General features: G+C 40.3%; 6 protein-coding genes, 2 long non-coding RNA genes and 1 other non-coding gene across 12 annotated transcripts in view; 5 read left to right on the top strand and 4 right to left on the bottom strand.

The window, feature by feature from the left end:
• The window catches only part of snx15 (sorting nexin 15), a 7,042-nt gene extending 771 nt beyond the window's left edge, over window positions 1-6,271 (top strand). Inside the window, exons 2-7 of the mRNA XM_004079685.5 lie at window positions 1-95; window positions 904-1,019; window positions 1,102-1,369; window positions 1,444-1,617; window positions 2,854-3,051; window positions 5,776-6,271. The exon at window positions 1-95 is cut by the window's left edge and continues 62 nt beyond it. Coding sequence (XP_004079733.1) covers window positions 1-95; window positions 904-1,019; window positions 1,102-1,369; window positions 1,444-1,617; window positions 2,854-3,051; window positions 5,776-5,909 — 985 coding nt within the window. The 3' untranslated portion in view covers window positions 5,910-6,271. The remainder of the gene's footprint in view (window positions 96-903; window positions 1,020-1,101; window positions 1,370-1,443; window positions 1,618-2,853; window positions 3,052-5,775) is intronic.
• A 10,779-nt stretch (window positions 6,272-17,050) lies between these two features.
• Window positions 17,051-29,549, top strand: prox3 (prospero homeobox 3). 2 transcript variants are annotated; one of them, XM_023965928.2, is made up of 7 exons: window positions 17,051-17,259; window positions 18,671-18,782; window positions 20,121-21,862; window positions 21,950-22,057; window positions 25,017-25,129; window positions 25,211-25,316; window positions 27,783-29,549. In XM_023965928.2, exons 3-7 carry the CDS (start codon window positions 20,123-20,125, stop codon window positions 27,954-27,956), a joined length of 2,241 nt encoding a protein of 746 aa, XP_023821696.1. In that variant the 5' UTR covers window positions 17,051-17,259; window positions 18,671-18,782; window positions 20,121-20,122; the 3' UTR covers window positions 27,957-29,549. The 2 variants fall into 2 exon arrangements, with proteins under 2 accessions (XP_023821696.1, XP_023821697.1); XM_023965929.2 differs by lacking the exon at window positions 18,671-18,782.
• On the bottom strand, window positions 24,778-24,851 carry trnai-aau (transfer RNA isoleucine (anticodon AAU)). The gene has a single exon. It is a non-coding gene; the product is annotated as a tRNA-Ile (tRNA).
• Window positions 29,550-30,595: 1,046 nt separating the features above from the next.
• Window positions 30,596-36,819, top strand: tmem179ba (transmembrane protein 179Ba). 2 transcript variants are annotated; one of them, XM_078936070.1, is made up of 6 exons: window positions 30,596-30,741; window positions 31,306-31,422; window positions 33,250-33,446; window positions 34,131-34,268; window positions 35,337-35,415; window positions 35,502-36,819. In XM_078936070.1, the coding sequence occupies exons 2-6, from the start codon at window positions 31,324-31,326 to the stop codon at window positions 35,679-35,681; spliced, it is 693 nt and encodes a 230-aa protein (XP_078792196.1). In that variant the 5' UTR covers window positions 30,596-30,741; window positions 31,306-31,323; the 3' UTR covers window positions 35,682-36,819. The 2 variants fall into 2 exon arrangements, with proteins under 2 accessions (XP_078792196.1, XP_011485699.1); XM_011487397.4 differs by lacking the exon at window positions 30,596-30,741 and adding an exon at window positions 30,857-30,875.
• Window positions 36,820-37,025: 206 nt separating this feature from the next.
• Window positions 37,026-38,008, top strand: LOC101171198 (uncharacterized). The gene is made up of 2 exons (XR_177540.4): window positions 37,026-37,197; window positions 37,500-38,008. It is a non-coding gene; the product is annotated as an uncharacterized LOC101171198 (long non-coding RNA).
• A 1,157-nt stretch (window positions 38,009-39,165) lies between these two features.
• Window positions 39,166-44,218, bottom strand: brms1 (BRMS1 transcriptional repressor and anoikis regulator). 2 transcript variants are annotated; one of them, XM_004079687.5, is made up of 9 exons: window positions 44,078-44,218; window positions 41,876-42,107; window positions 41,704-41,794; window positions 41,471-41,598; window positions 40,055-40,134; window positions 39,826-39,922; window positions 39,525-39,679; window positions 39,410-39,449; window positions 39,166-39,329 (listed from the first exon to the last, which is right to left on the bottom strand). In XM_004079687.5, exons 2-9 carry the CDS (start codon window positions 42,099-42,101, stop codon window positions 39,322-39,324), a joined length of 825 nt encoding a protein of 274 aa, XP_004079735.1. In that variant the 5' UTR covers window positions 42,102-42,107; window positions 44,078-44,218; the 3' UTR covers window positions 39,166-39,321. The 2 variants fall into 2 exon arrangements, with proteins under 2 accessions (XP_004079735.1, XP_020567282.1); XM_020711623.3 differs by lacking the exon at window positions 44,078-44,218 and adding an exon at window positions 42,188-42,328.
• Window positions 44,219-44,578: 360 nt separating this feature from the next.
• On the bottom strand, window positions 44,579-70,105 carry ppp1r14bb (protein phosphatase 1, regulatory (inhibitor) subunit 14Bb). The gene is made up of 4 exons (XM_004079688.4): window positions 69,428-70,105; window positions 46,978-47,061; window positions 46,857-46,889; window positions 44,579-46,774 (listed from the first exon to the last, which is right to left on the bottom strand). Exons 1-4 carry the CDS (start codon window positions 69,626-69,628, stop codon window positions 46,706-46,708), a joined length of 387 nt encoding a protein of 128 aa, XP_004079736.1. The 5' UTR covers window positions 69,629-70,105; the 3' UTR covers window positions 44,579-46,705.
• A 12,847-nt stretch (window positions 70,106-82,952) lies between these two features.
• Window positions 82,953-141,579, top strand: plcb3 (phospholipase C, beta 3 (phosphatidylinositol-specific)). The gene is made up of 34 exons (XM_023965810.2): window positions 82,953-83,582; window positions 100,668-100,754; window positions 121,599-121,667; window positions 123,829-123,963; window positions 124,071-124,150; window positions 124,223-124,276; window positions 124,356-124,428; window positions 126,534-126,634; window positions 126,722-126,885; window positions 128,458-128,604; window positions 128,677-128,828; window positions 130,291-130,373; window positions 130,523-130,607; window positions 131,063-131,207; window positions 131,287-131,388; window positions 131,465-131,532; window positions 131,607-131,703; window positions 131,826-131,910; window positions 132,984-133,108; window positions 133,208-133,362; window positions 134,199-134,363; window positions 134,434-134,533; window positions 134,671-134,775; window positions 135,376-135,470; window positions 135,580-135,724; window positions 136,515-136,562; window positions 136,674-136,783; window positions 136,883-136,992; window positions 137,384-137,543; window positions 137,630-137,706; window positions 137,911-137,982; window positions 138,067-138,124; window positions 138,219-138,305; window positions 139,338-141,579. The coding sequence occupies exons 1-34, from the start codon at window positions 83,484-83,486 to the stop codon at window positions 139,611-139,613; spliced, it is 3,714 nt and encodes a 1,237-aa protein (XP_023821578.1). The 5' UTR covers window positions 82,953-83,483; the 3' UTR covers window positions 139,614-141,579.
• On the bottom strand, window positions 110,241-111,129 carry LOC144987115 (uncharacterized). Its single transcript, XR_013650979.1, has 3 exons — window positions 111,023-111,129; window positions 110,892-110,953; window positions 110,241-110,337 (listed from the first exon to the last, which is right to left on the bottom strand). It is a non-coding gene; the product is annotated as an uncharacterized LOC144987115 (long non-coding RNA).
• Window positions 141,580-142,452: the final 873 nt, after the last annotated feature.

Genomic DNA, 142,452 nt, shown 5'->3' with positions numbered 1-142,452 from the left:
GCTGAAGAAGCTCCACGGAGAGCTGGCGTTCACGCACAGGAACCTGTTTAGACGGCAGGAGGAGTTCCCCCCTTTTCCACGTGCGCAGGTTTTTGGTACGTTCTGCAACGATCACATCATTCATGATGGGCGTTAATAAAAATATCTGATATTTCAGCATCACTGGGAGCTGTAATCACCTCTTTTTCATTTTTACTTCTGTTGTTCCTGTTCTGCCTTTCGCTTTCTACATTACTCTTGATGGTGTGGCTTATTTTTGAATGCATGGTTGCAACACAGAGGATCCTGTCCACAGTAGCCTTAAGAACTAATTTAAAGTCCCACCTCTTTTGATCTGTTTTGAAAGATTTCTCAGTGATCTTTTAATTATGCTGTTTTGTAACGAAGTATATGAATACATTTTTCAAATGGCGTTTTTTTTTATCTACTCCTTATTTACAACAATTTGAATGAATACGTAGTCAGAAAAGCTTAACTTTCCTTATATATGTCCTCCATCATCTTAAAAATGCCAGAAGAATGTGTTAAAAAACACACAAAAAACAAAATTTCCATTAGAGTGGGTCTTTAAACATTCAGCTGGAATTATTTGGTTGCATTTTGGGGCCATTATGAAAACTATGAGGCAGAATTAAACTCAGTTAAAGAAATCGAGCTGCAAAACTGGCAATGCCTTTTTTTTTTTAAATATGTTTTTTAAATCAAATATCACATATCAGGAAAAGAACAAAAAAAATAGATGTATAAAAAAAGGCTGTTGTTACTATTTGTCTGCTTTGCCACGGCAACAACAGCCATGCTTCTTTGCCGTAGATGTAAATACCCAGAAGTTGTAATAATTGAATATTCTTTTACTTTTTTCAACATGCAGTAGTAAAGTGTAGCTTGTGATTTCTACTTCAGGGAGGTTTGATGAGGCTGTGATTGAGGAGAGGAGGAAGGCAGCCGAGGCCATGCTTCAGTTCACCACCAGCATCCCTGCGCTCTACAACAGCCCGCAGCTCAAGGACTTCTTCAGAGTGAGGACACAGATTCACACTTTCACTGTCTCATATCCCCCTCCTCCTCCTCATTTCTCTTCCTTCATTTTTCTTCCCTCAGGGGGGTGAAGTCACAAGGCCCCTTGATCCCTCCCCTCTGTTCTCGGCCGGGGCTCTGCCTCCCCCTCTAATTCCCCTGCCCAAGCGGAGGGCTTCGGATTGTGACCCGGCTGAAGAGGAAGAGGGCAGGGAGGCCCCCACTTTACCCCAAGATTTGGGCACCAACTTGAGCTTAGAGTTGGGGGAGCCGGAGGTGGCAGCCGAGGCGTACGTTGAGGTCGGAGGAACTCCCAGAGGAGAAGAGGAACTTAGTGATCTGGAAGAGCGAGGTACGAGACTTTAAACGTTATTTATTTACTATTTTTGGTAGATTTTTGTTCTCATCTTCTGTCCGTTTGTCCAGCTGCTTCTCCTGAAATATCTTCACCAAGACGCCACCAACCAGACGGGACCCACGAGGAGTTCGATTCCCTGTTTGACTCAGAGGCAGAGGAGAAAGTCCCATCTCCAAAGGAAGAGGGCCCCCCGCCTCTGTCTGATAACGACTTGGCGGTTTTTGATCCCTGCTACACACAAGGTCAAAAACACAACACCTCTGGGCAAAACTTGAATGCTTTTATGAATGAAAATAAGCATAAACAGGAAGTCCTGATTATCTTCTAGCTTCCCAAATCCAAGCTTTTATTTGTTAGGCTTCAGCTTTGCTAAATATTTGGGTTTTTTGTCGCCGTTTTGCATTAATCTACTTTAAAAAACGGAGTCAACATTAGCTCCAAAACTTCAAAATGTCATTAAATTAGATTTATTTATTTTCCATTAAAAAATTCACCTTTAGTATCAGCTACAATTTTAAACTTCCCATCTTATCGCCTCCTAACTCCTTGAGCATCAATGGAAAGCTACTGGAAGAATTTAGTCGATTTTCAGAGGTGCTAGCACGGGGAGCCTCCATAAGTGGCGTTCTCCTGTTGCCCACACATTTGCCACCCAAATATTGTAAAAGAAATGAATACATGAATGTAATACTGGCTCAAGTTGAACAAAATGATACAGCAGATGATACAAAACAGATTAGGAATGTGGACCTCAGTTGCCAAGGAAATCCCAAAATGTGCTGTCACTTAAAATGACACAGACCGGTTCGTCACCGCCAGGCGACCAAAAGATAAAATGGTTTTTTTTTATGGAGATTTAACCAACAGAGATGCTGCCATTAAAAAACAACAACATGCAGCTCTGACCGGGGTGGCAGAGGCAGAGGGGGAAAATAAAGCCGGGGAAATGGGGACGGGTATCACTTATGGGTCATACAACACGGCTCGCTGCTTTAATTCAAAACTAATAGTCTTATTAATATGATTTTTTAGATCAGTGTTTTAATTTTATTCAAGAAGTTTTACAAAGAAAAATAACCTATTTGTTAATTTGAGGTCCCATACAGTTTTTTTAATCAGAACTGCAATATTTCACATCCCTGTGCCTTTAATTTACAAATTGGATTCAAACATTGGCTGCATGGTGGCGTAGTGGATAGCCCTCTCGCCCCTGGTTTAAGTTTGCAAGCTCTCTACATGTGCAGGTTTTTTCCGGGCACTTCTGCTTCTTCCCACAGACCAAAAACATGCTTTATAGGTCATTTGGTGAATTGAAATCGTCTCTAGGTGTGCATGTGTGCATTGTCCCGGCTACCAACAGTAACCAGGACAGGCTCCAGCAACCCCATGATCCCAAAAGGGCTATAGCGGGTTAAGATGATGGAGGGATTTTACATTTTGAATAAGCACTTGAAGGAATCCCTTCTTTTCTATTCCAGAAGCAACGGGCTTCTCCTCCGATCACTCAGAGCTGCTCTCCCTGCTCCCCTCCAGTCTGAATGGGGGGGACGTGGGATACCTGAACCAAGCAGCCAAGGAGCTGAAGGCCGCCATGGAGAGGGAGAAGGAGGGAGAGTTCAGCTCTGCCATTCGGGGTTACAGGACGGCTGTGGATATCCTGATCACTGGAGTGCAAGGTATGGTGAAATATTTATGGATTGTGCATACAGTATCCCAAAGCTTTTATTTAATCTTTTTAAATATATTTTACTTTTAATTTACAGATATTATATACAAAAACATAAAAAATAAATTGGGAAGCTAACAAAGCAACATTTCCTAGTTCCATCATTTTATCTTGCAAGGTTTATGATGCACATTAGGACTCAAGAGTCATGTGATGAAGCTAAGGACCCATGTTTCTGTTGTTTTTAACATGTTCTTGGAGCATTTTTCTATTATAGATATTAGGAGAATTAAGCTTAAAACAGCATCTCTGAGTATTTCTTTATTCAAATTGTTGTAAATCAGGAGCAGACAAAAAATGCAGTTTGAAAAAGATTGAAGTTTTGGCGTAAAAAACATGCACTGAGCGGTGCCACAAGCTGCCTGCTCTGCTCCATTCTGATTCATCCAATAGACGACTGGATCCATGGAATGTGGGGTTAGGGGTTTGAGGGGCTGGAAGCCAGCGAAAGAGTATGTAAACAGAGAGCTCTCAGCAGCAGGGAGGGGAAGGGGGTGGGGGTTTCTCTGCACCAACTGTCCCGCTATCAACTTAGAGGCGAATTTTAACGAAGTTCTGCCGCTCTGCAGAAACTGTCCAAAGAAAACGACAAGTTTTAGGACACACAACTTTAGGCCAAAGAATAAAAATGTGGTATTTTTGAATTAAATCAACAGAGTTTAGATTATTTGTATTGAAGGATACTTAAGTAAATTTAGTTAGATAACCTTCCTGTTACTGTGCTGTAAATTTCCGCTGTATCCAAATTTGACATGCAGGAGCTGCTTATCTGAAATGATCCATAGGCTATTTTTGTTCCTCAATGCAACTGTTTCCTCTGTGGAAGTAACATGGCGTAAAGGTATTGCTATGGTCCAGTTAGGATTGTTTGTGGATTTGCTCCAGAGCAGCTGCACAAATGCATTTGCTGCTGTTATTGTTTCCACATGGGGGAGCATGTTTCAGCGGACTGGCATCCACAGAATGAAGTGTCCCCACGCAGGATCCGGTCAGCGGACGAGTCCGTCGGGTCTGTGGCAGAAAGGCTTCAGGCTCCCTGTCTGAGGGGGACGGTTACACAAACGCAGAGGACAGGCACTAGTGGATCCATCCTATGACACATTCTTATTAGCTTGCAGCCACTCTTCCCCTTTCCTTACTCTAAAGTTAAGATTTGAGTATCAAGCAAAATGCATATGGAGTAACATCTCTTTGATCATCTTTATTTGACATTTGTAAAGCTCTTTAGAAAATAGATCAAATCAGGTGCAATAATTGATTGAGCTAAAGAAAAGTGGTGGAATAATGTAGGATTCTGGATCTATTCAATGCTTAATGATCTAAACAAATGTGTATTTGTGAGTTGTAGCACTACATGATTAGCAGGTGACCCTATTGAGAGGGTTGTGAGTAAAATCAAAAATGAAGATTCTGTTTATCCTCAGTTTCCTGCGGCTCAAATTAAATAAATAGATCAAGTGTGCTGCAGGTCAGATATGACGCCGGATGATAACTGCGTGGAAAAAAAACCCCAATGACTTTTAGAAAAAGCAGTTTTTAATGGGATTCTTGGTTTTAAACCAAACCGAATATTACACCGTTAAACCGTTTCTTCGAGAAAGTGAATCATTGTATCACTTTTGAATACAGGTATGTTTACGTTACAAGTGACAAACGCGTTGATTGATTGATTATTTTATTACAATATCTTAGGCTTAGTATGAGCCAACTTAAATGTTTTTTTTATTGTTACTTTCTTTTTAGCAAATAAAAAAAAAGAAAGTTTTCTGAATTTCTTTGAAGCAGGGAGGGGAAGGGGGTGGGGGTTTGAAGATAAAAACGTTGATGGTTTATTAAAAAAATACATTTATTTGGCAAAAATTGTTCCAACGCAATGCATTGTGGTCTATATTTGACAATCTAGTGAGCATCGATGCACACTGGTTTTTTGCAGAGACTTCTGGGAAATTTGTAGGGCACTCAATTTTGGAATTGTAGATTCAGACACCACTGCAAAATGGCAAATGCACTATATAGTGCACTATATGGTGAGTAGTGAAGGTATTCGGACACAACCCCTAGTTGTTGGATTTTTTGTGCTAAAATGATCTTCAACATTGGTCAAGGGGAAACTTTAAACATCATTTATTTGTTCTCCAGTTTCTAAACTTTCCCAAAAACATATCCTCTGCTTGGCTTTTATCAGGAGGGGACTGTCTCCACGCAGCGTGAGTTTGGCATTCTGCCCTCCTGCTGTCAGATCTAATTTTAGAAGCATAAAATTAAATTTTGACGTCACATGTTCTTCATTGGAGCCACACAGAGCAATCTAAGGTGCCGACTGCAAAAACAGAATTTAAAAAAAGCAAAAGACCCTTGTTTCAAGGAAATTGTCTGTCTTGCAAGAGAAATAATCCTTTTAGGAAAGTTTTTAAATTAAAAAATAATCTTAGTTTAAAATAGTGACTAGATTTTAAAAAAGAATTCCTGGTGAGACATTTTTGTTTTACCACATTGGCAGATTTTGTGGCTTATTAAAAGAAAATCTTACAAATTTTAGGAATTTTTGACATATTTCTAAAAGGCCTGTTTTGGCAGAGCTCCGGTCTCTTCAGGGTTCCGAAATGCTTTTGTTTCCAACTTATTTATAACATGATAGAAAGATTACATTTGTATTCTTTTTGACTTTGTGCAGGAGAACTGGATCCAGCTCGCAGGGAGTCGGTGATGAGGAGGACGGCTCAGTACCTGAAGCACGCCGAGATGCTGGTTGACCAGCACTCCTCGACCACTCCCACACCTTCAGACACTCATGCACAGGACCCGTAGACACACATAGGCCCGGACCAGAGGAGGAGACGCTCAGGGTGGTGGCGTTCGTGCCACACTTACACACCACAATGCACACTAAAGTTAGACGGCACACACTCGATCATCAGTCTGAGATCCGGTCCTGAAGACACTCCCGTGCGGCATGAGTGACTGATCCACGCGGCACAGAGGGACACTCCTGAGGACCACACTGGACCACCACAGCCTTAAAGAAAAAAATGTGAAGCTTTACTGATGTGACCATTTTAAACTGACCTATTAAGAATCCCTCTGTTTTTATCTTGATTACAGTCATGTCTGTATACATTAGTGGTTTGCATTTTGCACAATGTTTTGTAAATAAAATTGATTTAAATTCACCTTAAGAACGCGTGTTCCATCTCCATGGGCTCTAAAATACTGACTAGATGTGCACCAAAGTTAGATCCCTGCAAATGTTGTGAAAGGGATACTTTGGGCCTTGTAGGTTGATGTGCAGGCACTGTCAGACCTCTTTGTCATGTTTAGATAGGATCCGAGTGTCAAAGTAACATCCAGGTGACTGTAAAGAGAGCAGGATATCCCAGCAGACAAGGAAAGCAGTGCCACACCAATGAAAATGATTTTTTTTAACATGTTCTTGAGGCATTTGTCTGATGATGGAGGAAATATATTATGAAAATTAAGATGAAAACAGCATTTCTGAGTATTTCTTTATTGTTGTGAATCAGGAGCAGGCAAAAAAAAAAGACTTTTGATAAAGAGCCTATTTATCAAGCTCTTAGCAACGAGAAGGGGAAGGGGTTTCCCTGCGCCTCCACCACTCTGACGCAAATTTCTTATGAAGGTCAACATGAACGTCAAAGGTCAACTGGGAACATTTTTACTAAAATCATAAGATGATCGGAATGGGTCTTTAATAGGGGTGTAATCATTTTAACAAGGATTCCATTTGATTCTATATTTGTGGTTGCCAATTTGATTAAAAAAAAATGTAAATGATAAAAAAAAAATTGTCATTTTCTAGGACATAGCAAGCCTGCCCCCACTTCCCTTCACCCATCTACAGCCACCAACACCCCCAACCAACAAGTGGATGCATCAGAATGCAGCTGAGCAGGGAGCTTGTGACTCGCCAATTGCAGCTTCTGCGTCTGTAATGTATTGAGTGGGTCGTCCTAGTGACAGTTGGAGGCACTGCGGTTGCTAGGCAGCATGCAGACTTTGAGCCGACAGTAGTAAGTGTCTCTCTTGTTTTAAAGTCCAGTTAAAAGTCACAAAAGTGTCAAGATTTTTGGAAGTTTCCCGTTGCAAGATGCAGCAGCATCACAACTGCAATCTTTTTCAAACAGCATGTTTTTTATGCTCCTGATTCACAGAAATTCAATTTTTAGCATAATTTTCTTTCTATACGTCTACTATCATGAGAAAAAAATGACAAAAGAGCATGTTAACAACACCAAAATCACTATTTTTGTCAAAGTTGGTTTTTTATTTCACTATTTTACTTAAGCTGAAGGGCTTGGAGAAGTCCATAAAATGTTTTTTTTAAAGGTTTTGATTGTAAAAACGACTTGAATGCAGCATCCAAATGAAGTTTCCTATGTGTTTAGTTTCAGCAGGCAATTTAAAAAACAACAGGAAAAGAAAGAATGGAGCCACGTTTATAGTGAGCACTGAAGTCTCTCCCACACTCTTTGAGGAGGTTAAGACTGCAGAGCAATGGCCCACTGAAATCAGTTGGTTAGTTATGAATGAACAATTTGTTTTGTATTTAAACACTTACTGAGAAAAAATTTTTAACATTAAAAATTGATCATAACTGATTTTCACAGTCAAAAACATTGCTTCAAACCAACTTTTATACCTTTTTTTAGTAATATTTTAAAATCTGCAGTCTTAAATAAATAAATAAAACTGTACTCATTATTTAGCAGAGTTTTTTTAAACTACAGAGCTGAGTTCATTTTGGTTAATAAAGCATCTAAATACAATATTAAGATCCAAACTGCAGAACTCCATTTGCAATTTACGACATCACCTATAGGAGGCGCTGTTGGCCCTAGGATGACAAAAGTTCCTCCAAAGTCCCTTGAAGACTTTGATGTAAGGTAGATATAACAGTTAGGGAAAGGTAAGGTGAATAAAAGAGTCAGTCAAAGGATCAAATGAAAACAGCTGCTTCATGTTTTACACTGAACAAAAATGTAACACTTTTAATTTTGCTCCAATTTGTCATGAGATGAACTCAAAGATCTGAAACAATTTCTACCAAATAACCGTATCTCTCAGATAATGGATCTGTCTAAATATCTGTGCTGGTGAGAACTTCTCCTTTGCTGAGATCCATTTCACCTCACAGGTATGCCATATCAAGATGCTGATTAGACAAATTATTGCACAGGTGTGCCTTAGACTGGCCACAATGAAACGAGACGTAGATAGAACAAAAAAGCTCTTTTGGATCACATCTCAACCAGACTTTTAAAACACTCAACGGAGTCAAACTGTCGTTATGACAAAGGGTTCCAGAGACGAGGAGCGACAGCTTGATAGGAAAGGTCACTTCTAGTTTTATAGCGAATTTTGGGGTATTTGTAAAATATTTTAGTTGGAAGTCCTCTGGGACCTGGCCAAAGAGTAAAGGGGGTTTCAAGTTCAGCAATGTACACAGGAATTTGTCATTGTTAGGCTTAAAAAAAACTAGAAGCAAAATTTTAAAGTCAACTCTAAATTTAACTAGAAGGGTAGTGTAAAGAGGTCAATAAAGGAGTTATATGCTTGTTTATTGGTTAAAACCTTTGCAGGAAGAGTTATGAATGAGTTGCAGATGTTTTAAAGAGCTTTTGGGTAAAATTAAAGCCGCAAGCGGCGTTGTAGGCACTACCCGCCCCGTCTTCCCGCCTCTACGCACCATCGCTGCGCCATCGCTGCCATCGCAGCACTGCTGCTCTCACCACCCACCTTTGATCAAGGCTAGTCAAAGCTGCATATGCTAATCATGCTTACTATGCTAGTTGTGCTGTTATTAAAAAAGCTAGCATTGCGATCACCACCGTCAAGTGACTCAGAAAAACACATTGCTTAAGATGTTAATTATGCTAACTATACTAGTTATGCTAATGTGGCTAAAAGTGCTAGCTTTGCTATCTGCATCATCAACTGACACAGAAAAACTCATTCCTTAAAATGCTAATCATGCTTACTATGTTTGTTGTGCTAAATTTTAAAAAGCTAGCATTGCGATCAGCATCAAGTGACTCAGAAAAACACATTGCTTGAGATGCTAATTATGCTAACTATGCTAGTTTTGCTAATGTGGCTAAAAGTGCTAGCATTACAATCGGCATCATCAACTGACTCAGAAAAACACATTGCTTAAAATGCTAATTAATAATAATTAGTTATACTAACTATGCTAGTTATGCTAATGTGGCTTAGCAACAGAGTTTTTTTGCTAACCACACCCTCATTCCTTATATGGGCATATCCAGTGTGTTTCAATGTGTTCAGTTCCAGACATGGATGCACACAGTAAATTTTCACAGTATTCCATTGAAAAACATTAGAGTTCTAACAGAAAGCCACTTTTGCTATCTCGCCACACGCACACCATTCAAAATCTGCAACTTCTAATTCAAACATTTTGTCCACAGTACATTGCTATGGATGCCTGAGAAGTTACGAGACGATCGCTAAAAATCCCTTGTATGAGTTTTCGTTTGTATCTGGTGCTAGGAGTGCTTTTTTTTCAAAATGCAAGATGGCGACCTTTTCCCAAGGTCAAACATCAATGACACTTCTGTGGTGTTTGTAGACTAGAGCTGGCAGCAAGTTTGTGCAATTTCGTGAAAATCGGTCAAACAAAATTGTAGTTTTCCCATATTGTGGAAAAATACAAAAATCGGCAATACTCAGAGTTCGCCACAAAATGGCCGCCGAGTCGTAGGACGTGTGGCCGTCACATAATGATTTCCGACTCTCCTGGGATATCCCCAACACGTGTGTTTTTGTTTCGTAACTGCATTGTGAAATAAAAAATTTTTGGCCCCATAAGCGATGGAAGATTCATTTTCAATTTATCCTAGGTGTGTGCACATTTTGGTGGCTTTTCCAGTATGTGGCGGGGGTCAAATTTTCACTGAATGGCGCCGAAATCTTTCCAACTGTAGAAACAATATGGTCCTTGCGGTCAGTGACTGATGCTGCAGGTCAAAATTACAAAACTAAACGAGAAATAAAAGCATGAATAATCCTCTCCAGGTCAGGTCAGATAAGATGCTGTTTTGAATTTGCCACATCCTCAAGTGGTACGGGCAACTGTTAACTGTTAGTTTAATTCTTTCCAATGATAGGGGATGTTGCACTGCACGAGGCAAATGGGGTCACACCAGATGATGATGAGTTAACAGAGACCCCAGACTCTCCCAATAAAATAAAAGAGAACATTTTTAGAGTGGCCTTCTGTTGTGACCAGTCAAAGGCACACCTGTCCAATAATCATGCTGTCTAATCAGCATCTTGATATGGCACACCTGTTAGGTGAAATGGATTATCCCAGTGCTCACCATCACAGATTTAGACAACTCCGTGAACAATGTTTGAGAGGAATGGTCTTTTTGAAGAAAATGTTTCAGATCTTTGGGTTCATTTCATGAGAAATGGAAGCAAGTGTTTGGTGTAAATCAGCTGCTTAAAAAACAAAATTTTTCATCTGTCCTTCTCTCACTCTTAACTAAATTAAAGTTACCAGTCAGCCCATAAAATGTTTAAAAGTGGGTAAAGTCAATTTTTATGGTGGTATTTCCATCAATGCACTTTGGCTGATGTAAAAGAGAAGGACGCTGCAAAAAGGAGGGAAGAGACGGCTGCCAAAACAGCAGAATCCCTTCTCCGGAGAGGAGAAAGGGATAGAGGACTGGAACCAGTTGAAAAAAAGGGAGGTCTGGCGAGAGGAAAAGGCTCCCCCACATGACAGAATGAGGGAGAAAGAGATAACAGGAAGGCAAAAAAAAAAAAAGAAGAGATGAGATTAGGGGATAAGCAGAGATCATCCTACTATTGTTAAAGGGGTGGAAAAACTGACCCTCTCTCTCTGTCTCATGCTTTGTTTTGACCACCACGGGGGTGCTTGCAGTAGATGGAGGGAACCGCAGGCAGGGCGAGAGATAACATAACTCTATTCTGTTACATATCCCTTCTTTTCCTCTCTGCCTTTCACTCCATCCCTTCCCACCTGTGAAAGGCAGAGGATGTGAGATGGAGAGACAAAGAGATGACAGGAGAGGGGGGGGGGGGGTGCAGCCTCGCAACATTAGCATGCTGAGAGTGTCAGCACTCTCCTCTCCCTCCATCCTCATCCATCCATCCCTCCCTCCGTCTTTCTCCTCACTGGTCACTGCAATTATACCATCAAAACACTCCAGCCTGAGAGCATAATAGCTTGGATGTGTGTGTGTGTGTGTTATCATGAGAGATCAAAAGAAAGAGATGTGTGTGTTTGTGCATAATTACGTGTGTGTTAAGTGTGCATGTATGACATGAAGGGCAGCTGTTGGCGTGCACCGGAGCTGGATGTGTGGGTGCACACGAGAGGGTGAGAGTCCTAGCGGCTAGAAAAACTGCTTCTCCAACCCCTGACCAAACACACTCTTGTAGACCAACTCTGCGCGTCTATTCTGAGTTTCTGTTTACACACACTAACGGATCCACGCAGGCGTTCCGAGGGACCGTTGTGACCTACATGCCCATTGGGTCAGCGTCAAACGTGGTAACACCTTCACGCGTCCACACAGGCACTCTCCCCCCGTTTCCTCGTCGGCTTTGCTGTCATCCTTTCAGCTTCCTTTCTCCCTCCACATCTCTCCTTTTTTTTTGTTCCTCTCTTTCTCTGACACATGTGCACCATCCATCCTCCATGAGCTTGTTATCCCTCTGTGTCCATTTGTTTCTCTCCATCACCTTGCCCACAGCTATTTGCGCACACTTATGTCTCTCATCCCCCCCAAACACACACACATCTCTCACATAAAAACACTAATTCTCTTTCCTTCTGTCAGCCTCATGCTCGGCTCCAGCCGATCCATCTCTGTTAACCAGTTTCTGTCCATCTTCATGCATGTTATTAGTCTCACAGGGTCTGAATATTAACTAAATACAATCACATTACAAACAAAAAAGGGTAATACTCATTTATTTCATCTGTCACAGTGAGAATAAAAGACCCACTCCAATGACAATGGTGTTTTTAACATGTTCTTGTAGCCTTTTTCTCGTAATGGAGGCTGTATATGAAGAAAATTAAGATTAAAACTGGATTATAACTATTTCTTCATTCAATTCGTTGTGAATCAGGAGCAGATGAGAGATTGTATTTGTGACGTAGACAATACGCTGGAAGAGCGTGCAAACAAATGGGTGATGGGAAGTGGAGCCTGCTTCACACAGTCCTGTCCACAACTACTGCCGCCCTGCAGAAATTATGTCCTAGAAAACAACACAGGTTTTTTGATTTTGGCTAAAAATATTCTAATCATAATTAACCCTTGTGCTATCTTAGATGACCCCACCCTTACATTGACGTGTTCTCCCTATCATGACAAAGGTGGATAAAGGTGGAAAGATTTCATGTAATCCATGGACACCAGTGAAGATCACAAATCATTGAAGAAATAAGGTTCAGAGCACTGTCTAGTGGGTCTAGATCAGTGTTTTTCAACCAGTGTGCCGCGGCACACTAGTGTGCCGTGGGAGATGGTCAAGTGTGCCGTGGGAAATTGCCCTCATTAATCATTAACTGATCTAAAAACATTTTCCATCTCCAGGAAATCAGCTCTTTGTTCATCCAAACAGGCCCTGATAAAACACTGAGTAGTTAGGAATATAAAAGATCTTAAAATTACTTTTTCTTTGTGTTTATTTGATTCTATTAAAGACATTTTGATAAGAATACGGTACCGCGATTTACTTGCAGCTATAGTGGTTTGCGGAAAAGTCCCGCCCCTTTAACTGTCTCCGCCAATCATTGTTGAAGGCTTAATCACATGTCATCAGTCTGACCAATCAGAAGTGGTTAATGTCTTCAGTTCCTTGTTCTTAATTCTGCTCATAAAGTCGCTCAGTTCTAACAAAAATACCAGCTAAAGCTCGTCTTTAGCGGTGTAGCTTTCCCCAGAGTCCGGTGTCAGACCGTGTCAGACCGTGAACAAAACAATGAAGCTCACAGACGCGAGTCTTTCTGCCCTTTTTCGGCAGTTTTCACACTACATCTCCCATGATGCATTGGCTTAAAGGGCCAGTGTCCCCGCGTCGTCCGTGTGAAATGTCTAGAAACCTCAACGAATAAACAAACAGTTTCTAAAGCAGGGGGGGGGGGGCTGTCGATCAATACAGACCGTAAATTACTGCTTTTCTTTTTTTTGGATGCTGGTGTGCCGCGGGATTTTTGTCAAGGTTAAAGTGTGCCGTGGCTCAAAAAAGGTTGAAAAACACTGGTCTAGATGACCCAACTCCCAAGGTTAAAGTGCCACGGATAGCACAAGGGTTACAAACCACTGGGAACACTTTTACAATAGATCAGATGATGTTTAGACTGCCCCTTCAAACAAGCTCAGAGATTGTGCAGTACCTTCTTTTTTCCAGTGGTGGGAAAGAACAGAAATTCTGTGATTTCACCAATTGAGTTTTTGTTTGAAATTTTCTGTTAAGGAGTCAAATTTGAATACCAGATCTATACATCAAAACAGTACAATAGTTTATTGATCATATTTTTCTATTCAAGATGCACATTAAGAAAGAAAATAACCATCAGCGGTAACTTTTACAGTTTAGTTTTGAAATAACAATTAAAAGAATAGACAAAATAAAATGTGTGTGGGTTATTTCTATGAAAAAAGGCAAAAAACCCTGTAAGATTGAGTTTACTGAATGAAAGAAAAACCCATGTTGAACAACAAAATGAGTAAAACACTTCATTTCATCAAACCACTCCAATTAGACTGCATAATAAAGCAAAGGAGAGATTTACTGCAGTATATTTAGGATTTAGGAGTTTTCTTACTATATCATAGTCCAGTTCTAGTATACAGTTAATGTTAACAAGCCACAACCCTTTATGTAACTTCCACTTAACCCTTGTGCTACTATCTTAGATGACCCCACCCTTCCATTGACGTGTTCTCCCTACCATGACAAAGGTGAAGAGGATTTCATCTTGTATATGGACACCATAGAAGATCACAAATCATTGAAGAAAAAAGGTTCAGAGCACTGTCTAGTGGGTCTAGATGACCCAACTCCCAATGTTAAAGTTCCTAGGATAGCACAAGGGTTACACACAACCTGTTTTATCACAAATACGTTTTTTTTTTACCTAAATCCAATTTATCAGCTCTCCTGGCTCACATCATTAGCATTCTTTTGCAGTTTTGTTTCAGCAGTTTCGTCAAAGTGAGGCCAAAAATTCAGTTTTCAACCCCCCCTTTGAGCTTCACCAAGTCACGCAGAGAATATTTCGGACAAAAATCCTCTCGGTTCAAAAACTGCAGTTGATGTGTTTTGTCCTCTGGTGCAAAGTGAGTTTTTGGTTTTATTTAAATTGAGCAATAGTTTTGCAAAAAGGAATGGATTGCACTGACACACAGGCTGGGTGACAGCTCTCTCTGTGGGGAAATTACCCTCATTTTTAGTGAAAACAGTAATGATTAGCTTTTATATTTTTCTCCCTTCCACTCTAACTTGCTGCACCCCTCTGCTCCAGGCCTTTTGCACCCCCCCCCAGACCCATACATTCCTGCTGTAAGTAGATCAATGAGCACACACTTTATGCCATTTATTGATCCTTTTATATCTGTCTGTCCTGTTATAATCTCTTTTCCTCCCTATTCCTCCTGCACGTTCTCTCCTGTTTCTAATTCTCACTGTGAGATACCCTATTTGTGCTGCTGCTGCTGCTGCTGAAGTATGTGTGTCTGTTTGACGCTGGTGTTAGTCTGAGTGGTTAACATATTATGAGCCCTCAGAGGGATGATTTTCGGGCATTCACACACACAAAGCCACACATTTTCAGGCTTTTTAGTGCACTTTTTTTCGTGCAATTTGTGCTTTTTAGTATTCTCCTGCGATCAGTTGCCATCTCCAGCTATCCCTGTGCACATAAACACACCTTTGTTCCTCAATCTCCTTCCTGGAATAATAAAACCCAGGTAATATCTTTTGTTATTTATTATTGCAGATGGAGCCATCGTTTCATGACCTCGCCGCCTCTCGCCCTCCTGCCGCTGCGTATGTTTCTATTTATCCAGACCTCTCTCGCTTCCCTCTTTTTTTCCCCTACCCTCTCTTCCTCTCTGCATATTTATTTAGACGTGCGTTTCTCCCCACTTTCACTCCATCTGTGCCCGCGTATCCAGCTTTTTTGTTTCCAGTCTTGTTTCCATAACAACTGCGACCTTTTGCTCGGTGCATAACCATTTTTAATCAGAAGTGGAGAGAAGCACAAGCGCGAGAGGGTGGGGGGCAGACTGTAAAGGGCATTACTCAGATGTTGCACTTGATTGCTTTGAAAGACAAGCGAAGGAATAAATGAAGAGAAATCTGCAACAGGTACCGGTACTGAACTTTAGGAACGACTTCAAGTCGTATCAAGAGGGGACTAAGCCTAAATTAGGAAAAAAGCACAGTTGCATGTCAGAGAAATTTACAACTACAATGCATTTTGGTTTCATGCCTCCTTTATCCAATGGGAGCAAGCTAATCAATAACTACAACGCCTTATCACTATTCTATCAATGGACTATTTATCATTCTGCAATAAAAGAAATGAACTATATTTGACGTAAACTTGATCAAATGTGTTTAAATCATAGGGAAAAAGAAATAGAATCCAACAATAATGACTGAAGTAATCCCTGTGGTATTTTAGATGACCCCACCCTTACATTGACGTGTTCTCCCTACCATGACAAAGGTGGATAAAGGTGGAAAGAGGATTTCATCTTGTATATGGACACAAGTGAAGATCACAAATCATTGAAGAAAAAAGGTTCAGAGCACTGTCTAGTGGGTCTAGATGACCCAACTCCCAACAGTAAAGTGCCTAGGATAGCACAAGGGTTAGAAACATCTTAAGAGGAAACTGGCCATTGCCCTAAAACTTCTATTTCAGAAGATCTAACAGCTCTCATGGAGGGGTGATGACTATTGGACTTCCTCGATTTATATTCCTACGATCCATTCAGATCGATCTGTTTGGTTGAATCAAGCTATCCCATTGTAAAATTGTTTCAAAATAAAATAAATCATTTTTATCAATATTGGAAAATACCATTTGGATTGAGACACGGTAGATTTATTTGACCATAACGTAAAAGCGACCAAGTGCATCAGAGCAGAAAACACACGTGTGGCATCAGCAAAAACGGATCTGTCCATCATTCCAGTCCAATGTGTGGAAACACTTTGAATTTAGCAAAGTCATGTGACCATACAGTGTGGTAGAATATTCTAATACTTTGTGTTATTTTGATGTGGGAAAACAACAGTGGTCAGAACTTTATGAGACTAAAATGTTTACTTGTTTTTTTGTACACATATTTAATTTACACTTTCAAGAAATCTGGAAAACTTCACCTGCACTGTTCAGTACCAGGTGTTGATCTGAGCCCCACTGGTTCAAGTTTTGGCAAAAGATATCCTGGATCGACTTTGTCAGTGAATCACATCATTCAAAATGATCTGATAAGGACTATGACTCATGTCGTCAACCACAAATTATGATTTGAATCAAATCGTTGTTAAAATGAATCGTTACACCCTTGTTCTTTTTACCATCATTTGACCAGGTTAAGCGAATTTTCAATAAAGCTATTTTTATGTTAAATTGAATTCACCTTAATGTTTTTTCTGTTTTAAAGTATGTATTTGACCATTGAGGGGGTTTCTTTCATTAACAGAGGCTTACCTACATTTGTCCATATCTGCATAACAGAAGTTTGCTACATTTTTTTTAGGGGGTTCTACCTCTAAATTAAAAATATTTAGTTAGTACAGAGTGAAATGATGTGAGTCCAGTCCAAGTTTGTGTGCGCTGTTTGGGGGTCATGCCAACATGGGAGGGAACGGGCAGCTCTCGAGCCCGCTCGCCCGCCCACCCGCGCGCCACTCCACTCCGGCAGCGGCGCGTGAGGCTGATGCCAGCCAAACTGACGAGGGAGGACAAACCTGCGCGAGGCAAGAGAGAGAGAGGAGGCGTTTCACGACACGAGCCGCGAGCTCCTTTCTGAAATTTTCCGCCAGGCCGGTCCCGGAAACCTTCGGAGACAACCAGGACTCGGAAATCTTCGGGAATCTCCGCCGTGTGTGCCCGAGAGTGAGTTCAATTTACAACTTACAGCTCCGCCAGGACACCGTCCACATCAAACGAGTCGCGAGGGTTAGGCGCGTGGCTCAGTTTTATACGTGTTCTTGTTTTTTTTTTAGATGCGACATTAGTCCAAACCGATGCTAATTAAGTCTAGGGCGGGCGCGCGCGAGCTGTTGAACCGGCAGATGTTTCCACTTTAGGCCTCAAAAAATAGACATTATTGGGGAGAATGTGTAATTATATTTTTATGTGATTTTATAAATATTTTTGAATTTGTTTCAATGACTTTTAAGCAAAATATTTGTATTAAAATGTATTATGCCAGATATATAATCCTTTTAAAGTCTTCCACTTAGAGATGTGTGTTTGTCTGTAATTTTCCAAATATTACTAATGACATATCTTATTTCAGTCAGCCCAGTTGGTGTGTCTGCACCTTTTTTTTCACTTTTCCATTTGAAGGCTCCAGCAGTCCAAGAGCATCCCTCTAAAGCCTAATCTAGTGGTTAATAGCTTTCATTTTCATTGCTCAGTGCTCATATTTTATGCAGCTTTCCGCTGGCTTTGAAAAGCTAATCTGTCCCTGATATAAGCGCATTGGTTGGCTTGCCATCTGGGCTGTATTATAGTTGAGAGGACAAGGCATTTGAATAATTGATATTTAGCTATTTATAGGAGGATTATTCTCTCTATTCCTATTGCAGTAGGGAAACCATGTTTTATCTATCTATCTATCTATCTATCTATCTATCTATCTATCTATCTATCTATCTATCTATCTATCTATCTATCTATCTATCTATCTATCTATCTCACGGACACACACATAGATGCCGTTCACTCCACAAAAACCATTGACCATTGTTAGCCTTCTCTCAATCCTCTTCCCCCCTCTTTGTGTATAGGTACGTGCACGGCGGCGTGCGTGTTCTTCTGACGGTAAACACTCTGATCAAACAGTGCTTAACAAGCTGCCTGAACTGATAACAGAGGATGAAGGGGGGGAGGAAGGAAAAAGGGGGCAGCGTATGGGAGATAATGTTAGAAAGAATAGAAAAAAACAGAGATGGGCATGTGGTCGAGGGAGCTGCACTCCTGAGGCTTTAATAATCATTTCAAATGACAGAACTTGGTGATTTTTGTGCACACTTTTTGTGCAACTCGTTTTGTGCGGTTGAAAAAAAAACTGCCCATTTAGGAAGCACGCAGGAAATCAAAATGAATGCCGATATGTGGCCAGATGTGAGGGTAGACTGACCCCCTCTCTCCAGCTGTCATCCTGCAGTGACACCCCCTTTTTCTCTCATGTGTTGTCTTAGATTCAAGCTCCAGCGTCCCAAACCCAAATGTCTTTGAAATCTGCCAAAACTCTGAGCAGGATCTGGACGGATTTTTAACACTTTTTTTCCCTGCGCAGCTCTGCAGCTCTCCTATCAGAGTGGAAGTGGCTGTGTCCTGTGATTGACCGGTGACCTGGTTTGTTATCCAGGCAAGCAGAAATCGTGCTGCAGTCACAACATTATCGAGAGGTCAGTTCACTAATATGACAGTAGGGACCCATATTTCTGGGGTACAAACTTTTGAATCGAGGTTTGAGATTTATTTATCGCACAACTTATATACGTAAAAAAAAAAGAACACTAAAGTTAGATTCACACGGCCCTCTGCATCACCCGTTCAAGCCGCCACTTTCAATGAAAAGTCTATGTGTGTGAATGCCAATCATGACCAATCAGAGGGTCAGATTTGTTAGTGACATATGGATGGCGTCCCTTTTAATTCACGGAAGTGCCAACCGCTTGAAAATTGATCACGGAAGAGAAATTAATAATTGCAATTTGAGCCCAGCGGGGATTATGTGGCACAGAGTCTTTCATTTATCGGAATAGAGCTTTGAAGAAAAAAGCCTGGAGCAAGATTCATTTTGACATTTGGCACTAAGCCTCTTCCAACTGTAGGTGGCAGACATGCCCTACAAAGGAAAAAGGGGAATCACCTCCCTTCTTGTCCTGTGTGAACACTGTGGGCTAAAGCGGTGTTCCTGAACACTAGTCACATGCCTGGTAGCATAGGGTATTTTATATATAAAAAAAACATCGCTTGGCACTGCCACTTCCACCACAACGGCTTTCCTCTGTTCTTTATCCACCACTACAATGTATGTGTGTGTGTGTGTGTGTGTGTATATATTTATATATTTATATATATATATATATATATATATTTATATATATATATATATATATATATATATATATATATATATATATATATATATATATATATATATATATATATATATATATATATATATATATATATATATATATATATATAAAATATTGCGTTTCTGGGGATTTTCTTATTCAAGTCATTGTTAATCAGAAAAGGATTTTTATTTGGAAAAATGCTTGTAGCAGTGATGTAGAGCCTAGAATTGGCAAAACACAAGCTCCCTGCTCCGCTTAATTCCGATATATCCGCTTGTTAATTACTAGATCTATGTACGTCTTTGTTTCCTCGTCTGAAGTGGCATTTCGATCAGAACTGTACAGCTGGATAGCTCCAGAATTTCTCACCATTTAATGTTGCACCGTTAATGTTAGCTTGGGGGCGTGAGGAAGCTACCAGGAGAGATTGTAAAATGAGAGCTCTCAGAAACTGGGAGGGGAAATTCTACTGTTACTATGTCCTAGAAAAGGACAGATTTAACTAAATGTGGCTAAAACGGCTTAATCATGGGACCAATGGGAATGGCTTTACAATAGATCAAAAGATAGCCAGAATATTCCTTTTCATGCATTAATCGTGTTTGAGATTATGGTTAAGTGTGTTTTTAATAGATTTTTTTTCCCTTCGCTTTGCAGAAATGAATTCCCCCTCAGATCTTTTTGATGACTCGTCCCAGCCAGTTCGAGCTTTTGCTCCCGCTCTCGCCTCGGCAGATCATGGAGTTCATCCTCAACCCGGCGTCGGTCGCTCCACTCATGCTTTTCGACCTCCTGGCTTCCCTCTTATTCACCACCTCCTTCAGCCAGGAGGCCCTAGAAGAATCCTCTCTGTAAACCGACAGCAGGAAGAAGATGGAGTCACAGTCAGACGAGTTGATGAGGACATAGATGGAGGGGAGGAAAGGCCGGTGGAGGGAGGAAAAGACAACTTGTTGCAGGTTAAGAAGAGGCACGGGGCCGACTGGAGCGAAGACGCTCTGAAAATGAAGAGGATGAAGCTGAGAGACGGGGAGGTGGAGGAGAGGGATAAGAGGCGTGAAGGAGGACGTGATGGAAAGAGGAGAGAGAAAGAGGAGCTGAAGGAACAGCTGGAAGAGGCGAAAGAAAGACTGCAGCTCCTGCAGGAGAGAGTGTGGAAGGCCTTTGGAGAAAAGCACAGAGAAGAAGAGGAGGAGAAGAAAGCAAAGCAGAGAAACGACAACAGCCGAGAGGGCGATGGAGGAGAAGGAGACGAGGAGATGACAGAGGAGGACGAGGAGGATATTACAGGAGGGATGTATGATGAAGAGGACATTGATGGTGGACAGATGGAAAAGGAGACCTTCTCCCTTTTAGCTGCCTCCACGTTTGAGGACTTCCACAAGCGGAAAGAAGACAGAGAACTGAGGATGGAGAGAGGGAGAGCAAGCAGGTTGGAGGGTGAAATGGAGGGGTCGGGGATGTGGATGGACTGCAGGGAACTGCTGAGAGGAGACTGGAATGGTGGGATGGAAGATGAGGGAGAGGAAGGAGGTCAGAAGTTTGCTCAGGCACTGAAGCTGGAGCTGGGGAGCGCCGTGGCGCGCGTCATCGATCGAGTTCTGCGCCTTTACACAGAGATGACGGATCACGCTCTTTCCTCTCCTCCTGCCAGCATCTCCTTTCACCAACCGGATTCTGGACTTGATGGCAGCAATGACGGGGGGGCGTGGGTGGGGCTTTTAACCAGAGGGAGGCAGGAGGAAGTGCCAGGCGGGAAGGGCGATGCAACGGCAGGACATGACGGAGAGAAGCAGCTTCAGAAGTTGAGCCTTCCTCCCGGACCGCCCCTGCGCTCCGAGCCAGATCAATCGATGCCCTTGGCCGTTCACAGGTCACCTGACACACGAAAGCCACACCCTCTTCTCGGACCGCCGCTCTCGACTCACCTCCACCCGCCTCAACCAAACCTGTCCTTGCATCACCCGCCGTTACCCCGTCCCTCTGCTCTCCCTCCGCTTATCCCCTCGGTACCCCAACCCAAGGACCCTTCCTCCTCCTTCCACACGCCTTCATCCTCCTCCTCTTCTTCCTCCTCTTTCCCTGCCCCTCCACCTCCTCCACCCCCGCCTCTCCCCCTCCCTTTGCTCCACTACTCCATGCAGCAGCTCTTTTCCCGCTCGCTCCCCCACCCTCAGCTGCACCACCTCCCTCCGTCACGTAAGGACTATTTGAGCCCCGACTCCTTCCTGGAGTTCTCCTCTCCCCCGGCCTTCCCCCCACTCTCATTGCTCAGCCACTTGGACCCCTTGCTGGTGCGTCACGGAGGTCGAGAGAGGGAAAGGGGGGTGAGGGGGGATGGAGGTGTGAGAGGGGGAGGAGTAGTGGACGGAGGAGAGCTCTATTTGACCGGCGGGGGGATATCCTTTTATCGGCATGCAGAGTGAGGTGTACGTTTTTGTGTTTTAAAGGGACGTGTGTGTTTCCTTAACGGAGCTCATGTGTACTCCCAGGAGGGTTTGTCTCCCTGTCATCTGAAGAAGGCCAAGCTCATGTTCTTCTACACACGCTACCCGAGCTCCAACACACTCAAGACCTACTTCCCAGACGTGAAGGTGCGTTTGTTCATGCCTAACCGTGTTCACGCCAAAGCTACGGTCAAGTAACCACAACGGAGTATCAGGGCCACCAAGAAAGAAAGAAATTCAATTAATACACAAGAATAAAGTTGTAAAAGTATAACAAAAATGTCAAAAATGTATGAGAATAAAGTTGTAAAATTATTGGGGGAAAAAGCGGATATTTTACAAGAATAACATTTTAAAATTTGAGAAACATTGTAATTTTATGAGAATAAACTTGTAAAATAATAAGAAAAATGAGAACAGAAGAGTTTTTTGGTGTGCACCAAAACCTACCGCATGAGGGCCTGGTGAACCGCCTGGCGGACCGCCTGGCAAGCGGTAATAATAATAATAATACAAATAATATGCAAAATGCGGTAGATGTAAAATAAGCTCAAAAACAAAAAAATTTCTTACAACAAAATAAGCCAATTTTTCATGAGCAATAATTTACTTGTACAGGAATTAAATCTGTGCCATTGGCATCATTAGCACCATGCTCTAACTAAGTGACCCTTGTGCTATCTTAGATGACCCCACCCTTACTTTGACGTGTTATTCTCACCATGACAAAGGTGGATAAAGGTGGAAAGATTTCATGTTATCCATGGACACCAGTGAAGATCACAAATCATTGAAGAAAAAAGGTTCAACGCACTGTTTAGTGGGTCTAGATGACCCAACTCCCAATGTCAAAAAGCCTAGGATAGCACAAGGGTTACGCGGTCACATGACATACATGAAGTACCAACCATGACAAAAATAAACAAGAATAGTAGTGAATAAAAGGAGAAATTTAAAACAAATGTTTTCTAGATTCTGATAAGATTCCATCTTTCTTTCATGTCTTTTAATTTAGCATCAATTTTAAGTTACATTTCAAACGTAATTATTTTAAATGAATTTCAGGTTTTCAATCATTTCAAATACTGGTAACTACAAATAAGCAAACAAAATTATTTTACTATACAAATTTAATAATGCCTCGGGGGATCAAATTAGTCTCGGAGGGTGTTGAATGATATTCTCAGACGTAGAAAAAAAACTACAGTGTTCCCTGATGTCTTAGAGCAAAGTCAATCAAATAACCTCAGTTTATCTGATATTTTTTACAATTATTTCTGGTAAGTTGGGAAAAGTCTCTCTCAAAAATTTGTCCACCAGGTGATGCCAATTACAAATTCTACCGTCAGGGTAATTATCCAAATTCCCTTTTTCCTAAAACCCACCTGTAAAACAGATGTGGTAAATATCATAAACGAGCCAAGATCGTTTTTCACAGTTGGTGCTGATAACATAAGTAGCAATATCGTTAAACCCATAGTAAATGAAATCGCAGAACCTCTGCCATTAATCTTTCATTGATACATTTCAAAGTCCCTAAAATGACCAAGATAGCTCAAATAATACCCATATTTAACTCTAGGTACAAAATCGATGTTCAAAACTACAGACTTATATCAATACTGCCAACTCTATCTAAAGTATTTGAGTGAGTTGTGTATTCAAGATTGACAGACTATTTGGTAAAATACCAATTCATTAGTGCCTCAACAATATGGCTTTAGGAAAAACAGCACCATGTGTATGGCCATCTTAGATCTTGTGGAAAAAATTATCACAGCCTTTGAAAGAGGTGAATATGGTATTGGTGTTTTTTTGGATCTATCAAAGGCATTTGATACTATTGATCATGAAATATTACTCAGCAAATTAATGCATTATGGTATCAGGGGACTAGCACTTCAATGGTTCAGGAGTTATATATGTGGAAGAGAGCAATATGCTAACATTGTATAGATCCCTGTTTAAGCCTCACCTGAACTATTTTAATATCTTATGGAATAACACATATTCTACCTACACTGCAAAACTTCAGACTACACAAAAGAAAGCCATAAGAGCAATAACCTGGTCCATCCCAAATCCCCCAACAGATCCTCTCTTCAACAGATACAGCCTACTTAAGATACCGGATACATGTCATAATGCATGTGCAATATACAGTGTTGTTAACAAATTTAATGGTCATTTGTGTGACCTCATACCACCAGGACACCAGGGGAAAGCATATGCTAAGGGAAAAATAGGAAGCTACAGTGTACCAGCTTTTCAGTCTGCACTAGAGGCCCACAAACTTTGATTAATTAAGAGAATAATGTTAAACAGTCTGCTACAATAAATATTTTTAAAAGGAGACTGAAATTGCAATTGTTGTCAACTTATTGTATATAATGTTGCTGCGGCTGAAACCACTTACTGCCGTTCCCTGTTTGTGACGTATATATGGATATGCATCTGAGTTTACGTTGTATAAGTTTATAAACGTATATACTAACACTTTCCACTAATATTACCAAAATCTTATATTATCATTTTATTTATTTATTATGCTTTACGTTTGACCCCTAATAATAAGCATCTGTTTCCGGGGTGTCCATTTTTTCCACCTTTGTATTTTGAGGTGATTTGTTGTTTGTGACTCATTGTTGAAAACTAAACTAAACTAAACTGAAAACTTAAGAAACAATGGAAACAGACGCATTATGATCTTGAAAAACAGAGTTGCAACTGATAAGAAAGGAAAAGCCACCAACTAAATGCATAGAATTAAAAAAATAGAAAATACTATAAATACATATTTATTAATAAATTTCTCACGAGAAATACATTCAAAGATTAGATTATAAATAAACATAAAATTAAAAATGTGGCCCGTACGGGGATCGAACCCGCGACCTTGGCGTTATTAGCACCACGCTCTAACCAACTGAGCTAACCGGCCGATTGATGCGAAATGGGGAGCGCACGTGTTTTAAACACGAGCAGTGAATGTTGCGATTTGTGCGATCACTTTTACCCCTGTGTGCTGTTTTAAAGATGGTCAACCCAAACACATTTAATTTTTGCTGTCCTCACCTGCTCGTGTGCTCTCCCGGTGTCTGTCTAGTTTAACCGCTGCGTCACATCCCAGATGATCAAGTGGTTCAGCAACTTCAGGGAGTTCTTCTACATCCAGATGGAGCGTTTCGCTCGCCAGGCGGTCCGCGAGGCCCTCACGCGGTGGGTTTTGGCGCACAAATAAAAAGCTGCTTCTCTGTGGGGGGACTGTTACAATAATCTTGAACTGACTCTGAAATACAGGGAAGGTGCATCGCGTTTGGGGAGAGACAGTCAGCTGCGAGTGGGCCGAGAGACTGAGCTGTACCGCATACTGAACATGCACTACAACAAAAGTAACGTCTACCAGGTGAGAAGCAGCACAATACACAGATTAAGAGAAAACACTGGAGGAAAAGATACGCTTATTATTTACTAAATGAAGACATTAAACTTGCTGCACTATAGTTTATCAACATAATATAAACACCACATATTTTCTAGTTAAATGACTGTATTAATTTTCCAGGAACAAAATAATGCATAAGAAAAAAGTCACTCCAGAGTATCAGTTTCTCACTTGCGGGAGAAAAGTGTAACCTTCTGGACAAATCTACCAGGATCGGTGTAATACTGCGTTCACGCCAAATGCCATTCACACGTCATATTTAAATAAAAACTATAAACATCTTAAGAGGAGATTTTATGAGGAGAACAATCCATGTTTGTGTTGGACTTCTTATTCTGTGCTGCTTTCAGTAACAAATACTGATAAACACACCTACAGTGCCCCCTAGTGGTCGTTAGTTGGAAACAACCGCTATAGGGCAACCGATTGTTAGTGGGAAAATACCAGTGAGGTGAGGCAAGTGAGGCACAGCCTCACCTGACATAATCGTGATAAAATAGAAAAAGGTAAATTAAGTAAATATTATTTTCCACTGATCTGTGTTAAATATACATTTTCAGTCAACTCAACATGTTTTCCACAGTTTTTGAGGTTAAAATAGCTGAATTTGAGTGTTGCGCGATCACAGACGGAGCGGAAACTCCGGGTGAGGCTCTGAGGCGCTGTGCCTCGTGTCTGATGGCAGCGCTCAATGTTAACAGAGACGTGCGCTAAAAACACTGCTATAGGCCTGCAGAAAAGGCGTTAGGTGAGGCAAGCCTCACCAGCAGGGGACAGACGTGAGCGGACAGCTGCTTTGTAGCTAAACTGGTACCGTAGACTGAGGACGTCTTTCACCATTGAGAGAGAAACTTCTATAAATTAAAGGAAGACTTTCCAACAGATCATAGAGCTTTTTGTGGAGAAGGATCAGAGCATGGACTCAACAAGTAAGGCCAAACATAATTTTCAATTTTTGTTTTTTTTAAATAACATGGGAGTAAGTTAAAAAAAAATGCAAGTAAAATTATTTATTTTATTTTTATGATCATTTTCACAGACAACATTTGATAACTGATTAAAGCACCAGAATTTGAGTTGGAAAAATGCCAGAAATAGTTACTGAAGGTCAAATGTGTGCTGAACACATCTTTATACTTTAATTTGTTTACAGTACATATGAATAATTTATACACAAAGAGTGTTCTATCCATGTCTGTAACAGAAATATCCTCTGTAGGACAAATACTTTCTTGTGTGTATTTTAAAAGCTGTCAGCTAGTGTTGGATGAATGGTGAAATATTTAGTTCTTTCATTGTAAAACTTGACTCCAGAGGATTCAGTGCCTCACCAGCCATCGACCTCACCGCACGTCACTGGAAAATACCGAATATACGAGTTTATTTATGTCTGAAAAAATCACAGACAAGTTCAAGAGGTTTGTTTTTCCAGGAAATGATTTTAATTGCGTGGCTTAAAGGGAGGCTACACCAAATGATTAATACTTAACCCAGATTTAGCACCAGTTCATAGCTTACTAATGCTATAATATGAAGCACTTCACTAGTAGAATTTCGGAGGACTAGCAAACTAAAGTCTCTGGACTTGGGCCCTTCTTGAATTAAACAGGGGCGCTGCCATATTGGATAACTAGTGCTGCCATCTATGGGATAAAGCTAAACTCATGCAAGAGAGGCCCAACTCCAGGATTTGGGCCCCTCTTGTACTTAATGCATTTTAAATGTCAAGCATAGTCAATACATTACAACAGACTTGGGACTTTTTTGCACATAATCAGACAGCTTTTCCCTTGAAGACCATAGAACATATAATATCTCTATTTTGAAAAATTGTGGACTTGGGCCCCTTTTGAACTCACCGATTCAATTGTTGTGAATCAGGAGCGGTTGAAAAAAGTACTTTTTGACAAAGATGTGATGTACAAAAATCCTAAAAGACCACTGGAAACGCTTTTAGAATAGATACAAACATGATAGGGGTGGGTCTTTAAGTCATGAAAATCTCGAAAATGACGCAGAGTTTTTTTGTGTAAACTTGTATTTGCATTTGCTGATATTTCCCATCTGTGTTAAGAGCTGCACCTGTGTCACATCCTGTCTTTATGGTGGATAAGGGGCTCATGGGTGAAGGTCTGTGCGGGTTTTCTGCTCTGACAGCTGGAAAAAATACCAGAGTAAAACCTGGGAGCACATCAAAGGCACTCTTCATTCCCCAAAGGACCTTTGCACACAAAAGAGTTCAAAACTTTTGCCAGTGCACTGAATTTTAATTGTTCCATTGCTTTTGATGGAGAGAAAAAATATTCTCGGTTTAACCCATTCCTAAAAAAGATATAGAAAGAATCAAAACGTGCAGAGAATGCAATTTATGGTGATAAATAAGGTAAATAATCTTCTGTGCTCTGTTGTTCGGTTTGTTTTTATTAGGTTCCTGAGCGGTTTCTGGAGGTGTCTGAAGTGGCCCTGAGAGAATTCTACTCAGCTATTTGGACTGGGAGGGACAGCGACCCCTGCTGGAAGAAGGGAATCTACAAAATCATTTGTAAACTGGATAGTCCACTTCCTGAAGCTTTCAGGATGCCTGGTTGTCCAGTGGGCTGAGGGCTAAACTGCATTCATTCCATATACACAACTAAAAATGCATGCTAAATTATAAATATTGTATGAGGTAGCCTTGTTTTACAACTCAGTTAAAGGGGCAGAAAGGGGTATTCATGGAGCAAATTTCCTTGACATTGTGTAGACGGAGGCTGACATTCTGAAACTGGACACACTAAGCAGTCTGATAGGAGTCTTGTGACCGCACTTATCGAAGACGTGCCCATGCCACTAAAAAAGAAAAGCTGGAATTTCGTTTTTAAAACATTCCTGAGCAGCCATTGGACTTGTGAAATGGCGGGTTTGATAAAACTGTCCCGAATGGAGAACCCGGTCAATACGTTTTACTGCTAATCATGAGCATTTTTTTTAGATGTGATGTGGAATTTTGTAGATGTTGCTTTCTCCCCCAAATGATGTATATCTAGACGAAAAATGTTCGACATATTCCCAAGTATTCAGTTTAACTATTGTACTTCAAAAAGTGATGTTTGAATCCCCCTGTGGTTCTAAAAAAGAAATTACATTTTTACCAAAACATAGCCGTAAAACTGCTGTGTGACGTTCAACAATCTGCCAGAGGTGTCCATCAAATGTTAGACCCTGATTTGCTGCTGCAAGGTGAATCTCATTGCTGCTGTGGTGTGGGCTTGTTTTTCTGCAGCACAACACTTTTGTTTTCATTCAAAATGTGGAGCGTGAATCAAAGCACAGAAGGTTTTTGTGCCTGTATATTTCACTCTTCAGGACTCTTCTTTTTCCTTTTTCATGTGAATAAATGATGAATTCGTGTAACTTCGAGCAGAAAACACCATGCTGAAAAGGACTGATTTGGTGTTTACCTTTATGAACTCCTATGGTTGACATATTCATTCAAAGACCCACTCTGATGAAAATGGTGTTTTTTAACACGTTTTTGTGACATTTTTCTGACGATAGAGGACATATTTTAAGAAAATTAAGCTTCAAATTGTTTTTCTGACTATGTCTTTTTCAAATCGTGAATCAGGTTGGGAAAAAAAATGCAGCTTGAAAAGGAGCGCCTTATTTACGTAGAAAATACGCACAAAAGTGATGGGGAAGGGGGATGGGGTTGTTCCACCACAACAGTCCCACATTTCAGAGGTGAAGTTCTAATAAACTCCTGCCGCTCTGCAGAAACTATGTCCTAGAAAAGGACATGGGTTATTTGATTTTCCCTTAAAAATAAAAAAAACTTCATAAGTCATAATTCAGAAACACTATGAAAATAGATCACAAGATGATAGGAGGGAATCTTTACAGATGATGTGTTGTTTTTATGTGACTTCTTTGGATAGAAACCTTCACGAGTGTATATCATATTTCCTGAGGGTTTTTAGTAAATTGCTCTATATCATGATTCTTATCTAATGCAAAGTTGTGAAAGAATTTGTGACGTGAATTCATGTGCATGTTTCTAAGCTTTGGCTGATGTTTTCTCCTTTGCATCTTTATTTTACAGCCTACCTATTGCTTTGTTTGTTAGTAGATTTGCTCCTTGTTCAATCTTTACTGAATGTTTGAATTTAGCAGCCTATTAAAGTGTTAGCAGACTTGTGTCATGACATCTGAAAATTGCAGGTTCAATAATTACAAGCTGTTTTTAATGAAGGGGACTCACACTCATGCAGCCAATAATGGAGACGCTCTGCCTTTAGCTTTGTTCCAAGTAGCAGCCAGTAACAGTTTATTGGCTCTGTGAGCTGAAAACAGCTAATTCTGCCACAGTGGATGTGGTTGAATAAAAAAAAAAAAATGCATGCATGCTCTGCATTCCTTTAAAGCGACTGCCTGAACAGGGAGCACTCTGTTTACTTTGGCATTTCTCATGAAATAAAGCAGCACATTCAGATAAATACAAATAGAATTTTGATTTCACTACTATTTTTCTCCTCATAGTCTTTAAAACCAAACCATATTTCTTGAGATTCTTTGGAATCTGGAATTTTCTCCTTTTAGAATATACCAGCTACCTAAAGAACTGAGAGTCACCATGTTTTCATGTTTTCCAGGCAGCTCACTACATGAAACTGAGAGAAACTGAGATTAAGCTGCTTTTTCTTAAACTAAATTAAATATTGTGCTAAAGCTGCAATGTAGTTTTGCATAGTAAAATTGGATTACAGATTGCAATAAACATTGGAAAACTACAAGAACATATGTAAAAATATATACTAAAATATACAATAGGAGTACTGACACAAGAGAAATCGGAACACTTTTTTTGTAAATAATGTTCATGCAATGCATGCTAAATAACCTACACAGTAATTTCGAGGAAAATAAAACATAAGGCCACATGACAAAGGTGAAGAGCCTTTTTGATCATTCTGACGGGAAAACGTTTAGGAGCTCGGCCTCGGTTCTTAATTTCTGCTGGTCACATCCCAAATGAGGCTGGGCTGTGGATGAAATATACACAACCCAAAGGTATTCAAGATGAACTTTGGCAGTTTCCTGCTGTTTCAATGCCAATTTTTTTTGCTTTAATCGGTTACTAAGCCGTAAGAAATCAATCTGCAGGCCGTTGAGAAGATTTCAAGCATCACAAATGAAAGATCCGCCGTTTAAATGTGAAGCGGCCTGATGTGAATTAAAAGACACAGCAGCTGAATGCACATTGGCATTTGAAGAGCTGAAGTTCAACAGGGCTGCTGCTTCTGACAGTTTCTAAGCTTGAGAAACTCTGAGGACAGGAGCATACCGGATATCCAGTGGATTTACCTTCAAAATAAAAGCGCTGCGCGTTTTGCAAAGTCAGAAAAAGGTATGTTTGAGCCTGTGGTGTTGAGGGATGAAGTATTGTTAGCATTTATTGAAATTAAATGGAGAAGATAAAGATTGAGTTTCAGTTCCAATTAAAAATAGAAACTTTTCTCATCTATCCTGGTCTGTTTACAGGTATGTCTGTGAAAACAAGCAGTCAGTGCTTTCTGGTACTTTGTAGGAACCAATGAATCAAATATGCACCAAACCACTTTGGCTCTAAGATTAGCCTAATTTTACCATCTACTTGAAACCGAAAACGTGTTTTTGGTTTCAGTTTCGGAAATAAATTCAGGCATCAATGGGTTAAAACTTGTTGACTAAGGCGAAGAACAGACCGGAACCTCTGTTAATCTAGTATACTTGGTTTGGTAAATACAAAACTCATAGGGTTTATTAGTTACGTTGCATGTTTGTAGTTCAAAAAGCAACGTAGAAACTAAAATTTAGTTTTCTATATACTGATACTCAGTTTCAATTATTGACCTCCACAAGAAACTTTATTTTGAAAAGGTTTACCGGAAGGTCCTTCCTCTCTGCCGCTTTTACATCGTTCTGCTTCCAGAAGGACCGGGGCAGCTGGATGATGGCGCTGTCCGTGCTGCTGCTGCTGGAGCTGGGGCTGTACGTCAGCTGTTTCATCTGCGGGATCGTCACCGCCGCCTCCATCACTATAGTCCAGGTGACTTCACTGCCTCCAACCATCTTAATGTACCGCGTGCTCTCCGCTCGCTTCTGTTCTCTTCCGGATTCCCTCGACATAGACAGTTTTTAAAAAAATATTTATTTACTGCACTTTTTTCTTAATTTCCTCACTTTCATTGTTTTAATGACAGTATATTGGATATAGACTAACAGTATGCGCCAATTAGCGGGTAATTAGTTTAATGCGACACATTATGTCTATCGTTGATTTTACGGCCAAAAAAGTTGGCACGAGGAGCTTTAAATAAAAGAGGCACGCGCTCTCACTTTCTTCTCATTTCTTCTTGCCGCTTAGAGCCGTTTATTCCCTTTAGTGATGGGAGCCTTGAGTTCAGAGATGCGAAAAAGTTTTGAAGTTTAAGTGAGAGTCAGGAAACGCGCGTGACAACATGCGCGCGAGACAATAACAGCCGAAGCTCGTGACCCTGGCGCTCCTTTCTCTGTCCAGTTTTCGGGGTTATGAGGCATGTGGCACATCCGCTGTTACAGAGTCGCGTAGTAACGAGTTAAATTTACTTAAGTGATATTTTGATTAAAAAAAGTACTTTCTGTTTCAGTTTAACTGCAGTATTCTTTGATATAAATAAACCTTCCAGTTGGTGTTTGTTCATCAGCTATACCAGCTTTTAATGCTGGTACACCCTCTGCGCATGTCAGCAGACCAAGACAGGGTCTGAGAGTAAATTTCAATGTCAGCTTATGAAAGATGTGGTTGGACTGTAAGGAAGCCAGGGAGAACCCATAAACTCCTTATAGAAGGGACCAGCTGGGATTCAAACCAGGGTAACCGGTCTAACCACCACGGTATTGTTTTACAGGCAGGATAAAACATGATTTTTTATTATTATTTTATTTTATTTATTATTCTTCCTTTTTTTATTTGGCTTATCAGTAATAGCCTGGTTGCAAAAAAGAGACAGTAAATACTTTTAAATTGATTTGGATTCCTTAAAGTCCCACTCTAATCATCTTTTGATCTATTTTTTAAAGTGGTCTTTTAATTATGATTATGTTGTTTTTTGCCAAAACTAAGGAATATTCATAGTTCTAGAGTTAAGGAGTTCATTAGAAATTGGTTAATGTGGAGCAGCCCCGCCCCCCTTCCCCTTTTTATGTGTTCTCCTGCTAGCTAATAGCCCCTCACAACCCGCCAACCTAACATGAGCGGTGCTACAAAAATGGCGCATGTCAGAGCTATCCAGATTCCAGCTCGGATGAGGAAAGCCCAGCTCAGTGGCCTTGTGGTAGAGTGTCCACCCTGTGACTGGAAGGTCGTGAGTTCAATCCAGACCGAGTCATACCAAAGAAAGAAAAATTCCTAGTGCCTCCCTGCTTGACACTTAGTATTTAGGAGTTGGATCCCCCAGGGGATGAGTCAAATGCAGAGAAAAAATGTCACACCTAAGTGTGTGACAGATAATGGGACTTTAACTAAAAACAAAGACGTTCTAGTCTACAGGATGATGCATCAGAACTGAGCGGAGCAGGGAGCTTGAGGCCCACCCAGCGTATTTTCTGATTGGCCAGAGTGGTTGCCATAGAAACAATAACTCGGATCACTGCTTACTAATGATTTCGGGTATTGTGTTGCAAAAAATGGCGACTGAATTGACTTCATTGACTTGACTTGGTTGGTTGAAAGTAATTTTGTATTGTTGACATCACACTGAGTCCAGTTCTCCTATACAGTCTATGGATTCTACTCACACTTGAGTTCAACTTCTGAAAGCTCCATCAGTCTCTGGTTCCAGGCTGAAGTAAGGCACCAGTTCTCCGCTCACTGTTGCCCGTGTCTTCCCTTCAGGGTAACTTCGGCGGGCTGTGCATGCTGTACGGACGCGTCACCTACAATGAGTCGGCCAAACTCATCGGGGTGCAGGCTTCCAGCTCCGCCTCTATCTGCTACTTTGTGTCGGCCATATCCATCCTGGTGGCGGTGTTGTGTTTGTCCCTCTCCCTGTCCTGGGCGTACACTCTGTGCACGGAGCGAGACACCAGAAGGTGATCAGCGGACACGTCTCTGATCAGATCTTTACATGTCTTTGTTTTTTTTTAAAGCCACCATAAATAGGTTTACACAGACAGACAATGTTATTTTCCTTTTAAAGTTGGATTTCACTTGTTGTGATTATGTCAAGGAATTTATAAATTATATTTTATTCATTTTTAATATTGTAAATTGATTTTAAGGATTTTTTCATATATTAGTAATTTTACATATTTTTTAAGTGAATTTTTTAAGTAGCTGTTATGATTAGATTTGAGGTAAATAATTATAATACTTTTGTAAATATGTTATACTTTGTTCACAACACACATCAGAAGGACATGTTTTTATAAGCCATGTTGGTCTTGCAGATTAAGTGTCATCCAGCAACTGTTTCTTTCTTTTTCGCTTTACAACCCCATTTTTAGTATAACGGAACCATCCTTTATTTTTATTTGTTGCTGCAGTGATAATTGGAATATAGAAATTAAACAAAACACTTAAACATATTGTCCATCTAATGGATTTCAGACAGATATATTACAAATTCTGAGAAAATGCAAGTATTCTTTGCTGCCTTTTTATATTTTTTACAGCCTGTAATATTTAATTTCCCTCGGGGATTAATGAAGTTAATTTTAATCAAAATGGAGCAGAAAAATAACAGTTTTTGAGTCTGTGTGTTTTGTTGTCTTCAGGGAGCGCCTGTGGATGAACTTGATCATCATAGTCAGTGGCATCTTCCTCTTCTTCCTGCTCATCACAGGATGCATGCTGAAGATTGGACGGGACTCGCTATGCGACTCAATCCAGCAGACTGTTCACAACATCACCTAGTGAGACACGCATAAACACACACATACTCGTTTTTAATACTCAGTGGGGCACCCTGACCTTCAGGGTCCTGCTGGGATCCACCATTTCTACCATGTTTAGGTACTTCATGTTAATTGCAAAATGTATGGTGTAGCTTTGTAAACATAGAAACTATAAAAAATATTAATCCATTTTCTGTTTAAAATATACATTTTCACTTTTGTAGTATTAAGCCTCATTGTACAAGAAATGTCTAATGTTGCAAAACATTTCCTGTTATTTAATGTTTGTTTTTTTATGCGGATGGCATCCTCTTTGTTGTGTCTGCTTCCCACTAGGGATGCCATTAGGATTTTGTCCAGTGCCAAACTGATACTTTAGAAATGGTTCCAGTGCCTAAATGGTGCTCGAACAAGGTGCTTCAAAACTGAAAAAAATGAAGGAGAGCACTTGCATTGGCCTAAGATACTTTATTTCATTCTTTTCTTCAGTCTGCTCTCCAGCGCTGCATCTCCGTTTTCTGTAGTAAACACATATTTCTCTGTTCATCGCCACGACAACGGTCTTTTTTTCAGAGCCTCGTACACTGTCACTCTTACCCATCAGGTCGCTGAAGTAGTATCTTTTGCCATCAAGTACAGACAAACTTTCAGTATTTTAACTGAAGCTCCGCCCACCCTCATGGCCTCACCCTTTTTTTTATTAGTTAGTCAAAGGATTGACTAAACTTGTCAAGCATAACTAAAAGAACACTCATGTCCAAAACAAAGCATCAAAATCTGCATTTTTATACGGTACCGGTACCAACTTTGCTCCGAGTTTCAGTACCCATCAATACTTGGCTGAAGGCATGTTCTGTTTTTGTCAGCCTCATCATGCGTGCAGATGAGCTGTCCTTCAATTCTGAACCACAGAGGAGGAAGTGTTTTTAACTGTAGCTTTTTCTGCCGTTGTAGTCAAAATGTGAAGTTTCTGCTGCATGAATCTGATTTTTTAGGAACAAATTTCATATTTTAAACTTTTACTTTTAAGATTGTGTTTCTGTGAAAAACCAGCTCAGAAGCTTTTTTTTTCTCTCTTTATTGAAGCTGTATCGATGCTCAGGCCTTGAAGTGGATCAGCCCACTGCAAGGAGACAAATTCTACACCAATATGTACAAAGCCGAGGTCAGTGAAGACTCTATCGTCTTTTTAAGCCTTTTTCTTAAACAAGATTTCAAGTCATGATTAATGTGTGATTCTGTACCGTTCAGACGGCGGTGTGGGTCAACTTCTTCTTCTGGATGATCATCGTGGTTCTGGTGTTCATCCAGAGACGGCAGACCTCCGGGTCAAAGTTGATCACCGGGGGCTTCGCTGGGCCAACTGAAGGGCTTTTTGGCGAGCCCAGTGCGACTCCATCAGAGACGGAACCGTTTTTCAGACCGCAGTGAACCCATACAACGTGAATACTATCGCTCTGGGGGGAAAAAGCATTTACAGTAACTACATTAACCAAACATGACAACGGTACATTATAACACCGATAAAACCATCAGATTGGAACTAAGATGGATCAGGTTGAAGTGCTCTCTGAACTGAAAAAACAGAGAATCCTGCCACAGATTCCAAATCTCACTTAAAAAAAAAAAAAAAACAACAAAAAAAACCCTTTGAATGGAGGTTTCATAAACCAACAGTTTGCTACCAAAAGCAGTTTTATATCCCATTGGTGTTTTTCTAAGGCCTGTTAATTTTAAAATGTTGAATCTGCGCGTGCTTCAGCTGAATAAATCGTATATAATTTTTGTGCTACGTATTTATTTAGTTTGTCTTTATTCAATCCAGGGATTACTGGAATTTCTGCACTATAAGGCTCGTTTAGCCAGACAAGAGTCTGACATAAGTTAGTCAGACTTTATTACCTGCGTTGACATAACGCTAGAACTTATTTGTGACACGCTGCACGTTAGCCATGTTGGAAGCCATTATTAGTGTATTTGCAATACCTGGAACTCCATTCCTTGTTTGCAACATTTAAGAACAGACTGATACTGCTAAGACAAACGTTACTGCGACTACGCTAACCCTCAACGGTCCAACCCCGTACCCCTCAGTGTCTTCACAATAACACCCAACCAAACATTTAGACGATGGGCTGTGTTCCCCTCAAAATTACTTCAAAATCTGTAAAAACAACCAGAATTATTCCATATATAAGGCACTGTGGATTATAAAGCGGAGTCATTTTTTGAAAAAAATTGAAGGCTTTTAGGTGCGCCTTGTAGTGCGGAAAATACTTTATTTTGAAACTTTTCTCAGAAAAAGGAGCTATGAACGTGCAGATTCAAACATATTGTTGTTGGGAGTAACGCACACAAGCAGTACAAATGAGTCTACATAAAAGCTGTGAAATGTTTGGATTTGGTGCCAACAAATGGATTTATGGGCCAAAACTGAAGAAATCTTTAGCAATGTCTCCCTCTGCTGGCCAACAAAGAAACGACTGGCATTTAAACCCCCTTGTCTTAGTTGTAAATGCTTGTGCTGCTTTTCTGATGCCTTTTTTTTAAATAAAGTTGAAGTCTGGTATTTTTAAGTGTGATTATTTAATTAAAATACAGATTTTTTTAAAATTAACTCACATTTGATGCAAACATGAAAATAATCAGGTTTTTCTCCACAGTAACTACAGATTAAAATAGACTGCAGGAGCTTACACCTTCCATTACCGCACACCTCCTTCTTCCTGACAGTCTTATCTCAGTGGATTACCTGACTTCACTTTAGCTCAAAGCAGAAGCTCTTTCTCTGGAGAAGAGGCAGGAGGAACGCTGACTGCATAAAGAAGGGTTAATTCCAGCGGTCTCCAAACGCAGCAAAGAGGAAGGTCACTCTGAAAAAACAGTGAGGAGGGCCTGAAACTGAAGTCCCAGAAGGATTGAGATTAATTTGACTCTGCATTCGATGGTGAGATATCTGTTCTTTTTTAAATAGCTTTAGGGAGCGAATGATGAAAGGACGGAACAGGAGTACGAGGGAAACGTGGAGAGGAGATAAGCCACCATAAGCTTCTTTAAGCGACTTCATTCACCGCAGATCAAATGTTCAGTTTTAAACCTGTTGATCTGTCCTGACTTATGACAGCCGCCTGTTCACTCACTTTATCTGCAGTTTTGGCAGGAGAGGGACAGTTAACGGGACACGGCAGAGTGTCGGCTTTAACCTGATGTTTCCATCATCTTTTGCCCCCTCCCCCACATAACCCCCAGGATTTGTCCAGTGATCAGTGCGATTCGGTGGTGGTAAGCGTGGAGTCCCTCTTGAGTGACGCCAAGAGGATGCAGGCGCAGTGCCGAGAGCGCAGCTCGCAGCTCGCCGCCGCCACCGCTCAGCTGAGGTCGGACTCGGCGGCCCTCAGGGAGCAGTGCGAGGCCACCCAGCTAGACATGGCCCACATCCGCCGGCAGCTGGAGGAGCTCCTGGAAACCAAGTCGGCCTTCGAGGCCAAGGAGAGGCAAGCCCGGAAACTCAGCAAGCACCTGTGACGGCCTGAAGAAGAGGAGGAGGGCAGACCCGCTTCCAGAGAAGGAAGGAAGGAGCTGTTTTAGGAGTTCAATGCCTCTAGACTAGAAAAATGTGTAGTTTTATGAAAAGATAAGGCCTTGAAAAAGAAGCACTTTATCATCATCATCCATCTGGTTCCTCTGCTTTTCCTCCACCTGAAGTCTGCACTTGATTTTGAAGATCTTCATGTTAATTAAACTTCATCCACATGTTACTGTCCTTTTGTTTATTAGGCTTTCAAGTAAAAAACAAGTGATCTAAGCATTCAGAAAAAAAGTAGTTTGATTCTTGTAGACGTCTCGTTTTCATCATCTGAGCTGGCTTCTGGCTCAAACCTGATGCCTCAAATACTGCTCAGTAATTTTGTTTCACTGGTAATGAGTGGTGGAGGGGTGTGAGGGGCTGTAAGCTAGCGGGAGAGAGTGTCAAAGACATGATGGGTAGGTTTACTCCTCACCAACAAACTCGCCCACAACTCAGAGGTGAATTTCTAATGAACTCCTGCTGCCATGCAGAAATATGTCCCTGAAAACACAGATTTCTTGATTTTGGCTACAAAAAAATGGCATAATCATAATTAAAAGACCACTGGGAATTACAATAGATCAAAAGTGAGACTAAGTTTGTCAGGAGGAAAATTGTTCTCCAGCAATTAATCCATGGAAACAAAAGTCAAGTTTTAATGACTGCTAAATGTATGGTGTCAATGAAAAGTCTATGTAAATGCACGTTTTGAGTTTCTGCGTTTAAAACTCTCGTTTGCGTGTAGCTACATACATCTTTACAACCTTTTTACAGTTCAATAAAGTTCATGGTGTCTGTATCGATAACTGACATCTTAGGTTCTATTATCCGACACGGATGTCTTCGGTCGAAACATGTAAGGTGTGTGAAAAAACACAACCGTGTCGGATAATAGAAGAACCTAAGATGTCAACCTTCTTCTGAACGTCAGGAACTGGGGTTTGGTAGCGACGTATGGATGTCTTTCTTTTTAATTCACGGAAGTGTGAATTGTTTGAAAATTGATCGTGGTGGAAGAATTAATAATTGCGGTTTGTGTCCGGCTAGAATTCTATGACACCAAGTCTTTTATTTATCGGATTAGAGCTGTGAAAGAGGCAAAACAGAGACTTCAACATTTCACACAAAGCCTGTTCCAACTGAAGGTGGCAGACATGTGCTGGTAAACGGTAGAAAAAGAGGAAGCCCCTCCCTGCTTGTCCAGTGTGAACACCATGGGGTAAATGCACGTTCAAGAACACGCGTGCCTCACATGCCTGGTGTGAACGTCGCCTGATAGTTGCAGATTCCTTCTAGCAAAGGAAACAGAGGCAGCTTCTGCGCAAAAACAAGCACAACCAGCCCAACTCATAAAAGATTAAAATTTAATCAGCGTTATAAATCATTCTATAAATACACAGCTGTCCTTTTGTCAAGACTGGATCTTAAATAGCGGAAAATAACAAACAAACAGTCGAAGGCAGTGAGGAGAGAAGGCTGGGAATGTTTTGGTATCTTCCATCATCACCGCTCTGGAACGAGAAATGAGAAGATCTGAGCTGAAACTTCAGCAGCATTTGGTTAGAGTGAAAGAAGTCAGAAGAAGACTAACTTTCTAGTTTTTTCTTCATTGGCGACAGCGCTGCTTTGGCCTGAAAAGGCACAAAGAAACGGACGTCATTTTAGCAGTTTAGTGGAGAGGTGGGACATGTGCCTTGAGACGCTACCTTCTTGATGGCGGTCCAGTCTTCAAGGATGTCGATGTCTCTCAGCATGTAGACGATGAAGGGGCCTGACACCAGCGCTACCTTCTTCTTCCTCTCTGAGCGACCCAGCAGATTCCTCCGTTTGCACTTCTTCCCTCTCATGTCATCGCTCCACTCTGAAACCAGAAAAAAACGTGGCGTTTTCAGTCCTGCTCACGCTCAGATTCCTCTGAGGACTCAAATTCAACAGTTTGACCATCTGGAGGTCAACGTCGACTCGTCCTGACGCACGCCGACGCCTCACAGGAGGCGGTCAAACTACCTGAGGTGAGGTCCATGTTTTGTCTGTCCTCCTCCAGTCTTCTGATCTTCTCCAGAAGTTCTGTCTTCATGGCATCGAACAGCAGAGACCGCTCACTCTGCAGCACACACACGGTTAGATCCAAAAGGTTCGTCCTCCACTCTGACAAGTTCTTATGAAAGCGTGTCTGTTGTGGTTCGGACAGGAAGAGCCGGGCATCCACGGCACCTCTAGTCGTTGCTGGACTCACCTCCAGGTGCTGCCTGGCTCCTTGCACTTCACATTCATGCTTGTGTCTGATCACCTGCAGACACAGCTCCCTGTACACACCTGCAGAGACGTTCAGACACTGAGGTCAGGGACAGACAGCCGCTCCTCAAACACATCAAATTTATTGGAAATTTCATCGTCTTGGAAAAAAATGTAACATTTGAACTCATGACTTTACAGTCAAACCATCTCTGTGTCTGCAGCCCCTCTGTCAGCAGGAGTAACGCCACAACTTATTGGGTTTATTAAGAAGCTCAGGATTTATTTTTGATTTATTTTTTTTCCTGTAAAAGATCACTGTTCGTGTCAACGAGCAGTGGACACGGTTTGTCTTTCTGAAACTAAGAGAGAACGACTCAAGGACAAAAACAAAAAGAAGCCTCAATCTGATGATGAATTGGAGGGAAACTGCTTCTCGAGTCCGAGAGTGGTTCAAATGGCCAGGAGACCGCTGAAAAAACAGGGCGGGTCTCTGTAACAAACTTAAGAGTTCTGCAGGGAAAGCAGGACGTGGAGACGGAATTCAGAGAAGCTTCACTTCAACGCTCCACACTTAGAATCAAAAACAAACTCAAGCGCGTGGGTAACCATTGACCGTATACACGACCTGGACTGAGTGAGTGTTACTCCCAGCTCCAACCAAATGAAGTCAGTTCAGTTGCCATAATTCATGATACGGACGTCATCATCATCTTGGAATCAGACGACGTCAGTGAGTTGACATCTCTATGGCAACCACTCCTTCCAAACGGGCAGTCCAGTTCTCATGTACACTCTATGGTTTGAACGAATGGGCAGAATACAAACAGAGAGCTTGTGTGTTTGTGTTATTATTAAATAATCTTATAGGTTTGGATCAGCTACAGGAAGGCGGGTTTTCATCGCTATAATGTGATGGAATAACACAGCTGTGATACCAAACAACAGGAGATAAATCTAAGAATGAGCTAATATTTAAATCCGGGTTTCCCAATGCATCAGCAGAGACGTACGCTCCACATCTCCAAACACTGAAGCGCTACAAATCTCCTGAATCTCGCTCCAGGCTTTTTCACTCACAGCTCGGTCACAAACTGCATACATTCATTTCTTCTTCACAATTAGTTTTCAAATGGTTCTGTGAATGAAAAGGGACGCAAATCAAACGTCACTACCAAATCAGAGTCTCTGATTAGTCAAAGTTTGACTGGTTTAACTTGCAAAACACGTTCAATGGCCCCGCGTTTTGTACTTAGAGCCAAAAAATGTTCATAGAAACTTGCGTTACAACTCGTGAACATGAGAGTTTTCAACATGGAAGTCCAAAATGCACATTGACGTGCATTTACGCCTGAATGTGCGTTACTGAGGCGGGGTGAACGTAGCTGCAGAAGGGAGGAGGGTTTTTTTCTTTTACCGGCGACTTGCGTCCGTATCTGCATGCTGTTCTGCAGAGCCGTCAGCGGCTCCCGGTACTCTCCAGCCTTTCCTGTCAGCACCTCATCCAGCTTCACCTTCACCTGGTTCAGCCGCTCCCGGAACAGCCTGCAAGCACAGAGGCCCTTTAGTCGAGGTTTTCCTGACCAGTGATGTTCACATAGCAGACCACATCCCATAATACCCCCCCCCCAGTGCCAAGTTTGGAGTTACTTCTCCTTCAGCTCCTGAAACTGTTTCTCCAGATCCATCATTTCATCGAGACACTCTCCTCTCCTCCGCTCACAGTCTTCATCGTCCATCTCTTCACAAAAGGACACATAAAGGAAATTTATTCTCTCTGCATTTTTGAATCACTTCTATAAAAAACCTTTTTTGTTTTTACCTGAACTCTCCTCTTCCTCCTCCTCCTCCTCCTCCTCTTCTTCAGTCTCATCCAGGTCGCTGTCCCTCTCCTCCATGCTTTCCTCCATGGGCTCGTCTCCTCCCCCTCCTGCTCTCGTTTCATTCCGCTTTGGCTCCTCCGTGTCGCCGTTGGCCGTAGGGAGTTGGGACTCTCCTTCTGCCCCCATCTTCTCCTCTGGCTCCCTCACAGGGGGTTGGGCCGGCATGGCGAGCTGGAAACAACAACGACAAGCTCAACGACAAAAGCTTTCAGTCACAAAATCCACATGTCCCTGATGGTCCACAGACCTACCTGAGTGTTACTGAAAAAGGTTTTAGTCTGTCATCTTAATGGTTCATGCGATTTAGAAAATCACAAAGAAAACCAATGAATCCATTTAAAAGAATTGATATACATTTATTTGCATTTCACTGAGGGAAATTAGTATTTGATCCTTTAGTAAGAATTAAGAGTTCTGGTTCACACAGACTCTCCTAATCCTGTCACCTGAATTGAAGACACCTGTTTGAACCAATCCCCTGTAGAAAAGACACCTGTCCACAGAATCATTCAGACTCCAAACTCTCCAACATGAGAGACTAAAGAGCTTTCACTGGATTATTTGGAGAAGATTCTAGATCTGTTGACCCCAAGAGCACCATCCCCACTGTCGAGCGTGGAGGAGGAAGTTAAATCTGATCATACAGCCAAGTCAATCATGGAAATGGCTGCAGAGGAAGCAGATCAAAGCCATGGAGTGGCCCTGGACCTCAGTCCTATAGAAAATCTATGGGGAATGCTGAAGCTTAGGGTTGCTAAGCGACAGCCATTAAGGCTTGATGATTTAGAAGTCATTTGCAAAGAAGAGTGGACCAAGATTCTTCCTGATATGTGCAGAAACCTGATAATCAACTATGTCTGACTTCTGTGCTGCTAATAAGGCTTTTCCAATAAAGTACTACGTCTTCCCAGCAAGACAGTTAAAATAATAGTTTCCCTCAATGAAACGCAAATAAATTCACAAATACTTTAAAATCGATTTCTCGCTTTTCTATCTTTCACTGTTCAAATGAACATAGTGTTCAGATGACAATTTCTTTTGAATGCAAACCAACAAAATCAGCAAGAGATCAAACACTTCCTACACTGTATGTCAGAAATGCATTTATAACATCTGGCAAAACAAATGCTTTTAAATCAAAGCCATATATTTTTTAAAGTATTCTTGTGATGATGTTTGTAAGATATGCGGCATTTGTGTTTTTACTGATGGGATGACCTCGTTTATTTGATAACATTAGGAGTTTTAAAGATTCTTAAAGATGTCCAAACAGTTTTTGGTCTAACAGATTCACGTTACATTATTATACACGTTCTACAGGTGAATTCATTAAATTACAACTACATTTATTCAGTATGTAATGTGGTTAAGTCAAACCTTGACGATGACTTAGCTTTAATAAAGCTACAATAACAAGGGTCAAAACCGGAAATCGATTAGCTAAAAACAAATGCTAAATAAACAATAATTATTTTACATTGCATAACATGGCAAAATGTGTAATAAGCGTGTGGTAAAAACTGAAAATAATTTTTTTCTAAACGTCTAAAGGCCTAAAAAGGTTCAATAATGTTGAAAATTGCCATTTAGGTTTTTATTCAAACCGGAAGTCCGCTTTCACAGTGCTTAACTTGACCAAAACTGGCTTCCGTATGGAGGTAGAGTAAACTGGTAAACAAAATGAAAGCAACGGCGGGATTTAAAGCCTACACTAAAGTCAGGAAAAGAGACGCTCGTTTTGAAGGCTGCACTCACTTAAAAACCCTGTAATGTTTATTTCGCATTTCGGCCGCACTTTCACCACATTGAGCTCAAACACACCTCCGTGAAGTCAAGTGCAACACAAGCTAACAATTGAATCAAAAACGGAGACGGCAGTCACTGCGCACGCATCACATTTACACACGAAGGAACCGCCTTTCTCATGGAAATCTTCTTGAAACGTTTTTATTAATTAAAGATGGAAATTAGCACTCCAGAGAATCATAGGAGCATCTTGCAGACCGACCTGCCAACCGAACTACACGGATTAACTCGAAGAACGCACTCCCTGAGTCCGAGCGGACAGGGGGATGCTATCCGCTACTAACAAACATAAATCATCTTTATTACTGTTAAGTCAGACGTGAAAGCCATCTTACCGTGTCCCTTAGCCGAGCTATGCAGAAGAAACGTTCGGTTTAATGATATATTTCCATTTTGGAAAGTACTTCCTCTTCGATCGGCTCCTCTTCAGTTAGACACTTTGCCGGACTCTGTGAACTGTAAAATCAACCAATCAGCGTCGAGGGCTGCTCCTGACTATCCAATAGGAAGAACCATCCCGCAAGCACCCTGTCCAATCAGAATGAAGACACAGCTTCTATGAACCAATTGTAATTTAGATATACATCTCCAACATATAATTTAAATATAATATAATTAAGTAGAATGAAAAATTGTTGTTTAAACACAACACTACAAGAAAAAAATACAATTTCTGATTATGTTTACGTCACATGAAACGCAAAATGTAAAATGAAATTGAGCATAAAATAATTTTGCTCAACCTCATGCATATACAGCAAAATTTTTTTTGATACGTGTAATAATAAACGGAAGAGCAAAAATATTGACATTAAAAGAAAATGATCCACAAATCGTCAGTTTTACATATTTTTTATTAAAGTTGCATAAAAGTAACAAAATTGGGCAAAAACAAGACCTGTTGTTGATATTGCTACATGTGTTTGTTGGTTTGCCTAATTTTTAAAAACTGTACACTCCCCTAACACGTCTAATCTGCATGGTTTAGCTCTTGTATTTAACCTCAATGGTAAAATCGTTTTTTTTCTTTCCCAAACAGTAAAAAAAAAACCAGACTTGTCAATAACAGTCTAAGAAGACATAATAATAATCCAAAACTTGAACTTTAAAAATGAAAATCCACTGAAATTCAGCTGCTGACTGAACTTGCCTGGTGCAATTTTACTGATCGAAAAAGGGAAGAAAAGTAAAAACTAAAAAACAGCAGTCGATCTATCTGGAAACATCATTGAGAAGGCAAAAACAATCACATCTGAATGGATTTTTCTTCAGCTAACAAATCAGTCCAAGGCTTGGCGTTGAGAAGGGTCGCGATCACAATTTATAAACAGACCAGCATTCAAACACATGGTTTATCTGAACAGCATCACTGCATCAAGGCCTACGGCAAATATGAAACACACCTAAAAAATATTGGTTTAAAAAAAAAAACAGAATCTCAAAAAAGGAAAATCCAAGATTCTCCCACAAGATGTAGCTCCACCTGGTAGCACATCTAAAGAAAAAAGCAAAGATGTCTCCTGTTTATTTGGTTTGTGTAACATAAATAATACCTAAGGCAACATCTGTTTGAAAACAGGAAACTCAAGAGCGATGAGGGAGCAGGACAGGAGGATGCATGGAAGAAGGTAGGAGGGGATGGCAAGGAGACGGTGCAGCAGGATAAAGTGGGCCCCCAGTGTGTGTGTGTGTTTGTGTGTGTGTGTGTGTGTGTGTGTGTCTGCTGTAAAAGAGGCAGTGAAGCTCAGACATCCCTGCAAGTGTTCGCAGTCGCTCAAATGCTGCCGCTTCAGGCTCTGATCTGATTGGCCCAGGATCAGAAACAGATGGCCTCATATGAGGGGAGATGATTGGCAGCTGGTGTCGCGCATCTGTGTTTTTGGAGGCAGCGGTTTGCCAACGCGCTTCCGTGACAGAGAGGAGTGGGGCGGACGCTTGGATTTGGAGTGAGGACTCCGTCCTTTTTTTTTTCGGCTGAAGAGGAGACAGATTTTTTTTATTTTATCGTGTGGAGGAAACAAGACGCTGTGAGGAAGCAGCAAAGAGTGCAGATGTGATGGAGGAAAAGGCAGCTTTTGTCCCCGTTTGGACGATCCACGTGTGAGATAAGAAAATAGGAACCAGTCCTACACTAAGAACTAATTTGTCACACACAACAGCAGAATATACAGGGCCCAACAACACTTCACATCATACCAGTTGCTGTACATTAAGTAGCAACAAATATGAAAAGCAACTACAGTACATGTGTGAGTACAGGCTGCACGGCAGTAGCTTCAATGCAGCCTCTTCACTGTACTTCACTGCACATTTCAGGCAAGAAACCAAACCTTTTATTGTGAAAGGAGAAAAAAAAGCTAATTCCAGATGTTTAAAGTTGCATTTGAAGGTCAAATAGTCATTTCCAGGCCTGGACTAAAAATATAACGTAGGAATTATTTTGTGGTCTGAGGTTTGGCTTCTCTTCCCCAAAATGACAGTTTTCAAATGACACACAAACGAAAAAGAAGAAGTCTGTTGATGCTCCGCTGCAGGTTTAAGAGAGGGGGAGGGACTAAAGATCAATCTTAACCATGAAAATACAAACATGGAGTGAGAGCGTGATCCCCTTGTCCTTAAAGTTAACAAAGAAGAAAAGAAAGTTAAAAAAAATCTATTCTTTAATCTTTGTTAGCCTCTGACTGCTCTTTCGCTTGAAATTATGCAGCTGGCTCCCCCTTCAGGCAGATGGAAGGTTGTGCAGGGGAGGAAGAGGAGCGACAAAAGCTGGACGGGATTGAAATGATTTTTATCTGACGGATGTTGCGAATGAAAAGAAGTCCAAACACGACGTACAAAAGAGGCAGAACTGTGACATCTCATGATCTGATGAAGAAAAGATGTTAAAAAAGAAGTGAAGAACTAAAGTGTGGCAGGAAGACGCTAGGTGATGGATGAAGGGGAGCGGGTAAGGAGGGGTCTCCTCATTTCTTCTGAGGCGTGGAGAGCTTCTGCATCCCTCGGATCTTATCCAGCAGCTCTGAGACGAAGTCCTACAGGTAGACCAGGAACAGGAGAGCATGAAGAGATGACGTGAAGGAAGGGTTAAAGATTTTAAATTAAAGATTACTCTACCTCAGTAGGTTTAAAGCAGTCCACCAGTAAATCCTGGAAAACAGAGAAAAAAAGATTCACATTTTTGCTTGTTTTCTTCCTTGTAGAGCTTTTTTATTTTTTCCAGACTCGGGTATCTCACCTTGACCCTGGCTGCCCGCTCCACATCGCTGGGCATGTCCAGCAGCTCGTCCACGTCTATTTCCAGCTCTGGGATGGCCTCCTCCTGCAGAACAGGCAGACAAGGATGAGGAGGCGAGAGGACAATGAGCCAACACAGAACACCTTTCATTTAAATAGTCCCAATCTGAACACTAGAGGGCGGTGGAGATCCATCTCACTGTTAGTCACATGGTCACGAGACTCCATACAAATGCTGCCCTTTAAAAAAAAAAAACCCACCTGGATGGATGAAACTCTGGTTGTCCCGTTAGATCAAGGCCTTTAAAGTCCCCCAAATGCCGCATGAGTGAGTCCTAAGTTTGCTCAAATTACACCAACAAAATCCCTGAACTATCCTTCAAAGTAAAATACCCTACAATATACACCTTTTGGAGAATTAAATCAATTTATCTCCAAGATTAACCTTCAAATGCAAGAGCATTCTGGCTTAACTTATAAATAAATGTGTCTTAATATTCAAATGTATTTCTATACCTACTGTTGTTAGTCTAAATATTAAGCTGCAGTCTTGTTATACAATTTTTCTTTTGACAAAAATGACCTAAAAATGACTAAACGGAGCTTTGTAATTCACATTTAATAGTAATTGACATGTTTTTCTTTTCTCACTCGTGTTGTTTCTACACTTTAAAATACTTTTTCTACTCACATGTCTATAAGTAAGTCTTTTTCTGTTTTTATTGTTACTTTCACGCAGCCTTCATGATTCTACTTCAGTGTTTGGAATTTCAGTAAAGGTTTACTGTATAACTTTAAGTCCCACTTCTCTTTTCATCTGTTGTTAAACCTTTCATGTCCTCTTTTAATTATGACTGTGCCAACAGATCCATGTACGTCTCTGTTTTCATCCTCCGAGCCGGATCAAAACTGTACGACTGGATAGTTCCAATATTGATCACCGCTAACGTTAGGGGTGTGAGGGGCTGGAAGCTAGCCAGAGAGAGTGTAAACGGAGAGCTCTCAGAAAAGGGAAAGGGCCAATGGTCTCAGAGGTGAATTTCTAATGAACGACTGCCGCTCTGCAGGAACTAAGTCCTACAAACAACAATGTTTTATTTTTTGTTTTTTTAATTTTGTCAAAAAACAGCATAAGCATAATTTCAAAGACCACTTTTAGAATCGATCAAAAGTTGATATGAGTGGGTCTTTAAACATGAACATCTACTGTTTTTAACAGTTATCATCTAGTCTGCACAAAAACAAACAACTTTTCCTGATTTATAAAATAAATCAGGAACTCCAAGGCCCAGAGGACTCTTCCTGTTGGTTTTTTAGATGAACTTTAGCACAGAGCTGCAGCACAGCCTCACTTTCTCTTTCCTCCACCTGGCTGGCTGACAAACACACACAAAAGCTCAGTGTGCAACGGCAAAGTGGTGCAACACAAGAGCACCCATCCGCCCGCCTGCACACAAACACTCATTTCCCCCCTCTTTGGCAGCTCAATGGCCAACCCCACACTCATGTCATTCTCCAGGAATCTCAGTTGGAGTCGCCCACACCAGCTGTCCCTGCACCTGCCCGGCTGCCCCCCATCCCTCCTCCGCACAGGCGCGCACGTGGATGGAGGAGGCGCTGAGGCGGGCGTGGCGTGTGTCAGATTAGCCGGGTTTCTGCCGTGTAAACTCAAACGCCAGCGGATGACAGAAAATGAGCATTAAAAAGCCCGGATGATGGGTGGAGGGCAGAAAAGGTGGAGTGTGAGGATCCATCACAGCCTGTGTGTGTGAGATAGACTTAAGGAGACAGACTTACTGTCAAGCAAAGCGTCTCACAGACAGCTTATGGCAGACACCAGATGAGACAGAGGATCAGAACAGGATGTGGCTTCACTTCCATCTTTTATGGAAAAATAAGGACATTTAAAAGCCTAAATGTAATTTGGAGTACAGCACATGCTAAATCTGTGACGGATGAAGAGGAACGCCCAGAGGAAGGAAGCTGAGAGGTTAAGGAGTGGATCTCTGAGAGAGCTGTTGAGTCGAGGGAGCTCAAAGAGGAGAGGGGGAGGCGACGGAGGCGCAGAAAAAAAGGCCGGAAGAAAGGCTTCAGAGAGGAGACAAAGAAAGCATGGAATCACGAGGGAGGATTTCCAAAACAATCTTCCAGACGGACTCTCTGAGTCTGGAGGGCTTTATTGTTGTCTGCAGATGTGGTCTGAACTAAAGCTGCCTTCGCTCCACAGGTCTGGAGGCGGAGCAGGAGTAAAGGAGGAGGAGGAGGAGGAGGGTTTGATATTCCAACATCATTTTGTCTGTTAATATTCAGCTGTTCTTCCTTGAGCGTCAGAAATGAACGAAAAACCGAAGAAAACTTCTGCTTTGGATACAAATTTGTTGCGTGTTCCTTCAGCAACCGAAACACACACACATCCATCGACGCACATAAAACAGGAAAACACACACATGCACATATAGATGCATTAACGCATGCACATGCATGGATGCACACAAATGCATGCATGTACACAAATACACACAATCACATGCATGCACATCCAAACAAGCACACACAAACACATGAGCACACATATGCATGCGAGCAAATGAAAACACACGAAAACATACATACACACACACAAACACACATTTAAACACAAAAATTGAATCGGTTAATTCAAAAAGGGCCCAAGTCCAAGAGGTTTGTTTTTCCAGGAAATGTTTTTAATTGCGTGGCTTAAAGGGAGGCTACACCAAATGATTAATACTTAACCCAGATTTAGCACCAGTTCATAGCTTACTAATGCTATAATATGAAGCACTTCACTAGTAGAATTTCGGAGGACTAGCAAACTAAAGTCTCTGGACTTGGGCCCTTCTTGAATTAAACAGGGGCGCTGCCATATTGGATAACTAGTGCTGCCATCTATGGGATAAAGCTAAACTCATGCAAGAGAGGCCCAACTCCAGGATTTGGGCCCCTCTTGTACTTAATGCATTTTAAATGTCAAGCATAGTCAATACATTACAACAGACTTGGGACTTTTTTGCACATAATCAGATAGCTTTTCCCTTGAAGACCATAGAACATATAATATCTCTATTTTGAAAAATTGTGGACTTGGGCCCCTTTTGAACTCACCGATTTAATTCTAAAAGATATGTTAAATGTGAATTTTCTAATTTAACCATATTTGAGTAAAATAAGCTGAATTTTGACCTGTCCTTATAGTAACTGACACTGTTAATAACGCTGGAATAAAACAGCCTTTTTGATCATATAGTATTGACTTTTTCTTTTTCATTATTATGACTATTTATCTCATTAAGATTTTTTCTTAGAACTTTGGTTTTATTCCTGAAACTCTAACGTCACTCTGACACTTCAGACTTGATTCAGATTTTAAGCGCATATTGAAATTCTCAATCTTTCTTCTTATAATTCCACCTTTTTATTTGGAATCCTTAAATTAGTCCTAAAAATCTGAAACAAATATGAATAAATAAAATCTAAGAATTCAAACTCTTCTCGTTTTTTACAGACCACAGGTTTTTATTCCTGAGAATTTCAACTTAAATCCCACAACTGTCTATTTTTTCATGTCTCAGAATTCAGACTTTTTTATTGCACCTCACACCTGCATGTATATCCAAAACAAAAATGCTGCCTTGAACCTGTTCAGTTTGCAGATTTTAATCATCGGACACGAAAACCTTCACTGCATTTAAACCTGTTGCCAGTAAAACCAGAACTCTGTAGCCGGCACGCTGCCCGCCCGGCTGTAAACATGCGGTTTCTAAATCTAATTACACTCCTTCTGACAAGCTTGCGAATATGATCGGCCCGCCGCCGCCACGCAGCACCAGGCGGGCGCTTCCTGCAGAATGACATGTGACAGTATGAGAGCGCGCTGTGTGAATGCTGAGTGTGTGTGTTTAACACCTGAAGAACATGAGCTCTCCACATAGAAGTGGGTTGGGTCTGTCGTCCAGCGGTAATACTAGAAACCGTTCAACGTGATTATCAGAGAGAAGGAAAAGCTCAAAAAGTGAAAGCCAAGAAGGCATGAAAGCCTGATGACTTACGCAAACGGCTCATGCATCAACTTCTTATCTCTCTGAAATGTTGCATGGAAGAGCAAAAACACGCAAGTAGGTCACGGAAGGCCACCCACAAGGATCAGGGCAAATATCTTCCTGTGACAGCACTCTACGTTTCTGATCCATTTGATAGGATCTGGGTAAAGGGTGTGTGTCGACGCACACAAACGCACACCTCACAACATACCCAGCAAAAAAACACAAACCCAACAAAAGCTGCATGACGGCTCTTCAACAGCCAACTCCTGCTTTCCTGCATCGTCAGAAACTAACTAAGATAAAAATAGCCAAGGCTCCATAGGATGGCTGACGGCCCCCTTTGCAACAAAGCACACAAGCGCTGTTTTGGCTGGGAATCATTACGGGGGGGGGGGGGGGGGGGGGGGGGGGGGGGCAGGAAGTTGGAAGCTAAGGGAGGTAATGGTTAGAGCAGGCAGGATGGAGGAAAGGCATGAAGAAGGAAAGGTAGGCCATGTGGCATCAAACAATGATCTTGACTTTAAACGGCCTGTGTGTGTTCCGCCACGACGCAGAGCCGAGGCCGGCCGGCGCTACAGCTACAACCCCACGACGGCGGAGCTGGCACGGGGACAGAGGCACACCAAGACTGTAATTTGTCACTCTCACTCTGCAGGCATTGTTCAAACCGTTTGTGTATTTCGGTTCCTCATAGGTTGTGATCTACAGCGGGTTCGAAGGTTTTCAAACTCCCATGATGAGTTCGTGTGCAGACCTGTGCTTCGCAGTCAGAGATTAAGCAAGAACGGAAAACACAAAACAAAGCCCCAATCAGATCAACTCTGGTTCTTTCAGTCTTCCTCAAAAGTGAATCACTGAAGACAAACGAGTAATGCTGCCACAGCAACAGCTACTATAGAAATGATAAGAAAGATTATGACTTTTCTGCAGCTATTTAATGTGACAAACTGTGCCTTAATCTGGAATAGGATTATCTAATTAGGGAAGAAAAAACAGAGGACAGATGAAGTCAAAGAGAGAAGCTAGAGAAAATTTCTGGGGCCTCATTTATAAAACTTTGCGTAGGATTTGCGTCAGAAGTGGCGTACGGATGAAACATAGGACGTGCGTACGCAAAGAAATATTCGGATTTATAAAACCGTGCGCACGCACATCCTACGCATCTTTCCCTTAATAAATCACAACCGATTCTAAATGCAGCGCAGCTTTTGCGGCTTCATGACATGCCCATAGTTGCCCATAAATAGTCCGTGAAACGCCCACAAATGAATATTCATTGATTGCGAAACCATGGCAAACACCGAGAGGAAATCAAAAAAACGTATCTTCACTCAATGTGAAGTAGAAGTTATTGATGGCGAGGTGGAAAAGAGGAGAAAAATGTTGTTTGGAGGGCACAGTGTGGGCATTACTAATGCCTAAAAGGCACGTGAGTGGCAGACGGTGGCAGACGCCATAAATGCTGTAGCCTCACAACCATCCGAGGTTGTGAGGGGGGGGGGACCGGAGCGCTAGATGCATGCGCCGGGGGGACCGGAGCGGGGGGGACCGGAGCGCTAGATGCATGCGCCGGGGGGACCGGAGCGCCAGATGCATGCGCCGGGGGGACCGGAGCGCCAGATGCACCGGGTGACACGCGTGGTTCCTCCGAGTGCTCCTCTGTAACGCCGGGCCCAAAAGCCCGCAGAGGTCCAACAGGACGGCTGGAGGAAGTCAGAACCGGCTCATAAGCCACTCGTCCTCGTTTGCCAGCAAGTCTTGTTGCTGTCTAAAGATGCGTTCACTCCGAATTCTTCCATTTGCCACATCTTCTAAGAGTACAAGATCAGCCATTGTGCGTCATTACGCATTGTGATGGGGCATTCTATTTCCATCCATTTAATTACATCTGACAAGCTACAGATGTCGGTAATAATCCATGTGGAAATGGGAAATTGTTCAGCGCAAATGTAATTTCTTGTTGCTTTCTGAATGTTTGAGACATACGCCATACATTGTTTTATCAAAAATAAAACAAACTAAAGGCATATGCATGAATACCATAATTCCATAGCTGATGAAGAAATGTTTTAATATGAAAACAACTTTCCCCAGTGGATAATTAGTACGTCTGTCCGTCCGTCCGCACGCCCGCACCTAATCTGCTCCGCCAGACGGACACATTGACGAGAATATCAGTTTTGTACATTATTTCGTTCTGTTAACTATATTATTTATGAGGATGAATTGCACAACATGCCAATATTGCAGAACATATTTCACTTTTCTTTCTGCAAATATGTGTTCATTTGAATTTCTGTTGTAATTTTCGTTTGATCTTTTTTGTTTGTTTCACTGCTGATCGATCAAATGGGTGTTGGTGTAGGCTGTCAATTTTGAGACTTGCTTTGTGAAGTTTTCATGTTATTTATGAGAGGCAGGATTGTCATTTTCACTTTCACGTGTTTCTTTCATCTGCCGACGGTGTCGCCGTTTCTCATTTCACCCGTTTTTGTGCGTACGCCTGGGTCAGAGCTTGCGTGAAGGACCGCACATTTTCCCGTCAAGTTTGCTTTTTATAAATCTCAACTATTGCGTAGAGAGTGGCGTACGCCTTCTTTTGTGCGTACGCAACGTTTATAAATGAGGCCCCTGGTCATTATTTTACTTCCTGCCACACTGTCAGACCAATGTTCTTCTGTGGGTGAAGGTCTGCTGAGAACAATCTGCTCAGTTCCTCAAGAAGCCAAGCTCTTAGTTTAATGGACTTTTCAACAACAACAAAAAACTACAAATAGGTTAGTTTTATAAAAGTATTTTATCTCCGTAACTTCATTAAATAATGGTGGTGATTTTTAAAAAAATCATTTTTGCTTGCAATTTAAGACTGAAGTAAGATCAAAGGGGGTGTGGCTTTGAGGGATGCGACTATCAAATAAATCATCATCTCTAGAAGGATTTCATCAAGCCCCCCCCCCCCCCCCCCCCCCCATTTTTCTAAATAAGTTGGCGTGTGCTGACACTATACTTGACCAAAACAGCAATAGCAACAACTCAAAAACTGGTTTCAGTATTGTAATTTTCAGAGCACCACATTATAGGGTAACATTAAACTCTGATCATCTTTTGATCTATTCTAAAAATGTTCCCAGTGGTCTTTTAATTTGGATCATCTCCCCAATTTACAGTCGTACACAACCCCAACCTAACATTTCCACTACAACAAAATTGACAAGCGATATAGGAGCTATCAATCCATACAGTTATAAACCAGATGTCCGCTCAGACGAGGAAATCAAATCTGTAGGAATATTGTCATAGATTTTTTTGGCTGCCCCTGATTCACAATGATTTAAATAAATAAAATTCTTAGAAAACACAATTTTAATCTTAATCTTCTTTATCTGCGTCTTCCATCTTGAGCATTTTTTTCTTATTTGTCAAACTTTTCCTTTACTACAATGTATAGCTGGCCCCAAAAAAAGTGATAAAATAGAATTGATCTTTACTAAGAAAAATTAAAGTGGATGAATCAAATACATTTTTGGACTTTATGTTAAAGCAATTTATAACATGCATTTAAAGTTTAAACTGTTTTTTTTGTTAGTTTGCAATAAAAGAATAACATTTTTTATGGACTGGACCACCTTTGTTTAGTTTTACTTTTTTTCAAATCCCCAAAAAACTGGTTGTAAATTGCGTATTTTAAAACCAATTCATTTGAAATGAACCCCTTTTACTGGTAAATCAAACAGATTGTGTGCTTTGTGGAAGCAATGCCCAGCTCTCCTTCAGAGGTTGTGATGTAGTGAATCACATGAATGCCTTTCTAACTGAAAATGTTTTAAAGGATTAGCAGGATTTATAAAAGGGTTCGCTCTTGTTTTACCTTTTCATCCGTTTGCATTAAAAGGAAGAGCTGTGAACAGGCTAGTTGTCTAATGAAATAACCTTCCTCTTGAGCTGGCACTATCACTCTTTCCAGAATAAGCCTGTGGGGGTGTGTGTGTGTGTGTGTGTTGTTGCTGCTCATAGCCTCTAGACCACTTTGCTGCAGGCATGAGATTGCTCATGAGAACGCGGGATAGAAACAGGGAGTCACTGAGAGGTCAGAAGGGGTGCTGGGAAAAGGGGATGCTTTATGTCAGTCATCACCTGCTGCTTTCCATTTCCCCTATACCTCAGTCTGTCAAACACAAACACACACATTTATCAGGAACCTACAGAGCACACAATAACAGACTCACTGCTGCCTGCTTCCCCTGCATTCTCTCTTCTCCCTTATCAGAATTTATTTGGTGTTTAAACGGTTAAACTTTCTACTTCCTGTTTGAGCAACCAAACTTAGAGGATAAAAGAGGAAGGGGCGTGTAATGATGTTGGTGTGTTTATGTATGTTGGACACTTGAAAAGGGCAGACTTGACCAACATTAGCAATACTTTGTCAGTGTAATTAATTTAAGTGGAGACCGGCTGCAGTGAAGCGGACTCACACTTGCAAACATAAATCACAAAACTGCAGGGATCCATAATCAATGCAATGCTCTTAAAACTCCCCAACCACTTGCGTGTGAGCCTTTTGTGCACCTTTGTTTTTTTGTGAGTGTCAAGTTGATTTTCATCTCTATAGCAAGTCTAATCAGCTGGATGGACTTCCTCACAGGAAGAGGATGATGTCCTGTTTTGAATCATAGAACAAAACAAGACCTGCAGGCAGATGAGATGAAGCCACTGCTGTCTAACCAGCTTACGGGCAGGAAAGGGGATAGAAAATGTAATTATTTTAGTCCATCACTTTCTTTTTCCACAAACAAATAAAAACGGTTTTCTTGTTATGTTTTCTTTTACGAAACTGTGCACTGTAAACACCACAACTTCTGTGGACTTCTTGTCTTCTGCATTTTATTGGTAAACTATTTTTGCTGCTCTTCCAGTTCTCACCAATATGTAAAGCACAAACGGGAACCATTGCAAAGGAGGGCCTTCCTCAGTGTGGAGGTGGATGGATATTCAAGGACCCATGTACCCCAAGGACCTGTATCTCCCTACTTTAACACCAAGAGATATTTAAAAACATATTTTTGTTTTCTTTAGATTGTGCTAGTGGCTGAAGTAGACCAAGGTTTACATGTTTGATCCACATCAGAGTTCAGATGAGCTTCCACCCTTACTTAACCAGTTGGAATATCCGAGGACACGAACCCTAGTGAAGACCAAACCTGCCAGTGTGAATGTTCCATTTCTTCTGTGGTTCACTTTTGCACTACGGTCCACTCAGTAGTTTGCATGCATTCACACTGCATCTGAACCACATCGGGGTCCACTTGTCAATGAACCAAAATCCATTTTTAGACGAGGATTTGGTTAATTGGCCCAGACCAGAGTTCAGATAAGCTTGTACTTTTACCAAACCAACTGGACTTTCCAAAGAAACAAAGTCTGGTGTGAATCAAACCATTAGGTGAGAAACGGGGCCCTAAAGTCTGGTTAGTCTTTGCAATCATCATGTACAGCTTCAAAAGAAAAAGTCGTAAAAATAGAGAAGCATACTGTGATATAAAGTACAGACTGACTCAGTCTATCAATACTACAAGCACAATTGTTACCAGATTAATATCATTTCATCAAGTGTTATGTATTCAAATCAGAGCCTAAAAGTGAAATCTGTAACCCAACATATCCTGTTCCCCGTCATGCCTGCTCGCTGCACGGTTGAATGCCCTGCACATCAGTTTGCTTGGGCTGACTGAACGGTTCGGTGCTTTCTGCGTGTTGACTGAACATGTCTGTGCTGTAGCTTCTCCACCCAAACTCTGCGGTGTCCCCTTGGGGGAGAAAAATGCCTCTGGGAACCGGGTGTTGGTGTCGGCTCTGCCTAACCTGCAGCTCTGTAGCCCTGCCGCTCATTGGAACAGTGTTGTGTCACACTATCAAAAAAGAAAGGCAAAAGAAAATCTGACTATATGCCAACATAATTTAGTAATGAGAATAAAACGTAGACATGCTGAATAATAGATTTGGGCCAAATGTCTGAATTGGATCTGAGTAGTGATGTCAAAAGGTTACTACTTTTATTTCACTCAAACTAAAAGCCAATTCAAAGCAGAGGAACACAAAGTGGTCAGATGAAAAGCCTCCCCGATCGATAGGAGTCATCCTATAGGATTCATTACCGCCTTTTTAAATGTATTAATAATCAATTAAGGTTAGTGGCACATTAACCAACAAATATCCCCTAAAAAGATACAGCATTAATAACCTTTAACCTTAACCACATAACCTATAAATGCACCATAACATCTACTTACACAAGTTATCCATCTCTATTACCAGACTATTATTAGTTCATAATGGCGCACATGCAATATTGGAATCAGGCGGCGTCTCAAGAGACTACTTGAGTTTCAGCTCCACTTGAGTGAGCCGTTTAGCTCACGAGACAGTGCAGATACAGAGATGTCAATTTTAAAGATTTCTGAGGTTTTGGATGCCGTGAAGATATTATAAACAAGATTTGGTGCTGGATCTAATTTCTTTTTATTTGTTTATCACAAACTCAAACTTCAGCTCAGTCATTTTTTTTTTTTGTAAAAACCCAAACAGAAAACACACATGGTTCAATACATTAGATTATGATTACAACATTTGTTTTTTATAGTAATACTGTGGTGTGATGATTGATTACACATGGTTAAAAACATGTATTTTGGTAGTGAATGTCTGAGTCATTCTTAGTTTGCCAAAAAATAAATAAAAGCAAGGATATTAGCGTGACAAATCAATGTTTAAAATCCCACTCCAATCATCTTTTGATCTATTTTCAAAGCATTCTCAGTGGCCTTTTAATTATGATTATGTCCTTTTTAACCAAAATCTAAAAACTTGTGTCATTTTCTAGGTCATAGATTCTATAGAGCAGCAGAAGCCTATTGGAAATTCACCTTTAGAAATATGGGCGTGGAACAAAATGGACCAACCCCGCCCCCTTCCCCTCTGCATTACTGTGAGCTCTCTGTTTACACGCTCTCCTGCTGGGTTACAGCCCCTCACAACCCCGACCTAACATTACTGGTTTAAAACAAATGATGAGAAATATTAAGGTACAGTTTTAAGCCAGATACTAGCACAGAGAGGACCTATCATCTACAAGAGGATATATCAGAATGGAGCGGAGCAGGAAGCTTGTGGCCTTAACTTATTTTCTATATAGAAAAAGTATCTCTTTGTGATACACCATTTCTAGTCTGCTCCTGATTAACATTGATTTAAATAAAGAAATACTCAAAAAAGCAGTTTTAAGCTCAAATTTCTGTATGCATGCCCTCCATCGTTAAAAAATGCCACAAGAACATGTTAAAAACACGTCTCGTTAGATTGGGTCTATAAATACATTTAAACAAAGCTCAGTAAATATGAGAATGTTTTCTGAAAAAATAAAAGTACACAGGTGCATTTAAAGCAAATACCTCTTATTAACATAAAAAATGATGTCTGAGTTGTAAAGCTTCTGTTTTGGAGGCAATAAAATGACCCTAAAAAGCTGCAGAACCAAATACCCTATTGGCTGCAGATAGATCACCTCTCAGGAAGCTAAAGCGTGGCTCAATCTGGGTCATGGAAGAGAACAATATTGCCAAGCTGATTGGAAAATCAGCATCAGAATACCAGGAAAACTAGCCTAGCCACGGTTTAGCATTGGCATCCCTGACAGGATCCATATGGACTCAAATACAGAAAACTCTATAGGAAATTCACACAAAATAGAGTAAGAAAGACTCAGATTTCGACTTGCAACTTCTTTTTAAATCAAATCATTAATGTTAATATTTTTTGGGTGGTTTAATTATTTTCTTTGTTTTTGCGGTGGAATCTCTTTAACTTTTGATCTATCAGCAACTACTTGCTTTTTTAAATCATAAACTAAACTTCAAGATCAAGTTAAGGCCCCTTTATTAACTAGTTCTACAAGTTCAACAGGTCAGAGAAGTCAGAGCCAGAGCAATCAGATTGAAATAAGATTACAACCAGATTAGAAAAAGAACCCATCCAAACAAAGATTATTGTAGATTATCATTATGTAGTTGAAAGCGAGTAGAAGTACTGTGAATTCTACTGAGGGGCTTGATATTAACTTGATCATCTGCCGTGTCATTCACCGCACAACTTCCCTCTAAGCTTTGGCAGAGGAACAGGCAGAGTCTCAGTCTTTATTTTAACTGTCTCTATCCACACAGGAACAACTTTCTTTGTTTATTAGATCCTATTTTTATTAGATTAATCCAAACATATTAAATGCAAGGAATATGATCATGTTTTTATACACAGATATTACTATTACAACTTTACTGCACCAAAACCAAAGGAGATAATCTGATCCTCTAGTGATCTAGTATTATTCAGTGTTGTTGACGCAGCGATTGATCCAAACAGATTATTTAAAGCAGATTAACTATGGATTAATAGCTTTTTTTTTGTAACCTAAAAAGGATTAGCCTTTCTGAATACTTCATCAATTCTGTATCCATTTTTCAGCCGTATTATATTTTTTTTTACAAAGAAATGCATAATTTAGACACTTCAAAACATTACTGTGTGCAAAAATAAAAAGTTTCCAATAAAGCTACATTTTAATAGGTATAAGAAAAAAATAAAAAATGGATGAGAAATAAATATTTATGTTTCAGTTAAAAGTATAAATTATCATTGTGACCTCCAAACATCAACAATTCTTTAGTTAACTTGAACTTCACACACTGTTGCATAGATGCATATTTAAACAAGCTCAGGCTGTGACTTTATGATTTAATTCATTGCTCAGTTTGACCATGTGTATAAGACTCCGCCCTCTTTCCTGTTAAGTCATTGCCTTTTTTAAAGTTCTTTAAACATGCCGCCCAAATAGGGTTGTTTCTTCCTCAATACATCCATGTTTGTAGAAACTAGTGGAGCATTTTACCAATTGAGATTTTGCAACGTTTGAAGAAAACATGTTTTTAATATGTATTTCGGGCATTTTTTTCATGATGGAGGATATATATTAAGAAAATTAAGCTTTAAATTGCATTTCGGCGTAATGCAATTACATTTTATATCAAAGGAACTACTATTCTTTTTAAAAATCTTTCTTTGTGCAATGAGTATTTCAGAATAAAGGTTTAGGCTGGAGAAAAGTTTATAAATTGAACTCTAAATCGGCTTTAAAAAGTCAATTAAATTCCAAACCAGTCATTTGCCAATTGCTTATAACTTTTAAGAAATAGTATTTAAACGTATGCCGCTGTTAGTCATAGTCACGCATCATTACAGATGCATGTACACAACAACAAAAATCACACTCAAATAGTATGTTCAGAAATGTTATTGACACAAACAGAAAGGTAGGACGTTTGTTTTCAGTCACTTCACTAAAACAAAGGAGTTTTAAGATCTAAACTCAGTTCAGTCCAAAATGTATCCCTTGATTCTCAGTTTGTTGTGCAACGCTGAAACTTACGACATTTTTACACAGACAACACTTACATTTTACACATTAACAGACAAAAAAAAATCAGCTCATAGATGGAATAAAGCTATGAACTACAATGCTTCAAACACTAATGCACCTCATGGGACGAATCCCTGTAAACCCACTGAAGCTGTAACCGTCTCTTCCACAGGGACACACCGCTCTGAGTCCACACCTATGAACATAACCAGCTGATGCCAGCCCTGGCGCCCGCCGTAACCACGTCTACAAACACACCACCGCTTTGAACAAAGTCTCAACCCGGAGGCTGATGGTTTCTGCAGTAAAAACTCCAGAGATGTGATCCAAACTCAGCCCTGGAGCCAGAGTGGAGCCAAAAAACCTGCGTACATCAACTACATCCCGCTCACTTTGAGAGGGAATCAAAAACAATCCAAGCATCCCACAGGAAAAGTCTAGAACAGGATTCTGCAACCTGAGGCTCCGGTTCCACATGTGGATCTTTCACCCCTCCATCGTGGCTCTTTAAACAAAGAAAAATAAAAAGTATATAATTTTTTGCTTTATTTTATTAGAGTTAAAAAGTAGAGTTCAACTCATTCTCAAACAGTACAGTACGCATCACTTCCTGGCTACAGTATCCACAATTCTCCAACAATCATCGATCTTTCGTCGTTCACCAAATTCGTAACTAATCACCTCGACGGATTTTTGAGCTCTGTACTCCACCAGAATTTATACTCAAGGCTGGACTAAAAAACTTTAAATGGGTTTATAAATATTCCATTTAAGAAAGTTTCATGAGGTAACATTAAACTACAAAAAAAATGTGAATTTTAAAACTTATTTTTTCCTTGTTATTCAAAAGAAATAATCTTTTTATTAGGAAATAACAAAAATTAAAAGCATATTGATTTGAACAGATTTAAGCTACTTGGATAAAAAAAACATTTGCAAAAGAAAAAAACTGTTTTAGTTACCTATTAAATTAAACCAATGAGAAACTTTCAGTTATAAAATAAAATATAACAAAAATATTTAAAAAGCAGTTTTTAGCTAAATAATAAGAAATTGCTTTTAGGAAAACATTTTGACTAACCAATCTTGAATTTTCTAAGTAAAATAAAGTGTATTAATGTTTCAACTTTCTAAACCCCATTTTTTTAATCAGTTTTATTTGTAAAAGTTAAAAAAAATTACGCACCTCTAAAGCTACGTTGACACTACCCTAGGTAATAAACTTTCAAGCGTCCACTTTCAATAAAAAGTTTATGAAAGGGTGCATATATATATGGGTTTCAGGCTTCTGTGTTTAAAACTGTTGTTTTCATGCATAGCTATGCATATTTTTAAGATAGTTTTCGGACTCTACGTACAAAATTTACGTCCACTGCAAATTAAATTAAGGCCGAACTGGTCGAACTGAGACCAATCGGGGACTCAGATTTGGTATTGATGTATAGAAGACGTCCCTTTTGATTTACAGAAGTGCCAACCAACCGTTTAAACTTTAATCATGGAGGAGAAATGAATGATTGCAGTGTGTGCCCGGCTGGAATGCTAAGACATCAAGTCTTTCACAGATCGGAATAGAGCTGTCAAAGGAAAAGCCTGGAACAAGATTCAAGACATTGCACTTTGACTTTTCGCGCCAAGCCTCTTCTAACTATAGATGGCAGACATGCTCTGGTAGTAGAAAAGTAAACAAAGAAGCCCCTCCCTGCTTGTCCAGTGTGAACATCATATGGTAAATACGGATTTTTCAATGTGCGTGACATGCCTGGTGTGAGCGTAGCTTAATGGTTATAAGTTGTGCTGTTATTTTTGCTTTTTTTTGTTAAACATATTGGCTGGTTTTCTCCGTTACTCACACTTCCTATCCCAACAAACATGAACATTCCCCAAAATGACTCGACATCCACTCTATCCACTCAGATTCTCACTCTTTAACTTCCTTCCGAACTCACTTGCGCATTGACCCACACACTCTCTCTCATTTCCTTCCCAAACATGCAGATTTACTAGCGCTGTGGGGGCTGCAGATCAAGCCGAGTCACTGCATGTCAACCAGAAAGACCACAGAGGGATCAACGTGTAACCTATTAACATGTGTATTTTGGTGTGTGTTTTTGTGTGTGTGTGGACGAGGGAGTTACAAAGACACTGGGGTCTTTCACTCATGCTGTGCAACAACCCCTCTTTGTAGTAGCCCTCATTTGAAACAGGACAAACACTGATTGGTATTCAGACCTTTGCAAGTGTGTTTATAAGGAAAAGCTGCACAGTCTGTGATTTTCTCTCACAGATGTTCACCACATTCATGTTAATCGCTCTCGGCTCCAACCACCACTCTTGATACCCATCTGAAGTTTGAAATGCAACAGTCCTAGCTGAACGCGTAAACCTGGTCCTCCAGATCTACCATTTTGCTGATTCAAGGTTGACCGAACACTCTACGCTCAGATCATCGAGAGCAGGTACAGATTTTCTGCACAGTGTTCTTCTACTGTCATAAGCAATGATTCAATTCCAAATTTCAGTTCCAACAAAAATGTACAACTATTACTGAAACTGTGAAGTGAAGCCCTTTTGGCTAACACTACACTTTCTCTTTCTGAGTTCCTTCTAATGTTTCAGCAGAATATTGTGACACGACATGACCATTAACTGATCTAAGTCAGTATTTTCCAACCCTGGTCCTTGGGGAACAGGGTCTTGCATCTTTTCAATCTAACTCTGCTCAAACACACTTGCCTTTGATGACTGTCATTGTCAGGCTTCTCCAGAGACTGATGATGAGGTGAATCAGGTGAGCATAGGCAGGGCAACATGGTAAAAATTAGGCTTGCACAATATACCGCAAATTTATCGTTATCGCAATATCCAGCACTGCAATATGCATATTGCAAAAGACAGTGAAAATCGCAATAAATTGTAAATCTTAAATGTGTAATACAACCTTATGGCAGCTTGAAGCATTTAACGAATCAAATAAATCCCTTTATGCATTTGACCAATCGGATGGACGCCTTCACCTTGTTGACCAATCGGATGGAGGCCTATTATGTTAGATGTTTGTCTCCTATGTCAACGAGGGTCATTTGGAGTATAATTTTTAAACTGTTGCAATTAAATGGGAATGATGTTTTTGTTTATTTTGTTATTTGTTTATATACCGCAAATTATACCGTTATCGCAATATTAATCTTAAATATCGCATATCGCGAGTTTTCCTCATATCGTGCAGCCCTAGTAAAAATGCAGGACAGTTTCCCTCTAGGGCCAGGATTGGGAAACACTTATTAAAGTCCTGTTCTGGGATTAATTTAACCAAAACCAATTCAATACCACCTTAAATACACTGATCCAGCAGAGAACAATTCTTGACTCTTATGCTCCATTCACACCAAACACAGTCCACAAGTCAAATGTGTTGCTTGACGCTTTCCAGAGGGTTTCTAACAATCCTCCTGCTGTATGTTGGAAAGCAACTGCAAACCTTTATTTTATGGCTCATTGGTCTATGTTGGAAGACATGGATGATACTAGGGCTACACGATATTGCAAAGAAAAAATGTAATAAAAAACCACATACTTTTCAGTCATCTGGTTGGTCCGTTTATTTCTTGAAATAAAAAAATTATATATCATGGAAAGAATTAGTATTTAAAAAAACATGTTAAAGAAGGTATAAGATCAAGAGTGGTCATCCTGACATTTTAATGACTGAATAGTAGCAGTTTATTTTTCAGTAGAAGTCTATGGGATTTTGGCTTCCTGGAGCCAGCGGGTACTTCCTGTTTGGTAAATCACTCAGTCAAGTTCTCTTTTACACTCAATGGTGGGAACGTAGCTTGACGATACTTGCGGTGTTGTTGAATGAAGGTTAAACTTCAACAGTTTGTATCAAGTTTCTGTTGAGAATACTAAATGTGCAAGAGGGTTTCTAACTTCTAACAAAGGTCTTCACTAAATGAACTAAAAGTGATTAAAGCACGTGTTAATACACATTTACAAGTCTAACTCTTGAAAGGACTGTTCAGAGGATTTTTTTACTACAATCTGTTCAGCACTACGGGTTATAAAAACACCTCCTTGTCCCCTCCTACTACTTTTCCCTTCTCCTTTTGCCAATCCCCAACCCCCGGTTTTCTCCCCCTCCATTTGTCGCATTCCTCTCCACTATTCCTGCCTCTGCTCTGGCTCATATTCCCTTTTGCTTGAGTGTGTGTGGCCACGTAGGACTTGGAGAGCGTGGAGCTACTGCTTTGGCTCCACTTTGACTAGAGGATGAGGCTGGGAGTGAAAACAAGACTTTACGCAGCAAGAAAGAATGGAAACGCAATGTAATGAAATGTAAGCATTCCAGTTAAAGCCAAGCATATCCATGGAGTTCCCTCTTTCTTCCAGAGTAAACTCAAATCCACGCAACCTCCTCAGCACTAAGACTGAAGCTTAAACAACAACAGAAGTATAGACTACATTTCAAACGCCCAACAAGAATGGCTTCTTTTCTGGTTTGAGGTCCGATTTAGAGCGAGCATGGCCAGGTCTGAAACCAAACGACAAGGCAGGGATTGTGGGATTTGGAGGCTCCAGTGCAGCTGTTCTCATCTCCACCCCCCAACACATACCATCACAGGCTGATCAGATGGCCTCAGGGAGCCTTTATCAGCATCACTAATGTGTTCCCTGTGTTTGCGGAGTGGACTGATGGCAAGCCGTGGGTTTGATTTCCTTTTAACCCTTAGGCTCAATGACTGAAACACTTATAACTGATTTTTATAAAGTTTTACTCCTGCAGCCAACCTCTTTTGGTATGTAAAGCAGTTTGGCATAAGTAGAGATCTAAAGTGGAACTTTCATAAATTTAGTTATGAGTTCATTTATTCAATCATTCATTCATCTTTTAAACTAATTTTGCCCCTTTAGGGGTAACGGGGTTGCCGGAGCCTATCCTGGCCACTCTTGGCCGAAGGTAGGGGACATCCTGGACAGGTCGCCAGTCTGTCGCAGTAATTATGAGTTCTTATTTAAAAAACAAGAAGAAATTTGTTTTAATCCCCCCAAAAACTACAATAAATTACTTTGAAGGAAAATTCATTCATGGATCGATCAATACATTTTGTGTTCTCTCATGTAGTATTTTACAGAGAATAAACAGGCACAGCTAAAAGAAAGATCAATGGTTGGAAATGAAGGAAAATAGGGCAACAAAGGAGCTGACTGTCCAACAGGTTCTCCCAGCATCCTCTCTGCTCCCCGACCTGCTAAAGAGGGATCCAGTTACACTGTTTGGAAGCACATGCCTAACATCTCCGCCTCTGAATGAGTCTGACGCCTCTCCGTGAGTCAATCGACGGTAAATTAATATCCATGTTGTTTAACAGTCGTAGCAGCAACTAAAACGGGGGAACAAAAGGTAGAACTCTGCAACATCACTAGAGAGGAGTAAAGAATGTGAAATTAAATATTATTTGGCCATTATGTGATAGATTTATGGATTGCATTGTGTCAGTGTGTGACCACTGGGAGGACATTTCATGGACTTTTCCCGACCCGGTTTACAGAACTGATCGTCATCGGCACATTCAAGCGAGAGCGGTTTGGCAGATAAGAAATAGAAGCAAAACAATCTGAAAAAAGATGAATATCGGTTATAAAATCTTTGGGGGTTAAGCTCGAGATCGCTCTAATCCCAAACACAAATTTAGGAGTTGCTCTGTCTTCTAGCTGCAGCTCCAGCTCATCACTCAAAACTTTTGGAACTCTGAAGGGTCGACGAATATGCGTTCATCCAATATTGGCAGCCAATCAAAGGAAGAGGATGTTGAAAATCCCCTTAAGGCCGTTTAATCACCTCAGCTGGCGTTTGAAACCCTGAAGCATCATTCATCAGGAGTGATGCTCAACAAAGCCGATAGAGACAAAAGGAGTCGCAGGATAAAGCCAGGATTTATGACATCACAGGATCAGTTAATAGCCTTCTTCTCCTGCGTGATTACCTGGGACATATGCATACTGGCTACTGCGAGTCACTGTTAATAGATTGTGGGCTTCTATTAAGATCATGAGCAAAACCAAGTCTTGCGTAGAAGATCTCCCAGCTCCTTGGGAGCCACGGTTGGTTCTCTACTGTCCTGTCACTCCTGCGAGAAATTCTTCAAACCTGTTAAGTCTCTGCGTTCTCCTCAACAGGAATAGAATGTGGGTCAATGCCAGCTCAGAGGAGTTGACATGAGCTTACCAACTACTGACAGCAGCAGCAACACCACAGTGTGGGCGTTGAGGTCTAGCAGCTCCTGCTGATGGTTTTGAACAGTTATCACCAGAGTCAAGACAAGAGAAAACAGGACCTTCCGGTTTGATCAGACTCCATCAAGTCAGACTCATTAGTATCATCGTAGAAGACTTGGCGCAAACTCAACGTTTGCCGTTCTGATATCAAACAAAGGGATTTCTGCATCAGAACTTTAAGGACCCGCTTAGGGCTGCACGATATGAGGAAAACTTGCGATATGCGATATTAGTGATCAATATTGCGATAACGATAAATTTGCGGTAAATAAACAAATAGAAAAATAAACAAAAACATCATTCCCATTTCATTGCAACAGTTTAAAAATTATACTCCAAATGACCCTCATCGACATGGGGGACAAACGTCAGGGTGGCTAACCCTGGTCCTCAAGAGCCTCAACCCTGTCTGTTTTCCAATTCTCCCTAGACTGCTCGATAATGATAACCAAAATCAGGTGTGTTCAGTCAATCAGGATGTGAAATCACTTGAGTCAGCCAATCAACAGCAAGCTGGTTAAGGAGAGCTGGAAAACAGGCAGGGTTGAGGCTCTTCAGGACCAGGGTTAACATAATAGGCCTCCATCTGATTGGTCAACAATGGGAAGGCGTCCATTTGATTGGTCAAAGCATAAAGGGATTTATTTGATTCGTTAAATGCTTCAAGCTGCTAGAAGATTGTTTTAACACATTTTGGATTTGCGATTTATTGCGATATTCGCCGTCTTTTGCGATATGCATATTGCAGAGCTGGATATTGCGATAACGATAAATTTGCGGTATATTGTGCAGGCCTAGACCCGCTCTAATAAAAATCATGTTTTTGGTGCTTTTAACATGTTCTTGTAACATTTTTCTCATGATGGATGACATACATAAAGAAAATTAAGCTTAAAATTGCATTTCTGAGCTTCTTCTTTTGTTCAAATTGTGGTGAATCAGAAGCAGACAGAAAAGTTGTTTACATTTTTTTTTTTTAAAGACTGTACCAGTGACATAGGTGCTACAGTAAGCAAGCCACAAGCTCCCTGCTCTGCTCCATTCCAATACATCCGGTTGCAGCCAAATCAACCCATATACGTCTTTTTTTCTTCCTTATCCCAGCTGGTATCTGGTTCAAAACTGTACGGCTAGATAGCTCATATGCAGCCACAAGGGGGCCCAAGTCTGGGTCCCAAGGCCGGATAAAAATACAGGGTTGTGTCAAGAAATCTCTGCCAAACCAACTGTGTGAATCAGTGAAACCCTATTGACTGTGGCGACCATTGAAGGGATGGTAAATGGTAAATGGCGCATACTTATATAGCGCTTCTCGACCTGCAATGCCCAAAATGTGCCAAAACAGCAACATTTTTGTTGCACAGCTAATGTTATGTTGAGGATGTCAGCTAGCAGGGGAGAGTGTAAACAGATGGATGATGGGAAGTAGGGACAGGCTTACTCTGCACCAACAGTTCCACCCACAACTCAGGAGTTCTAATAAACTCATGCCGCTCTGCAGAAAATATGTTCTAGAAAACGACACAGGTTTTTCGATTTTGGCTACAAGTGGCATAACCATCAATAAAAGACCACTGGGAGCGCTGGGAGCGTTTTGTAAATACCGTATTTTCCGGACTATAAGTCGCCCTTTTTTTCATAGTTTGGCAAGGGGTGCGACTTATACTCCGCAGCGACTTATATTAGAAATAAATTGAAATAAATACATTGTTTACCCTCCTGTTATGTTCATTTGTGAGTAAAAGAGATGATGTTCCTGGGTCAATTTGATGTATGAGGTATGTTAAGTGTTAAGAGTATGTTAAGTGACTCAGAGAATCAGCAAACCTTTTTTTACAGTAAGATCTTGAAGGCTAACAACATAATATTCTATTTTCCAATGATTTCATATATTCAGAAATGCAATGAAAATGACAACTGTTTCTACAAATACAGGATGAAAACAGAGTATTAGTTGGCTAATGATGCTTCATGAAAGGAATAAATAAATATGAGAAAGAATTACTGTGAAATTATGAGATAAACAATCTGCTATGATTGTGTCATATGAGGTTGTGGAACTTATTAGTTCTTGGTCTCAGATTTTGTCAAGTAAATTTCCCGTCAAAATGCGACTTATAGTCCAGTGCGACTTATCTGTGTTTTTTTCTACTTTATAATACATTTTTGGGCTGGTGCGACTTATACTCCGGTGCGACTTATAGTCCGGAAAATACGGTAGATCAAAAGATGACTGGAGTGGGACTATGACCGCATCTCTCATCTATGAAGGGTATTTTTTTCACATCTAAATGCACAGGTGTGCTTTAAGTCTGTTTTAGCCAATCAGAGCACAGGGGCAGTTCCTGTCAGATTAGGGTATAAAGCAGCATTTGACCTCCATGCAGCTTGAAGTTTAACCACAGCCACACAATAAATGACCCACAAATGTCAGTGTTTTTTCTTGTGTTAAAAGGCCTGATGAGGGGGAGGCATATTATTGAGGCTATAAAAGCAAAGCTAGGCCAGAAGGCCTGTTCTGGACTCCTAACTGCTTTGTGGTGGGCTCCACAGCGGGGCTCTGACGTAGCCTAGCCGGGGACCATGATCAGCCGGCATCATCCGTTCGGTCGGGTTTGGGGGTTTTGTTTGTGGGGGGCGGTCGTTACCTCGCAGTCGTATAGGTCCGTTAGCTGGTCGATAATCCACTCCTCCAGGTTCAGTCTCTTCCGCAGCTCCTTGCGGTCGTATTTGACCGTAACGCGCCCCTGCTTCCGAACGGGTGTCTCCGGTTCCTCGGTGGTGCCGGCCGGCGTCTGGAAATATACCCGGGGTTGAGGGCTCGTCTCCGGGCTAGTTACAGCTGCCATCGTCGCTCAAGTTTAGGATAAAATATTATTTTAAAAGGTAGTGTTTTTGTTTTAGTCTCTTCTTCCCCCCGGTAGGTGTGGAAGTGTTAACGGGGAGGCGTTCAGCAACAAACAAAAAAAATCCCGTTTGATTAATTCGCGACTTAAGGGGAAGAAATAACCCAAACCGCCGGACTTGATGCTTTTGTTGTCCAGAACCGTCAAGAGGAGCCGGGGCAGAACTGTCCACCTCCGTGACACAAAAACCAACCGACGCGTACGTTAAAGCGTAACGTGTAACCGGCTTACCGGGCTATTTACAGCGCGCGAGCTCTGCTTAGGTATATATTTAAAAAAAAAGAGAAGACGGCGGAAGAAAAGCCGGCCTCAACTCTTCTCTGAGTACAAAGAAAAATGTGCCCAAGAGAGAGCTGCGCGCGCGCGTCTGGGCTCGAGCGCATCTGACGTAACTCCACTGAAGAGTTCACCAATTGTTCCATTTCTCCCCACGTGTTAACTTAGAAAATCAAATACCTCACAATAACAATAAAATAAAATGTAAAAAAAAAACCCACACAACTGCAAAGTCTTAAAATTAATCATATAACTGTTTTAGATTAAAAAACAATCGCTTTTAAAAAGAAAACACTGTTGACACTCAACTTTATTGACACAATTTTCATCCAATGCTAGCAAAGGAAAAACCTCACTAGCTTTCAAAGCCTCATTATATGACTCATCACACTTTTTATAACTACTTTTTTAAAACTTCTATACAAATCCAGAAGTTTGTTTTATAGGCCTACTCTGATGAAAATTGTCTTTTTGGTGTTTTTGACACGTTCTTGTGGCATATTTCTTATGATGGATAACATATATCAAGAAAATTAAGATCAAAATTGCTTTTCTGAGTATTTCTTTATTCAAATCTTTGTGAAACAGGAGCAGACAAAAAGCGCTGTTGGGAAAAGCTTGTAGGTGTAATGTAAAAGCTACTATGACAAACCACAACCTCCCTGCTCCGCTACATCCTGATGCATACACTTGCAGACAACTAGATCCATAAACGCCTTTGTTTTTCTCTCTGTGCTGACATCTGGCTCAAAACTTTACGGCTGGATAGCTCCAATATTGCTTACCATTTCTGTTCCACCAATTATGTTAGGTTGGGGGTGTGAGGTGTTGTAAACTGGCAGGGGAGCATGTAAACAGATGGATGATGGGAAGTGGGGTCAGGCTTACTCCACACCAGCTGTCCCACCCACACCTCAGAGGGGAATTTCTAATGAAATCCTGCTGTTTTGCAGAAACTGTCATAGAAAATGACACAGGTTTGTTGATTTTGACTAAGTTATCCATCTAACCATCTTCTTGCTATAAAAATGATCAAAAGACAATTGCAGTGGGTCTTTAAGTTACTAAACCAGATCTTTTTTTAAAAAAAAACAGATTTTAACCAACATCGTCTCATTTTTTACACTGTGAACGACAACAGAACATTTGTTTTTAAATTTTTAATAGTTCAGAAGAACAGAGATAGCACAGAAGGAGTTTCTTGAAAAAAAAATCTTAATTTGCAGAAATGGGTGTACAGAGAACAGTACAGAATTCTTAAAGCACAATTGAAGGTCCATTGAGTTTCTCTTCTCTCCTCTTTCAAAGTATGATGGATTGGGAGAGAGCTTTGCTGGTCCGACTACTGGTGAGTGATATTGTAAAAAACCCCGGTTTCTATTAGTGCAGGGGATGGCTGGCGTTGTCCATGATGTCCAGCAGTCCTGGTTCCTCTGTGCCAGAGAGTCCAGCTTCATAGCAACCACAGACTACTAGTTTATCCAGTCTGGGTGTGTTCTTCCTGGTGTGTGGGTCAACCAGAACACCACAGTGTGAGGACCCTAGAGATCACAAACTGTAAAACATCCATTGACCTCATAAAATCAATCACAAGCTCAATCTTAAAGGTGTTGAGCAGTCAGTGTGGCACCAGGCAGAAAATTCCCCCACCAATCTCAGTGGCATACAACGAAAAACGAAGAGGGGCCAGTACGATGCCCTGAGGGACTCCGGTGCTGCTCACCACAGTGTTCTTCAGACACACACTGTGGCTCATCAGTCAGGTATATGGAGATCCAGTCCACCAGACAAAGTCCTCTCCAATCCAGTTAAGTTTGTCATCCAGATGAGAATGGACTCTGAGAAGCAGGCAGAGAATGGCATCCTCCACACCTACACCTCGCTGTTTTACAAATCCATGGTGATGCTGCAGCCAGGGTCTGATGAGACAAAGGAGGAGGAACTTTTCCAAAGTCTTCATCAGCTGTGAAGGAATTGTTCATGGGACTGAACTCCTTCAGTTTTAAAACCAGTTCTTAAGACCAGTGGAGTGATTTTTCCCATGGTTGTGGTTTAATAGGAAATCAGTATGAAATTCAATTAAACTAACCCAAATTTGGTATTTCTTTTTGATTTGTTTCTGTTTTAGAAACCAGAAGGATGCCTTTCTGCCCATCAATGTGACATGACAGTGGCAGCATAATGTGATGAGCTGCTAATCTGTGGGAGGAGCTGAAGAAGTTCATCAGCTGAACAGCACCACCAAGACAATTCTGTACAAATATGATAAACATCCATTCAAGTTACATCATCCGAATAGCAACTACAGCTATTTCTTTGGGTTTTAAGGGATGTTTCAGCTATAATACAAAGACTTCTTCAGTTCAAACTCTCAGGTGGGGCCACATGTTCAGTGTGGGTAACATGTGGGTTGTCACATGAGTCTTTGTGTGAACTCCTACGGCAGAGTTCAGTTCAGATCTGGATGGGTGGAGCAGAATCTCAAAACAGCGTCATGTTTGTAGTGAGTGTTATTGGATTTTACTATGTGTTTAACAAGAAATAAAATATCTAGAGGCAAAGCGCATTAAAGGGAAATCACAGCTTTTATTTTCAGCCAACCAATCCCCTCTCTGCTGCTGCTGATCTGTTGCCTGAAAGATTCTTGTTCAGAACTCATCTGTACCGCTTCCAAAGAAAAGTCTTGGCCCTTTATTATTAACAGTTTGACAGCAAAATACATCAGAGCTAGATTGGTTATTGTGACAAATGCAAAGACTGAGGAACATCTGTTTTTTCTCTCTACAGAAGTCAATGGGTTTATGGCTTCTTGGAACCAGTAGGTTCTTTCTGTCTGGAACACCAGGGGGGAGGGGTCACTCAGTCCAGGTCTCATTTACAGTCAACGGCTCCCACATAGATGTTTTTATTCTAGCCCTTTGTTGCCATAGCGAGGTGTTGATTCTTGTGCAGATCAGGTCTGGTAAAGACAGTGCAGCCTGGAGCATTTTGGGATCACGGCAACAGACAGAATGCAAAGCGTTTTGTGTTTGTCTGACTGCAAGAAAATATGAAGATTTTTACAAACAGAAAAGACATTTTGGTGTGAAGCGATCTGAATGGCTGCCATGTTGACATCTTAAACCTGGAGTTAAAGTTGCTCCAACATTTATGTCATAAATGAGTCTTTTCATCAACATTCCTTTACAAATGTTTAAGTAAAATTTTATCATTTTTGTTTCCTAATCCAAATAAAAGGCATGATTAGACTTCATACATATAAACTACACTGTTTTATATTAAAACAAACTTTTTTTGCAGGATAACAGTACAATTTCCTATGAAAGTCTTTTACAGTGGAGCTGCTCTAAATTTCCGTGATGTAAATCCAGCCTCAGGGGGCATTCCATATGAAAACTACACGGACAAAAAGGAATGCACAATAAGTGCAGCTGGACTTCTGCAGAAAATACAGAAACTGGATCTTCATATCTCCGTCAAATAACTTAAAAACTCTTCCAAACTACTCCAAGCCTTAACCCTGACCTCGGACAGACAATTCTTCCAGCGACTCTGCCAAATACTAACAAATAAGGACTTCTGGCCTTAGGGTCAGTAATAATAATGTAAACTCAATTTTTTTCACATTTGCTTTTTCATTGTGTTTCTTTGTTCAACACATTTGCCACTGCTCCCACGTACTCCCACCATCAAATGCTTCCGTTAACCGCTTCCGTTAACCGCGCTGACCTGAAAGGCCTGACTTTTGACAAACCGACCCCCATAATAGTCTGTTATGAGAAAATGTGTGCAACATTACTCTGCAGTTCCCTGTTGCTTAATCCACACACAACATTTACACACATTTTCCCAGGCTCCCAGGCTGCTCTCATGTTTGGTTTCTGAATGTTTTCAAAAGTGTCAAAATGCCTCCCATGAAATGTGTGAAATCTATATGTGAAAGTCTGTCGCTTTTTTTTACACTGGTGCAAATATAAAGTTGCATTTCACAAAAACATCATTATTATCAACATGTTTTGTTGTTTCTGTTCCACTAGTTAACATTACAGTCTTTTTAAAGTTAAAATAAACCGGTTCTGGATTCATCCATGCTCTGGAGAAAACTTTAGTAAAGTAAAGGTGTTCCATTGAAAGAAAAACATGAAAGCTGCACATTCCACCACAGTCGGTGTTTTAACAGAGGGGAGCCCAACGCCCCGGTTGTTTAATAAAAAAAATAAAATTCAGTAACAAAAGAAGTTGTTTGGAGGTTAGGAAACCCCTGCCTGGTAGCTGCTTTGATGCCAACGTAGGAGGGTGATTTGGTCACAAAAAGCTGTGCATGTATGTGCGTGTCATAACCAGCCATTACCCAGACGACCATGGCAACAAGACATGAAACTTGAATTATTCAGCGTGCATGTCTGAGACTTACACCTGAGTAAGCACTGAACGGGAGCTCAAGATTCCTGTCAGGGATGTACATAACAGGCGCATGAGGCTTCTGCAAACTGTGTGAGCACCAGTGAAAGAGATGAGTGGACTTTTATGGTATTTTTGAGAAACTTCAGAGGAAGCTCGATGGTAGCATGAAACCTTAAAAAACGCTGATACATTAAGAGGTATCTGTGGAGCTAAAGATCACGCCATGAGCTCTACAAAAATCAACAAAAAGAGTCAAACTGCAGGATGATTGGATGAGCCAAGGCCAGATATAGGAATGGGCAGGAGGCCATGGTGCCCCCCCCAATTCAAAATGAACTAAAGAAATAAAAATGATTTAAAAGACACACACTTGCACAAAAACAAATAAACAAACAAAAAACGCAAAAATAAACTACTAATGTGAAAAAATATGTAGGGATGGATGGACAAATAGAATTTAAAAGAAAAACAAAAGATAAATGCAGTTTCAACAGGGCACAAACCAGCGCGTGCCCGTCCCAAGCCTGGTAAATGCAGAGGGTGGTGCGAGGAAGAGCATTCAACATAAAACTTCTAAGACATATCGAATAGATTAATGAAGAATATAGATATATGGATGGATGAACTGGTATTGTTTTCTAGGCATTTTGGGGCCTTGGAGAGACTTGACCCCCCCTGATATTTTACCTGCACCTCATAGTGGGACTGGTTAAAGCTGGGTCTGGGGTAACCAGGTTAAACTTCATCAAATGTGGGTTTTTAGATTTGACATTTGGTCCAGATGCCCCCTGGACACCTCCTTGATGAATTGCTCTGGGACTGTTCCAGTGGGCGATGACCTCAAGGACACATTATTAAGCCCGGTGTAAATGTAGCATTACAGTCATCAGTTAGCTGGAGCAATTTCAGGTCCACTCTGAGCTCTAAACCCTAATTTGAGACAGTATTCATTGACAGTAGATAGTAGTCATTGACATTTATGATGGTCCTTTAGACTGTTAATGGTAAACGTCCAGAAAAAAGTTGACTTTTCTTCTGCAAGGGACTTCTGAATTGTTTTTCTCAGGAGTGGTTGGTTGCTGGAGCGTCCTGTACACGTCTTACGTCATTTCACACCCCACTGGAGGGCCCAACCAGCGCCTCACATGGTTCTTGGCCTACTGCACTGTACTGCAAATTTGAGTGCTTTGTGCTCCACTCTTAATATGAAAATAGATGGAGCTCAGAGTTTCAACTCAACAGCAAAAAATTTCTTTAAAAAAAAGACATCTCTGCTGGAGAGATGTGGAGGACAGAGTTTTACAAAGAGCGGTAGTTTCTTCACTTTTGGGTCAATTTGCAGCAATTGATCACAGATCCTGAGCTTTTCACTGCTGTTTGATTTCCTCTTGGAAGCATCAAATAATGTGCTCATCATTAGTAAACTATTTACATCCTCTAGGTGTACTTTTGATCTGTAGATATTGCAAACACAACATTCCTACATTTGTTTGAGTGGTTACTGTTGTCTGCTTTGTTTTCCTGCAATGACATTGAGCGACCACATGGTGAAGCTGTGAAGCTGTGATCGCCTGTTGCCACTGAAGTAGAAATACACAAATAAAGGCAGTGAATACTTTACAAAACATGTCGTTGAAGTGTGAGCTTTTTATCCCTTGTGCTATCTTAGATGACCCCACCCTTGCATTGACGTGTTCTCCCTACCATGACAAAGGGGGATAAAGGTGGAAAGATTTCATGTAATCCATGGACACCAGTGAAGATCACAAATCATTGAAGAAAAAAGGTTCAGTGCACTGTCTGGTGGGTCTAGATGACGAAACTCCCAACGGTAAAGTGCCTAGGATAGCACAAGGGTTACAAAAAACAGTTGGCCAATTCTGAAACCAAGTTTTTGGCTTTTTGAAACAAAAAACAATTGCCTCATCAAAATGTTTTATGAACTGAAGAAAGTGGAACAACCCAGTAGTTCATGTGAATAATGATAGTTTTATAGAATAAAGCGTAAGAAGCAAAAAAAAAAAAAAAAAAAAACATTGCCCAAGGTACACAACTTATTCAATCAGACAAATGAAATCACCACTTTGCACTTTGCTGGGTGGCTGTTTTTGTGTTGACAGAGCATTTACTGTGATTTCTCTACACAAACACAACCATACCTTGACTGGGATTGATGTTCTTCACCCTAGAACAAAGGCTGCACCCTGTGCATTCTTGCAGCAGAGATAAAAACCAGAATGTCCACATTTACTGTATAGTTTGTTGCACATTCAGCATAGTGCCATCAAAAGGCCGCTAGGTGGCGGAATATGATCAGTTTTATGGCAAAAAAAACCTGAAAGAAATATTACATTATAAGATGTTGGTGAAATAAAATAGAAAATATATTAAAGTTTCAGAACAGAAGCAAAAAAGGTTTAAAAGTGTAAAATAGTTAGCTTTTTAGGAAGGAATTTAAGGGTAAAACACAGGTCCAGACTCCAAAACGATGTCAGCTGCTTTAGAGCCAAAATCTCAGAAGGAGAAGAATTTGATTACGTTTTTATTGCTGCTTTTGACTGACTCAGGGTTTAAAAAAAAAAAAAAAAGCGCCACATACACTGGGCATTTTTTGTCTGCTTCTGCATGTGTGTGTGTTCAGAGGGAAGTGTGTGGGGAGTCACTGAATATGCCTGTGTCTACACAATGTGTCTTTGTGAGTCCTTGTTGGTGTAAAAAAACTCTGAAATGGGAGGTGTCCCTTTTCTTACCTTTCTTTTTCACCATAACGAGCCCCACCTTTTTTCTCCATTATCGTTCTGAAAACACAACAGTAGAAAAAGCTTCCCCATTCCTCATACTTGTGATATCTTCTGTCTCGGTTCACTGGGCTTTTTTTCTCATCTCTAGCTTGTGGCTGTGAAACAAAAAGCTGCAACGAATCACTTCCTTGTTTGTCCGCATAACTGAAAATGATTAAATCTCATATTTGCTATCCTCCATCTGTCAAAAAACTCCCCATCATTTTTCCTTCTTCTCAATGTGAAACTTTCTTTTTGTTCTGCATGCCCTCTAAAATCTTTCGCTTTTACATGTAAAGTCACTTTTAAAGTATAAACATTTCAAAGACTCATATTATTAAGGAAACTTTAATTCAAGGCCCCCAAAAAAAGATGGAAATCAGTGTGTGCTCTGGTATATAAACTGAATTCTCCAATCAGAAACAAAATTACTAATTTTCTCCGAAATAAGAAATCTCCCATATCAACACCAATGAGTGTGCTCATTTCCATAAAGTTTCATTAAGTTTAAATTCTTTCTAAACAATAAAATGGACAAATTTTTTCCTCAATTTTTTTGAAACAGTAACTTTTTATTCGATTTAAAGCTGTTTTTTGTCAGGCTTGAACAGGCTTTCTTCTGCCTCTGAGTGATTCTGATGACTTCATTTTGCCCACAAGCTCAACTGCTGTCATTTCTGTTGGCTAAAACATGTTAAAACAAGCGAAACCTCATTTTATCATACACTAGTCCCATAAATTATCTGTGTGTCTTTGTTGAAGTTTGCTTTTATTTTGCCTATTGCTGAAGTGCGTTTGGCTGTGTTCCTTTTTCGGCTCCCTCAGTGGAGTCACCAGTTGAGCTGCAAGTTTGCTTTCACAACAGAAATTTCCATTACTATAAGTGGGCTCTTCATAAAAAAATTAAAGATCACTCCTAAACTTTGATGTGAACCTTGAGGCCGTATAACACAGCCACTATGCGCATTTTCCGCATATTGCATGGATGAAATCTTGACATACGTAGAAAACATTTTGCGGAAAAAGTGAGAAAAGTTCTGGTCCTTAAGTGAATTTTTCCCAGCTGTATCATGAATAAACCATGCAAAGAACATGTAAATCAACGTAGAACATGAACCGTGTGTGATTATTGGGCTATTTATATGCAGTTCATTTTTAGACAGTGATAGTGATAAAAAGGAAATATTTTGAATGTGATGTGTGCGCTGTATACATGCGTGAAAAGTCCGTTAGACATACGTGGAACGGTTGTGGAAAGCTACAAATTTGCATGGGCTTCTCGCAAAAATCACGCACAGTTGTACAAGATTTACTTAATAATTGCGTGTATACTACGAAAACGGCGTAATTCTCAACTGACCAAAATTTTGAGTGGCTCAAAACCGAGTTCACGTAAACACCCGTCGGCTGAAACCCTCGAAGGACATCTGTCCACATCGACGAATGACAAGCTCAAGAAACACGTACTGTAAATCACACATGTATCACAAAAAAAAAGAAATTTATTACGTGAAAAATGCGCAAAATGTACGTAGTGGCCTTTAAACAGGAAGTATTGTCCTTTTGAATACGACACCCAGAACAAAAAACGTCCAAAATGCAAACAAAATTCCCATTTTTATACAGAACAGTGAGAGTTTGGACCCTTTTCCTTTAGAAAAAAGTAGTACACTTCAACTTTATTTTATAAGTATACTTTGGTACAAGTACAGGAAGTATACTATCATGTAGTGTAGGACATATACAAACCAGTGGTGGGCCGTCAGGGCCTTCAAGGCTTTCTCTGAATGATCATTAAATCATTCCAAATGGTCTGTCCGATCAATTTTATAGTGTTTATGATGGTTATGCTAGAATCTCCAAACCAAAGCTTTATGCTGCTTCCAGACAGACGTATTTTCACGTTGGAGCATTTAACCAATCGCATTTCAGCTGTCCTCTGTTGACAGGCAGGGTCAGAGCTAAAGAGGCCTTCACAATGAGTTCTAAAGGTCTTGTAATGCAAAATCAATGTCGGTCATTCATTCAACCAATCAGATTTGGAGTTGGTGTCAACTGGGCCTTCTAGCAGGCTAAGGCAATGTCACAGTATTCAGACCTTCTGATTGGACAGAAGGCTGCATGTCAGGAAGTCACATGCAGCGTTGTCCAGTTTGACACAGAGCCGCGGAGCACTTTTTGATCGATCTCAGTTAAAAACAGAGCTAGCTGTAATGTATGCCCTGATGGAGTATTTTGCAGGAAAACTTCCCACTGATCTCCTTGACTTCCTTCATCAGAAAAATCTGAGTGAGATCATGAAGCAGCTTTGCAGATTTGTGTCTGTCGAGCGGACATTATCAGCTCTAAAGCGAGTTCAAACGTACGCAGAAGCACAACTGGACAGACTCGGCTCTCAGCACTGGCCTTGATGGCAATGGAAAACGAATTACTGATGGAACTGAAGCGTGGTAATCTATATGACAAATTTATTTGTTTTTTTTTCAATGTTTTGTGCTGGCTGTAGTTGCATGACGTGATTTGCTTCCTGTTTTGTTTACTCAGTTCATTTAGAGCCGTTTATTGCGGCTGCAGGAATTTTCAATATGCAATGTTGGGGGTTGAGTGAAAGTAAACTTCAAGTAAACTGCCTCACTTTTAAATATACTTGTTGTACACTTAAAAAGACTGCATTTTAAAACCCTAAAACATATGAACATCTTACGAAGACTATTGTATTCTGATGATGGAAAACTTTTTTAAAAAAAGTAAATAAAATTTCAATTATTTTAAATGACAAATTATTCAAACGCAATGCATTATGGTCTACATTCACTACTCTTGACAACATTGATGCACACTAGTTTTTACAAACCCCCCATATTTAGTGCACTAAATGGAGAGTAGTGAATGAATCAGGTAAACCTGGTTTTCTAGGTATTCTGGGACACGTACTGGTGACCGGGTTTCTATCTTTTATTGACAATCCTTTGTGCTGCACGAAGAAGCATATTTCTTGCAAAGCAAGTTTCAAAAGTGCATGTTAACTTGTTTCCTCATTACCCAGGACACTTTGGTTTTCGTGGTCACACTCAAAACACTGCAAGTTCTTCAGTTTAAGACAACAAATACACATTTGCAGCGACACCTTTTGCTTGCAGCAGTCAGGATCCAGGATTTTGGGGGCTCGCTGGATCTTGCCTCTCCAAAACATTGGATGGTGTTTATAATATAATCAAAAATGGAACCCAAAGCAAGAAGGAGTCCAGTAATTAAAAAAAAAATCCCCTGCATCATTTTGCCATCCTCCAGCACAAAGTAATTACACATACTTTCAGCATTTTTGGCCTAATATTCCTCTTGTCCTGGCTTGATTTGGCTGCTTGCAGCTGCAGACGAGTCTGGAGGGACAAATGCAGCGAAATAACTGATAAAGATGACAGAGCGACATGAAGAGGAGATGCTTTTGTTTGATGACAGGCCCAACTGAGAGGAGCATCACAGGTGCATGCACTTCATATGCAGCGCACAACAGATCATTGTTCAGCCAAATTTGTGTATATTCATGACCGAGGTGTCTTGTTGTCGTGAGCTGCAAAAAGAGCCGTTGTGTTCGGTCTGTCAGGGATCTGTTTATTTCCTGGTTTCTAAAAAACACATCCCTGTGTTCGTGAGTACATCAGCTTTTGAGATTCTGCAGACTTATTTGGAATCATACTACAACTTTTTCTGATTATTGTGTGGTCTGTCATTTTGTCCCCCCTTTCTTGCTGTTTCATGAAACACACTGAGTCAGTCTGTCAAGTCAGTCAGCAGGCTGCAGCATAGCAGACATTCCTGTAGTTAAGGAGCTGGAGAATGACAACAACTGCCAAAAAATGTGTTGCTCCATAGCTTTTTTCTTTTCTTCCTTTTTTTAAATTTTTTTTCTTTTTTACAAGAGGTTGTGATGTTGCTGAGCAGCTGGATTTGGTCAGGATCACACTGTAACACTCCTTAAACATGACATGCGGACCTGCAGGCTCCACTTTCCCTCGCACACGGCCACCAGCTCCCCTAAATCACTTTTATTTTTGTTTGTTATGCACATTTTGCTGTCGCCGCTTATTAAACAATCTCTTAATCTGCCCATTGGAGTGCCTTTGTAGGTAAAACACTTAAATCAGCATTAAGCTGCACCCTGCAGGGAACTGCAGAACATAAAAATAACTCACATGTCTGCAATATACGCTGCCATGGTTGTTAAACAAAACCAGGCCGTACGGTTTTATTTGAGTTTCTAGTGGCAGGTTGTTTTTTTTTTGCATGTAACTTGACTATCTAGGAATGAAAATCCACACCTTTCTGTTTTAGTAGGCAAGGAAATGAGCTGGTTCCTCAACTGAGCTGCTTTTAAATTCAAGATATACATTTTTTTTTATCATCTTCCAATTTTGTCATTCCCCCTTTTCATTTCTTTTTTCAATTCAATTCAATTTTATTTATATAGCCCAATATTACAACAAAAGTCATCTCAATGGGTCTGTTTTGAACCATATCCCTCATCTCTAATATCCAACTCCCTCTCACTTTTCTTTTTTTCCATCTGATCCAACAAGAAATGAATGCAAATATCTTCACCTTTTTGGCCACAGTGAAGTTCAGCCTCAAATACAAAAGGGGTTTACACAAATATACACCTCGTGTAGATTCATAACCCCCTACTGTAATGGTAACATCTGTTCTCATCTGTTTGCTCCACTGCTGGACAGGACAAGAAGGGAAATAAAAGAAATAAAAATTAAAGCCGTGAGTGGTGTTTTATGGTTCTGGTATCGCCCCTATCATCCCCTTTTGACCTGCTCTCAGTGGTCACGCCCCTCACTCTGACTTTCTTCAGCTTGACCCAGGAATTCATGTATCAAATTTTCATTTTATTTCGGGAAAAACTTGCGAGTGAAAAAAGGGAAAACTTTTGCAAGCTCTCACTCATTTTTAAAAGATGCCTGCCTCTTCCTGAGGTCAAAGGTCGATGAAATTTATGTTGTGGTTGTAGTGATAACCTGGTGGCAGGTGTGTGAAATTCCATTAAAATCGGTCAAAACAAAAGTTGTTTCCTTCCCAAAATGTCACATTTTGCTCTAAAATGGCCGCCAAGCCGAAGGTCCTGTTGCCTTCCCATAATAATTTTAAAACTTCTTTCAGATATCCCCCACACGTGTGTTTTGGTTTTGTTAGTGGAGTCTGAAATTATTTTTTGAGATTTTGGTCCCATTCACGTGTTGGCGGTTTCACCTGCTGTGATGTCATCACTTTAGGGGGCGGGGGTCATTTATTATGCCATTTATTATGATATATGGCTACTTGCAACCTTTTAAAGAGTTTTTGAGGATGAGGGGGGGCAAAGGTTTTGCTGAAACTCACAGAAAGAAAGAAGAATTGCAAAAACGATCTGGTCCTAGCCATACAGGACTGCTGTAGGAAATAATAAATAAATTCCTGATTTGTAGCGTTTTAAATATGATTTGTGAGGATTTGAGGCAAAGAATCTGAGGAATGCCAAAGATATTTAACACGTAATCAAAAGTTTAGGAGCTCTTTTGATACACTTAGAATCCGAAAAGCATATGGAAAGAAAAATATGTTAATGTTTTCAGTTAATATTGACTAGGAAATGCAGTTTTAAAAAAAAGCCAAGGCAGACATGTTTTACAGTAGACGCAGCAGAGGAACTAAACATCAACTTCCCCTAAATCCTCCAGTGTGACTGTCTTTCACTCATCCCTCTTTTTTTTTCAAGAGGCGCCCTTTTTTCCTCATAGAAAACATGCTGGGAGGAGAGGAGGAGCAGAAAAGAAGAAACGCCTCAGAGGCGACAAGAGAGTGAGGAGGAAGCAGAGAAAGTTGGAGCGCGCGCGCGTCTCAGATGGAAGGGCGCGAGGAAGGAAGGAAGGACGGAAGGAAGGAAGGGATCTCTGCGGGCTCAAGTGCGTGATTAAAGGCTCCTCGAGGATACAAACACATATTTGAATCAAAGTTTGGGGGTAATACAGGAGGAGGAGGGGGTGGGGGGAGTTACAGGCGAGCCGCCGCGTTGCGTGGATGAGACAGGCGAGAGACAGCGAGCTCCAGCGTGGATTTCATGTTCTTCAAACTCGCCGAGGCTCGCAAACTTTTAAAGACGGGGGAGTAAGGAATTTAAAAAAAAAAAAAACCAAAGTCCAACAAAAAGAGCCACCCCTCCAGCTCGGCGTCCCGGTTAGCTCTTCCGGGTGATAAAAGAGGGATACAACAAGACGAGTCCGTTGTTTCTCCCGAGGAGTCTAGCGCCCTGTTGCCGGGGTTGAGGCGTCGGCGCCCGGGGCAGGGAGTCCCTCGTCATGGCCGGGGCCAAGCCGGGAGTCCACGCGCTGCAGCTGAAGCCCGTGAGCGTGCACGAGGACCTGAAGAGAGGGGGAAAGTTCATCAAATGGGACGAGGTGAGAGCGACTTGGCTGGGTGGGTGGTGGTGGGCGTCGGCGGGGGTGGTGGGGTGGGTGCAGGTGTGTGAACACAGGAGCCACTGTACCGGGAGATATCAGACACTCCGGTTTGGTCCACAACACCCCCCACCCGTCGAGCAGGTTTTCCCACGTTTTCGTACAGACGGTCTGCCTACATCATGTGTGGAGGACCGAAACTCAGGAGGGGGGCTTCAAAGTGCCCCTTTTCTGGCCACATTTGCTCTGACGTTGACCTCAGGCTGCACCTGAGCTCTGAAGGTCACCCGGGGTTTGATCACAGACGGAGGGAAGTTTGGGCCTGAATCAATGATTAACCCAACGAAGAGTTCAAACTGCAGGACTCTTACTGTTTGACACATTCCCAATTATATCTCCCCCTATTTGAGCCTTTTAACGGTTTGTTTGTGGCTAACCTCTTTGGTATTCAGACCCGGAACTTCCCTCAAAACCCACCCAGAGGAAAATCTGTGTTTTCAACATGTTCTTGTGGCATTTTTATGATGACGGAGAACATATATAAAGTAAATTAAGTTCAAATTGGCAGTTCTGAGGATTTCTTTATTAAAATTGTTGCGAATCAGGAGCAGACGAAAAGATACCATTTGAAGAAAAAATCGTACTTGTGACGTAGAAAATATGTAGGGCGGGGCACAAGCTTCGCTCCATTCTGATGCATCCACTTGTAGACGACTAGGTCCATGTACGTCTTTGTTTTCCTTATCTGAGCTGGAATCTGGATCAAAACTGTAGGGCTGGATAGCTCCCATACTGCTTGCTATTTTTAATGTTAGGTTGGGGTTATGAAGGGCTGTAAGCTACCGGGAGACTATAAACAGATGTCAGGAAGTACGGGTGGTCACACCCACAACTAAGAGGCGAAAATGTCATGAAATACTGCAGCTCTGCAAAAACTATGTCCTAGAAACAATATAGGTTGTGTTGATTTTGGCTAAAATTGCCTAACTATAATTAAAGGGCCACTAGGAAGGCTTTTACAGTAGATGATCGGAGTGGGACTTTAATTTTGGAAGCTCAGGTGGAGCAAAGCACACCTCTATTGACTGCTCCAACTATGTCATAGAAACCTTCAGTCCCTTGCCTTATCTTCATCTGTGTTTGTCCCTCAAAGGGAATTCCCAGGAAATGTTTATGCTGCTGAATAAGTGTGTGAACTCTCAGAAACGTGCACACCCCCCCCCCCCCCCCCCACCAGCCGTCTTATCTTTCTGCCCCACTATTCCCAACCTCTCTCTAGGGTCCACGAATGGACCTAAGTAAGAGAAAAAAAAAACCAGCATTGATTGATATCATGAGATTGAATGCGCCGACTGCCTTTACAGGTGGATGTGGTCTGTAGGTAAAACATGGACAAAGCTGTACATGATCTACAGGGAATGGCAGTGTTGTTAATTTAGCCTGTAGAGCACAAATGTTCTTGCAGATTTTTATGCTACGGGTAGGCTGTGGGCGATACGTTGTAGCAAACACTCAAACAACACACAACAATAAGGGTAAAGTAGGTGAGACGGAGGCGTGTTGTACAGATCTTTCATTTTTTTCGACCCTTCTAAATCCTGCGCTCGGTGCAAGGAGCCGTTGCGCACAGCCTGACTGTTAGAAATTGGACGATTGCTGTGTAGTTTTTGTCAGCATCCTACGGACGTCCCACAGGCACTTACGCATCGTGTACACACCTGGCGTGCGACCTTCACGCGTGTTCAGTAAAGGGCCAGTACGTGCACCTTACCAACGACTGGAGTGCAGCTTAAGGACACCGTATGACAGCATCACCCGTTCGTCATTAGCGCGGGCAACTGTACAAACGCTCACCACTCACGACAACTGTACGTTCCTTAAGGTGACCGTACAAACCTAAAAGGAACGTAAGACTCGACTGTCCTCCTGTGAAGATGAAGGCTGCTCCTCCACCAACCCAAAAACCTGCAGCACCCTTACAGATCGACCTCCCATACAGGTGCATGTGACTAAGGCTTAATATAACGGCTTTGAATTAGCTTTTACACTGCTCACATTGAGTCATCCGCTTATTTCAAGATTAATATGACCTGTATTCTTAACTGTAGATGCAGTGTTCTGCTGTTTGCTTTCAATTGTGGGTGTGGAAACAAAAAACCTTAAACTGACCGCACTGTATAGCACGTACCACAGTGATATGTGATGGTTGGTGCACTTTGATCTGTGCACCACCGTCTACACCCTTTCTATTGGTGGTTCTGGCATGAGAAGACGCTCCTCACTCCGCAACCCTCTGAACGTGGCTGTTGGAGCTAATGAAAAATTGGTAATGGTGGCGTTTATTCGGGCAGCGTGGTAAGCATTGGCGGTCTGATGGGCTTAATTTGACACATGATATGCTTTTTCCTAGGAATTGTGCATGCATATCATTAGATTAGCTGAAAGGATGCTCCACAAAGGCTGATGCAGACACCGTGCCCAAACATTTTGTTTCCTAAGGAGTCTATCAGAAAACATGACTAAGAGGATGACAAATCATGTGAAGGGGAAATAATATGGAGAGAAATTAGACTGTCGGATTTGTGCGTAAATTAGGATTTGTGCATAAATTTGGATTTGTGCGTGATTTGTTACTCACATAATACGTTTTGTGTATAAGTTAAAAAAATATAAAATGAAAAAAATACAAAATGCAATTTACGTATGCACAAATTAAGATTACAACAGCTTGAAACTACTTACACACACACATCTTTAAAAAACACGCACGAATCCCTTGTTACGCAGACACGAAGCCAAAGTTACGCACGGATCTACCGTGAGACTGTTTTCACGTCTCACAAATTCGTCCGTCAGTGCTGCGTTCAAATACCAGTGGAATGCTCGGTCATTAGAATTTTCCTATCAGCCTTCCCTTCAAAACGTATCCAGACAATGACTCAATCAATACATGAAGACAGTAGATGTTAGTGTTGAACATAGAGGCTACTTACTTCGGGCGCTGACCACCGAGATGGGCCGCCATTCTTCCCGTGACTCTCTCAGTCTGACTGCCTTTGATTTTTCCGGAAGAAAAGAAACAGTGCCCCCTACTGGTCGTTCCTGTTACGCATTTTGTATCAATTCGGTGTCTCGGAGAATAATATACTTTTAATATATATATAAGCGTTTAAAAGTGAACGTCATATTCTCAGATAATAATTTTTATTTTCCTTTAAAGTTTTTTTAAGCCCTGCTACACCCACTGAAGGAAATACGTTTAGAAGGGAAGGCTGACAGGAAAATTCTAATGACCGAGCATTCCACTGGTATTTGAACGCAGCACTTACGGACGAATTTGTGAGACGTGAAAACAGTCTCACGGTAGATCCGTGCGTAACTTTGGCTTCGTGTCTGCGTAACAAGGGATTTGTGCGTGTTTTTTAAAGACGTGTGTGTGTAAGTAGTTTCAAGCTGTTGTAATCTTAATTTGTGCATACGTAAATTGCATTTTGTATTTTTTTCATTTTATATTTTTTTAACTTATACACAAAACGTATTATGTGAGTAACAAATCGCGCACAAATCCAAATTTATGCACAAATCCTAATTTACGCACGCACAAAGCAAGAATATGCATACACAAATCCTAATTTACACACAAATCAAGAATTACGCACGCACAAATCCGACTGAGTCTAATTTCTCTCCATAAAATAAAGGACAACATTCAGCCTTGAGGGCCACCGACTTGCGACTACGGTAGTTGGTTGGTTTAAGTTCATTCAGAACTCTCTAATCTCAGCAGCAGCAGGTACGGCAACGATGGCTGGAAAACACGCAAGAAAAGTGAATCGAATGCCTTTCAAACCAAATAAAATTTATTTGTAAACTACTTTTTATCCAGCAGTAACAGGCATAAAATGAAATTGGAAACTACACAGGATGCCCTCAACCCTCCTGACCCCTTGCACCCAAGATGATAAAGCTAAAAATGACATGAATAAAACTCAAAGTATAAAAAAACTAAAAACCTAAGTGGAAACAGAAGCTCATTTAACAAGCCACCTAGTGGCTACTTGGAACTGACCTGGCTCCATTACCTTTCAGTCAGAGAATCTCAACTTTGTCGTAATTTTTACATTCAAGACAAGCAAAAAATTGCAGTATATAAGAAAATTGTAAATTAGACGTTTTTTGTTTTTTAGAATATAAATTGGAGACTTAAAATCTTTGTAAAAAAGATAAAGTTAAAAGTTTTATACTTGAATGCTATCCCCCGCCTCCCCCCAAAAGCCTCAAATAAAACTGTACCTTAAGAAACCAGCTTATCACCGTCCTATTCTTAAAATCTCACACATTTGACTGGGGATTTTGGTGCTTCTTGTATTTTTCTTTGCCATTAAATCATTTATGAATGACTACATTCAGAAATGTTTTGTTATGTAAACTTTTGCACTCCCTTTTATTGTTGCAAGTTAAATATCATAAGCAAAGCAATCAATAGCATCAGTCAGGCATACTCAAAAACAGCATGAATATGTACGTACAGGACGTACCCCCCCCCCCCCCCCCCAGTTACTCTGAATATATTTGAAATAAAAGCATAAATATTGAGGCCAACAGTCATTTCTTAACGGTCATTAAACATGCTTTCCCATTTGAGGTTACGAGGCTTTAACGTCTGCTCAGGTGCCAGGGATTATTTATTTTTTTAACCAAAATGACTTTGATGATGGTGAACGGATGTGACCTTGCTGCACGTTTGCATGAACATGCAGTGTTCCGTGCTCACAGACTCCGGAGACTTTCAAGGTTTTCCTTATCAAATTGAGCGTAACGTTTCATTTATGCAGAAAATTAAATGTAGCCTCAATTGGTGCAACAAAAAGATCAAAAACAGTTTGTATTCTCTATGCTGGGGTGCTGCCACAAGACGCGCTGAAGGCGTTTGGCACTTATGGTGTAAAACAGGTTTTCAGGCTTTCAAACTTTTTCGCTTGGATTGGGATCAGTTCTCGCTCCCGGCTCGAGTCTGAACAGGTCTACGGCTCAATGCTGTCAGATAAGAACGAGGACATACAGAAAGGGCTCCAGGCCGCTGCGGTTTGTTTACAGGAAAACCCCAATTCTGAACCCGTCCCGTCTTCTTCTGTCGCTCTGTCCTCACATGTGCTCCTTGTCTTGCCCTCCTTCAACTCCTTCTCATCAACCCACTTCTCTGTCTTGGTCTCCACGCAAAAAGGTTTTGTTGCTGCAACACAACTGCTGTCTCTCTGTGGCCTTTGGGCGTCCCGTGAAACTCACAACTGACTCATGAAATGAGGAGGAGGAGCAGGAAGGAATTCCAAATTGATTCTGTCTTCTGTGTTTTGGCTCATGCGCACATTCAGTCCCATATGTGTTGGACTGTTTTGTTCTGTGTTTTTCTTCTTTCTTTTTTGGGTTGAATGACTTCCTGTTTAAAATTGTTGCAAGGCTCCAGAGTTTTTTTATTTATTTATTTATTTCTTCTAACTTGTCCGTGCAACTGGTTCTCCAGCTCCGCCCTTTCCAGCCTGGCCGCAATTGAATTTAGACAAATTCCAGTGGGAATTCACTTAAAATTCCTGCTCAACAACCAATTAAACAAGAGAGAGAGACGCTGTTTGTTCACAGAGCGGCCTCGGTTTGCTTAGGTGTTAGTGTTACCTTTAGAAAGACACAAACGGCGGGTTTTAGTCAGCTGAATGTGGATTTAAAATACATTTTGAATCTATTTTCTGGTATTTATCTGCTTTTTTCCCCCATTAAAAATCAAAAGAAATCTTTTTAACCCCTTTAACACCAGAGATGTTGCTAGCAAATCCTAAATGACACACTTTTCGGTCATAACTCTACGAATGAATCAGCTGATTCTGATGCGGAGAAAAGCAACTTTTCATAACAGCTAGGCCTGCTCAATAAATCAATGTCGCGATATCAGCTTGTCCAATACATGGACTGCAATAGACGGAGTAAACTGTGATAAATTATTACTTTAAATGTTTACACACATGCCTAGACAGAGGGACAATTATGTGTTTAAGAAGGCGCAAGCACACACTACCTATATTGTTCTTACTTGTTGTCGATATTAGTTTTGGCCCGTACGACCAGAAAGCTAGATTACTGTTCTTCGTGTGTTTTCCTGACACACAACTTCTTACCAGTCTCCTAGTGAGATAACTTGCAGCGTAATTTGTTAACTTTTATTGAAATAAAAGTCTTCCGGTGATATGGAAATTATTTATTATTTGTTTTTTGTGTTGCTATTTGTACATGTAAGGCAAGTCGTATCATTGCAGTATTTATCATTAATGTTGCACATCGCACGTTTCCCTCATACCGTAAAACCCTAACATCTGTCTAGTATCGGCTTTGCACTGATATGCAACTCATTACTAGTGCTTTGAGCACTAGTAAGCGCAGATAAATCCAATCCATTATTATAATAATTTTTTTAATCAATATGTTTTTCTGATTTTACATCTGACTTAAGTAGATATCATAAAATAATAGAAAATGAAATGATAATACAACAGGTCATTTAAAATGGGTACAATCAGCATCAGTATGCCTGAGTCCTCGAGAGTCTTTAGAAAATAAGAAACCCCTTAAAGAAAGAATGGTACAGTGCATTATTGTGGAGCGGCAGAGGAAGTGTTATTGTGTTTGATTAGTCAGATCTTTTTTTCTGATATAGTTAATGAAATGTTTCCATATTCTGGCAAAAGTGTCTTGTTGTTTTTTAAAGTGTAAGTTATTGTTTCCAATGGTAAACATAAAGACAATTCTTGAAGCCATTTTTTAACACTTGGCCTGTTCACCCCTCTCCATGAGAGAGCCATTACTCTCTTTGGTTGTAATATTCCCAAGTCAGTTAATTTTTTTTAACAACTATTTATATTCAAATCATTGGGATATAAACCCAAAAGGAATGATTTTTGGTTCCAGTTCAAGATGGAAAGATAACATCCCCTCTAAAATCCAATCTATTATTATTATTATTATTATTACTAACGTAATGTGTTGCAAATCAGCGCAAGGCTGGTTGAAATACCTTAATTGCGTCAATGGTTGAAGAGTTATGGTAGTAGAAAGAATGTCAACATTTGAGCTAAAGCCTCTGGTGTTAAAGGGTTATTTAAGGCAAATGCTTCTATTTGTCCTTTTTCCCTGGTCAGAAGTAGAATTATTTCCCACAATTCCCTATTCCAATATCCTGATTTGATTTGTTTGTATCAGGACCAGTAACCAAAGTCACAAGTAGGGCTTGTGAAGATCTGATGTCCTTTTAAGTTAAAGGATTTCTGTCACATCCTCATGACCTGAACAGTCCAGATGGAGCTGAAAATGATCAATTTTAGCCTCCTTTAGTCAAGTCAGGATAATTAAACCCTACAGACCACACAATACTCAAGAAAAGGTGTAAACGTTGATGGCCGCAACTGAAGGGTCTTTCATGATGCTGCCCTGCCAATTTGAACTGGATTACATCCTGCGCATTTTGAAACATAAATAAAACATTCACAGGACAGATGCAGGAATACACAGAAACAGCCGTGTGTGTGGCTTGGACTGCTTTCAGTTCCTTTTTACTCGATAGTTCAAGACCGAGGTCAGTTCAGCTGCACAGCAGATGTAAATACTGAATTTAAAATTTAATATTCCGGGAAACATTTGCAATTTACTCTCAGGAGAGGCTAAGTTTTGTTGTGGAATTTCAAGTTGCATTGATGAAGCACTGCTCTTAACTTTACATACAGACAACTGGAAGGGCGGTTCTCACTTATCTATGTCACGATGTAGTCTGCCACCTCTTGGTGGGTGGAGTCTCCCTGCCCCAGGGTGAGGAGTTTAAATACCTTGGGGTCTTTTTCACGAGTGAGGGAAGACTGGAGCGTGAGATTGACAGGCGGATTGGAGCGGGGTCCGTAGTTATGCGGTCGCTGTATCGGTCCGTTGTGAAGAGAGAGCAGAGCCAAAAAGCAAAGCTCTCAATTTACCGGTCGATCTTCGTTCCAATACTCACCTATGGTCATGAGCCCTGGGTCACGACAGAAAGAACGAGGTCCTGAATACAAGCGGCTGAAATGACCTTCCTCTGGAGTGTGGCTGGGCGCCCCCTTAGAGATCGGGTGAGAAGCTCGGTCACCCGCGGAGAGCTCGGAGTAGAACCGCTTCTCCTCCACATCGAAAGGAGCCAGTTGAGGCTTTTAGTTGGCATCTATTCCGGATGCCTCCTGGACGCCTCCCTGGAGAGGTGTTTCGGCCATGTCCCACTGGGCGGGGCCCCGGGGAAGACCCAGGACACGTCTGAGAGACTATGTCTGTCGACTGGCCTGGGAACGCCTCGGGGTCCCCCCCAGAGGAGCTGGAGGAAGTGGCCGGGGTGAGGGAAGTCTGGGCATCTCTGCTTAGACTGCTGCCCCAGAGACCCGGATAAGCGGAGGAAGATGGATGGATGGATGGAAGATGTGAGAACCGACTCATTTTTGTGGAATGGGAGGGTCCGGTGCTCAGATCGCAGGTTTTTAGAAGAATACTCAGAAATGCGTGAAGGGATCAAAATACCACTTTGGGGTTGTTTTTTGTAAAGAATTAACATTATAATACACTGCATGATATAGACCCTTTAATTTGTGCTTTTGCTCTAAGCTGCTTTTTCTTTACATTTTTACATTGAGCCCTTTGGTTTAAGGTCTTGACTCACAGATGGAAACTTGGCCTGGAAACTCAGACTTAAGTCACAACTAAATTTTTAATGCAGAGACTTGAGACTCAACCTCAAAGACTTGAGGCTTGTGAATGATGTTATTTGTTCAATCTTTTTTTATGCAGTAGTCACGTCTAAAAGTTATTTACAAAGCTTTTGCATTGATAATGTAGAAACGCCAATAGCTTGTTTTAAACTGCTTAAAAGTAGTTTAATGACAATTTGTGACAATGAAATTGTAATTTTAACTGAAGACTTGAAACTTGGCTTGAAGTTACAGCTAAAAGACTTGACATTTGACAGGAATTTATCTCCAAAGGCGTCAAACTAAAATTAAAAATTAAGTTCAAAAAGGGACTTGTGACGTTTGTGCCTTGACTCTAATGTTTTATTTCTAAGTTACTAAAAGATAAAAGGCTAAAAATTGTTCAAGCTCATTAAAAGTGGACGTGTTTTCATTGTTTAGTCTTGTTGGGATAATAAGTATTTAATTTTTTCATAGTTTTTAGTTAAATTTTTTTGTGTCAAAATTTTTCTGGGGACAGCTTGGGTTTAAGGCAAAAAGGTGCAGAAATGAAGAGAGTACAGAAAGTCAGCTTGAATAGAAAATTTTGTAGACACTTTTTAGATGTCAAACCAACGGAGACAGACGAGATGCTCAGATCAGATTAGAGGGGAAGTTAGAGTAACGGAACACAGAATAAGCGTTTGACGCCGTGTCGAGAAACGCCACAGACATCCTGACAGACTGGTGAGAAACGAGTGCAGGATGGATGGACTGAGAGAGGTGCAAGGTCAACCACAGCCACATGTGAAGTGTGGAGCTGACATCTGGACAGCTCCTCTTCACTCCTTCCCCCTGACTCCAGTAGTAATTGGGCTGTCAGTCACTTCCAGCCTGGCTGTCTGTGTATCTTTCACCTAATCTCTCCTCCATTCATTATTTTGTCATTTCTTTGCTCTCTTTTCCTCTCCTGCGGGTCTGTCTGCTTCCTGTCATTTGCTCAGTTTACTCCTCGACTTTTAAATGTGTTTCCACTTTTTTCACTTCCAGCAGTCTCAGTTTGTGTTTTGATGTGGATCAAACTTGTATATTCACATCTCAAATCCAAACATCCCCTTTAAATATTTTGATTATATGCCATCTGTGTGTAAAAGCCCCTGAAGTTTTCATTTAAATGTCAACTTTAAAGACCCACTCCGATCATCTTTTGATCTGTTTTCAAAGCGTTCCCAGTGGTCTTTGGATATGATTATGCTGTTTTTAGCCAAAGAAAAAACTTTTCTAGGACATAGTTTCTGCGGAGCGGCAGGAGTTCATTAGAAATTTACCCCACCTGCCCTTCCCATCCGTGTCACTGAAAGCCTGAAGCAGGTAGCTTGTGGCCTGCCCAGAGTCTACATAATACTGCACATAAGATCTTTGTCTGCTCCTAAATCACTACGTATTGTCTATATAAATCCGAAAAACGCTACAAGAACGTGTTAAAAATAATAATAAAAAATTATTATATTATCTATTAGAATACATCTAGCATAAAATGTGAATTCAGACAGACACATTAGCAAGACGCTTTGGGCTTCACATAAAAGTTTCACTGCAGGGTTTGTGTAAACCTTGTGCTATCCTAGGCACTTTAACATTGGGAGTGGGGTCATCTAGACCCAACAAGACAGTCCGCTAAACTTTTTTTCTTCAAAGATTCTTGATCTTCACTGGTGTCCATGGATTACATGAAATCCTCTCCACCTTTATCCACCTTTGTCATGGTAGGGAGAACACGTCAGTGTAAGGATCGGGTAAATCTGGAGCCCATAGGATAGCACAAGGGTTAAAAAAACACACAATATAATACATAATCTGTGATATTATAAGATCTGTATGATTTAGTCACACAAATCAGATTTTTCTATTTATTTTATATATTTTTGAACCATTTATTTATTCAGGCAAGACATATAATAATATCCTTATTTTCAACTTTGGCCTAGCACCAAACAAGGCCTTTTAAATGGAAAGAGACTGAGGTTATGGGAAACAGACAAAAATCCTCAGCAAAAACACAAGAAACCCTAAAATTATAAAAAATATTAAACTTTTGTACTGCAGCAGTTTTTAAGCTTTTAAAAGATCACTAAGATGCAAGTGAAGTATTGTGACCATAGAAAAAAAAAAACAAAAAGCAATTGACTTCTGATGCAGCTTCTGCATGGATTATTCTTTTTCTGTAACATCTAAAGTTCAGCGATAGGCTGTCCAGTGCATGAGTAGGAAAACCAAAAAACACAGAGATTTGAAACAAATCAGTGCTAATAAGGGATTGCTAAATAAAGGCCTATAACCGGGTTCTAGATCACAAATCTGGGAAAATGGCTGAATATTTTGCATTTGTTTTTTATAGTTGGCTTGTGGGACCATTGAGGCAATTGGGTACCAAAATTCCAATTCTTAGCTTGACCTTTAAGGGTTAATTTGACTGATTATGGCTTTTAAAAAAGCCAGCTACTGTATGTCAAATGCATAAAATAATGGATTTCTGACTCCAAGAAAAGAAACCTCCCTGGGTTTTTTTTCCCCTCCTAAAACTGATGGGTCCTGCGCTGTGAATAGGTGTGGTTTCGTCAAATCGGGAGGCCTTTTATCCCGCAGGTGCAAAAATAGTGGTACCACACATTGTTGAAGAGCCGTAATTTGTAGGTTGACCGTGCAGTCGGCTTTGCCAGCTGCTTTGTCGCGGGAGAATTTGGCATTCAAATCAACCGGTAATGAAACAAGGCGTACCACTATGTGAAAAGCAGAAAAGGGGGTTTTGTTCAGATGAACATCTACTAAAAGCAGGTTTAGTGGTTCACTTGTTGCATGTGGAGTACGGCCTAGATAGAGGAGAGTGAAATGAAGCCTGTAGAGGAATGGAAAAATGTGGTGCTTGAGCCGTGTAAAAGACCTGTCGGCTACACGTTGGACAGATTCCCATCAGTCGGATCTATAGCCATGCGGACTGGCTAGTTTTTTTCCACATAGCAATTTTCCCGCGGCTCAAGTCCAAAGGTTACCCCCTGTCATCAGTTCTGCCATGTTGCCAAAGCAGCAGTTGGAACACACCAGCGTGCTTTCCCACACATGCTATAGCATCAGAGAGAAAAACACACGCTGACCAAAGGTAGACTTCGAACAGCCACTTAAATGAAATTTCCCACTGCTTGTTTTCTCTAGACTGCTGTTATACAAGCGCACACTCCAATGGTATTCAGTTTGATGGAAGGGAAACACAATTGTTGTTGTTTTTTTGGCTCGGAGGCTGTGATATTTCAAGGAGCTGCTCATTAGCTGCTGATTGTGGAACATCAGCCATAGGGGGCTGTCTCTTTATGTTTGACGGTGGGGGCTGGTCGTCAAGATGACCACCAGGGGACGTCTGGAGGAGAAAGAGGAGGAGATATGGTCTTTCAAGCAGGTGCGTTTTAGACGATAAAACCAAGAAAGATGGCATCAAGACTTCAGACCCTTCCTGCATATCATGTAGATAATTAGGGAGTAGAGGTGAAGTCCCGATTATAGACCCACCGCCCACTCTCACACTTCAAGCACTCCACAGGATATGTGTCAGCTGTAAACAAAGGTGCATATGAGGGCGCCATTATCAATTTTCTGCCAATACATCTTGAGTAAACCCATTTTTATCATATGAAACTTAGTAATAACACTTTAGATAGAGCTTTAGATAGATAAGTAGATATGCTTTTATTGTCATTGTCCATTGTACAATAGCTTCAGTGTTGACATCCTTTTGAGATACTGTAACTCTTCATTCAGCTGATTCTGCCAAAGAGAAAAGCTGATTTGCTTTACTAACCTTATGTGTTGAGCATTGGTGCAAAAACTAAATGAAAAGCTGATTTTTTTTTTTTCTGCCTCAGAACCAGCTGATTGTGGTTGATTTCCACTGGTCTTTCTGCGGTGCATCTCTGTTTCATTTACACAAAAACAGAACATTCATTAATTATTTGAAATGTTTACATCGTCAATATCTAAAGTCCATCCCTATGTAGTTCAACGCAAGCTTAAGGCAGGAGTTCTATTTCCATTCCATCAATACATCAGTTTTGCGACACAAAGCTGTAGGAACAGGGAGTGGGTCGGGGTTTCAAAATACAAACTTTTGTTGTACTTTCCAAATAAAAATTAATAAAATCTCATTTTAAATTAAAGTGACGTGCCTATGCCATTATGCAAGTTAACACCGCGGATTACACCAGTTTCTGGACATATACTGGAGATGCAACAGAGACAATGTAAACTGACAGCTGTGAGATGGACTCCCTATGCAATGCAAGGGACCACAGACGTGCTAGTGTAAATCCGGCGTAACGGTATGTCAAAGAGGGTGTATTGTTTAGATTTCGCTGGTGACATCTCTGATGTTAAAGGTAGAAGCATATCTTTAAACCAGAAAAGATCAAGGATTTCCATAGATTGAATAAATAAATGAAAAAAGACTAAATTTTTAAAGAATCTTTGGTGTATTGCCCAATTTAAGTGGTCACAGTAACTAACTTCTATGTAGATGATGGTAGAATTTCACTCAAAGGACTAAAGGAATATGCAAAAGCAATAGTGTCCGTGTTAGTTGGAAGAGCAGTACTAGAAAGCGATTGACAGTTATGTAAAACATCCCCAGGCAGACCATGCAAATTGTCTACTCAAAAACAAGCAAGGCCGACTTTTTCAGATGCTTTTCACAAATGTTTTTCACCAAATGGCCTCAGACTTGGAGGTGGAAGTGCTGCGAACACAACAGCTTGAAGATTTGATGTGGTTGCTGGCTAAAGATCACGCCATAGTAGAAAAAGTCTCAAAAAAGGTTAATCTGGACTCAGTTGTTAAAGTAAAAAACATTTCGCTTTTTTAAACTGAGGTTCTTTTTATCATGGTGCGGATGGAAAGAAGAACGGAACAGGAGTGATCCCGAAGTAGGAATATTTTGGAAATAAACTGCCCTTATGGGAGGATGTGGACTGTCTGCAGGTGAAAAATGGGCATATGTGTATGGGGCACAAAGGTGGCCTACACAAAATTTTAACATAGTAGACCGCTCGGTAAGGCCATAGAGCAAAAATGTTCGTGCACATTCTCCTACGGGCATGTTGCATGCGACATGTCATAGAAAAAACTCAAACAACATGTAAGGGTGAAGTAAGTGAAACAAAGGCATGTGGTACAAATCTTTCATTTTTTCAACCTCCGAAAAAAGGGGTTGCGCCATCGCGCACAAGGTACTCATCAATTTTGTTCATGTGATAAGTGCGCTCTTCGTGGACACAGCCGAGCTATTAGAAATGAGGGAATTAGACAATCAGAGCATAGTTTTTGTTGATGTTCTATGGGTACTTGTGTACCACCTACACACCCAAGTGTGCAGCATTTGCGGGTGGTCTGTAAGAAGCCAGTGCCAACCTTACTAATGATTTGAGTGCACAGTATGATGGTATCACCCATATATCAAAAGTGTGTGTAAGTTAAATTATCCTTATAAATACTTCACAATACACTTACGACACATGACAATCATACGTTCCATTTTTAATGATGTCCCTTGAAGTGGCCACATGAGCCTCAACGGAACAGCAAGACACACCTGCGCTTCCCTTAAAATGCGGCCACTCCTCTTTATGACCCCCCCCCACCCAAAAACCCACTTCCCTTGTATGGGTCAACCCTTGTACAGGTGCATGTAACTAGGGCATAGTATGTCGTACAGGGCATAAAAGTTGATGGTGTGATGGTGAATATTAGGCCTGCACAATATACCGCAAATTTATCGTTATCGCAATATCCAGCTCTGCAATATGCATATCGCAAAAGACAGCGAATATCGCAATAAATCGTAAACCCAAATTTGTTAAAACAATCTTATGGCAGCTTGACGCTTTTAACGAATCAAATAAATCCCTTTATGCTTTGACCAATCAGATGGACGCCTTCCCATTGTTTACCAATCAGATGGAGGCCTATTATGTTAGATGTTTGTCACCTATGTCAATGAGGGTCATTTGGAGTGTAATTTTTAACTGTTGCAATGAAATGGGAATGATGTTTTTGGCATTTTTCTATTTTTTTATATACCGCAAATTATATCGTTATCGCAATATTAATCTCTAATATCGCATATCGCAAGTTTTCCTCATATCGTGCAGCCCTAGTGAATATTGTAAGTTGTGATGTTCCAAAGTTGGATGAGAGTAGAAGTGGGATGGATGAGAGGATCCATGGTGATTGGAGCAGACTTTAACAGACAAATTGTGGTGTTCAAGTTCAAGCAACGGGCCTTTAAATTTATTTAAAAATAAATAAATAAAAGAAGGAAAAAAGTCCAAAATTTTAAGACTGAAATCAAAAATGAATCTTAAAATCTCAAAATTCCAGGAAATCCACCAACAAAACTAACCTTTTTTAGGTTTAGATCAGATTAGACAATAGCTTTTATCCTCTTTATAAGTTTATGTTTCTTCTTTTATCAGTTTTCTATCTGCTTGTTTTCTCTCATTCTGTTCTGACACTAATCCCTTTCGCTCGCTTTCCTCTTTTAAGCCAACGTTGGAGCCCAAACTCAAGGTAAGTGAGTTGTAGAAACAGTCTAAGAAATAGAGCTGAGAAAGCCATCAGATAAGAAATCTTACACACAGTATGACAGATTCAGTATTGTAAAGCACAGCTTTCAGGCTGCGAGATCGTATACCTTTTTCATAGTTTCTTTCTATTCAATTTCTATTATAAAGTTGGATGCTATTCTGTGACCTGATTGTGGCGCCGGTGGCAGCTGGTGTCATTGAGTCATCTGTCACTCGAATGATGATACATTATCCCTGTTTGTCTGACTGGAGGGAACGAGATAATCAAGCTCCCTGAGTGCTGCATGTAAAAATAATAATATTCATTAATAATAAAGCTCCTGCTGTGCATGATTGGCATCTTTATGCTGGACAACTGTGGTGCAGAAGTAGATGGGTTGACCTCTGATTGGAAGCTTGCAAGTTCGGTATAGAACTGTCATTGGGCAAGACACTGAACCCCACATTGCTCATGATGGTTATAGGTTGGGGCCAGTGGAGCTACAATCAGTGTGCGACTTTGTGTACGTGAATGGTACTGTCCCTGTAAAGCACTTTGGGCTTTCTAAGAAGGTAGAATATGTAAGTATGGCTGCTTTAACCCCTTCATGCTGTATATCCCTACTTTGTAATGTACCATTAAATCTAGGACTCCACCTAACTCAGTATCACCATGAAAGAAAAACACTGAAGAATATTTTTTTTATATAACTGGAAATAAAGTCAGTCATGAAGAGGTGAAGTTTGTTGTTTTCATGAACTCTGTGCAAATCCCTCAGATTTACAGGCCCAAAAAAAGATCATAACCATCCTTGTTCCTGAACTCTTTGAAACTAAAGATGTCGCCAGCGCCACCTAAATAACACGCTCTTGAAATTACCGTAACTCTTGGACTGTTTAGACAATTAACATATTTTCAACGGATTCTGAGGCAGAGAAAAGACTTTGCACCGATATGCAACAGTTTTGCATTTTGACATAAGGCTGCCTTTTTCCACTTCAGAATCTGCTGGAATTTTGTGAATTGCATAAACTGTTGAAGAATTACGGTAGTAGAAAGACTGTCAACATTTGTAGCTGAAGCTCCGCTGTTAAAGGGTTAAGGTTGTGATGATTTTGCTTAGGGATGCAACGGTTCACTTACCCCACAACATCGTTCAAACTACAATTTTTGGATCACAGTTTTGTTTCAGTTCAATTTATGAGTTGTGATATTACAAAAGAGCAACAAAAAACAAAAAATGTTAAAAAAAATCCTTTTTCTACTTTTCTACTAACAATTAAGAAAAACCTTTCAGTTGGCTTTTAGTAAGCTTGGTGTAAAGTTTTAAAGCAAATACTAAATCCTTCCTAAATCTAGCACAACATGTGTTTGACGCTTTCAATGTAAACATACTGGTATGCAGTAGGGATGCAACGATTTACTTTCCCCACGATTCGGCTTAATGGTGTAACACATGGGTTGGGTTTTTGATCATGAATTGTTTCATCCCTAATTCTGGTGTAATATTTCAAGAGCACTTGGATGGAAACGCTGTGAATAAAGTGACCTAAACCGTGACTTTTATTCTTGAAAGTTGCAGTGTTGGGAACACGCATGCAATTTACCTTAACACCATCATGAGCCATCAGAAAACCTGCAAAGTTGGGTGTGCGTTGCAAAACTTAAACCACTATTTTGACGAAAGAACCTCAAAGAACTACTAGCCTGAGCGTTTTTATTTTTTATTGTTCTGACTCTTCTGTTTTTTTTCATACAGGATCCCAACGGCGGCAGCCCAACACTGGTGACCTTGAAAGTTGACCCAGATGGATTTTTCCTCTCATGGACTGCCGGCTCAAACTTGGTAAGTCACCAAATGCAGTGATTGGCGCCTTAATGGGCTTGATGGACGATTATTTTTCTGTTTTCTTCAAGCTCTTAAAGTGGTTTTCAGTCCATTAGATGCTCCAAAACAACTTTCTTTAATTTGTTGTGGGTTTCTTTCCGCGCCTCCATCCTTCCCCCTTATGTCTTTGGATAACTGCGGTTGTGACTCCATTACTGTAGTAATCTAACACTGGACATTTTAGGCATTAAGCTGACATAATTAGTCAGCTGCAGCCAGCAGGATGTTTTGCTTTAAGATTCAAATTATGATTGTCTCGCACGGATACATTAAATAATTATTGGATAAGCATGATGGACGAGTCTTTCTGTCACCAGGGTTTGCCTCTTTTGGTTGTCCTAAAACGGAAAATACTGAAATGCTTCAGATTACAGTCGGATTACAGGGAAAAATCTAAATGGAAAATTTTAGGATGGCTCAATTGACCCCCAGGCTACAACTCAGGGTTATATTAGTTTTGTCTAATCTATCGATTTTTTTCTTCTTCTTCTTTGTCAACCATTTTAAGTTGTTTTTCAGCATCAATTGGACAAATGGAAGTTAATGAGCCAACACATTCCCCTTTTAATTTATTTATTTTTATGAATATTTTATGAAAATTGATTCTTGTTTGTATTCTGAAAAACACAAGTCTAACAGGTTTTTTTTAACAAATGACCCTCTGATACTGTTTTTAGTGGTCTTCTTACAGCATATGTGTAGTTTCTTTTTATGACGTACTTTTGGAATCATTCATATAAATGAAGACAAACACCAGCAGATTGTTCTTGTTTTTTAAACCTGCTGTAACAGATTGAATCTCATTTTTAGTGGTACTCTGAGAGGTTGCAGTACCTTCTGTTGGCCACCAGTTGTCACTTCTTTATTTTTCCAAAAAATACGTCGAAGCTTCAAATCTTCAGATGCTTGGCTCAGAGCTTTAGATACTTTGCTTGAAGCTTCAAATGCTTCATGACTTAAAGTTTCAAATGCTCAAGTCTTTGAGGCTCAAAGCTTAAAATGCTTCGAGGTTTAGAGGTTCAAAGCTTCAAATGCTTTTTAGGCGATAAGGTTACACGCCTCAAATCTTTTTTTGTTAAATTTAGAAGTAAAAGTCTAAATTTCGTGAGCACCATCTGCATAGGTTGCAGTACCCTCTGTTGGCCACGTGTTGTGACTAAAATTAGGTTTGAAGCCTCAAAGCTTTAGATGCTTTGCTTGAAGCTTCTAATGCTTCAAGGTCCAAAGCTTCAAATGCTCAAGTCTTCTAGGCACAAAACTTTAAATGCTTCGAGGTTTAGAGGTTCTGCGCTTCAAATGTTTTTTTTTGTTAAATGTAGAAGTAAAAATCTCAATTTTGTGAGCACCATCTGCAATTTTTTTCCCTGTAATATATGTTTTTTGAAAGTAGCTGTTGTCTTGTTTTTTCTTCTGTGTTACTGTGAAAAGCATCCTGTAGCATTAGCGCCACTTGTTTTTGCTCCATTACACATTTTTAGAGAAAAATCTGTTATTTTGCAGATTTACTCTAAGGTTGGTTTCTATTTACACCACGTTGGTGCTGAAACCAACAAATTGTATATTGTTTTTGTATCCGATGATGCTGTCGGGCAGTTTCAGCCCAAATTGACTCTTTCTGCTCCCTTGCGTAAGGCAGAGACGCCACCCTTTGGTTAAAATTCTGACGCTTTGTGTGTCCTGACAGCATGTAAGGAGTGATCTTTTGCTTGTCAATCAAATGCCTCTGTTGTGTCTGCCCGCAGAGGGTCGCGCACACATCTGGGCAACAGCATGCGTCACCTTTTGCCATCGGCACGTGTGTCAGCATGTGTTCACGTAACACATGGGCGCTTCAAATACTCATTTTACTCTGTCTGCTGACGTGTTTGTGTGTGGGGGATTGAGATAATAGGCCATTTGTCGCCTGAGGTGCAGCTGTGACACTGTTTAGCATGAAGTTAAACTGTCAGTCACGGCGTCCTTTTCGTGGTGGTAAAACTGCACATTGTGTGCAGATGGTTCTTTCACCAACGCACAAACAGAATCTGGACGTTGTTACACTTGTAAAGAACAACAACCGGTCATGTCTAAACTGAGCGACTACATGGCCCACCTGCCAAGCTTTACATTTTCTCCTAAAGTTGCTTTATTTGTCTTATTTGGTAAATGGTAAATGGCGTATACTTAAATAGTGCTTTTCTACCTTCTTCAAGGCCCAATGCGCTTTACAGTCACAGACCCATCCACCCAGTCACACACACATTTACACACTGCCGAACACTGGCGCCAACCTCCCACCAGAGGCAAGGTGGGGTTCAGTGTCTTCCCCAAGGACACATCTACTCATGGGCGTGCAAGGCAGGAATCAAACCTGCAATCTTACTATCATGGGTCGACCGCCCCTGCCGCTGCACTACGGCGGAGTGCAGCTGTTTTTATTGGGTAATTCAGTGAAAAACGCATCTTAAGCATATTTTTTAGCTCTTTAACACTAGAGATGTTGCTGGCGACACTTCTTGACATTCTGTAAATTATTTAATGTTAATGTGATCAATGAGATTCAGGTGATTCTGACACGGAAAAAATCAGCTTTTCATATCGGCTTTAGACGGATTTGCAACATTTTACGTTGGCATAACTTTACCAACGTAAAGTGTTGCATAACAGCGTAAAACTGAGTACCAGTTGATACACATATATTGCGCAAACACTTCACTACTAAAACGTGATCATCAGCAATGATACCACCAGACTGTTCTGATTGAATTCACTTAAAAAGAAGTATTTAGCAATTTATGAAAACATGTTTTAATGAAAATTGTGCAGAAATGATGTTTTGAAGATCAAATCTTTTTTTATTATAATTTTTTTAATTTATCATGTGCAGTTGTTCATCACAGATCGTAGTTTCTCATGTTTTAGACAAATTTAGGTCCATCAGGGGTCATTTGATCTTTAGACACACAAGGTGTATTTTCCATAAACCTCCTTTCTACTCGAAACTAAACTTTTTACTATGAGTTTTATTGAGGAGTTTTGTTTTGATGTTTCTTGACATAAAAGAGAAAATTACACACAGAAGAAACAAAGAAAAAGGTTACAGGGTACAAAAAACAAACACAATGGAAGAAAAGAGAGAAAATGTCAAAATAAACAATAAAAGTTCATTGAGGCTTAAGATTATCAATATCATAAATAACTGCATGAAAAACACATCTACATAGTCAAATATCCACATACACATACCCGTTGTGTGCACAAAGCTGCACAAATGAAAGCAAATGTACACCTGCATGTAGAGATAGAGTTCAGACAAACCGCCGTCTTTGTGCAGAGCTGACCACACGCGTGTGTTCAGGTCAGTGTGTAGTTTTCAGGGTGTATATTGCGGACCCCACGCCAGTGGTGCACAAGCCAAACAACCCAATGCACACCATAACCACTATGCTGAATCGATCTCTGCGTGCGGAGAATAGCGTGCCTTAAGCTAACGGAGAAATCCAATGCTACAAGTTTGCACCTTAAACAAAGTTGTTCGACCGCTACCAACAGTTGCCCAGCAACTAAACTCACCTGTCTCATGTACTGGATAACTGTACCGCGAATACACCTCTGAAATGGGCTAATTTTGTTGACTTCCTTCAACAGCGTTTTCTTTTCTGTTTTGAATAATGTAATCAGCTGATTCCAAGAATCCAAAACCTCATAGACATCTATAGAAAAATAAACAGCTGTTACTCAGTCATTCTATTTGTCACAATAACCATTTCTGCTCTGATCCCTTTTCTAATCGTGTTCTAGCTAATCCCAATGTTTTTTCATGACATTTTTTTCTCTTTACCGCAAGTTATTCAAGGCAAAAACTGGCCAATCAGATTCCTCAATAAAAATATGTGTCCCCACATCGATCGTTTAAAATGTTTTATGTGACAGGTTCTCTCGAGCCTGCCTGCAATTGTTAGGGGTGTGGACTTCCAACAAGCTCACTCCTGATTGGTGAGAGGGGTTGCCATAGAAATGTTGACTCGTACTTGGACCAATCACTGCTTACTGACCTCGTCTGGCTCAATAATAGCAACATGGCAATGTTTAAAAAAACTGTTTTATGATAAACATTTTTTGTTCTGCAGACTTTGTCTATTTTATGTTGAATTCATACCACAAGATTATTTCCAGGTTTTCAAAAAATTATTAAACCAGTCCTACTCTCGGCTTGTATCGTTTTTAAAAATCGTGATCAATTTTTAACCCCTGTTCTAATGTTTGGGCCGGCTTTGGATTCTTACCTTTAAATAACAATAACAAATTATGGTCAAAGTAAATCCTCATGATTCCCACCTGTATTCGGGACCAACAAGTGTAAAGAAAAAAGAAAAAGAAAAGCTTCAAAAGTCAATCCTATGAGGTTTCAACCTGGAAATGGGCCCACCTGAGCACACGGCAGTGACTGCAATCATTTCATTGATCCCAGAGTGGAGCTTTGGTTCAATCTCGCGGCTCCCCAGGAGGTTTCCGGGCGGAGCTGAGAGGATTGAGGACACAGCAACACCAATCCAGCCATTGTTAATGAGAGCACATTCACGCAGATGACAAGGGTATTCTGGTTGGAACTCATTTCTCTGAATAGAGCCGCCCAAAATATTGTGTCCCGACTGTAATTCTGTTCCTCTGCTCCTCTTCTGCCAACGATTTCCCTCTAAAGACAACTTTGATTTGTACGTTTATCTTCAGTTAAATATAACTGGAAAAAGTTTTCTAAGATTCTAAGAAAATACGAAAATGTCTTGAGCATTCTCTGAACAAAAAACCTTTTTTGGAAATAGGATTGCATAAAAGTGACATTGCGTTTTATCTGGGACAGCAGGATCTAAGGTGTTCTCCTGAGGATTCACTGTCCACGTTTTAGCCCTCGGCTCTACCATACAGTTTCAGTCTCCTACTGTAATTTTTTTTCTGTGAATTTTCTTTTTAAAGACCCATGCCAATGAAAATTGTGTTTTTTGGTGTTTCTATCATGTTCTTGTGACACCTTACACTGAGTGTATTTTCTACATCACAAAGTGGACCAGAAGCTCCCTGCTCCGCTCCATTCTGACGTCAAGAGTTCAAGAGTCCACTTCCAATGAAAATCCTTTGTAAATGTGCGTTTCCGGCTTCTGCCTTCAAATCTCTCATGTTCATGCATAGCTATGCAAGTTTTTATAACCATTTTTGAGCTCTATGTACAAAAAGCGCGGCCATTGAAAACAAGTTGCGAGTTAAACCGGGTAAAACTTTGACCAACCAGGAACTCAAATTTGGGAGTGCCGTATGGATGACGCCTCTTAACTCACGGAAAACACAGAAGAGCCAACTGCTTGGAAATTGATCCTGGAAAAGAAATTATTATTTGGGGAATTATGACACCAAGTCTTTAAAATATTGAAATACAGTTGTCAAAAAGAAAAAGCCTGGAGCAAGATTTACCAGCGTTGCAGCGCTTCAACATTTCGCACCGAACGTCTTCCGACTGTAGGTGGCAGACATGCTCTAGTAAACAATAGAAAAAGAAAAAATGGCGTCTCCCTGCTTATTCAGTGTGAACACCATATGATAAAAGTGCATTAAAGAATCCGCGTTTAGCGCTTTTGAACGTGTGTCAGTAGCGTCGTCAGTAGTATTTGATGCATATGCTTGTAGATGACTAGATCCATGTTCGGCTTCGTTTTTCTTGTTCGAGGTGGATCAGAAATGTCCGGCTGGGTAGCTCCAATGTTCATCGCCGGTAATGTGAAGTTGGGGGTGGGAGGTGCTGTCAGCTAGCTGGAGAGCGAGTAAACTGAGAGCTCTCGGCAACAGGGATAGGAAGTGGGATGGGGGTTGCTGTGGCCCAACAGCAACATATTTCTAATTGCCCCTCTGCAGAAATTATATCCAAGATTTTGGCTAAAAAATGGCATTATCATAATTCAAAGACCATTGGGAACGCTTTAAAAATAGATGATTGGAGTGGATCTGTGAATTTATGTTTGCCGAGACACGCCATAAAAAAACTGCAACTCTGATAAACCAAACTCATGCCAGGAGAAGACGAATTTAATTTTTTTCTTCTGAAGATCGGCTCTTGGCGTTTTGGAGCAGAAAGCTTAAATGTTTCTGCAGACTTTCTGCCTGATGATTCACGTTCCAGCATTTGCTCCTGCTGCATCCATCAGCATCTTTTTACTTCTTTTTTTTTAACTGTCCGTCTGAATCGTCGGCCTTCGTCACGTCAACTTTTCTTTTAATGCCTCAAGACATTTCCTCCTCACTCTTTTTCTTTGCTTATTTAACTCGATATAGTATCCTTTCACCCTTCCGTAGGTTTTTATTCCTTACCTCCATCTGCTTTGTGTCACATTTCTCTTCGTCTTCAATTTGTTTAACACTTATCCTTAAATATCGTAATACCTTCCTGTGTTTTTACAGGTTTTCTTTGACTTTCTTGCTTTTTTTTTTTTTTACATCCTCTCTGTCATCTATTGTCCGTCTCTGCTGAAGTTCTTGGACGGTCAGCTTTAGTGTGTTTCAGCCAGAGCCCAGAATTTCCCACAATGCCAAAGTTAGTGACAATAACAACTGAATCACTGACAGACATACGCACACACCTGTTTTGATTGGACGAGATGCACCCTTTCACACACTAGCGTGGACTGCTTTTCTTTCTATTTCTGTCACTCCTCTACTAAAAGGGAGAAACACCCAAAAGATGACACTTTGTGCAACCAAAGATTAAAGTTTTTATTATTTTTAGCAGACTGAATCCAAGAGAAATTGTTTTAAAGCTTGAAATTGTTTCCTTTGTTATGTCACCAACATTTCCTTGAGAATGTCATCTAAACTCCAGCCTTTAGGACTCGCGGCGTGCAGTGTTTGTCAGCGACTCTTGGACAGCCAGTTTGCCCACGGGTCTATGGATTGAGTCCAGCTGAGGCTACATTCTCAAACGCCAATCTCATGCCAGTGGCTGTGGGTTACACAAAAAAAAATCCACACTTGCTTTAAGCTTTCCTCTAATCTTCCAAATTGTTTGCTCTTCTGATAAAAACTCTCTTTTTTACTTTATCTTTCTTTGATTTTTTTGTGTATGATTTCGTCATCAGTGAGGTAAACCGTTTAACATTTAGCTTCACTGTTGACATTCGATTACCGTGGATTGTCCTTTATGCAATTAACAGAAATATAGTGGATTCTCAAGCCGAGATAAGCTTTTATACTTACTGTTAACCTAAAATTAAAAGCCTCTTTTCTCTCTGATTCATGTTGATCGTTTGAACAGTGGAAGATTTTCAGTATGTCAAAGAGCGTTTGTTATTAAGATGTCGTAGGTGACAAATCTGGTGTTAGAGTTAAGCTATTGGCTTGGCAGAGACTAATGTAAAAGATGTTCATTAGAACCAAATTTAAGATTTCGACTTTACTGCTTTTTGCCGTTCAGTTTTAGAGCAAAAGCAATTTAAAATGAATTCAAAATACTAGAATTATTACAGTATTTTGCTCAAGGGAATATCTTTTTTTTCTTGATTGATTTTACTAATTTTTAAGTAAACTCCTTGGTATTTACTTCAGAGGTTTATGTAGCTAAACTCCTTTTGTGATCGTTTTTGTATATTTTTGTATATTTCATAGGGTGTGTGTTCATAAATGGTGCAGAGGTAGAGTGGTCAAGCTCTGATTGGTTAGATTGCAGGTTCGGCTCCTGGGCCGCCTCCCTATATGTCAAAGAGACATTGCCCTCGGTGGTTATAGGTTGGTGCTTTGGTTCGGAAGCGGAGCCACCATCAGTGTGTTAGTGCATGTATGCGTGTGAATGACATTGTGACTGTAAAGCACTTTGGGCCTTCTAAGAAGGTAGTAAAGCTCTTAAGTATTAGAGGTGTAACAATCAATCGATGAATCGATTTCTATTCCTAGGATTGAATCAGATCGATCTGTCTGAGGCAGAGTACATTTGGCCAATACAGCTAAGAAAATAATTACAAAATAAGATAAATTGATGACCGAATCGAAATTGGAAAAAACAATTTGTCTTGAAACTCGGTAGGTTTATTTGATTAAACTGTAACATAAAAAAAACAAGTGACATCACAGCAGACAACCCAGACAACCATCAATAACCATCATTCCAGTCCAATGTGTGGAAACACTGAATTTAGCAAAGACTTTGAATATACAGTTTGGTAAAATATTCTAATAATTTGGATTATTTTGATGTGAAAAAACAACAATGGGCTGAACATCAGGAAACTGAAATGCATGGATTTGCCATTTATTCTTGTTTACTTGTTTGTTTGTACACACATCATGTCATTTTGTTATTTTCCCTCTACTTATTGGTTCTGGTATAGAAATCGGTCATTAAAATCACCATGATGTTTGTGGAGTGTTTCTCCCCCAGCATCCTCCACACAGCAGATGGGGAGCAGTAGAAGGAGGGAGAACGTCTCATTTCTACCCCTGTAGACCAACACAGCTCAGGCAGACTTTGTTGTGAGACAGGGTCATATCGGGTTTCAACACATTTGTTCAAATTAACTTGACTTGTTTTGGCCAGCGTTTGTGGATCTTGTTGGAATGCCGTCTGGGACCGCTCTGTTTGGAGCTTCCTCCTCTTGCTTGCGTGGGTTTCTTTCCTTGTGCTCGAGCTTCCTGCCGCAGTCCAAACGCGTGTGTGTTGGCGAACTGTTGAGTCTAAATCATCGGGAGGAATGAGTGTATGTTTCTTTGTCCTGTTTGTCTCTGTGTGGCCCTGTGATCAATTGGAAAGATGTTTTTTTCTTGAGCTCTAGCAGGCTACACCCCACCCGACAGTGAGGAAAGGATAAAGGAGTTTTTTTCTCTCACTTATTAGGTTTTTGAATCATCATTTTTATCTGCATTCATTTCTTTTTTGATCGTTTTTACACATGTATATGCTAAGTGATTTAGCTGAAACAAATGGTTGTTTTTGGGGATTTTATTTTTTTAAACTTTAATATTGTCTTTCATTTAACCACAAGTTTAGAAAAAGATAAAATTAAGTTTTAATATTTTAACAGATTCAAAAGATGAAATTTTATAGTCTAAGATTTGGATTTTTATATGTGATTAGATAAATCTGAGAGGGATTTTATTGTATAGACAAATATTTCTGCATATTATGCCTCGTTCCCACTGAGTGGTCTGCTCCGGTATTTTGAGTGCTGCCATTTTAAAATGGAGCCATTAAGCTGGACCAAAATGTACCATTTTTGGGCCCCTGTTGGTTGAAGGTCCATGGAAAAATGGAACAGATTGTTTGGGGCGGAGCTGTTGTTAAAACCCGTTGATTGGCTGAAGGTCGTTACAACAAAAGAAAGCTCCAAGAACGCTGCTTTATTCCTCTTCGCCACCTGCAATCTTCTTTCAAACAGCGTTAAATGTTTTGTTTATTCGAAGTACCTAAAGCTAAGTGTGGGAAAAAAAGAACTCCTGGACGACCTCCATTGTTGTTGTTGTTAGCTTCACCCTGCCCACATGCGCCGTGACGGTCCAACTTTGAGTGGAAATGCTCTCCTGGACCATTCTAAACCGGAAACAAGGCTTAAGTCATATTTTCTTTACATTTCTATAAATGTTTGTTTATAAGTCAATCAATCAAACTTTATTTATAAAGCACTTTTCAAATGAAAGAATAACACAAAGTGCTGTACATTAAAACAACTAAATAATATCAAAACAAGCATGAAGATTAAAATAAACAAAAACAAAAAAATAAAATAAAATAAAAATGCATTATATATACCAATACATATATTAGGGCCCTTTGTTCTATGAAAAATGTTTACTTATATGAGGCATAAAAAAATGTCTTGATTGAAGCATTAGCAGAAGGCTAAAGCAAAGAATGAGCAAATATGAAAATCTTTGCAAACCAAAGTCAAGTTTGCTCCAGAAATGGACTAAAATGATTTAACAAGCTGCTAGTGTTTAAAAACAAACAAACTGAAACCAGGAAAACTTTCATGACCGTTTTCTTCCCAGTTACATTTAAGACCCGCCTAAGATGAATGTTCTTGCATAATTGTTGTATTTCTTTTCACCTCTTACATTTAAATGTTATTCCCAAATGTACTTTACCGGAAAGCAAATGACCTGGGCTGGATGCAAATTGTAATCACGCGCCTCGTTCCACGCCGTCGCTGCAGGCACAAATTATTTGTCAGTAAAATGATTTTGCAGTATTTTGTCAAACATCCTGGTAGCTTCACCTGCCACAGGTTAAACCTCGCTCTGTTTTATTTTTTTTTTTGTGGATTTTCCTTTCTGCGCGGTCAAGTGTCTTTCTCTTCGCTGTGTCTCGCCATCTCGTAGCAGCTGGTAGCTGTCAGAGAGACGAGGCAGAGATGTCCCTCTGAAAAAACAAAACACCCAAAAGGTTGACACTTCCTCTCGCTTCTTCTCATCTTCAATCTGTGCCCTCAACCTCTCTATCCATACCGCTCTACTTTCTCTTCCTCTTGCTGTGCTACCTCTTGTTTCTTATCAGGACATCTTTTTTTTTTTTATCATGCTCCTCCTGAGAGTTATTGCCCCCTAATTTCTTGCAACAACACGCCTAATCTCCCCGTTTCTCCCCGTCCTGTCGTGGGAAATTGGGCAGGAAGTTGCACATGCAAGCGGGGGGGGGGGGGGGGGGTTACACGAGGGATGCTGGGAGATTTTTTTCCCCCCTCAAATCCTCCTACATCATTTTTTTCCTATTATTCCTCTCATCCCTTCTGTCCACCCTCATGCCTTTTATGTCCTTGTTTTTCACACAACCATCCAGATTAGGAGGCATTTGGGCGACAATGGAGAACATATGAAACTAACTTGAGACAAAAGGCTGCAGTTCGTCAGGTTCTACATGTGGTTGTAAAGGGAAAGTGAGTTAAACCTTGTAAATCACGTTGGACTGGTAGCAGATACCTTTGAAATGACTGGAGGTCTTTGCTTTTTCTTTTATTTATTCGTTTTCATCGCTCACAACTGAAGCTTGTAAACAGTCGCTCTCACAGCACTCAAAGCTGAAGGTCAAACGAGGCAGTAAAAAGTATATTTTTTTTTTTTCTTAGCAGATGTAAGGAAAGATCTGACCACCTCGGCTGAAGCCAAACACTTATCAAAAATTAACTGGAAAGAAAGAAGTGGTTTGAAGGGTCTGGCCATTCTCCCGCACTGACACAGCAGTTAGTGCAGGAAGTGGAATGTGCCGTTTGATAATCGGACAGCTTCCTACTCCGCTTCTCTTCTGTTTTTGCTTCACTGTTGAGTCAAGCGTGTCATTTTCTGTGAAGATTTCCTCATGGAACGAGAGTCGATGTAAAACTGAGCGTGTTTACACGCTTTCAGGAGTAACACCATATTTTTGGCAGGTTTCTGTGGAATCAGGTGTTCAGTTAAAGACCCATTTCAATGAAATGGGTGTTTTTAATCATGTTCTTGTTGCACTTTTCTCACTATGGAGGATGTATATAAATACATTTAAGCTTTTAACCCTCATAAGTAAATTTCTAATGAACTATTGCCGTTCTGCAGAAACTGTCTTAGAAAACGACACAGTATTTTTGTGTGGTGGGGCTAAAAATCGTCATAATCAAGGGAATTAAAAAAAACACTTTTTACAATGAATTAAAAGAGGATTGGAGTGGGTTTTAGGAAAACATGTTATTTTAGCTGGTGCAGACAAGATCACAACACTAGCTCCTCTCTGCACATAGATTTGAGGCGGTGCATGGTATCAAACCCATCCTCGAAGCAGAAGCTTCCTGCGTATCCCGTGGGCTCCTGTGCTGATCTGCATAAACCACACTGGGCCTTACTCATGTTCTATGGAAGCCCAAACCACTTACTCCCCAGACTGACCTTTACCTTTTAAGTTGACTTTTTTTGTGCTAATATTTCAATTTGTACAGCCCGAATAGTCGATTAAAAGCAAACCACTGGTTTGTATTTTCCCATGTACCTTAGTTTAATATGTTATTGATCAGTGCAAAAGCTCAACTTTAAAAAATTTTAGGGAGGAAGAATATTTTTTTAAAGTTCTTCTCACCTTTGTCATTGGAGAAGACGGACAGATCGGTGTTTAATGAAGATTGGTCTATTTTTCATCTTCTATTTAAACCCAAAGTTTATTAGAAACTGGCGTCAATACGCAACAGGCCACTGTTTATGGTAGTCAGTACAGCGGCTCCAGGTAATTTGGCTCTTCGCTTTAAAGCTAACGTCCAGACTAAGTACGTGTTTTTTAAATTTTATTTAAAAAAAACAGACGTTTCTTATTATTTACTATTTTAATTTCAATCCCGCTTTATCCCACAAAATCTGCTCAATCTTCTTTTGTTTAATGATTTTGCGCAGAAAAACAAATGGTCTTTTGCTAGCATAAAAAGCATGTGGCGCTCTTGAGGCCAGTCTGAAAAACGCAGCGCTATTTGGAGGGCGTGACCAAGTTTAAGTTTAATGTATCCTCCTCATTGGTGCTAACACTACGCAAAACTTGACTTTGCTAAAGTTTACCACACTATGTGGCAAAGTTTGTTTGCTAAAGCGCTAAAATGCTAGCTCTGTAGCCACGAAAAGTCCCAGCATTGTAGATACTTCCGAAAATACAAAAAAAATGACCAGTATTTGTGTGATTTACTTCTCTTCTTGTTGCATTTGGTTCTTAAATTGTAGTTTTTGCTTCAAACTTTTAGGCTTTCTTTTGGGCTTTTTAGCATTTCTGCACCGTCAAGCTAATTTGAAGTCATCCGTTAGTTTTTATCCAGTTACTCCACAGACTTGTGAGTCTTTATCATCTACGTTTCTCATTTTGTAAATGCATGTGTGAGTCTGTTAATGGTCTACAGAGGGCTGCCTATTTGTGCAGTAAAAAAAAAAAAACGGCCTTGCTAATCCATGTGTGTTTTTATTTCGCAAAAGATTTATGACGGCGGTTGCTATTTTCGCCGGGCAAGTTTACTCCGCTGTGTGCTTGTTTGCTCTGTCAGACGTTTTGGGAGGAGTGTGGTGTTTGATGTTTTCTCATAATATATTTTTCAATGTCCCTCGTGCACCTGGACAAACGTCATTTTTCTTTTGTTAGGCCTTTGTTTTTTCACGTTTCTGTGTTTTTGTTTTTCTCTGTCTTGCAGACGGAATTGCAGCTATGCTTTGCTGAAATGGGACTATTAAAAACTCTGTTATGATGTTCACTCACACCACAGAAATATGAGTGGAGAGCAGAGTAAACAGGGGAGATGGACTGATGAGTAGAGGGGTAGAGGAGGGGGGAGTCCTGTGGTTATAGATGGAGGAAATGTGACGAGGGGATGGTTGTAGAGTCGCCCCATGCTTCACAGGGGTATTAAGTGTCCTCCTCGTTTTTCTCAAGTCTTCCTCTGTCCTCCTGTAGCATCACTAAGACAGATTGAAGTTCATTGTTGTGGTTCTCAGCCTTTTCTCCTTTTTAAAGTCCCTTCCTGTCATATGATCGTTCCAGTGTTGTCTGAGTACAGAGCAATCAGAAGGATGGGTTTCTGCTTTACGCCATTCGATCGCTGACGTGTTCAGGAAAAGTGATCTTTCGAACGCAGGCCCAGCTACGTCACGGCGCCGCGGATTTGATTGTTCGGCTGTTCTTTGATATTTTTCTGTTCTTTATGCAAGCAGAGGAGGGAAAAAAGGCAGGAAGGAGGGGAGAATGAAAGAAATGAAGGAAGGAAAGGAGAAAGGGAGCGAGGCTGTGATCGTAACACATCAAATGTTTCTGTTCAAGAGCCTAAATATAGGGCTTGACTAATAAACGGCACACAATCAGAATCACCTTTGAACAGTGGAACCGTGACATTTACAACGGTGCTGCACGGCTGTTATAAATACAGGTTTTAGTTTCCTCAGCTCTTCATATTAAACAATACTTTAGATAGAATAACTATAGAAAAGGTTTTAAAATCAAGTAATACCATGGTCTGGGTGAATACTCGATTCTGATTGGCTGCTGGGTGTGCATTAAAAAGTGATATACCACAGGATAACCGCACAGTGAAAAAAGAAGTTCCGGTCACCTTAGCTTAAATGTTTTGTATCACTGCGCCGGCTTCTTTAAAACAACCTTTTGCTTCATCATTTGGACAAAAACAAGCGGTAACAGGTGAACTTTCTCTCTGCTTTATTCAACCCATCGGAAAGATCAGCATATATAATGGCATACTTCGTCAGCCATTAAAACCTTACCTAATGAATAAAAAATATTAAGTTCCTCCGAACTGCTTCCAAAATGCTAAACCTTGAATATTGTTTACTGCAGCTGCAAACTAGAGATTTTTCCATCCATTCTTCCTACCGTTTTCAGAACCTCCTGTTGCTGGAGCCTATCCCAGTTACTGTAGGGCAGACGTGGGGTACGCCCTTAAGAGGTTGCCAGTCTGTTTCAGGGCCACACAATCACACACACATACACACACACACACCAAGGGACAATTTAGAGCTACCAATTAACCTATGAAGCATATTTTTGGACGGTGGGGGGGGAACGGAGTTCTCTGAGAAAACCCACGCATGCATGAGTAGAACATACAAAGGTTCACACAGAAAGGTCCCAGCCGCAGTTCTAACCAGCCTTCTTGCTGTGAGTTGACTAACCACTGGCTGCTGTGGTTGGCTAACCACTACACCACTGTGCAACCCAGAAGGTAGCAACTCGTATGCAATGGACACAAGACTTGGCAAAACTCAGGCCTAATTTGACATCCTTTTTTAATTGCTTTTGTGTTTTTCTTTTATCTTTTATGAAAATTTGGTTAAAAGAAACCAATTTATTTAATTTGTTTTATATTTATATCATGACAGCAATATGTCAAAACATTGCTGTTTATTTTTCTTTAAATAAATTCTTTTTTCATGCATTTTACTTTTCCAAGTTGGAAAAATGTATAAAGTAAAATGTTTTGTTTAAAAAAACCATTGTTGTTGCATAATGAGGAAATAAAACACTTTATGTTCGTAACTTGGTATTTATTTATTTATTTTTCATCCTCAAAAGGTATCGATAAGAGTATTGTTAAAATACCAGATCGATAAGCGGTATCAATAAGAGTACTAGTACTGTTAAAACCTTAACGATACCCATCCCTAAAAACAACACAGTTTAATTGAAAAACTTTCCATCAACTCCTCTGACCAGTCGCCTGCCTTTTGGCCACTTGAGGCATTCTGGGTAGTGTATTCATTTTATATAGTTGTTTTGACTGCTTATTGAGCTTTTTTTTTTACATTTTAGTGAAACCCAATCCAAGTGTGGGTTAAAGAAAGACAAAATAAATCAAACTGAATTAATCTTCACTTAAAATAAGTGACTCATCTTGTGTTGTCACAGTCAAACCTGACAAAGAACAGAGTGTATTAGAAAACAAGTAAACAACCTGACTCAGACTCTTAGAACCCAAACAGTACAGAAAACGGCCAATGCAACGCTTCAAAGCATGTTCTAAACAAATAGCACACACACACCGGGGTGGAGCTCCCTCCACCTGCAAAAACACCAGAAGTGAGCATGAGTGTCACAAATAGATGGAGGAGTAATGGAAGAAAATGGTTCTGTCTGCGGACTTAAGTTTTGTCCAACGACGTGTGAAAAAGAAGACAGGAGTAGATGAGGCTCACTGCTCTAGAAACACTCCTAATGCTGCTCGTGTTTCTGAAGGCAGAAAACTAGTTCTTTTAGTGAACTGAACCCCACATCTCGGGGACGGGTTGTGTTTTTGCTGCAAGGATGTGCAAACGTTTGTGAAAAAGTTGATAGTCACCTGCAGTCACCAGTCAAAGGCTTTTCCAGCCTTTAAGAAACTTGAATTTGAGATCTAAGCGAGAAATAAAACGATTCCTGAAAATTAACAAAAGTAAAAAGCCACGACTTATGACCTATGAACAACTATAAGTCACAAAAGGTCAAGTTAACGTTTACAGCTGACTTTTTTTATTTTTGTAACTTTCATTGAATGTGCTAGTTATATTCTAGATGGGCTAGTATAATGCTAGATATAAGGTCATCAAGCTAGTTAAATGCTACTGCTATGTGGTCTAATAGCAGTAGAGTGGGCCCTAGGCTGCTCTGTGTTGGGTGGGCCTGTGGTACTGACCCCTGTGGTCGGGCTGGGCCTTGGAATGAAGGGATCCCCAAGATATCGTTTCCTAACAGCAGTACCAAGCCAGACCTTCTTTAAGCTGCAGTTCTCTGTGTGTTCAGGGTTCTACTGGGGGAACTGGGTGGGTGGAGGAACCTGATGAGGGGGGGGTCCCCTCTTTGTGTGATTGTCCTGGGTTTTCTGTTTTTAATCATTTTCATTTTTTAGGACTCTTATCTGCTTTTATGTTAAGCGCTTTGTGTTTTTAACTGAAATGAAAGGCGCTATACAAATAATAAAGTTTGAGTTTGAGTTATAGTCTAGTTCAGTGTTTTTCAACCTTTTTTGAGCCACGGCACACTTTAACCTTGACAAAAATCCCGCGGCACACCAGCATCCAAAAAAAAAAAAAAAAAGCAGAAATTGATCTATTGATCGACAGCCCCCCCCCCCCCCCCCCCCGCAATCTCACATGCATTTTGTGATAATTATGGCAGAAAAAGCAGGAAGTTGCGGCTGTTTTTTCTAAGAGATGAAATAAAAGTTAAATTAGAAAATTTAGAAACTGTTTGTCCGTTGAGGTTTCTAGACATTTCACGCGCACTCATTGTGCGCTGGGACACTGGCCCTTTAAGCCAATGCATCATGGGAGATGTAGTGTGAAAACTGCCGAAAAAGGGCAGAAAGACCAGCGTCTGTGAGCTTCATTGTTTTGTGCACGGTCTGACACCGGACTCTGTGGAAAGCTACACCGCTAAAGACGAGCTTTAGCTGGTATTTTTGTTGGAACTGAGAGAATTTATGAGCAGAATTAAGAACAAGGAAGTGAAGACTTTAAGCACTTCTGATTGGTCAGACTGCTGACATGTGATTAAGCCTTCAACAATGATTGGCGGAGACAGGTAAAGGGGCGGGACTTTCCCGCAAACCGCTATAGCTGCAGGTAAATACCGTCATTCTTATCAAAATGTCTTTAATAGAATCAAATAAACACAAAGAAAAAGTAATTTTAAGATCTTTTATATTCCTCACTACTCAGCGTTTTATCAGGGCCTGTTTGGATGAACAAAGAGCTGATTTCCTGGAGATGGAAAATGTTTTTAGATCAGTGAATGATTAATGAGGGTAATTTCCCACGGCACACTTGACCATCTCCCACGGCACACTAGTGTGCCGCGGCACACTGGTTGAAAAACACTGGTCTAGTTACACTAGTTCAATGCTCCATAAGTGCTAACTAAATACAAGTTTAATGCTAGTTAGATCATAGATATATTCTAGTTAAGCTAATTTAATGCTCATTAATTGTTAGTTAAATTGTAGTAATACTAGTTAAATGCTATTTAGTTACATGCAGATTAAATCATAGTGGGCTACGAAAGTTTGCTTAATAAATTAGTCACTTGTTATATTTAAGTTATGCTAACTATATGCTAGTTAATTGTTAGCTGTATACGTATTGGTCTAATTATATTTTAGTTGCGCTAGTTAATTGCTATAGGCTAGGTAAATGCTAGTTAGATCTTAGTATTATGCTAGGTGAATGCTAGGTATATTTTAGTTAAAAATTTGTGTTTTGCTTATCGGCTGTTAATGGATTAGGGATTTTTTTATTTTTTTTATTATTGAATGGCAAGGTAATTACAACTCTTTAAGAATTATTTGTTAGTTTTAGCAGCAGCAAAAAAACAATTTTAGGTTTTTAGTCCAGCTTTGGTATAAAAAAAAAAGTAAATATAAATAAATGAACCAGCAGTTTATCTTTGTGTGTTAGTTCAAATTTTCTTATTCGTTTGTTTGTTCTTGAATAGTTTTTGCAGAGTCTGAATTCTACGTTTTGTCTTTTTTAACACACTAACTTTCAACAAGTACAAGTTAAGTTTATGATAAATTGATTTGTAATAAATGTGTAATATATCTTTTCTTCTTACTTTATTACTTTTTCTGACTCTTGACATGTAATTTAAACACACTTTGAAGAGGTTGCTATAGCGTTAATTGGCCACTAAATATCGCAGAGTTTAGTTTGACTCAATATTTAAATCTTTCCCTCCTAAACTAAAATGTTTCAAGCCTCAAATGTTAATAATAGCAGCTTCTTCATAAAATGTTGGCTTCCATTTACTTTTGTGTTTGTTTCTCAATTTAGCGCTAGCACACTTTGTAAGCTTCCTGTTGCAAGTACAACAGTTTTAGCGCTAACAAGATTTTCTGCTGTTTAAACACAACAAAATCAACTCATGTTAAATATAGAAATTCATGTGTCTATATTGTATGTAAATTTAGCGTGTTAGTAGCTATCAGCTATAATGGTAGTTAGTTACTAAATGAAATATCAATGTAAAGTGAATTAAATTGAAAGTTTTCTTTGGTTTTAGGTTAAAAGGTGCTTCATTGTGTCTGTGTCTCTGTGGGAATTACAAATGATTGGATTCAAAAGCACTTGGTTCTGAGAAAAACACATTGAAGGAAAAAGACATGACTTTATTGAGCAAGAAAATGCACTTCCCACCACCAGCCTGCTGTGGTTGCATTCTGGGAAATGTTGTCAAATTGCAGGTTGATGACAGCACTCCCAAGGCGGGAAGAGGGGAGGTTCTTTCAAAGTAAATCCTCTTGCTTAGTTTTTCTTGGAAAACGGTCAATGGGAACTGAACGAAGGCGCCCCAACGGGACAAACGGAGAATTCTGTTCTGAGCCCGCATACGAGGACTAGAGGAGGCTCACAGCAGCTACAGATCACACTCTGGAACATGCATTCGCCAGCTGAATGACGGGGCCGGGACGTCAGGAATGCAAATTTCTGTTGTGCAGAGATGAACGGCCTTCATGTGTTTACCCGCAGCACATCATGCGCTTGAACACGCAACTATGCTGCAAAAAAACACCTACGTTTCACTCACGCTTCTCTGGTCACATACTGACACATTAGCGCCTTATCATGAAGGGAACATTTTCTCACAGCCAGCTCCGTCTGTGTCAAACAAATCAGATGTGTGCAGGCCTGACATGCAGGCTCCGGCACCAACACACCCACCCCGTCTTGCTCAACAGCTCAGGATGTTTCACAAGCTGGAACCTGCACATTAGGGATGTGTTCATAATGGCAGGTCTCCTGTGAGTGTGTGAGTCTGCGACGCTTTCCCGACGCTAAAAGACCAAGTTGTGGTCTCATTACTGCGGTCTCTAAGGAGTCACGGTGGCGGTGGCAGAAAGAAACCATGGCCTGTGGGAGTGGAGGTGTGTGTGCACAAGTGTGACACAAAAGTGGCTCATTCTCCCAGGAAGTCAGCAAATCTCCGCAGGCCAATCAGAGGACAAAGCTGTAGACAAAGTCTGATCCAATTGGCGGCGGCACTGCTGACCTTTATTCCTCCAAGCCAATCCCAGAGGAGCTGCCCGGCTGCGGTGTGGGGACATCAAAAGTGGAGGATGAGGAAGAGTGAGGAAGGCGTGCGTCTCTGTAGCTGGACTGAGGGTGAAAAAAAAATAAAGGCCTCATCTTTTCTTAGATAGACGGAGAAAACGATGATGAGAAAATGGGTTAATCGTCGCAGAAGGTCTCCAATTGTACTATTTCAAAAATCCTCAAGGTGGAGAAACGTGTTTATGGTCCAAGACGTCGAGCCAAAGGGAAAAATCGTAGCAGGTTGGAGAGACGTGGGATGAGTGTAGGTCTCAATAAATATTTACAGAGGGCGATGGACGCATCCTCCATGTGTTTATGGTCCGTTTTATGAGCTCTTCCTCCTTTCTTCTCAGCTGTTCAAACCTCTTTGGCATCTTTGTACATCTGAACACAGTTTCACTGGGTTTTTTTCTCCCTGTGAAGCTTAAAGAAACCATTAAAATGATTAAGTAGTAAAGATGAAGGGCTAAACGGAGCAGAAACGTTTGAGAGGAATGATCTCTGGTTCTGCCTTTGTCTCCTCTGTGTTACATAATAAAATGTTCAATTTGGCAAATGTTAAAAGATAGAAAAGATGATGCGTTTGTCTCTGATCCCAAGTGCTTCTTGTCTCCTCATGGTGGCGCTACAAACGTAAAAGAAAAACTAGAATTGTTTAATCAAAAAGGAAAAGTTGGAAACTAAAGTCTAGTTTTGGTCCCAGATACATTCAAGATCAGAAACAGGATATTGAGGGTTTTTCAAAACTATTTCAGTTACCATAGATACAAGCTCAGACAGAGCTGAGCGATGTGACCAGAAAATCAAATCGCTGTCTTCTAATGAATAGCATCAGAAAATATCCAGTCTAAAGAGAGTTGAAGCTTTAGTTGAAATTTTTGGGGTTTTTTGTCTCCAGAATAAAAGCTTCGGTGAACTTCGGTGGGTTAAGAAAGACTTTTGTTGTGGCAGAAACCATTTTCGCTCTCTTGTCAGATTCTTATCTCTTAGAAAAGTAGCTAACCATCAGGTTTTTGTTGATGAAAGGATTTCTGCTTTAAAACGTTCCACCAACCTTTTTAAATTGTTTTTAAATTCTCTTTTCCATTCTAGACTACAGTTTTGATCCAAATGTTTTGTTTTTACCGTTTTGTCCGAGTTGACCCAACAACAAAAACGTTCTGACAAACAGGAAGTGTGTCAAAGTAAAGGTACATGTAAAGGTACATTGATGAAGTCTGATCTAGTGAGGCTTTATGTCACGGTAAAGACAAACTTTCACTCAGCGCTCCATCCTTTTCTGTCTTCCAGGAGGTGGAGATCCTGGACATCAGCACCATCAGGGACACCAGGACGGGAAAGTACGCCCGACAGCCAAAGGTTGGTACGAGCGTTTCTGCGGGTGAAGCTGTCGCCGCCTCTTGTTGATAACCTTCTCCTCCCACCACAAACTCACGGGTAGCTGTCAGTGAGATGCGTGTGTGTGTGTGTTTCCTCACTCAGCTGATGGTGCAAAGGTGATGGAGCGCTAATGAGCCAGCTGACAGATGGGCTGTCAGACAGGAAGTGATATAACCAGCGACTGTTGCAGAGGAAGTTGTTGTGCAAGCGTGGATATCAGTCCGAGATGGAGACAAAGTACAGTGTTAGCAGTAAACACTTCAGCCATGTGGGTGTGCTGACTTAGTGCAGGAGGACGGATCCGTTTCAGGCGATCAGTAACAACAAGAAACCAAGGACGGCTTTGGGTTCAAGTTCAGGAATGGAGATGAGTTTAGTGGGGATTCAGTTTTTGTTAAACAAAAAATAGTTTTGTCGCTCTTAAAAAACATACAAAAAAACATGTTGAATTGTAAGCAGGCAGCTTGTGGACAGCCCAGCGTATTTCTTTTTTTCTTTTTCAACGTTTTTTTCGTCTGCTTCTTTATTTGAATTATGAGATACTGAGAAATGCAATTTTTAATTTTATGTTTTAGATATTTGTCCTCTGTCAATAAGGAACACCATTTTTGTCTGAGTGGGTCTTTAATAACATCAAAAACATTATAAAGGTAGCCAAGCTTAACAAATTACACAAAGATTGTGTCGCATTAAAAATATCCAAAAACAACTATGACTATGTCTGAATTTCCACCCTAACCCCTATGTAGTGCACTATAGTGCATTTGTCATTTTGTAGTGCTCTCCGAGTCTACAGTTCCAGAATCGAGTGCCCCTAGAAATTTCCCAGAAGTCTCTGCGAAAAACTAGTGTGCATGGATGCTCATTAGGTTGGTGATATAGACCACAATGCATTGCGTTTGAACAATTTTTGCAAAAAATTAGTACTTGAACGTATTCTTTGTAATAAACCATCAACATTTTTATCAGTTGATCGTCACAAAACACTCATATCAATGAGATTTTCCCTTCGTAAAAATTGATGAAGTCATATCCGCCGTTTAAAAAGAAAAAACAAAAGTTGTCAGTATGGTGTCAGACTCGCTTTTAGAATTCATGTATGTAATTTTTTTAGTATTTAGGGATTAGGGCGGGAATTCAGACAAAGCTTATACTTCCATATTCTTTTCTTTAATTAAATCAGATTTATTTAAGTTATAAATGAGATTAAGGTTTGTCCTTTTTCTTAAGTCTGAGGTTCCTAAATAATATTGGACAAAAAAATTAGGAATTTTTAAGGTGGAGACAATCAGTCCCTATGAAAAGATTTTATTCCAAAATCAAAACCCAAACATGTTTTCTCTGAATCCTAACCCTACGGATTTAAAGGGTTTGTATAGCATACCTGCATGTCTATCCTGCTTCCAAGCTGATCATTTGTTTACACTTCTTTATTATTTTAGCGACGGGTCTGAAGCTACTTGTGCTTTCAAGTTGGTCTCTTTGTTGGAAGTTTAACTTGGTTTAAAAGGCGACGCTTGACTAGCAGGATCAAAGCGCAGAGCGTCTTTGCTCGTGAACCCGGTCAGATCGTGACAGAACAAGCAGAGGAGGAAACCGGATTGGCAGGTTCAGAAAGTTCCCAGGAAAGCACACTGAAGGTTGTGCAAAACCTCAACCAATTTCAGAAGACCTTTCCAGAGTGAGATGGAGATATTCCTTCACGAAGCGCAGATGCAAGTGTTTGGAAAAAACGGCCAGATCTTGCGGGATCTTGTTGTTTTGGTGCGGTGTGGAGCTGTTCCAAGAGGCTCAGTGGAAAACATGAGTCAGACGCTGAAGGACGCTCATCAATAATCAGATAAAAATCGTCTTGACAACATTTTAAATCGATTAAAGTATCAATCTAAGAAATACGGCGATATGTCGTTGAATCGATTTGTTTTCCCTACACCCCTAGAAACCCCCCCCCTATAAGGTAATAAATGGGGTCCATGCGGTGCAGCACTCTGATCCAATTAATCAAAGGAGTATTTGCTCCTTGTTTGCCCACCAGCCATCTCTGACGAGCATCGTCTGCCTCCATCGTGACTCACTTCCTGGTTTTTGGTTCTGCTTGTGCCAAAAGGCCTCTCAGATGTCGAACTGTGTGTTTGATCAGGAAGCGAAATTGCAGAGCATGCTGAGCGTCGGGAAGGACAGCTTTCTGGGGAAGTCGCTGACCATCGTCTACGGAAACGACTTGGTGAACATCTCCTACCTCAACTTCCAGGCGATGTCGGAGGATGAAGCCAAGGTGAAGCTGCAGCCCTCCTTCTCCACCTCTAATACGAACATCAAATCAAAACCAATAAACAAACAAATCCCCTTTTTAAAAAAATGGTTTTTGTTCTTTTGCCCCAGCTTTGGACAGAAGAGCTCTTCAGTTTGGCAACAAACATCCTTTCCCACAATGCAACAAGAAACAGCTACCTCCTCAAAGCGTAAGAGTCCACAGCGACCCGTCAGATGCGCATTTCCAAACTTTCTGGTAACTTCCTGTCTGTTGGTTTCAGATACACCAAGCTGAAGCTGCAAGTGAACCAGGAGGGCAAAATTCCCGTGAAGAAGTGAGCAGAAAACATCACATTTTCTGAACATTTGGACGGGTTTCGGGTCAACCCAGTCAAACCCAACTCTGTCTTCCAGCATTATGAAGTTGTTCTCTGATAAACGGCGGGTGGAGACGGCGCTGGAGCAGTGCGGCCTGGTCAGAAACAAGGTAATCGCCGCCGCCGCCATCACAGGCCTGCCTTAAGACAGGCGTGTGGGTCCTCACGCACAACAATAGGATGAAACGATGCGCCTCCCAGCCCGCTCTGACGGACAGCTGCATTCTTCAAATACCAGACGAGTCAGCAACAAGACCGCATTCCTGCTCCCAAACATTTCACACATTTATATGAGAAAAATGTGAAAAGATTGATGAATTTCACTCAGAAACAGTAAAAAAAAAAACGTAAAATCTAAAATTCGATTCTACTACATTTATTAGCAGCATTTTGAAAGCAGTTGATGCTCAAACAAGGTTTTTTGGAAGTATAATCAGGTTAAATAAAGTTGATAAGTGAATTTCACAATTTCACAAATAGTTAAAAGAATTGAAAAAACTATTTCAGTTTTCTTTAGCAGACTGACTGACTTTTCTTCCTGCAAGTGGTTTAAGTTTTAGCTCTGAGAAAAGCTTCTTTTCATCAAATCTTAGTCCAGCATATCTTCAAATCAAGTTTCTTTCCTTATTTTGAGCTTAACTTCTCTTTGACACCAAATATGACGCCGCTCTTCAATAAAACTGTCGTCACCCTAAAAGAGAGAAAGAAAAATGCTTGTTTCCCTGTCGGTCTGATCTGTTTCACTTCAGTCTTCTTCTGATGAAACCCACTTCTGCTCTTTTATTTTCACTTCTCGCTCTCAGGTCACTTAAACTCACTTTGACATGTGTCGCATATTTATCACAAACTAAAAAAACCTGATTTATTGTTTAAACACCAGCTTTGTCAGAGCTTTTGGTAGCTAAAAATAACTACAGAGATACGAAAAACAGGAAATGGAAACAATTCATAATAAAAGGCCACATTTAGTAAAAAGGGTTCTTTAAATTTTTTTTGGCCCCAAAAATCATTTGATCTTTTGAAACAAGCATACTGAAAGGAACGGCAACAAAAATAGTGACATATTGTGGCCAACCAGGGGAATTACAATCTCTCTCTGTCCATAAATAAGCAACGGGAATTCAGAAAAAAATCAATATTCTTTTACATTTGCTAATAGTTGTATTCATTTTTATGAAATATAGTTATTTATAGATGAAAAATACTTGATGTCTTCTCAATTAAACATTAAAACAATAGTTTTCTGTTAAAAACAAATGAAGACTTTTAGATTCATAGAAAAAAGCTCCTGAGAAATGTTTCCAGTTTAAAAAAAACAATTAGAAAACATGTAGACATTACAAAAATGAAGACAGAAAACTCTATTTTAAAATCTGAATCCTGACCACGTATTTTTTTCCCCCTGCAGCCAACAAACTAATTCTGTTTGGGTCAAAACAGAAACGACTTTATATATATATAACAAATTAAAATGAAATAATCAAAGCCCATAAAGTAAATGTCAAAATAGTTAATAATTACAAGAAAAAACACATCAAAACGTTATTCTAAAATAGTGAAATTCTTTAAAAATGTGTTCAGCTACGTTAGAGAGATTAGGTTACATTAGGTTTTTTCCCTCCAGAATTTCTAGTTAAAAAAAGATTACACCAGACAGGCTGGTATAATTAGAGCTGCTTTTTCTGACTGTTACAATGTTTAGTAGAAAGAAAGACAAAACATTGTGAGACAATGGGGGAGAAAAAGCTTTTTGATGAATTTATGCATTTATTTCCGTTTTAATTTGTTTTATTAAACTTTTACCATGACTGGGCCCAAATCATCTTGATTCACCTACATAGTCATTTTGTGCTTGTGATGTGTAGAAGTTTTGAAATGTGTCTTGATTTTCAGTTCTGATACCTTTAAGCTGTAAAATGCCATCAGGATCTGGCAACCCTGCTCTCCACTGTTTTAATGGTTTCCCAGCGTTTCATTTTGGGAAAGAAAACACATTTGCTTGTGTTGAAAAAGTGCGATTTCTGCTCCAAGTCAGACTTTAGTCACAGGATTTTTGGTCTTGGTCTTTACTCTGGCGCCCTCTGCAGGTGAATTGTTAGAAATGCTGTTAATTTTTTTGTAACGTGTGGCAAAATAAATAGATTTTTATTCATATTTAAGTTAAATCATGCGTTTCCTTTTTATGCTTTAAGCTGATTCTTAAATCTGTCTGTAGTCGGAGGGAATAAAGCCTGACGATTTTACGTGGGAGGCCTTCCAGAAGTTTCTCAACAACCTGTGTCTGCGACCTGAAATACAAACCATCTTTGAGGAAAGGTGCGTCTAAAAAAAACTCCATGTTTATCCACATACACACGCACTTTATCTCCACTGTTGTCATTTGAAATGACGTTGTCGTTCCAGCTCCAAGAAGAAGCCCTTCATCTCTTTGGACCAGTTCATGGACTTCCTGAACCGCAGGCAGCGGGACTCCAGGCTGAACGAGGTCCTGTATCCTCCGCTGAAACGAGAGCAGGTCCGGCAGATCATGGAGAAATACGAGACCAACAGCAGCCAGCTGGACAGAGGTCCGTGTGTGTTTACGTCAGGTTTCATGATGTTATGCAGCCTCACCTGCGCGTGATCTGCTGCAGCAAAAAACGTGTAAAAACCAGAGAAAAAACGGAACAAAGAGCAGCTCAGCCAGGACTGAAAGATGATCCAGACCACAGTGTTCAGAACTAACCTCCAGCTTCACCACTAAGCGGGAGCTTTACTGTTCTGAGGCAGTTTTTTTATTTTTAAAGTCCCACTCCAATCATCGTTTGATCTATTTGTAAAACCGTTCCCAGTGGTGATGGATGTCAGAATCAGAATCTTTTATTGTCATTATGCAGTGCACAATGAAAATGTTTCCAGCAGCTCTTTTCCAAAAAATATAAAAAATAAATAATAACAAAGACTGTACAGTAAAAGAAAAAAAGAATATTGCACACATGAAATGAGTGCAGTATTGTTATAATTATGCAAAAACCTGTGTCGTTTTCTAGAGCATAGTTTCTGCAGAGCAGCAGGGGTTCATGAGCAGCTGGACACCCCACATGCTCAGCCCACAGTGTTCAGATTGGACAAGCAGGGAGGGGCTTCCTTTTCATCTTCTATTGTTTACTAGCGCATGTGCGCCACCCACAGAGGCTCAGGTGTGAAATGATGAAGCGGTGCAAACCTCGGGAATCTCGCTCCAGGCTTTTTCTTTCACAGCTCCATTCCGATTTTTGAAAGATTTGGTGTCTTTTATTCTGGCCGCACACAAACTACAGCCATTTATTTCTCCTTTATGATCTGATTTTTTTAAATGGTTGTCACTTACGTGATTTAAAAGGGACACCATCCACACGTCCCTACCAAATACAAGACCCTGATTAGTCAAAGTTTGACCTTGTAACGCGCGTTCACATAGAGCACAAAACAGAGGGAGAAACATACGTAGCTACGTGTGAAGATGAGAGTTTTGAGCGGGAAACCCAAAACTCGCATTTAGGCCCGTTCACATAGATTTATCATTGGTAGTGGTCGCTTGAAGGCACGGGGGCGATGTAAGCTTCAGAAAACCATCTCTAAGTTGTGGCACTGCTGACACAGAGCAGCCCCACCCCTACTTCCCCTCCCTGTTAATGAGAGCTCTCTGTTTACACTCTCTACCACTGGTTTAGCCCCCGACATCCCCCAACCTAACATTACAATTGCAACAAAAACGGTGAGCAATATTGTTGCTATGCAGCCGCACAGTTTTGAGCCAGATTCCAGCTCAGACGAGTAAAACAAAGACGTTCATGGACGTTAATTTGTCTACAAGTGGAAGCATCAGAATGGAGCGGAGCAGGAAGCTCGTGCTCTGACCAGCCAATCTTCTATGTCGCAGATAAGATCTCCTTCCAAAGGCATTTTTTTCGTCTCCTCCTCATTCACAACGATGCAATGTTCAGCTCAATTTTCTTTGAATATGTCCTCCATCATCAGAAAAATCCTACAGTAACATGTTGGAAACACAGGAAACATCACAATTTCTTTTTAATGCAGGAAGTTAATTTAAAGATTGTCTGTCTGTCTGGTTAAACGTAGGAGTGAATAGTCAAAGAAGCATGATTTTTCTTCTGCAGACCAGATCAGCTTGAGGGCTTTCAGTCTCTACCTGGGAGGAGAGGAAAACGGCATAGTTCCTCCAGAGAGGCTGGACATCATCGACGACATGAACCAGCCGCTGTCGCACTACTTTATCAACTCCTCACACAACACATACCTCACAGGTGAAGTCTCGGTGATGAAACGTCAGTATGTTGGCGTGGGGTGAGGCGTGAACATGTCTTGTGTGCCCGTAGTGGGTCAGCTGACGGGTCTGTCGTCGGTGGAGATGTACAGGCAGGTGCTGCTGACGGGCTGCCGCTGCATCGAGCTGGACTGCTGGCAGAGGCAGGACGAGGAGCCGCACATCACGCACGGGTTCACCATGACCACAGAGATCCCCTTCAAGGTGCTTAGATCAAAGCTCTGTTCTAGAGCGGTTAGGCTTTTAACAAAAATTGTTTGTCGGTTTCCAAAAGAGGGCCTCTGATGCCTACTTGCAGTTCCCCCTCCCGCCATCAAACTGGAATGGTGCTGTTTTGCTTTTTATAAGGGGAAGTCTCCTGATTACTTATTGTTTTTACAATGACTAATAACTCTGTGACAGGCTCTAAACCAGGGGTCACTAACGCAGTGCCCGCGGGTGCATGGTCGCCCATGAGGACAGCCTAAAGCACTCATAATGCATGCATATCAAAGATCACAATGGAATTCAGTATCATTTTCAAAAGTTTCAGTCATGTTTGAACACATTAGGAGAGCACCAGATTACTAGCTATGGTTCCACACAGACACATTTACCGCTGAACGTAAATAAATCAATTTTTCACGTTTAAACATGTTTTTCTTGTTGTTACTGTTGTGTGAATCAATGTGTAAAATATGTGAACAATCAATTTATAGTGTCAAAATAACTACGGCTTAACATTACTATACTAGTCTATGGTTTATTTCTTGGGGAAATTATTAACTTAGTGGTAAAAATATTGAAAATGTAATGAAAAAGTATTAAATAATTTAATATTTTTAATAACTATATACATTATTTAAAATAAATTATTTAATTTATTTGAATAAATTAAAATAATTTAATATTCAGCTGTGTTTTTTTTTGAAGAAATTCCACAATATATGTATTTCTAAGATGAATAGCATCAGTGTTGGGTTTTATAAACAACATCCAGAAGGTCAAGAACCACTGAGGAGCAAATGACAAAATATCCTCATTCAATTTTGAAACCCCTCCCCCGACGCTGTTTATTTGTGTTTTACCTCCATGTAACCAGGAATAAATCTCAATAAAATCACAAATCTCATTGGGTCTAACCCAGAGAGGAACGGCACGAAAAGTTTTATAAGCAAAAACACAGCAGAGTTGTCAGATGAAGTTCCTCTGCATCAAGATGTTCTGTCGATTTCTGTTGAAGCGCTGTTTCATCCTTTATTTGTTTTTTTTAACTTGTCCTGTCCCACAGCTGAGCAGACAGATACTAGCTAAAGGCCTCTCGTGTTGGACAGATTTTACTGTTACAATAGGGGTTTATGACTCTTTTGATACACGAGGTATATTTGTATAAACCCCCCTTGTTTTTAAGATAAAGTTTATTTATTATAACTATGTTTGTATATTTTATGCATTTTTAGTGCTAATTTTGAGAACAGATGGGGAAGGAAAGGTTGTTTTTGTTGTGGGTTTGTGCAAAAATCCAAAATTAAAGCAAATAAAAAAAAAAAGACAGTTTGACACCAATAATAAAGTCTGTGTTCAAAATGTGCTTGCCATCTTTGAATCTGCCTCTCTCAGGTTCACAAAGGAGCATCATTTTATTTCATCCAGGTTCAACCTGTCTTTTTTTCTTTTCGAATGCCAGGATGTGATTGAAGCCATCGCAGAAAGTGCCTTCAAGACGTCGCCTTATCCTGTCATCCTCTCCTTTGAGAATCACGTCGAGTCGTAAGTCCATGTGGTCACGCTGACCTAGTTCAGAGCTTCACCAGGAAACCGGCTTCTCAGAAGTTCTAAAAAGAAAAAAAAAAAACAAGCATGAATGTTTTTGAGCGTGAAATGTTGGGACTTTATGTTGAAGGTTGCTGTTGTTTCAGACCCAAACATCAAGCCAAAATGGCCGAGTACTGCCGGACCATCTTTGGAGACGCTCTGCTCATCGACCCTTTAGAGAAATACCCGGTACCATCTACATTTATTTGACTTCACTGTCTTCTGCGTCCAGACTGACTGTCGATCAATCTCCTCCATGTTGTGTCTACTTTACAGAGTTCAATCAGAGCTTTGTCATTCTATAATACTGGACTTGTTTGAACTTTGAGAGTTTAAAAAAGAGAGAAAAGTGTGAAAATGTTCATGAGTGTCTAAGAAAAGTGTGCAGTGAGGAATTTTACAGCCTTTTAACACCTGTAATCTGTGGATTTCACCTTCGGTCGCGATTGGCTGGAAGTCATTGGTAAATAAATAGTGATCACACTGTAACAAGACATACTAGACAAAAAAAACAGTAAATGTAAAAGGGAGCCAACTGGGTCAGTTTTTAAATAGGGCTCCTTCTAAAGAGCCATAAATCTACAGAGCACTAAAACCTCAACTTTGGGTCAGCTAACGTCCTTTTCCTGGTAACTTTTTTTTAGCTGGTCCCAGGTCAGCCGCTACCATCACCACAGGACATGATGGGGAAGATTCTCATCAAAAACAAGAAGAAGCATCACCATCATCGACCATCAGAGACCAGCGTACGGCGTAAGGAGCTGGAGGAGCCTTCGAGCATCCCCAATGGTGAGCGTGACGCTTCAAAGTTCTCCCGTTGTGGTGGGTTGGCGGTCAGTTTGTGATGGGTGGTCTGTTGGGTTGGTAGACTGCCCTCTGTCAGACGGGGATGGGAACCAGACGCTTTCCAACGGGGAGGAGAAGCTGGCTGAAAGCCTGATGAAAGAAGTGGAGCCTCGCAAGTCGATCGGTGGGTTCAGAGACAGTGGAATGGCTAAATGTGGCGGGAAACGGTGCGTTCAGTGACTTCCCCGTTCCTCCACCAGCTGAAGGAGAGAGCGAGGAAGAAGAAGAAGACGAGTCAGCTACAGAGACGAAGAAGAACTCGGATGAGGTAAGACCGTTAAAAACTGTCGGTGGATTCTGCCTGTGGGCTAATTGATAGATTCAGTCTCGTTCCTCCAACAGGGAACCGCCAGCAGTGAGGTCAACGCCACGGAGGAGATGTCAAACCTCGTCAATTATGTTGAACCTGTTAAATTTAAAAGCTTTGACTTGGCAGCGAGTAAGTATATATATGTGGAACATACCAAAACACCCTTACTTGAAAGGCACTCGGTTATTATCAGACAAACGATCCTTTGAACCAAAGCTTTAACCTGTTTTTGTCCACTTGTTCTTCACCAGAGAAAAGGAAGTACTTTGAGATGTCGTCTTTTGTGGAAACCAAAGGCATGGAAGCCCTTAAGAACTCGCCTGTAGAGTTTGTCGAGTATCCTTACATACCTGTGTGGCTTTAAAAAAGATAAGCAAAAATGGGTTTTATGAAAACTTTCATGCTCGTGTTCAATCATAATCTACAGAAATCCAAGTATTTTTCTGGTCCAATGGTTTATTTTTTTATTTTGCTCTATCAATGACACAGACGTTTGAGTTGTATTTTTCATAATCTTTTTAAAAAAATTCAACATAAACCCTTTGATGGCTTCTATTTTTAAGTACAAAAAGAGAAAACAATTTAAGCTTCAAAATATACTGTAGCTGTCAGCTGATACAAGACTTCAGGATTGAAGCACCACTAAAATCCAAAGTAAATGTAGCCAGGTGCAGTTCAACAAGTGGCCTCCGGGGGGTTATCATATAAGAAAGTTGATCCTTCATTCACTGTACTGTTACGTAGACCATTGTACATAGGTGACCTGGTTAAAAAACTGTTTTCATCTTTGAGGCTAACTATAATTGTTGACTTTCTTTTGATCTAGCGTAACGCTTCAATCGTTTACGCAATTAACATAATTCTAGCTGATTTCGAGGCGGAGAAAAGCCGCCTTACATTTTACAGCTGTAAAGTGTTAGTTCAGTCAACGTAAATCAGTTGATTGTGCTGCAGAGAGAAGTGGCTTCGTGCCTTATGGATTTATGTTTTTGGGTAAACAGTCAAAGAGTTATGGTAGTTGGAACAGTGAATATTATTTTGCTGTCACCAGTGACGTCTCTGGTGTTAAAAGTTTAACATTTGACATTGAAACACAGCTATTGTTTGTTTTTTTCACGTATTTTCAGAACTACTAAGGTATGATGACATCATATCTTGCCATAATGACAATAAGCAGGAAGCTAAATGACGCTCTTTGAATTGCCTGTCCACGTGACCTCACTTTTTTCAGTCTTTGCTACAGTTATTTGTTGAGATTTCTACTGTAACTCTTCATTAACACCGTTAGATTTTCTGCCAAGGCATCACAAATATGCTTTTTCTTCTTCCTCTGGACAACTAGAAATGCTTTAATTTGACGCCTCTGCTCCTGAAATTTGCCGTCCTAATCCTTGACAGTGGTTTTCAAGGTACAACAAAAACCAGCTGAGCCGAATCTACCCTAAAGGAACGAGGGTGGACAGCTCCAACTACATGCCACAGGTCTTTTGGAACGTCGGTTGTCAGATGGTGGCGCTAAACTTCCAAACCCTTGGTAATTCCTGTTCTCTAACTGCAAGGAGTTCAATTTTGCTGTCACAAGTTGTACTTCTCACTCTTCTTTCTTTTCCTTATTTGCCTTTTTCTCCATCAGACCTCGCGATGCAGCTGAACATGGGAGTGTTTGAATATAACGGGCGCAGTGGCTATCTGCTAAAACCAGAGTTCATGAGGAGGATGGACAAACACTTTGACCCGTTCACAGAAAGCATTGTGGACGGAATAGTTGCCAACACAGTCAAAATTAAGGTTAAGGACTTACTAAGTTCATGTCTACCAACTGTGTTGACATCATCTGCATTTAAAAATATTAACACATTTTATTTGATGAGACCCACGTGGCATTTAAGGACGACATACAACATTTGAAAATCAATACATAATATAATATCACACATAACGTATAAGTCAATGGAGAAGGAAAAGCTGTTGGTTTTGGGTATTGTGGATTTTTTTTATCAACGAGGAGAATCTTTCTTTGTTTTCACTGTTAAATTTAAGAAAGTTTGAGAAAAAACAGAATGTGATTGCTGTGAAGCAGTCACTGAGTGAAGAGGGTGGGGTGAAGATGGGTTTGCTAGTGAGGTACAGCTGGGTGTCATCTGCATAGCAGTGAAAGTGTGTAATTTACTTATGGAAAATATCCCCAAGGGGAAGTAAAAAATAAAATAAAAAAAGAAGGCCCCCTAGAACTGAGCCCTGTGGAACACCTGAGGTGAGATTTCAGCTGAAAGAATTTGGTGCAGTCTGTATGCATTATTCCAATGGAGAACAGTCTGTTGATGAGGGTGGTGTCAAACCGCACTTAGATCAACAAGGAAGAGATCAGCGATGAGTCCAGTACCAGCAGCCATCAGGACGATTTGTAGAGGGGGCAAAAACCAGACCGGAACTTCTTGTGTTTTTGTGACTAATCAGAATAAAATTCAGTCACAACATTTTCTTTTTCTTTTTTTTAGAATTTCAGAGTAGATTTGGGTCCTAACTTATCGAAGCTAGAGTTATGTGAACCTTTTTTATTTTGGACTGGGGTTATGTGTTTAGGAGTCATAATAAAATAAAGGGTTTAATCTTTTCATCAACAGGTGGTGTCAGGGCAGTTCCTCACAGAAAAAAAAGTGGGAGTGTATGTCGAGGTGGACATATTTGGACTCCCAGCTGACACTAAGAGGAAATACAGAACAAAAACCTCCTCCAACAGCAATTCACTTGATCCTGTGTGGGATGACGAGATGTTTGTTTTCAATAAGGTAACTCGGAGATAAAAGCCCTCTTACCGCTCATCCTCTGTACATCACTCATGTTATCACATCTGTCCAGGTGATCCTTCCTTCACTGGCTTCTCTCAGGATAGCTGTGTGTGAGGAAAACGGAAAGTTTATTGGGCACCGAATTCTCCCTATTTCCTCCATTAGACCTGGTAAATATGAAACATCTAAAAATGAGCATACACCCAAAAACGTGCTGATATCAAATAACGAAGTCTGTAAATAAAACCATCTATTACTGTCAGCTTTTTAACGTTCATTTTAAACAATTGTGTTTATTTGATTTAAGGTTATCACTACATCAACCTGAAGAATGAGCTGAGCCAGCCACTGCTGCTGCCCTCCCTCCTCATTTACATTGAAGTTCAGGATTACGTCCCTAATGAACACCAGGGTGAGACGACCCCTCTCACCCTGATTCTCCTGCTCACCACAACACTTTGGACTCAACACCGTTATCAGATATTTCTATTTATTAATAATAAAACCCAAAACCGAACTTCATGAACATTTTAACCCCTTGACCCCAGAGATTAATGACACGTACCGTAACTCTTTGGTCGTTTTACACGATCAGCGTGAATCGGCCAACTAATTTATGAAAGTTTTGGATTTTTTTCTGGAGTTGCAGAAAACCGTTGACGGTACATTAAAACTTTTGCCTCTTTTTGTTTTTGTTTTTTAATTGGCAAAATATTGATGCTATTGTTATTCATATGCTAAACATAAGGTGGTCTTAGTTAAATTTGTTCAACCCGTTACTTTACCCAACAAAACTGGTTATTGTAATATATTATTTACATGAATGCTACAACAATAAGCTATTTAAATCAACAACAAAAAGTCTTTTCTTAAAACGACTTGGCTTTAGCTCAAATATGCTAGCATTTGATCTTAAGTTATAGCGATCCAAAGTATTCCATGTGTTTTTTGTCTTCTTTATTATGTAGTCATGTTTATGAGACTAAAAGCTTTTTCTTTATTATGCTTGCAGAGTACGCAGATGCTCTGACCGACCCAATCAAGTACATCAGTCAACTGGCTAAAAGAGAGAAACAGCTTGCTAGTCTCATTGACGACAACGTGGAGGTACGGCACCAACATTTCTATGTGACCTAAATGAAAAACCCATAAGCAAATGTCCTACATTTTATTTTTACCAGCTGTTAAAAAAGCATGTTTTTAACTGTTTTTGTAGCAGCAAGATTCCTCTCAGCCCAAAGACTCTATCCGTAGAACCTCTATAACCACGGCTGGATTTCAGCCCCTACCATCTTTCCAGCCGCCTACTCTATCCCCTATAGAGGACTGTCCAGACGTCATCATCAAACCACCACCACCAGGTCAGAGCGCCTGCTGTGACCGCAGAAAGATTCTGTTTCCACCGGCCTATGCTCAGATGGTGCCCTACAATATTTAATATTTGGATATTTTTAACCTAAAATGAACAGCTTTGGTTTCAATCAGAAGTTGTTTTTTTTGATGGTATATTAACAGGGCGTCTAGTGTCTGTGAGGTTTTAGCAATTTCCTATAAAATTTAGTATACCAACCAAATTACTAATTTAAAATAAGAACCTGTGTTAGAAAGTCCATACCTTAGACATAACTGCCCAGCTGAACGAAATGATATGAGAAAAGATATAAACGTATTAGGGCTGTGGGCGGGGTTAACTAAAAACCTCAGTTGTCAAGGAAATCCAAAAATTTACTTCTGCCAATTACTATAAAAATGACATAAACCTATTCATTACATCCAGGCGACCAAAAGGTAAAATGGTTGCTATGGAGATTGAAGCTCCCAGAGTGAAAATGTTCATGTCACATTGTTTCTATGGGCACGCTGCAGGCGACGGGTCGTAGCGAACACCTAAACAACACACAAGGGGAAAGTAGGTGAGACGTAGCCACAAGTACGGATTTTAAGTTGTCTACAACCCTAAAACCTGCAGCACCTGTACTGGTCACACACACACACACACATCCCCCTATGGGTGCATGCGACTAAGGCTTGAGTCATAGTCCTTTTTTCTGTTTGACTTGTACAACCACTGTCCATTTTGCCGTGCCATGTGTGTGTGTCTCCATGTGTGTGTTCACACTGTTCCTCTTGTGTGTATTCACTGGTGTGTAGTACAAACTCCAGTACAAAAGGAGGACCCGATAGCCACAATCCTGGCAGGTAAGGTCATTACAACACATTCATTTCCACTCTCAAATGAATTCAATCCTTCAGTTTGTCAGCCTAAGCTGTAAAGTTGTAAAGAAAGTAAGGTTCTTCTGTGTGTTTCAGAAATGCAGGTTCTCTCTGTAGAGGATCTGAAGCAGCAGAAGAATTATGTGAAGCTGGTGAAAAAGCAAGAAAAAGACATCAAAGAGCTGCGCAAGAAACACCTGAAGAAGGTAAAAGTGTTTCCGCTCCTTGCAAATAAAATGTTAGAATCATTTTGATTATATGCTATAACGTGTATTATTGGTTTTTTTTGGTTCTTTTTTTTGTAGGTTTGCAGTCTGTATAAGAAACAGAAGAGTCAGAGCAGCCAGGTGGAGTCTGACACTCACAAGAAGCGCAGTCAAATGGAAAAAAGCCTCAAACGCAGCATCAAGAAAAAGTACAAACTCAGAGGATTCTTTCTAACACATTTGGCTCTTTTTGTTTGTTGTTTGACTTGTTCTGTCCGGCAGCTGAGCAAACAAATAAGAGCTGAAGTTCTCTTGTTTTGGACAGATTTTACTGTTGCAGTAAGGGGTTATGAATTTTCAGACACAGGAGGTATATATTTGTATAAACCCCTTTTGTATTTGAGGCTAAACTTTATTTATATTAATTAATATAACAAAAGAGAAAAACGATATATTACAGATGAGGAATAAGGAGAAGAAAAAGGGTGTTGAAGAAGTTGGAGGATGGTTAAAAAAATAGGAGAGGTTGGGGTGGAATTACAAAAAGAAGCAAGGCGGTATGAGAGCAGATTCGACCCCTCGTGTTTGTGTTGACCTCAGTGAGCCTCAGGAGGGGATGAAGAAGGAGCTGACCAAGCTGGAGCAGGAGGTGGAGGAGCAGACGGTCAAGATGTGGGAGGGGCAAATGGAGAAACTGGTCAAGCTTCGACAGGAGCTTCACGTGCTGGAGAGACAGATGCAGGAAAAACACCTGCATGAGGTGAGCCGCGCTGATGTGACTTCACAGGCGCACGCTAACCGTCAGCTGAGACGTCTGGGTTGTGACGCTTCACTGGATGTTTTTAGGCGTTCCAAAGGTTAAAGGATATATGTCAAGAGTGCCAAGCAGCTCAGATAAAGAAGCTGAAGGAGTCGTGTGAAAAGTGAGTGGAAACCCATTTTTGAAATTTGCTACAAACCAGTCACTCAACACAAAACCATATTAAAGTTCACAACAGCAATTTAAAAAGTGATTTGGGCTTCAGGGCCACTGTAGTTTTTGCACAGATTTCAAGCTAATAGCGGGCCGGCGTTTCAGTATTGATTGCCCTGATTTGGACCTAAAACTGCTGTTTCTCTGTGAGCAGAGAGAAAAAGGAGCTCCAGAAGATGCTAGAAAGGAAACGACTTAACAGCATCAGTGAAGCCAAGAACAAAGAGTAAGGGATGTTTGTTAAACGCTTTTTTTTTTTACTTCATGGACCCTCTTCTCCCACTTCTCACTTGCATATCTTACTTCACAGGGAACAGGAGAAGATCAACACGAAACACATCAGTGAATCCGTCTCTTTGTTCCGTAAGGTGAGCCTGTCAACACACCTCAGTCTGAGTTTGCCGTCTTTTTTTTTTTTTTTTAAATGCCTTTGTTTGTTTGTTTGTTTTCTCCCCCAAACAGCTGGAGACCGAGCAGGAAAAGAGACAAGATAAGCTGATACAGAAGTACACCGAGATGCTGCAGCACATTCAGGAGGAGCTGCCCACGGTGAGCACAGAAAACAATAATTATAATCACTTTTAGGAAGTAAAACCTTTACTTTTAAATGAGTTCAACTGTTTTTTGTTCAAACGTTTTTGTCACTAACCTTCAGAACAAAATGTATGTTGTGTTATAGATCTAAAAAAAAACTAGTTTATAGTTTCTGATGTCTTGAATATGAATTAAAACACTGGGGAGCTCTTTCTACAAAAGAGTAGTGCAATTTGAACTTTTTTCACCATTTTTAGGAATTTTTCTTCTTTTTCTTAAGAAAAATCTTCAATGGGGCATTTTAAAGAAGTGGGAAAAGGCTTTTCTAAAAAAAAAAAAAACACAAAAAAGTCCTTTACTTGTTTATTTATCACATTAGGACAAAAACATTTAATACTAGTTTCATTTTTGTAGCTGTCCTTTAAACCTTAAAATAAAAGCTGTAAAATTTGATTTTTTTTTAAAAAAAAAGTTTGCAATATTTCTGTCTTTTTTCCCTTACAGACATGTTTATTTTGACATTTTTCTGATGATGGAGTCATACGCAAAGAAAGTTGAGCGTAAAATTGTGTTTCTGAGTATTTCTTTATTCAATTGTTGAGAATCAGGAGCAGGCGGAAAAATGCAGGGAAGAATGGTGCATGAAGTTGGACCTCATTTAGGATGCAGCTGTGCAAGACTAACCCAAATCATGAAATCGCCTCCACCATGCTGGACTGCTGTATTCATCCAATTATGCAGAGACTCTACTTTTGTTTTTATTGATTTTTTTTTTTTCTACTTTTTGACCACCTGCATTTTTTGTCTCTTCCTGAACAATTTTGTCAAAGAAACTCTCAGAAATGCAATTTTAAGCTTAATTTTGTTTCTATATGTCCTCAATCATAAGAAAAATGACACAGGAACATGTTAAAAACACCCAAAACACTGTTTTTTTTTTATCAGAGTGGACCTTAGATAACACTAAAGAAATTATGAATAAATAGCGGTAATACCTCATAATCCCAAACACTATAAAAAATAAAACCATGTTCTTCTCCTCCTCAGCTCCAGGCTCAGCTGGCTCAAGACCTCCAGGAGGAGTTCCACCGCCTCCCAGAAGAAATCTACCAGCACCTTAACCTGGAGCGCCACAACAAAAGCCTCAGGAGGTTCTCGAACAACAGCAGCCCGGGATCCAACTGCGGCACGCGCTCCTTACCCTCCACGCCGGACCAGAGCCTGTTGAACAGCAGCATGGACAGAAGCACCTCCTCGCTGGCCGATTCCTGCTCCCCGTCCACCACTCCTGTCCACTCCGAGGCAGAGATCTCCTTCACTTAGACTTTATTTTGTTGTACAAAGAAAAATAGAAACTGGGGTCTATAGTGATCATATTGTGGGATATTAATGATATAGATTATTTACTAATTTTATTCAATTTTTTAATCAGAAAACTGATTTGTCCTTGTCTACGGAGCTGTATTGTTTTTTTTTTAAATCATTTGTTGTTGGATGAAATATTTTAACATTTTTCTAAGCAAAAATAATTGCTTTTTTTTTCTTTTCTACAGGTTTTAGGCTAGTCTTTTTTGTCTCCTCGTCTCTCGTTGGGTTATTTCTATTATTCTTTAAGGAACAAAGCTGCTTTGTACATTTTCTCTGAGGTTTTCTCTGCTGGAATCACACATACAGCAGTAGGATTTTAAAGTTTTTGACCAAAAAAAAAATACAGTTATTCTTTAGTCCCTCAGGTAGAAAATCAACTCCAAAACGAATTTACAAATATTTAATTTCAAATTCTTTTAAACTTCTGTAAGTAAACATCCAAGATGATTTTTTTCACAGTTTTAGGTTGTAATGGCAGTAGGTGACCAGTAGGGGGTGCTACAGCCTTGTTTTAATCTGCTAAGAAAGAGAACCTTATTCCCAGCAATTATCGTTCTAAACTTAATCTGCATAGTCCAATTAACAACTCTAGTCTTTCCTTAAGTAAAAAATAAGATCTTTAAACATCTGTGTGAATTTTTAGATTCACAAAGTGGTTCAACACTTATCCTAAGCCGACAGCTGCCGCCTAAACAGGCTCACATTTGAAATCTTCATCCCATTCCGTCTCTTATAGGGGAAAATAAATGATGACGGTGTTGGAGGGCAGAATATAATCTGATGAGACGTTTGCTTTCGGGGGAAATAATCTCTGGCATTGAAAGCCTCTGTAATGTGAGCGTGTTACCTGTTCGTGTTGATGTCCTGCGTGTGCGATCAGAGTTAGTTTTAGGAAACTCTCTGAACTACTGTGGAGGACGCCCTTCTGACTGGAAGCTGTGGATTGTTAATCCGGAGCGTGTTACTCTGTCGGGTTCTGGTGGTACTTTGTTCACCGCTGCTTTCACTCAACCCTCACCTTTCCATTCGGGTTTTGTGGACATAGGAAAGATTTTTATGGACCCTTACTATCAATCAATTATTGAAAAAGCCCTGCCAAAAAAAAAAGGTGGAATGTGTTGCACAAACTGAGCGGTGCGTTAAGGTAAATGTGGTTTGTTTTTTTTACCACTACCAAAGCTTAATTTTTTTTTCTATATTTATTTTTCCCTTTCTTTGGTTTTTAGAAGCTTTTTCTTCTTTTGTGCATTTTTTTCCTTTTTTTGTGGGGTGAAATAATGGTACTATGTGTAGAAAATCTGTGTAAAAGTTATGCGTTACATACATTTTACTACTGACTACTATTGCAGACAGGATGGAGGAAAGAAATCAAAGAGGGCAGAAGGTAGACACAGATTTTTACTGTTTTGCCAAAGAAAATATTGAACTCAGAGTTTATCCGTATCCCTTTTTGCTCCGGATGAGCAGTGGCGGCCTCTCCCTTTAAAAAAGAAAACTTTTAAAAATTCATTTTTAAAGGATTTTTTTTTTTGTTCATGTGCCTAAAATTCTAGTGTAGTTCCCCTAATGTGTTTTTTTTTTTAAGCCAAAGTCTGTTTTTAACTAGCCATGCTATCATCAGTGATGCAGGAGAAACCTACACCTTCATTTAACTTAGATTGGGACTCTCCATCCTTTCAAAGTTTACCAAAAGATCCTAACACGTTCCTCGTAGGCCAGGAAAAGTGGCAGGTGTTTTACAATGACGTACACTAAATAATGCCTTTTTTGTTTTTCCTCATGCGTTGTTGTGGCAACCATTGTTTTCTGCCTTTTATTTTGTTAAAATGTACCTTTGCCTCTCTGTTTGGACTGTTTGTGAACCTTTTTTTTTGGTTTCTGTGATTTAGACTTCAATACAACCACTTCCTTGTGCCATCTCCTTTTTGTGTAAAGCATGAACTCTTGTTTTTAGTCTTGCACTTAACACTTATATGGTTTTATTTTAATTCATATTTTGGTAAATTTATGTTTACTATTGAAAACAAACATTTATTAGAACTTAATTGGGGGAAAAAGTGTGGCTAAATTAAATCTAATGCCAAAAATTTGTACAAACTTTTAAGTTAGTAAGGTAGCACTTTGAAACTCCAAGTACAAAAAAGTCATCTGTTTAAGTATACTACACATCTAGTAAAAGTATTTGAAGTTTTCCTTTTTATATACTATCTATAACCTAAAATGTTCTAGTTTAGTCTGAAGAGATATTCAGTCTGTGTATTTTCTGAACTACACAAACATGATCTATGGTATACTTGCTATACCTATACTCAAGTAAACTTAATAAAGTACAGTTCAAGTGTACTTTTTGCTAAGGTAAATTAACTGACCAATAACTACATTTTCGGATCAAGTCGTTAAAAGGGATTTAGCAGTTGATGGCATTTTAGGTTTTTCACCAAAAATACTCAAGGAAATGTGTCAACACAAATCTATGGCAGTTTTTTTATTTTTATTTTTTTTAATAGGCTTCCTTTAGCGAAAGTCGTCTATTTAGGTGTACTACAAGTAGTCCAGACCAAAAGTGAGGCAGTTTACTTTTTATAAAGTATCCATACATACAACTTATAATGTTCCAAATTAGTGTGAAGAAGTATTCCGTTTTTACTACATGGTCTATAGAATACTTGCTATATACTCTAGTACTACTACTTTTGCTAAGGGTTGTGCTTTTGTGAGTAAACGGTCTTACCATCGCCATTTGCCATCGCAGCAAAGAAAAAAGAAACTGCAATTAAAAAGAAACACTGCTGCA

Source organism: Oryzias latipes, chromosome 18 (genome assembly GCF_053564925.1).
Source record: "Oryzias latipes strain Hd-rR chromosome 18, Olatipes_Hd-rR_3.1".
In the NCBI taxonomy this organism is placed as follows: domain Eukaryota; kingdom Metazoa; phylum Chordata; class Actinopteri; order Beloniformes; family Adrianichthyidae; genus Oryzias; species Oryzias latipes.
The sequence above is the reverse complement of the archived record's forward strand: the minus strand, read 5'-3'. Positions and strand labels throughout refer to the sequence as shown.

What these genes read in the sequence shown, in the direction of transcription:
- prox3 (XM_023965929.2), top strand. Translation starts at nt 20,123, where the DNA reads ATGAATTCCCCCTCAGATCTTTTTGATGACTCGTCCCAGCCAGTTCGA. An exon ending in CCTACTTCCCAGACGTGAAG is followed by an intron (nt 22,058 to 25,016) that starts GTGCGTTTGTTC and finishes GTGTCTGTCTAG; the next exon opens with TTTAACCGCTGCGTCACATC. An exon ending in GTCCGCGAGGCCCTCACGCG is followed by an intron (nt 25,130 to 25,210) that starts GTGGGTTTTGGC and finishes TCTGAAATACAG; the next exon opens with GGAAGGTGCATCGCGTTTGG.
- tmem179ba (XM_078936070.1), top strand. Translation starts at nt 31,324, where the DNA reads ATGATGGCGCTGTCCGTGCTGCTGCTGCTGGAGCTGGGGCTGTACGTC. An exon ending in CCTCCATCACTATAGTCCAG is followed by an intron (nt 31,423 to 33,249) that starts GTGACTTCACTG and finishes TCTTCCCTTCAG; the next exon opens with GGTAACTTCGGCGGGCTGTG. An exon ending in CCAATATGTACAAAGCCGAG is followed by an intron (nt 35,416 to 35,501) that starts GTCAGTGAAGAC and finishes TGTACCGTTCAG; the next exon opens with ACGGCGGTGTGGGTCAACTT.
- brms1 (XM_004079687.5), bottom strand. Translation starts at nt 42,101, where the DNA reads ATGCCGGCCCAACCCCCTGTGAGGGAGCCAGAGGAGAAGATGGGGGCA. An exon ending in GAGCCAGGCAGCACCTGGAG is followed by an intron (nt 39,923 to 40,054) that starts GTGAGTCCAGCA and finishes TGTGTGCTGCAG; the next exon opens with AGTGAGCGGTCTCTGCTGTT. An exon ending in ACTGGACCGCCATCAAGAAG is followed by an intron (nt 39,450 to 39,524) that starts GTAGCGTCTCAA and finishes GTGCCTTTTCAG; the next exon opens with GCCAAAGCAGCGCTGTCGCC.
- ppp1r14bb (XM_004079688.4), bottom strand. Translation starts at nt 69,628, where the DNA reads ATGGCAGCTGTAACTAGCCCGGAGACGAGCCCTCAACCCCGGGTATAT. An exon ending in CGGACCTATACGACTGCGAG is followed by an intron (nt 47,062 to 69,427) that starts GTAACGACCGCC and finishes CCTGTTCTGCAG; the next exon opens with GAGGAGGCCATCCCAGAGCT. An exon ending in AGCGGGCAGCCAGGGTCAAG is followed by an intron (nt 46,890 to 46,977) that starts GTGAGATACCCG and finishes TCTGTTTTCCAG; the next exon opens with GATTTACTGGTGGACTGCTT.
- plcb3 (XM_023965810.2), top strand. Translation starts at nt 83,484, where the DNA reads ATGGCCGGGGCCAAGCCGGGAGTCCACGCGCTGCAGCTGAAGCCCGTG. An exon ending in AGTTCATCAAATGGGACGAG is followed by an intron (nt 83,583 to 100,667) that starts GTGAGAGCGACT and finishes TTTTTCATACAG; the next exon opens with GATCCCAACGGCGGCAGCCC. An exon ending in GCGGCCTGGTCAGAAACAAG is followed by an intron (nt 124,429 to 126,533) that starts GTAATCGCCGCC and finishes ATCTGTCTGTAG; the next exon opens with TCGGAGGGAATAAAGCCTGA.